Consider the following 144,179-nt stretch of genomic DNA (forward strand, 5'->3'; position numbering starts at 1 on the left):
GCCAGAGAATATGCAATGTGATAGAATTCTGTCCAGAAGCGAACGGCAGAATTTTAGACGAAAAAATGGGTTGTGCTTTTATTGTGGTGATTCAACTCATGTTATATCAGCATGCTCTAAGCGTACTAAGAAGCTTGATAAGTCAGTTTCAATTGGCACTTTTCAGTCTAAGTTTATTCTATCTGTGACCCTGATTTGTTCTTTATCATCTATTACCGCGGATGCCTATGTCGACTCTGGCGCCGCTTTGAGTCTTATGGATTGGTCCTTTGCCAAACGCTGTGGGTATGATTTAGAGCCTCTTGAAACTCCTATACCTCTGAAGGGGATTGACTCCACCCCATTGGCTAGTAATAAACCACAATACTGGACACAAGTAACTATGCGAATTAATCCGGATCATCAGGAGATTATTCGCTTTCTTGTGCTGTATAATCTACATGATGTGTTGGTGCTTGGATTGCCATGGCTGCAATCTCATAACCCAGTCCTCGACTGGAACGCTATGTCTGTGTTAAGCTGGGGATGTAAGGGGATGCATGGGGACGTACCTTTGGTTTCCATTTCGTCATCTATTCCCTCTGAGATTCCTGAATTCTTGTCTGACTATCGTGACGTTTTTGAAGAACCTAAGCTTGGTTCATTACCTCCGCACCGGGAGTGCGATTGTGCCATAGATTTGATTCCGGGTAGTAAATACCCTAAGGGTCGTTTATTTAATCTGTCTGTGCCTGAACATGCTGCTATGCGAGAATATATAAAGGAGTCCTTGGAAAAGGGACATATTCGTCCTTCGTCATCTCCCTTAGGAGCCGGTTTTTTCTTTGTGTCTAAGAAAGATGGCTCTTTGAGGCCGTGTATTGATTATCGGCTTTTGAATAAAATCACGGTTAAATGTCAATATCCGTTGCCACTGCTGACTGATTTGTTTGCTCGCATAAAGGGGGCCAAGTGGTTCTCTAAGATAGATCTCCGTGGGGCGTATAATTTGGTGCGAATTAAGCAGGGGGATGAGTGGAAAACCGCATTTAATACGCCCGAGGGCCACTTTGAGTATTTGGTGATGCCTTTTGGCCTTTCAAATGCCCCTTCAGTCTTTCAGTCCTTTATGCATGACATTTTCCGTGATTATTTGGATAAATTTATGATCGTGTATCTGGATGATATTCTGATTTTTTCGGATGACTGGGACTCTCATGTCCAGCACGTCAGGAGGGTTTTTCAGGTTTTGCGGTCTAATTCCTTGTGTGTGAAGGGTTCTAAGTGCGTTTTTGGGGTTCAAAAGATTTCCTTCTTGGGATACATTTTTTCCCCCTCTTCCATCGAGATGGATCCTGTCAAGGTTCGGGCTATTTGTGATTGGACGCAACCCTCTTCTCTTAAGAGTCTTCAGAAATTTTTGGGCTTTGCTAACTTTTATCGTCGATTTATTGCTGGTTTTTCTGATGTTGTTAAACCATTGACTGATTTGACTAAGAAGGGTGCTGATGTTGCTGATTGGTCCCCTGCTGCTGTGGAGGCCTTTCGGGAGCTTAAGCGCCGCTTTTCTTCCGCCCCTGTGTTGCGTCAGCCTGATGTTGCTCTTCCTTTTCAGGTTGAGGTCGACGCTTCTGAAATCGGAGCTGGGGCGGTTTTGTCGCAAAGAAGTTCCGACTGCTCCGTGATGAAACCTTGTGCTTTTTTTTCTCGTAAATTTTCGCCCGCCGAGCGGAATTATGATATTGGGAATCGGGAGCTTTTGGCCATGAAGTGGGCTTTTGAGGAGTGGCGTCATTGGCTTGAGGGGGCTAGACATCAGGTGGTGGTATTGACCGACAACAAAAATTTAATTTATCTTGAGTCCGCCAGACGCCTGAATCCTAGACAGGCGCGCTGGTCATTGTTTTTCTCTCGGTTTAATTTTGTGGTGTCATACCTACCGGGTTCTAAGAATGTTAAGGCGGATGCCCTTTCTAGGAGTTTTGAGCCTGACTCCCCTGGTAATTCTGAACCTACAGGTATCCTTAAGGATGGAGTGATATTGTCTGCTGTTTCTCCAGACCTGCGGCGGGCCTTGCAGGAGTTTCAGGCGGATAGACCTGATCGTTGCCCACCTGGTAGACTGTTTGTTCCTGATAATTGGACCAGTAAAGTCATTTCTGAGGTTCATTCTTCTGCGTTGGCAGGTCATCCTGGAATCTTTGGTACCAGGGATTTGGTGGCAAGGTCCTTCTGGTGGCCTTCCCTGTCACGAGATGTACGAGGCTTTGTGCAGTCTTGTGACGTTTGTGCTCGGGCCAAGCCTTGTTGTTCTCGGGCTAGTGGATTGTTGTTGCCCTTGCCTATCCCGAAGAGGCCTTGGACGCACATCTCGATGGATTTTATTTCGGATCTTCCTGTTTCTCAGAAGATGTCTGTCATCTGGGTGGTGTGTGACCGTTTCTCTAAGATGGTCCATTTGGTTCCCCTGCCTAAGTTGCCTTCTTCTTCCGAGTTGGTTCCTCTGTTTTTTCAAAATGTGGTTCGTTTGCATGGTATTCCGGAGAATATCGTTTCTGACAGAGGAACCCAATTCGTGTCTAGATTTTGGCGGGCATTCTGTGCTAGGATGGGCATAGATTTGTCTTTCTCGTCTGCTTTCCATCCTCAGACTAATGGCCAGACCGAGCGGACGAATCAGACTTTGGAGACATATTTGAGGTGTTTTGTGTCTGCAGATCAGGATGATTGAGTTGCTTTTTTGCCTTTAGCGGAGTTTGCCCTCAATAATCGGGCCAGCTCTGCCACCTTGGTGTCTCCTTTTTTCTGTAATTCGGGGTTTCATCCTCGATTTTCCTCCGGTCAGGTGGAATCTTCGGATTGTCCTGGAGTGGATGCTGTGGTGGAGAGGTTGCATCAGATTTGGGGGCAGGTGGTGGACAATTTGAAGTTGTCCCAGGAGAAGACTCAGCTTTTTGCCAACCGCCGGCGTCGGGTTGGTCCTCGGCTTTGTGTCGGGGACTTGGTGTGGTTGTCTTCTCGTTTTGTCCCTATGAGGGTTTCTTCTCCTAAGTTTAAGCCTCGGTTCATCGGCCCGTACAAGATATTGGAGATTCTTAACCCTGTGTCCTTCCGTTTGGACCTCCCTGCATCTTTTTCTATTCATAATGTTTTTCATCGGTCATTGTTGCGCAGGTATGAGGTACCGGTTGTGCCTTCCGTTGAGCCTCCTGCTCCGGTGTTGGTTGAGGGCGAGTTGGAGTACGTTGTGGAAAAAATCTTGGACTCCCGTGTTTCCAGACGGAAACTCCAGTATCTGGTCAAATGGAAGGGATACGGTCAGGAGGATAATTCTTGGGTGACTGCCTCTGATGTTCATGCCTCCGATCTGGTCCGTGCCTTTCATAGGGCTCATCCTGATCGCCCTGGTGGTTCTGGTGAGGGTTCGGTGCCCCCTCCTTGAGGGGGGGGTACTGTTGTGAAATTGGATTTTGGGCTCCCCCGGTGGCCACTGGTGGAATTGAACTTGTGTGCATCATCCCCTCTGTTCACCTGTTCCCATCAGGATGTGGGAGTCGCTATTTAACCTTGCTCCTCTGTCACTTCCATGCCGGTCAACATTGTAATCAGAAGCCTTTCTGTGCATGTTCCTGCTACCAGACAACTTCCAGCTAAGTCGGACTTTTGTCCTTGTTTGTTTTTTGCATTTTGTTCCAGTTCACAGCTGCAGTTTCGTTTCTGTGTCTGGAAAGCTCTTGTGATCTGAAATTGCCACTCTGATGTTATGAGTTAATACTAGAGTCTTAAAGTAATTTCAGGATGGTGTATTGATAGGGTTTTCAGCTGACCATGAAAGTACCCTTTCTGTCTTCCTGCTATCTAGTAAGCGGACCTCGATTTTGCTAAACCTATTTTCATACTACGTTTGTCATTTTCATCTTAAATCACCGCCAATATATGTGGGGGCCTCTGTCTGCCTTTCGGGGAAATTTCTCTAGAGGTGAGCCAGGACTATATTTTCCTCTGCCAGGATTAGTTAGTCCTCCGGCCGGCGCTGGGCGTCTAGGGATAAAACGCAGGCTACGCTACCCGGCTACTGTTAGTTGTGCGGCAGGTTTAGTTCATGGTCAGTTTAAGTTTCCATCCTTCCAAGAGCTAGTTCCTATGTATGCTGGGCTATGTTCTCTTGCCATTGAGAACCATAACAGGTTACATGGATACACAGGCAGCATTGTGGTCAGAGGAGGAGTATTGCAAGGAGGGACTGCAGACAGGCTAATAAAGGCCCGCAGACAGGCTAATGAAGGCCTAAAATAACAAAAAATAGGCTCAAGGCAATTTTAAATCGGTTACATGGATACACAGGCAGCATTGTGGTCAGTGGAGGAGTATTGCAAGGAGGGACCGCAGACAGGCTATCGAAGGCCTAAAATAACAAAAAATAGGCTCAGGCAGTTTTAAATCGGTTACATGGATACACAGGCAGCATTGTGGTCACTGGAGGAGTATTGCAAGGAGGGACCGCAGACAGGCTAATGAAGGCCTAAAATAAATAAAAATAGGCTCAAGGCAGTTTTAAATCGGTTACATGGATACACAGGCAGCATTGTGGTCAGTGGAGGAGTATTGCAAGGAGGGACCGCAGACAGGCTAATGAAGGCCTAAAAAAAATAAAAATAGGCTCAAGGCAGTTTTAAATCGGTTACATGGATACACAGGCAGCATTGTGGTCAGTGGAGGAGTATTGCAAGGAGGGACCGCAGACAGGCTAACGAAGGCCTAAAATAACCAAAAATAGGCTCAAGGCAGTTTTAAATCGGTTACATGGATACACAGGCAGCATTGTGGTCAGTGGAGGAGTATTGCAAGGAGGGAACGCAGACAGGCTAACGAAGGCCTAAAATAACAAAAAATAGGCTCAAGGCAGTTTTAAATCGGTTACATGGATACACAGGCAGCATTGTGGTCAGTGGAGGAGTATTGCAAGGAGGGACCGCAGACAGTCTAATGAAGGCCTAAAATAACAAAAAATAGGCTCAAGGCAGTTTTAAATCGGTTACATGGATACACAGGCAGCATTGTGGTCAGTGGAGGAGTATTGCAAGGAGGGACCGCAGACAGGCTAATGAAGGCCTAAAATAAATAAAAATAGGCTCAAGGCAGTTTTAAATTGGTTACATGGATAAACAGGCAGCATTGTGGTCAGTAGAGGAGGATTGCAAGGAGTGTCTGACACAGTTAGTACTCACAAAAAATAAATAGATTTTAATGTCTCGCAAAACAACAACAACAAAAAAAAAGTGTGGCATACTTAGGTACAGGGGTGGGCTCATCTGCTGAGTTTCTGACAAAGTAATTTGGCTGTAAGTATTTACTGGTGTCAATATAGGACACTGACCCAGACTACTTTAACTAGCATCATAGATGTCAACAAATTGGTATTGTCAGTGCCAGGCATTGAATGATGTCAGCGCATAGACTAAACATTGGTGGAGCTGTGCGAGAGAATTTTGCACGTGGTAGAGCACAGTTTGAGCTGGGGGGGAACTCTCTTGTGGCCGGCGGTACCGTCCCAGGGCCCCTCATGTTACAACGATGTGTCTGACGTTGGGTGCGCACCACCACCGCCAGAGACACTTCATTGTACTATGAGGGACCCAGTGGCAGTGCCGTCGACCAAAAGCGGGCACACCCACCTCTTCAGACAAACAGCACTGTAATGGGTGCTTGCGCCAAGTGGCGAGACCACGGCCCCGTGGGGGGAATTTTCCCATTGAGGGAGGTGTAAACATGTCGTATGCTGGACAAACAGCTGCTCTTAATTAAGAGATTGGAACACTCAGTAAGACCAGTCCACAAGCAAGACCTTTTTATAGGAAAGCTAGGTGTCAGCCGGGAAAGGTGGGGCAAAATAATTTGAAATCCAGGAGTGGTTCATTTTAATGAAGGTGAGATCATCCACATTTTGGGTAGCCAGACGAGTCCTTTTTTTGGTTAATATTGAACCAGCAGCACTGAATACTCTTTCTGATAGCACACTAGCTGCTGGGCAAGCAAGCTCCTGCAATGCATATTCTGCCAATTCAGGCCAGGTGTCTAATTTGGATGCCCAGTAATCAAATGGGAATGACGGTTGAGGGAGAACATCGATAAGGGATGAAAAATAGTTAGTAACCATACTGGACAAATGTTGTCTCCTGTCATTTTGAATAGATGCGGCAGTACCTGTCCTGTCTGCGGTCATTGCGAAATCACTCCACAACCTGGTCAGAAAACCCCTCTGTCCAACGCCACTTCTGATCTGTGCACCTCTAACACCTCTGCCCTGTAGCCCCCTGTAGCTTGTGTGAGAACCATCACCGGCGCTGTGTGCTGGGAATGCCTGAATCAAACGGTCTACAAGAGTAGCTTGTTTGGTTGCTAATATTTGTTCGAGGTTCTCATGTGGCATAATATTTTGCAATTTGCCTTTATAGCGAGGGTCAAGGATGCAGGCCAACCAGTAATCATCATCGTTCATCATTTTAATAATGCGTGGGTCCCTTTTGAGGATACGTAAGGCATAATCCGCCATGTGAGCCAAAGTTCCAGTTGTCAAATCTGCGGTTGTGCTGGTTTGAGGGGCAGTTACAGGCAAATCTACGTCACTTGTCTCCCTTAAAAATACATAACCCGGCCTTGCAACGCCACTAATTTCTGTTGGCCCAGGAGAAGCTTCCTCATTAAAAAAGTACTCATCCCCATCATCCTCCTCGTCCTCCTCCTCCTCTTCCCCCGCTACCGCATCCTCTACACGGCCCTGACCAGACAATGGCTGACTGTCATAAAGGCTTTCCTCTTCCTCGGCTGCAGACGCCTGCTCCTTTATGTGCGTCCAACTTTGCATCAGCAGACGCATTAGGGGGATGCTCATGCTTATTATGGCGTTGTCTGCACTAACCAGCCGTGTGCATTCCTCAAAACACTGAAGGACTTGACACAGGTCTTGTAGCTTCGACCACTGCACACCTGACAACTCCATGTCTTCCATCCAACTGCCTGCCCGTGTATCCTCCCACAAATACATAACAGCACGCCTCTGTTCACACACTCTCTGAAGCATGTGCAGTGTGGAGTCCCACCTTGTTGCAACGTCGATGATTAGGCGATGCTGAGGAAGGTTCAAAGAACGCTGATAGTTCTGCATACTGCTGGAGTGTACGGGCGAACAGCGGATATGCGAGCAAAGTCTGCGCACTTTGAGGAGCAGGTCGGGTAACCCCGGATAACTTTTCAGGAAGCACTGCACCACCAGGTTTAAGGTGTGAGCCAGGCAAGGAACGTGTTTCAGTTGGGAAAGGGCTATGGCAGCCATGAAATTCCTTCCGTTATCACTCACTACCTTGCCTGCCTCAAGATGTACAGTGCCCAGCCATGACTGAGTTTCTTTCTGCAAGAACTCGGACAGAACTTCCGCGGTGTGTCTGTTGTCGCCCAAACACTTCATTGCCAATACAGCCTGCTGACGCTTGCCACTAGCTGTCCCATAATGGAACACCTGGTGTGCAACAGTGGCAGCTGCGGATGGAGTGGATGTGCGACTGCGGCCTGTGGACGAGCTCTTGCTTCTGCAGGAGGAGGAGGAAGAGGAGGAGGGGGGGCGAACGCCTGCAGCCAATTCTTTCCTTGACCGTGGGCTAGGCAGAACTGTCCCAATATTGCTGTCCCCTGTGGACCCTGCATCCACCACATTCACCCAGTGTGCCGTGATGGACACGTAACGTCCCTGGCCATGCCTACTGGTCCATGCATCTGTTGTCAGGTGCACCTTTGTAGTCACAGACTGCCTGAGTGCATGGACGATGCGGTCTTTAACATGCTGTTGGAGGGCTGGGATGGCTTTTCTAGAAAAGAAGTGCCGACTGGGTAGCTCGTAGCGTGGTACAGCGTAGTCCATCAGCGCTTTGAAAGCTTCGCTTTCAACTAACCGGTAGGGCATCATCTCTAATGAGATTAGTCTAGCAATGTGGGCGTTCAAACCCTGTGTACGCGGATGCGAGGATGAGTACTTCCTTTTCCTAACAAGAGTCTCATGTAGGGTGAGCTGGACTGGAGATCGTGGAACTAGCGGTGGTGCCGGTGGACATGGGTGACTGAGAGAGAGTTGGAGATGGTATTCTTGCCGGTGCCCTACATGCAGTGTTTCCTACTACTAACCTGGTGATTCCCTGATTGCTTTGGCCTGGCGACGAAAGCTGCACAGATACTGCAGGTGGCGCGGGAAATGGTGGGCTTACAGGGAGGGAAGGGATGTAGCGTTGCTGACTAGCTTCATTGGCCGAGGGTGCTGCAACCTTTAGGGACGTTTGGTAGTTAGTCCAGGCTTGCAAATGCATGGTGGATAAATGTCTATGCATGCAACTTGTATTTAGACTTTTAAGATTCTGACCTCTGCTTAAGGTAGTTTAACATTTTTGACAGATGACTTTGCGCTGATCATTTGGATGTTGTTTAAAAAAATGCCAGACTGCACTCTTTCTACTATCGGATACCTTTTCAGGCATTGCAGACTGAGCTTCTTTAACCGGATGGCCACGCTGTCCTCCAACTGGTTTTGGTTTTGCCACGCGTTTTTGGCCAGATACGGGCCCGGCAGATGGAACCTGTTGTGATGTTGATGCCTGCTGCGGCTCCTCCTCCTCCGCTTCAGAACTACTGCCGCCTGCACCCTGTTCCCCTAATGGCTGCCAATCGGGGTCAACAACTGGGTCATCTATGACCTCCTCTTCTATGTCATGTGCAACTTCGTCTGTGTCACCGTGTAAGCCGGTGGTATTGCGTTCGTGACGGGGCACCATAGTCTCCGCTGGGTTTGATTCTGCCTCAGTACACTGCGAGGGCAATGTTCTGGTCTGAGTCAAAGGAACAGCATATTAATCTGGCTGTGGCTGTGCATCTGTGCACTCCATGTCCGATTCAACTTCGAATGGGCATGGCCTGTTAACTGTTTCACTGTCTAACCCAGGAACTGTATGTGTAAAGAGCTCCATGGAGTAATCTGTTCTGTTGACTGACGCATCCTTCACTGTTGTTCTGGGTGAAGGACACAAGGAAGCAACTTGTTCCTGACCGGGAGCATCCACTGACGATGCACTGCTCTGACATTTGGCACTTTCCGAGGAGGAGGCGAAAGAGCTAGTGGCAGAGTCAGCAATGAAAGCCAATACTTGTTCCTCCTGCTCCAGCTTCAAAAGTGGTTTTCCTACTCCCAGAAAAGAGAGCGTTCGAGGCCTTGTGTAGCCAGACAACGAACCTGGCTCAACAACTCGAGACTTAGGTGCTGTACTGCTTTTACCACGACCACCTGATGCTCCACCACCACTACCATCATTACCAGATGACAATGACCGCCCACGGCCACGACCTCTTCCACTAGACTTCCTCATTGTTTGCAAAACGTAACCAAAGTAACGGTATTTGTTACTGTAAAACAACTTATAAGGTGAACTCAAACTTCTGTAGGATTTATATATACCTTTATAGGTGCCTGACACTGAAAGGAAAATCAGGCCCAATGTTACACACTAGGTTTTCTGTGCCCCAATAATTTGAGACAGATGGCACACACAGGACCAGCACTCAAGAAGAAATGCCAATCTTAATCTCCCACTATTTTATATTTTTTTTCTGGGAGAATTAAAAAAAAAAAAAAAAACAATATTACACACTAGGTTTTCTGTGGCACACAATGAGAGACAGATGCCACGCACAGGACTCGCACAGAGGCAGACTTGCCAATCTTTATCTCCCACTAATTATTTTTTTTTTTTACAGGGAGAATTTACCCAAAAAAATAAATGGCCAAGTATTACACAGTGGTTTTCAGTGGCACACAATGAGAGACAGATGCCACACACAGGACTGGCACAGAGGCAGACTTGCCAATCTTTATCTCCCACTAATTATTTTTTTTTTTACAGGGAGAATTTACCCCCAAAAAATAAATGGCCAAGTATTACACAGTGGTTTTCGGTGGCACACAATGAGAGACAGATGCCACACACAGGACTGGCACAGCGGCAGACTTGCCAATCTTTATCTCCCACTAATTATTTTTTTTTTTACAGGGAGAATTTACCCCCAAAAAATAAATGGCCAAGTATTACACAGTGGTTTTCGGTGGCATACAATGAGAGACAGATGCCACACACAGGACTGGCACAGAGGCAGACTTGCCAATCTTTATCTCCCACTAATTATTTTTTTTTTAAAAGGGAGAATTTAGAAAAAAAAAAAAAAAAAGGCCCAGTATTACACAGTTGTTTTCGGTGGCACACAATGAGAGACAGATGCCACACACAGGACTGGCACAGAGGCAGACTTGCCAATCTTTATCTCCCACTAATTATTTTTTTTTTTAAAGGGAGAATTTAGAAAAAAAAAAAAAGGCCCAGTATTACACAGTGGTTCTCGGTGGCACACAATGAGAGACAGATGCCACACACAGGACTGGCACAGAGGCAGACTTGCCAATCTTTATCTCCCTGCAGTAATCTCAGGAAAGTATGGCAGGCAGCTATAAAAAGGACTGCTGCACACAAAAGGGGGGACAAACACACAAGATAGCTGTGCAGAAAGGAAGGAACAACAGGATTTGTGCTTTGAAAAAAGCAGTTGGTTTGCACAGCGGCGTACACACACAGCAACGCAGCTATCAGGGAGCCTTCTAGGGCAGCCCAATGAGCTACAGCGCTGAGGAAAAAAAAAAGTAGCTTCCACTGTCCCTGCAAACAAAAGGTGGTGTTGGACAGTGGAAATCGCTACAGCACAAGCGGTTTGTGGCTTTATGTACCCTGCCTATCACTATCCCTGCTTCTGAAGAAGCGGCAGCAACCTCTCCCTACGCTCAGATCAGCAGCAGTAAGATGGTTGTCGGCGGGAACGCCCCTTTATAGCCTCTGTGACGCGGCAGAAAGCAAGCCAATCACTGCAATGCCCTTCTCTAAGATGGTGGGGACTGAGATCTATGTCATCACGCTGCCCACACTCTGCGTCCACCTTCATTGGCTGAGAAATGGCGCTTTTAGCGTCATTGAAACGCGACTTTGGCGCGAAAGTCGCGTACCGCATGGCCAGACCCCACACAGGGATCGGGTCGGTTTCATGAGACGCCGACTTTGCCAAAAGTCGGCGACTTATGAAAATGAACGATCCGTTTCGCTCAACCCTAGAACCAGTAAAAGTGTTTCTCAAACCTGGTGCCCCTTTTCTCAAAGTCCATCAATACCCTTTGAAACATGATCAGGAGCGGGGCCTCAAGGGGCAAATACAAACTTTACTTGAAAATGGTGCCCTGGTACCCTGTGTTTCCCCATGTAACACGCCCTTGTTTCCCGTTATGAAAAAGACTCCACCCAGCCAACCCCTTGTGTACCAGCTGGTAAAAGATCTATGGGCAGTTAATGCAGCTACTGTTCTGGAAACTCCGGTGGTGCCTAATCCACATACTCTTTTGTCCCAGATACCTCAGGATGCTGCTTGCTTCACAGTCATCGACCTTGCCAATGCCTTCTTCAGCATTCCATTACACGCAGATTGACAGTTTCTGTTTGCATTCACTTATCAGGGACGACAATTGATGTGGACAGTTATGCCACAAGGGGTCCAAAACAGTCCCAATCAGTTTGCAAAAAATATGGGCGAGTGTCTTTTACCCTGGCAGTTAGATCACCCCTATGTCACACTGCTTCAATATGTGGATGATATTTTGTTGTGTGCCCGAACAGAGCAGGAAGCCATTGCTGCCACTGTTAGCCTCCTCAAGTATCTGGCAGATCTGAACTGTTGGGTTTTGGCCTCGAAACTTCAGTTCTGCCTTGGTCAAGTGATATTTTTGGGTCACTGTCTCCTTCAGGGTGTCAGACACCTCAGAGAAGAAAAATAGCTGTCAGCTTCCTTCCTTTTCCGAAAGATGAGACTGAACTCAAGCGATTTCTTGGACTATGTACTTATTGTTGTCATTGGATACCGGATGCATCCCGCATAATGCAACGTCACTACAATGCCCTGTATGGAAAGCCTTTTTCGCGCCTTCTCTGAATTAAAGCGGCTTATTGCTTCCACCCCTGCCTTGGGCATCCCGGACTATACCCGACCGTTCCATATATATATGTCTGAGAATTAAGGACACGCAGCAGGGGTACTCACACAGTCGCATGGCAATAGGCAACGACCAGTGGGCTATTATTCAGCCTGCCTCGACCCCGTGGCCCAAGTGTCACCAAGTTGCATGAGGGCAGTTCTCGCCACTCACTCGTTGCTTGACAAGACTGCAGACATAATTCTTGGACATGAGATGCACATTTTTGCCCCGCATGATATTGCGGCAATACTGACACTCCAACAGCCAAGACATTTGACTGTACAACAACACTTGTGGCTGCAGTGTTCACTCCTTTTGCGTGACTACGTCAAGTTGCATCACTGTACTACAATCAACCCCGCTACTTTACTGCCGGTCTCCAAGAAGGATGGCAGTGATAAGTCTTATCTCCTGACTAAAGAGACAGCTACTCCATCAAATGTCAGTGAAAATCCACTTCAAAATCCTGATCTGGTGTTATACACGGATGATTCAAGATATGCTGATGAGTTTGGCAGATTCCACACCGGATACGCTCTTACTACGGAAAACACCGTAGTGCACGCAGCTGCACTCCCTCCCTCACAGTCAGCACAAGAAGCAGAACTTCAGGCTCTGTCTACTGCATGTGTTCTGGCCAAAGACAGGCAGGCTAATATATACATGGACTCACAGTATGCATTTGGTATTGCTCATGATTTTGGAGCCCTATGGGCTAATCGAGGGTTTATGACCACCGCCGGGACTCCAGTGAAGAATGCTGAAGCTGTTAAAACCCTCATGGACTCAAACAAATTACCTACCCAGGTGGCCATTATCAAGGTCAAGGCGCACGGTCCTAGGAACAGTCCACAGACTGTTGGTAACGCCTTTGCGGATATGCAAGCAAAAGCTGCTGCTCTCCTACCCGTTGAACCGACCATACCACCTATGGTTTTATTACCACCGCCGGGACTCCAGTGAAGAGTGCTGAAGCTGTTAAAACCCTCATGGACTCAATCAAATTACCTACCCAGGTGGTCATTATCAAGGTCAAGGTGCACGGTCCTAGGAACAGTCCACAGACTGTTGGTAACGCCTTTGCGGATATGCAAGCAAAAGCTGCTGCTCTCCTACACGTTGAACCGACCATACCAGCTATGGTGACCACACACTCTCAGTTACAAGAAACACTGGCTCTACAGGAACCTGATGGTCTACGCCAGACTGAGGATTTCTGTCGGACCCCACGAGACCGCTTAATGACGATGCAGAGAATGTCCCCAAAGGAAGAAGTGAAGCAGTGGAAGGCTGATGGAGCACGTATGGACAATGGTCTCTGGAAAAAGGACCTGTTGTGAATTCTGTTGTGGGTTCTGCTCTTGGGCTCCCTCCCGTGGTTATAAGTGGTAGTGCTGCTGTTTGTCCTTCACAGTAGTCATCAGGTGCTTCCACTTTGGACGGGGCTATTTAGTCTGGCTTCACCCTTTAGTGAGTGCCAGTTGTCCATTGTTTTTCTGGAGGATTCACATCTCTGCTTGGTTTCTCCTGCTGGATTGTCCAAATCATCAAAGATAAGTCCTGGCTTTGTTTTTGCAGTCCACATGCGGTGGACTTTATAGTTCAGTGAATTGCTATGTTTTTTCTTGTCCAGCTTTGTCTGTGTAAGGATTTATTCAGCCAAGCTGGAAGCTCTGGAGTCACAGAGTTACCCTCCATGCCTTTAGTTATGTGTGGAGATTTTTGTATTCTCTGTGGTGGATTTTTGTAGTATTTTAATACTGACCGCACATTACTCTGTCCTGTCTTTTCTTTCTAGGTAGCGTGGCCTCCTTTGCTAAATTCTGTTTTCAGTCTGCGTTTGTAATTTCCCTCTCCTCTCACAGTCAATATTTGTGGGGGGCTGTCTTCCCTTTGGGGATTTTCTCTGAGGCAAGATAGTTTTCCTGTTTCTTTCTTTAGGGGTAATTAGTCCTCCAGCTGTGACGAGGTGTCTAGGGAGTGACAGGAACATCCCACGGCTACTTCTAGTTGCGGTGTTAAGTTCAGGGTCTGCGGTCAGTATGGAGGCCACCTACTCCAGAGCTCATCCATGCTGCTCCTAGGCCACCAGATCATAACAGTACAACTGGCCAACAATGAGTTAACCGCATCTCAAAAGAAGGGAAAGAAAGTGCTGAGCCATTTTTTTTTCTGTACTCTGTTGTGTTTTTTTTCCCTCTTCACCTCTGGGTGGCTCAGGAGTTAGGCGCTGACATGGATGTTCAGGGACTTGCTTCTCGGGTGGATCAACTTGCTGCTAGAGTACAGGGTATTTCTGATTATATCGTGCAGACTCCTGTTTTAGAATTCCTACCCCCGATCTGTTTTTTGGGGACAGGTCCAAATTTTTGAGCTTTAAAAATAACTGTAAACTGTTTTTTGCTCTGAAGCCCCGTTCCTCTGGTGATCCCATCCAGCAGGTAAAAATTGTCATTTCTCTGCTGCGTGGCGACCCGCAGGATTGGGCATTTTCCCTGGAATCTGGGAATCCGGCCTTGCTTAATGTACACCTTTTTTAAGGCGCTTGGGTTATTGTATGATGAACCTAATTCTGTGGATCATGCTGAGAAAACCTTGTTGGCCCTGTGTCAGGGTCAAGAAGCGGCAGAATCATATTGCCAGAAATTTAGAAAATGGTCTGTGCTTACTAAGTGGAATGAGGATGCTTTGGCGGCAATTTTCAGAAAGGGTCTTTCTGAATCTGTTAAAGATGTTATGGTGGGGTTCCCCACACCTGCAGGTCTAGTAGTGATTCTATGTCTCTGGCCATTCAAATTGATCGGCGCTTGCGTGAGTGCAGAGTTGTGCACACTATGGCGTTCTCTTCCGAGCAGAGTCCTGAGCCTATGCAGTGTGATAGGATTGTGTCTAGAGCTGAACGCCAAGGATTCAGACGTCAGAATAGGTTGTGCTTTTACTGCGGCGATTCTGCTCATGTTATTTCTGATTGCCCTAAGCGTGCCAAGAGAATTGCTAATTCCGTTACCATCAGTACTGTACAACCTAAATTTCTGTTATCTGTGACCCTGATCTGCTCATTATCGTCATTCTCTGTCATGGCATTTGTGTTAAATTTGATGGACTTAGAATTTGCCAGACGTTGTGGTTTTCCCTTACAGCCTTTGCGGAGTCCTTTCCCTTTGAGGGGTATTGATGCTACACCATTGGCTAAAAATAAACCTCAGTTTTGGACACAGTTAACCATGTGCATGGCGCCAGCCCATCAGGAAGATTGTCGTTTCCTGGTGTTGCATAATTTGCATGATGCTATTGTGCTGGGGTTTCCATGGTCACAGGTACATAATCCGGTGTTGGATTGGAAATCTATGTATGTGACTAGTTGGGGCTGTCAGGGGGTTCATGATGACGTTCCTCTGATGTCAATTTCCTCCTCCCCCTCTTCTGAAATTCCTGAGTTTCTGTCAGATTTTCAGGATGTTTTCGATGAGTCCAAGTCCAGTTCCCTTCCACCGCATAGGGACTGTGATTGTGCTATTGAATTGATTCCAGGCTGTAAGTTTCCTAAGGGCCGACTTTTCAACCTGTCTGTGCCTGAACATGCCGCCATGCGGAGCTATGTAAAGGAGTCTTTGGAGAAGGGGCATATTCGGCCATCTTCTTCTCGTTTGGGAGCAGGGTTTTTTTTTGTTGCCAAGAAGGATGGCTCCTTGAGACCCTGTATTGATTATCACCTCTTGAATAAGATCACGGTCAAATTCCAATACCCTTTGCCTTTGCGTTCTGATTTGTTTGCCAGGATTAAGGGGGCTAGTTGGTTTACTAAGATTGACCTTCGAGGGGCATATAATCTTGTTCGTATTAAGCAGGGTGACGAATGGAAAACTGCGTTTAATACGCCCGAGGGCCATTTTGAATATCTTGTGATGCCATTCGGACTCTCTAATGCCCCATCTGTGTTTCAGTCCTTCATGCATGATATTTTTCGGATTTATCTTGATAAATTCATGATTGTATATTTGGATGATATTTTGATTTTTTCAGATGATTGGGAGTCTCATGTGAAACAAGTCAGGATGGTATTTCAGGTCCTTCGTGATAATGCCTTGTTTGTGAAGGGGTCTAAGTGCCTCTTTGGAGTACAGAAGGTTTCTTTTTTGGGTTTCATTTTTTCTCCATCATCTATAGAAATGGATCCGGTTAAGTTTCAGGCCATTCATGATTGGATCCAGCCCACATCCGTGAAGAGCCTTCAGAAATTTTTGGGCTTTGCTAATTTTTATCGCCGTTTCATTGCCAACTTCTCCAGTATGGTTAAACCCCTGACCGATTTGACGAGGAAGGGCGCTGATGTAGCGATTTGGTCCTCTGAGGCTGTTTCTGCCTTTCAGGAGCTTAAGCGCCGATTTACTTCTGCCCCTGTGTTGCATCAGCCGGATGTTTCTCTTCCTTTTCAGGTTGAGGTTGACGCTTCTGAGATTGGGGCAGGGGCCGTTTTGTCTCAGAGGAATTTTGATGGTTCCTTGATGAAACCGTGTGCCTTCTTTTCTCGAAAGTTTTCGCCTGCGGAACGCAATTATGATGTCGGCAATCGTGAGTTGTTGGCTATAAAGTGGGCATTTGAGGACTGGCGACATTGGCTTGAGGGGGCCAAGCACCGTATTGTGGTCTTGACCGATCATAAGAATCTGATTTACCTCGAGTCTGCCAAACGGCTGAATCCTAGACAGGCCCGATGGTCCCTGTTTTTCTCCGGTTTTGATTTTGTTGTCTCGTATCTTCCGGGTTCTAAGAATGTTAAGGCTGATGCCCTCTCTAGGAGTTTTTTGCCTGATTCCCCTGGGATTCTTGAGCCGGTTGGTATTCTGAAGGAGGGGGTGATTCTTTCTGCCATCTCCCCTAATTTGCGACGGGTTCTTCAGGAGTTTCAGGCTGATAAACCTGATCGCTGTCCAGTGGTGAGACTGTTTGTTCCTGACAGATGGACTAGTAAAGTGATTTCTGAGGTTCACTGTTCTGTGTTGGCTGGCCATCCTGGGATTTTTGGTACCAGAGATTTGGTTAGTAGGTCCTTTTGGTGGCCTTCTTTGTCACGGGATGTGCGTTCTTTTGTGCAGTCCTGTGGGACTTGTGCGCGGGCCAAACCTTGCTGCTCCCGCGCCAGTGGGTTGCTTTTGCCTTTGCCGGTCCCTGAGAGGCCTTGGACGCATATTTCTATGGATTTTATTTCGGATCTTCCTGTTTCCCAGAGGATGTCTGTTATCTGGGTGGTCTGTGACCGGTTTTCTAAGATGGTTCATTTGGTACCTTTGCCTAAATTGCTTTCCTCTTCTGAGTTGGTTCCATTGTTTTTTCAGCATGTGGTTCGTTTGCATGGCATTCCGGAGAATATTGTGTCCGATAGAGGTTCCCAGTTTGTTTCTAGGTTTTGGCGGTCCTTTTGTGCTAAGCTGGGCATTGATTTGTCTTTTTCTTCCGCATTTCATCCTCAGACAAACGGCCAAACCGAGCGAACTAACCAGACTTTGGAAACTTATTTGAGATGCTTTGTGTCTGCCGATCAGGATGATTGGGTGGCTTTCTTGCCATTGGCCGAGTTTGCCCTTAATAATCGGGCTAGTTCTGCTACCTTGGTTTCACCATTCTTTTGTAATTCTGGGTTTCATCCTCGTTTTTCTTCAGGGCAGGTTGAGTCTTCTGATTGTCCTAGGGTGGACTCTGTGGTTGACAGGTTGCAGCAGATATGGGCTCATGTTGTGGACAATTTGGTGTTGTCTCAGGAGGAGGCTCAGCGTTTTGCCAACCATTGTCGGCGTGTGGGTTCCCGGCTTCATGTTGGGGATTTGGTCTGGTTGTCTTTTCATCATGTTCCTATGAAGGTTTCTTCCCCGAAGTTCAAGCCTCGGTTTATTGGTCCTTATAGGATTTCTGAGATTATCAATCCAGTGTCTTTTCGTTTGGCCCTTCCAGCCTCTTTTTCCATCCATAATGTTTTTCATAGATCTTTGTTGCGGAAATATGTGGTGCCCATGGTTCCCTCTGTTGATCCTCCTGCCCCGGTGTTGATTGATGGGGAGTTGGAGTATGTTGTGGAGAAGATCTTGGATTCTTGTTTTTCAAGACAGAGGCTTCAGTATCTTGTCAAGTGGAAGGGTTATGGCCAGGAGGATAATTCTTGGGTTGTTGCCTCCGATGTTCATGCTGACGATTTGGTTCGTGCCTTTCATTTGGCTCGTCCGGATCGGCCTGGGGGCTCTGGTGAGGGTTCGGTGACCCCTCCTCAAGGGGGGGGTACTGTTGTGAATTCTGTTGTGGGTTCTGCTCTTGGGCTCCCTCCGGTGGTTATAAGTGGTAGTGCTGCTGTTTGTCCTTCACAGCAGTCATCAGGTGCTTCCACTTTGGACAGGGCTATTTAGTCTGGCTTCACCCTTTAGTGAGTGCCAGTTGTCCATTGTTTTTCTGGAGGATTCACATCTCTGCTTGGTTTCTCCTGCTGGATTGTCCAAATCATCAAAGATAAGTCCTGGCTTTGTTTTTGCAGTCCACATGCGGTGGACTTTATAGTTCAGTGAATTGCTATGTTTTTTCTTGTCCAGCTTTGTCTGTGTAAGGATTTATTTAGCAAAGCTGGAAGCTCTGGAGTCGCAGAGTTACCCTCCATGCCTTTAGTTAGGTGTGGAGATTTTTGTATTCTCTGTGGTGGATTTTTGTAGTATTTTAATACTGACCGCACAGTACTCTGTCCTGTCTTTTCTTTCTAGGTAGCGTGGCCTCTTTTGCTAAATTCTGTTTTCAGTCTGCGTTTGTAATTTCCCTCTCCTCTCACAGTCAATATTTGTGGGGGGCTGTCTTCCCTTTGGGGATTTTCTCTGAGGCAAGATAGTTTTCCTGTTTCTTTCTTTAGGGGTAATTAGTCCTGTGATGAGGTGTCTAGGGAGTGACAGGAACATCCCACGGCTACTTCTAGTTGCGGTGTTAAGTTCAGGGTCTGTGGTCAGTATAGAGGCCACCTACTCCAGAGCTCGTCCATGCTGCTCCTAGGCCACCAGATCATAACAAGGACCAACTTGTGTGTCTTCCTTCCCCATTACCAACATGACTGCAAAAACCACAGCAAAGAAACTGGTGATGGAAGTCATATGCAGATATGGTGTCCCAGAAGTTGCTGAAAGTGACCAAGGCCCGGCCTTTTCTTTTCATGTGTATCAGGAGGTTCTGACAATGCTTGGATCCACTGCAGCCCTTCATACTCCGTACCATCCACAATCTAGTGGGAAAGTTGAGAGTCTGAACGGCACACTGAAGGGACAATTGACCAAAATGATGCAGGAGACTACGGCTCCATGGCCAGAGCTCCTACCCATTGTACTGTACCACTTTCTACTATCCCTATTGCAAAACATGGCCTGTCCCCATATGAGATATTGTTTGGTGGTAGGCCCCCAGTTACAAATTTCCATCCTCAGCAGTTGTCAGAGGAAACTGACCGTACTGATCAATATGTTATTCAGCTTAGTAAAAATCTTGCTAACACCCATGCTCTAGTTTCTTCTTACCTTCCAGATTCAGCAGAAACCGACACTTGTCACAACTTGAAGCCTGGTGATTTTGTGGTTGTGAAAAGGCATGTCAGAAAACACGGGCTAGAACCCTTGTATGACGGTCCCTATCAGGTCCTCCTTATCACTCCTACGTCAGTAAAGCTGGAAGGAAGGACGACGTGGATCCACGCATCGCACTGCAAGCTGGTTAAACAGACTAGTACCAAATAAGGGGCATAATGTTTTGGTTTTTGTCTTTGGGGAGAGCACTTGTAGTACAGATGGGTATAGCCAATAAAATTGTCAGTTCTATTTTCATTTACCCTATGATTACACAAATGTGGGATAAATTGCTTAGGGCCACAGACTATCTAGATGATCAAATTTGGGAGATATTGGATATACTTAACGTTACTGTTGCTGTCCAAAACCAACTTATCATAGTCACTAATCAACATACTATAGTACTGGATTACTTAACAGAAGCACAGGGTGGTATGTGTCAGGTTATTGGACCCGCTTTCTGTCATTATATAGCTCACAAGAGCACTATGAAGTTAAAGTTAAAGTTAGAGGACATTCAAAGACTCAGAGATCAATATGATAAAGACAATGACCGTAATAAGGACATTGGGTGGGCAGACACCTTCTCCTTTCTCAATCCAGCCAATTGGTTTAAGGGACTTGGGGGCTGGATAGCTGGAATCTTGCAAAGTTTGTTACACATCGCTGCCTTTATCCTTGTCTTGTATGTAATACTAAAACTTGTTCTTTGGTGTATTTCTGTATGTATTATGAAATTCTGCACTAGGACAACTAATGATGATACCAAAAGCGTTGCCACACCTGCTCTTCCCTACACTGATTTCACAAAGTTACCTGATGAATATGTTGAAGCCAAGCCCATGGCTACCTAGACCTCCTCCACCATCATCAAAAATTGTTATCCGTAAATTGTAGCATACAGGGTGGACGGGTGCTCCGCAACAGCCAAGGCTGGTAACATGGCACCAGTCATGTGAAGACCATACCCCTCGAGCTTATAGATTGGGATAGTACCTCTGATGCTGCATGTTAGTTAACAAAATTTGTCTAGGGGGAATGTGAAGGGTTAAACTAAGAAAAATTAAAGCAGGTGTAACAGGGTCTGCTGTGCTGGAGTACCTCTTTCAGTACCACCACATGTTTTAGGAGGTCCACTCTGCTCTGGCTGGATTCTGAATGAAGGACGCTGACTGGAATGGCTTCATTACATGGGCGCATAAAAAATATCACTGCTTCTCTACGTATTTTCAGTGTGACAACACTTTACTCACAGGACACAGAATGATATATCACAGATACAGAGGGCAGGCCAATTGAAAAGCGGCAGGCCAGACATACATTACAATAGCCGCAGGTGGCCGGAGCCTGCCGATATTTACTGTGGGAATTACAAAGGTGGGGGAGGTCAGAAGGAGAATATCTTGTCCCCTCTGCCCAGGGGCGCAGCCTGTGGACTGATGCATTTCACATGGAACCTATTATACATACATATGACTGCACAACATATTCTGGGTGCTGGGGGGTTCCGTAATACGGCTCCCCTTTTCAGCGACGCGTTCGGCATACACAGTCTGATCCTTAACGGATCGGTTTGGGGATGACCGAAGTTTATGGGGTTGGTACAAGTTCCGTTTGTCGACTTAGTCCATCGGCGTTAACGTTTTGTTTGCCGGGTCTGTAGTGGATGGTGAAGTCCAGAGGTTGTAGGGCTAAACTCCACTGCAGTAATCTGGCATTGTCTCCGGAGACCTGATTAAGCCAGACTAGGGGATTATGGTCCATTAGGAGGGAAAACTGTCATCCATACAAATGTGGTTGCAACTTTTTGAGTGCCCATACTACTGCCAGGCACTCCTTCTCGATGGCCGCATAGCTTACTTCATGGGGCAGTAGTTTCCAACTCAGGTAAGCTACCGGGTGTTCTTGGCCGTCCGGTCTGACTTGGCTCAGTACTGCCCCCAATCCAAACATAGAAGCATCCGTGTGAACAAGGAAACATTTAGTTGGATCGGGTGCTGCCAATACAGGGGTATTGGTGAGGGCGTCCTTTAGCTGGTGGAAGGCTTCCTCACACTCTGGGGTCCAGGTTACCTGGCGGGGTTGGTTCTTACGGGTCAGATCAGTGAGGGGCTTGGCTACGCTGCTCTAATTGGGAACAAATTTCCTGTAATACCCCGCTGTCCCTAGAAATGCCATGACCTGGGTTTTAGTGCGTGGGGAGGGTCATTTAGCTATGGCCTCAATCTTGGCTGGTTCTGGTCGCTGTTTCCCACTTTCCACACAATGCCCTAAATACTGAAGCTCTGCTTTGCCCACGTGACACTTGTTTGGGTTCAGGGTGATTCCGGCTTGTGGATCCTGTCTAATACTGTCTCTAGGTGATTTAGATGCTCTTCCCATGTCACGCTGTAGATGGCGATGTCATCCAGGTAGGCACACGCGTAGTCCTGGAGACCATCCAGAAGCCGCTCAGCCAGCCTCTGGAAGGTCACAGGTGCAGTCTTCATCCCGAATGGCATAACTCGAAACTGGAATAAGCCGAACAGGGTGACAAATGCAGACTTGGGAATAGCATCAGGACTAAGGGGAATCTGCCAGTAGCCTTTGCATAGATCGATGGTGGTCAAATACTTTGCCCCGCCAGCCGGTCTAACAGCCCATCCACGCGCGGCATGGGATATGCATCCGTCACCGTTTTCTCATTGAGCCTGCGATAGTCTACACAAAACCGTGTAGTCCCATCCTTCTTGGGCACTACGGGGGATGCCCAGGGACTATCTGATTCTTCAATGACCCCTAAACGCAACATCTCTCGTATCTCTTGTCTCATCCCTTCTCGTACAGACTCAGGGACGCGGAAGGGGGGTTGTCTCAGGGGAATCTGATCCTGGGTCTCAACCTTGTGTTGTGCCAGGTGGGTGTACCCCAGTCTCCCTGAAAACATCCTCTGTCGCTGCCTCAACAACGCCTCTGCCTGCTGTCTCTCCCGGGGACCTAGGTCTTCACCTCAGTGTACCTGGTCCCATGTTTTAGACTGAGTCCTCTCCCCTAAGACATCAGGCAAGGGGAGTCCGGCTACATCCTCTGCTTCAGGTGCACAGATGGCCACTACCTCATCAGGGCGCTCCCGGTAGGGCTTCAGCATGTTCACGTGGAACATGCGGATAACCCTGGGGTCATCACAATCGGCGACATTATAGGTGGTGTCGGCTATTTTCCCCACTACCTGGTAGCGCCCCTGCCATGCAGCTTGGAACGTGTCCTGCCTAGTGGGTTCTAACACCAGGACCTTCTGTCCTATCTCAAAGGTGCATTCTCTGGCCCTCCGATTGTACCATACGCGCTGGCGCCGTTGGGCCACCTGCAGGTTCCCACGTACAGCCTGGGTCAGCTCCTGTAGGCGGTCCCGGAATTCCAGCACATAGGGTACAATAGGTACCCCTTCTATGGTGCCCTCCCCTTCCCAGTGTTCTAGCACTAAGTCTAGGGGTCCCCTTACCCACCTCCCATATACCAGTTCAAATGGGGAGAACCCCGTGGATTCTTGGGGTACCTCCCGATAGGCAAACAGGAGGTGTTGCAAGAATTTCTCCCAGTCCCTATTGGTCCCGGTAAAAGTCCCTATGAGCTGTTTCAACGTTCCGTTAAAGCGTTCACACAACCCATTGGTTTGTGGGTGGTACGTGGCGCTCCTAATGGACTTTACACTGCACAGCTTCCAGAGTTGGTTGGTCACTTCAGGTGTAAACTGGGTACCCTGGTCTGAGATAATCTCCTGGGGAAATCCAACCCGTGAGAAAACCTGGAGCAGGGCAGCCGCCACCATCTCTGCCAATATGTTAGGTAACGCAACCGCCTCTGGATACCATGTGGCATAATCTACCACTGTCAATATATACCTTTTCCCTGACGGACTGGGTTTGGCTAACGGCCCTATCAGATCGACCGCTACTCGGCTAAATGGCTCCTCCACAATGGGGAGGGGGCGTAATTTGGCCTTGCAGCGATCTCCTCTCTTGCCAATGCGCTGGCAACTGTCACAAGTCTGGCAGTACTGACGGACATCATAGGTTACCCCCGGCCAAAAGAAGATTTTTGTCAGATGATGCCTGGTGTGACTGACGCCGAAGTGTCCAGCCAAGGGTATGTCATTAGAGATTCGCAGTAACTCCTGCCTGTACTTCTTGGGAACTATCAGCTGTCGTTTTATAGTGGGGCTCATCCCTGTGTGGTGCTGCTCGGTAACCCGGTAGAGGAGTCCCTGCTGCCATACAAACAGCTCCCCTTCCAGTACTCCTCTCCCCTCCTGTGCCTTTCCATGATATCCCTCTAATGAAGGATCCTCAAGTAATTCCTTCTTAAATTCAGCTGGGGTGGCCCAAGAAATGTGTCTGCCTATGGGAATACGTGTAGGGCTGGGGTGTCTTACCTTGGCCACCTCTGAGTGTGATTCCGCATCCGCATCTCGAGCTTGTCTCCGGGTAGTCACAGGATATGTCTCAGCCAGAGGGCCGATCGAGAAGGCAGACAACATGGGCCCCAAGTCATTTCCCAGCAAGATGTCTGCAGGCAAATCCTCCATCAAGCCAACCTCAACAAGGCCATCCCTGACTCCCCAGTTCAGGTGAATCCTGGCAGTGGGCAGTCGATGTATGGCTCCCCCTGCTACACGGACTGCCACTGTCCGGTCTGTCTTCTCTTGGTCCCAGACGAGATGAGGCTTCACAAGGGTCAAAGTTGCTCCGGAATCTTTTACTCCCTGCATACGTTTCCCATTAAGCCACACTACCTGTCGATGCTGTTGTCGATTATCTGCCCAGGCAGCCTGCGCAGGGTCTACTTCATGCAGCACTTCCTCCTTCTCTTCCATCCCCTGGTTAGTCATAGTCCCTAATGCCGGATCAGCTTCGCCTTGGTAGCAGTGTACAGTAGCCCGGCTGAAGGTAGCTGTTCCTGCCTTTGGCCCCTGGGTACGCTGAGTCCGGTTGGGACATTGTCTTTGCAGGTGGCACAGCTGATGGCAGGTGTGGCATCGCCCCCCAGGGGGACTGTGGTAGGTCGGGTTTTGAGCTGGTCCCCCAACAATCTTCTGTGGTTTGGGGGCTTCCAGGCCCATGGGAGGACCCCTAGTGACGATCTTTGATCCAGCTGACTGAGACCTCCTGGCATCATGGTGTTCGTCGGCCAGATGAGCGGCCTCCTCAAGAGTCGTTGGTCGTCTGTCCCGAAGCCATTCCTGTGTCTCGGGGGTTAGTCCATTAAAGAATCGCTCTAACAAGAAGAGCTGGAGGACGTCCTCCTTAGTGGTTGCTTGGCTCCCTTGTACCCACTGCAGCAGTGACCGTCGTAATTTACAGGCCCATTCAGCGTGGGTATCGGTTACCCATTTTATAAGTCCGCTGAACTTTTGGCGGTATGCCTCTGGTGTCAGCGCATACCAAGATCACTTCTTTGATCTGCTCATAGTCCATACAGTTCTCATCCGGTACCATGCGATAGGCGTCCGCTGCCCGGCCTGTCAGCTTGCAGGCCAGAATCTGAACCTGTTCCTCCGGCTTCACTTGATGCAGGGCACACTGCCACTCAAAGTCCTGCAGAAAGCCATCAATGTCTCCCTCTGCCTCCCCCAACTGTCGGAAGCCATTATACTGGATATTTTTGTGGCTTACTGTTGAAGGTACCTGGGCGGAGGCCAGAGTGTTGTGAATTCCGTTCTCGGGCTCCCTCCTGTGGTCGTGAATGGTACTTTGGTGAGTTCTGTCCTTGGACACCCTCTGGTGGCTTTGAGTGGAACTGCTGATCTTTGAGGTTGGCTTTCTCAGCTGCCCTCGTTTATTGCTTCTGCTCGCTTCCCTATTTAACTCTGCCCAGGTCGTTAGTCCATGCCAGCTGTCAATGTCTCAGTACTGGTTCAGATCTCTCTTGGAATTCTCAGATGACCTGACTACTCCAGGAGAAGCTAAGTCCTTGCTAATCATTTGCTGTTCATTGGTTTTTTGAATATATTTTTCAGTACATGTTATGTTTCAGTCCAGCCTGCTATTATGATATTTCCTTGCTAGCTGGAAGCTCTGGGGGTGCAGAGCTGCACCTCCACACCGTGAGTCAGTGTGGAGGTCTTTTTGCACACTCTGCGTGGTTTTTTTAGTTTTTAATACTGACCGCATAGTTCCCTTTCCTATCCTCTGTCTTTCTAGAGAAGATTCGGCCTCCTTTGCTAACATCTGTTTCATTCCTGTGTTTGTCACTTCCCTCTTAACTCACAGTTAATATTTGTGGGGGGCTACCTTTACTTTGGGGAATTTCTCTGAGGCAAGGTAGGCTATTATTTCTATTTTCAGGGGTAGTTAGCTCTTAGGCTGTGAAGAGGCATCTAGGGAGAGTTAGGTACGCTCCACGGCTATTTCTAGTGTGCGTGATAGGATTAGGAATTGCGGTCAGTAGAGTTACCACTCCCTCAGAGCTTGTCCCAGGTTTTCTGTTTTAACCATCAGGTCATTTCGGGTGCTCCTAACCACCAGGTCATAACAGTACAGCTGGCCAACAAAGTGTTAATGCATCTCAAAAGAGGGATAAGAGAAGTTCTGAGTAAATTTTTTTTTTCTTTGCAGCCTGTTTTGTCTTTCTTTTCCCCTTAACCTCTGGGTGGTTCAGGACTCAGGTGTAGATATGGATATTCAGGGTTTGTCCTCTTGTGTGGATCAACTCACTGCTAGGGTACAGAGTATTCAAGATTATGTAGTTCAGAATCCGATGTTAGAGCCTAGAATTCCAATTCCTGATTTGTTTTCTGGGGATAGATCTAAATTTTTGAATTTCAAAAATAATTGCAGACTGTTTCTTGCTCTGAGACCCCGCTCCTCTGGTGATCCCATTCAGCAGGTAAAGATTGTTATTTCTTTGTTGCGTGGTGACCCGCAAGACTGGGCATTCTCCCTTGTGCCAGGAAATCCTGCATTGCTTAATGTGGATGCATTTTTTCTAGCGCTTGGATTGCTTTATGACGAACCTAATTCTGTGGATCAGGCAGAAAAGATCTTGCTGACTCTATGTCAGGGTCAGGATGAGGCAGAAGTATATTGCCAGAAGTTTAGAAAGTGGTCTGTGCTTACTCAATGGAATGAGTGTGCCCTGGCAGCAATTTTCAGAAAGGGTCTTTCTGAAGCCCTTAAGGATGTTATGGTGGGGTTCCCCACGCCTGCTGGTCTGAATGAGTCAATGTCTTTGGCCATTCAGGTTGATCGGCGTTTGCGCGAGCGCAAAGTTGTGCACCATTTGGCGGTGTCCTCTGAGCGGAGGCCTGAGCCTATGCAATGTGATAGGACTTTGACCAGAGCTGAACGGCAAGAACACAGACGTCAGAATGGGCTGTGTTTTTACTGTGGTGACTCCTCTCATGCTATCTCTGATTGTCCTAAGCGCACTAAGAGGTTCGCTAGGTCTGTCACCATTAGTACTTTGCAGCCTAAATTTCGCTTATCTGTTACCCTGATTTGCTCACTGTCGTCCTACTCTGTTATGGCATTTGTGGATTCAGGCGCTGCCCTGAACTTGATGGACTTGGAGTTTGCCAGGCGCTGTGGTTTTTCCTTGGAGCCTTTGCAGAGTCCTATTCCCTTAAGGGGGATTGATGCTACGCCATTGGCCAAGAATAAACCTCAGTACTGGACTCAGCTGACCATGTACATGGCTCCCGCTCATCAGGAAAATATCCGCTTTTTGGTGTTGCATAATTTGCATGATGTTGTCGTGTTGGGTTTGCCATGGTTACAGGTTCATAATCCAGTACTGGATTGGAAATCAATGTCTGTGTCTAGTTGGGGTTGTCAAGGGATACATGGTGATGTTCCTTTGATGTCAATTTCTTCTTCCACTCCTTCTGAAGTCCCTGAGTTTTTGTCAGATTACCAGGATGTATTTGATGAGCCCAAGTCCAGTGCCCTACCTCCTCATAGGGACTGTGATTGCGCTATTAATTTGATTCCTGGTAGTAAGTTCCCTAAGGGCCGACTGTTCAATTTATCTGTGCCAGAACATGCCGCTATGCGGAGTTATGTAAAAGAGTCCTTGGAGAAAGGACATATTCGCCCGTCTTCGTCGCCGTTGGGAGCAGGGTTCTTTTTTGTGGCCAAGAAGGATGGCTCTCTGAGACCCTGTATAGATTACCACCTTCTCAATAAAATCACGGTCAAATTTCAGTACCCTTTGCCTCTGTTGTCTGATTTGTTTGCTCGGATTAAGGGGGCTAGTTGGTTTACCAAGATTGACCTTCGAGGGGCGTATGATCTTGTGCGTATTAAACAAGGCAATGAATGGAAAACAGCATTTAATACGCCCGAGGGCCATTTTGAGTACCTGGTGATGCCATTCGGGCTTTCTAATGCTCCATCTGTGTTTCAGTCCTTTATGCACGACATCTTCCGGAAGTATCTGGATAGGTTCATGATCGTATATTTGGATGATATTTTGGTCTTTTCGGATGATTGGGAGTCTCATGTAAGGCAGTTCAGGATGGTGTTCCAGGTCCTTCGTGCTAATGCGTTGTTTGTGAAGGGCTCTAAATGCCTCTTTGGAGTTCAGAAGGTTTCCTTTTTGGGCTTCATTTTTTCCCCTTCTACTATCGAGATGGATCCTGTCAAAGTTCAGGCCATTTATGATTGGACTCAACCTACATCTGTGAAGAGTCTTCAGAAGTTCCTGGGCTTTGCTAATTTTTACTGTCGCTTCATCATTAATTTTTCTAGTGTGGTTAAGCCTTTGACTGATTTGACGAAGAAAGGCGCTGATGTGGTGAATTGGTCCCCTGCGGCCGTTGAGGCCTTTCAGGAGCTTAAACGTCGTTTCACTTCGGCCCCTGTGTTGCGTCAGCCAGATATTTTGCTCCCTTTTCAGGTCGAGGTTGATGCTTCTCAGATGGGGGCAGGGGCTGTTTTGTCTCAGAGAAGTTCTGATGGCTCCTTGATGAAGCCGTGTGCTTTCTTTTCTAGAAAGTTTTCGCCTGCCGAGCGTAATTATGATGTCGGCAATCGGGAGTTGTTGGCTATAAAGTGGGCATTTGAGGAGTGGTGACATTGGCTTGAGGGAGCCAAACATCGCGTGGTGGTCCTGACTGATCACAAGAATCTGACTTACCTTGAGTCTGCCAAGCGGTTGAACCCTAGACAGGCTCGATGGTCACTGTTTTTCTCCCATTTTGATTTTGTGGTCTCATACCTTCCGGGATCTAAGAATGTGAAGGCTGATGCCCTTTCTAGAAGTTTTTTACCTGATTCTCCGGGAGTCCCTGAGCCAGCTGGAATTCTTAAAGAGGGGGTGATTCTGTCTGCCATCTCCCCTGATTTGCGGCGGGTGCTGCAGGAGTTTCAGGCTGATAGACCTGACCGCTGCCCAGTGGAGAAACTGTTTGTCCCTGATAGATGGACTAGTAGGGTTATTTCTGAGGTTCATTGTTCAGTGTTGGCTGGTCATCCTGGGATTTTTGGTATCAGAGACTTGGTTGCCAGGTCCTTTTGGTGACCTTCCTTGTCACGGGATGTGCGTTCTTTTGTGCAGTCCTGTGGGACTTGTGCTCGGGCCAAACCTTGCTGTTCTCGTGCCAGTGGGTTGCTTTTGCCTTTGCCTGTCCCGAAGAGGCCCTGGACACATATTTCCATGGATTTTATTTCTGATCTTCCTGTCTCTCAAAGGATGTCTGTCATCTGGGTGGTTTGTGATCGGTTTTCTAAGATGGTCCATTTGGTACCCTTGCCTAAATTGCCTTCCTCCTCTGACTTGGTTCCATTATTTTTTCAGCATGTGGTTCGTTTGCATGGCATTCCGGAGAACATTGTGTTGGACAGAGGTTCCCAATTTGTTTCTAGGTTTTGGCGGTCCTTTTGTGCTAAGATGGGCATTGATTTGTCTTTTTCTTCAGCGTTCCATCCTCAGACAAATGGCCAAACCGAACGAACCAATCAGACCTTGGAAACCTATCTGAGATGCTTTGTTTCTGCTGATCAGGATGATTGGGTGACCTTCTTGCCATTGGCCGAGTTCGCCCTTAATAATCGGGCTAGTTCTGATACTTTGGTTTCGCCTTTTTTTTGTAATTCTGGTTTTCATCCTCGTTTTTCTTCAGGGCAGGTTGAGTCTTCTGACTGTCCTGGTGTGGATTCTGTGGTGGACAGGTTGCAACAAATTTGGACTCACGTGGTGGACAATTTGACGTTGTCTCAGGAGAAGGCGCAACGTTTTGCTAACCGCCGTCCCTGTGTTGGTCCCCGACTTCGTGTTGGGGATTTGGTTTGGTTGTCTTCTCGTTATGTTCCTATGAAGGTTTCTTCTCCTAAGTTCAAGCCTCGTTTCATTGGTCCTTATAAGATTTCTGAAATTATCAATCCTGTGTCGTTTCGTTTGGCCCTTCCAACTTCTTTTGCCATCCATAATGTGTTCCATAGATCGTTGTTGCGGAGATATGTGGCGCCTATGGTTCCTTCCGTTGATCCTCCTGCTCCGGTGTTGGTGGAGGGGGAGTTGGAGTATGTGGTGGAGAAGATTTTAGATTCTCATATTTCGAGACGGAAGCTGCAGTACCTGGTTAAATGGAAGGGTTATGGTCAGGAGGATAATTCCTGGGTTGTTGCCTCCGATGTCCATGCTGCCGATTTGGTTCGTGCCTTTCATTTGGCTCGTCCTGATCGGCCTGGGGGCTCTGGTGAGGGTTCGGTGACCCCTCCTCAAGGGGGGGGTACTGTTGTGAATTCCGTTCTCGGGCTCCCTCCTGTGGTCGTGAATGGTACTTTGGTGAGTTCTGTCCTTGGACACCCTCTGGTGTCTTTGAGTGGAACTGCTGATCTTTGAGGTTGGCTTTCTCAGCTGCCCTCGTTTATTGCTTCTGCTCGCTTCCCTATTTAACTCTGCCCAGGTCGTTAGTCCATGTTAGCTGTCAATGTCTCAGTACTGGTTCAGATCTCTCTTGTAATTCTCAGATGACCTGACTACTCCAGCAGAAGCTAAGTCCTTGCTAATCATTTGCTGTTCATTGGTTTTTTGAATATATTTTTCAGTACATGTTATGTTTCAGTCCAGCCTGCTATTATGATATTTCCTTGCTAGCTGGAAGCTCTGGGGGTGCAGAGCTGCACCTCCACAACGTGAGTCGGTGTGGAGGTCTTTTTGCACACTCTGCGTGGTTTTTTTAGTTTTTAATACTGACCGCATAGTTCCCTTTCCTATCCTCTGTCTTTCTAGAGAAGATTCGGCCTCCTTTGCTAAAATCTGTTTCATTCCTGTGTTTGTCACTTCCCTCTTAACTCACAGTTAATGTTTGTGGGGGCTACCTTTACTTTGGGGAATTTCTCTGAGGCAAGGTAGGCTATTATTTCTATCTTTAGGGGTAGTTAGCTCTTAGGCTGTGAAGAGGCGTCTAGGGAGAGTTAGGTACGCTCCATGGCTATTTCTAGTGTGCGTGATAGGATTAGGAATTGCGGTCAGTAGAGTTACCACTCCCTCAGAGCTTGTCCCAGGTTTTCTGTTTTAACCATCAGGTCACTTCGGGTGCTCCTAACCACCAGGTCATAACACCAGAGCTCCCCCTGCTCGCTGACTCTCCTCTCTCCGCTCTGCCATCTCCACCTTGGCCAGCTCTATTTTGGTCCGCTCTGCCATCTCCATCTTGGCTAGCTCTATACTGGTCTGCTCTGCCCTCTTCCTTCAGATCCGTACGCACATCAACCATCACCTCTCGTATGAGCTCTACTGCAGGGTTTGGGCCATAGAACGCCAGTCTGTTCTTTACCTCCCTCTGGAATTCAGTCTCCTCCACGTTCACATTGGGGGGCGCTGCACTGTCGTGTTCCATGATGGCTGCTATCAAATCCGCTTTTGTTTTGTTGCTGGCGATTAACCCTCGAGCTTCCACCAGGTCTTTTAATGTAGTCCTCTTTAACTTCTGGTAGTTGTTTTCCATTCATTCCTTTCCTCCTGTAGATGGGGTATCACATCCCGCTGTCTGCCACCAGTGTAACGGGGTCTGCTGTGCTGGAGTACCTCTTTCAGTACCACCCCGTGTTTTAGGAGGTCCACTCTGCTCTGGCTGGATTCTGAATGAAGGACGCTGACTGGAATGGCTTCATTACATGGGCGCATATAAAATATCACTGCTTCTCCACGTATTTCCAGTGTGAAAACACTTTACTTACCGGACACAGAATAATATATTACACAGATACAGAGGGCAGGCCAATTGAAAAGCGGCAGGCCAGACATACATTACAATAGCCAAAGGTGGCCGGAGCCTGCTGATATTTACTGTGGGAATTACAAAGGTGGGGGAGGTCAGAAGGAGAATATCTTGTCCCCTCTGCCCAGGGATGCAGCCTGTGGACTGATGCATTTCACATGGAACCTATTATACATACATATGACTGCACAACATATTCTGGGTGCTGGGGGGTTCCGTAACAGCAGGCTTCATTTTGTGCTTTTCGACTCCATTTTGCTATTTTAACATACATTTTTGTTACTAGGTAAAAGTTCATAGTTGTTATAAGACATTGATTATTCCAGCCTGAGCAAGATATGACACTGTGGGTGTATTGTTCTACGGGACCTTGATGTACAGGCTGTTCCTGCATTCTTATAGGTTAAGAACTGTGAGCGTGTTCTTATGTTGATTGGTTGAAGTATAATTTCTAAGATTATGAAAAGTGCGACACAATAAACGGGGCTCAGAGATCTGCTCGATCCCCCCAAACAGAGACACACGTCTCCGTCAGGTCATTTTCAGTTGCCGGCAATGTCCTGTGGATCAATTTGAAAATCACTGTCAACCGTGAAGGGTCATTTCAGATCCTCCCTCAGCAGGATCACATCACATTTGAAGGGAATTTGAGGGTACAATGTAACACAAAATACTGAAGTTAAAAGCTCCAAAAAGGGACAAAAGCATACACAAAATAATGCAGTACCGTCTGGTAAAGACCAAATGAAAGCGATGGTCGTATTGCAGCTGTTTCTCCATGACTGGAAGGCGGGGTTCTTCCATATGTATAATGATAAAATGTAAACTGGCAAGTTTAGGTGGGCACCCAATGAAGAACATTGGAGTCCAAATTGGTTTTCATTAACACCAATGCATTTCTGTGCCAAATCATTGATTTGATACCTTGAGAATGGCGCCGGTTGTAGACCTGCCAGTTTCCATTTTGCCAAAATAACAAAAGTGACACTATTTTAAAAGCTGCACCCCTCAAAGTGCTCAAAAACCACATTCAAGAAGTTTATAAACCCTTCAGATGCTTCATATGAATTAATGCAATGTAGAAATTAAAAAAAAGCATTTTAATTTTTCCAACAAAAATGTTGTTTCAGCCCCACATTTTTAATTTTCATTTTTCATTTTTGCAAGCATAACAAGAGAAAGTGGATCATACAATTTGTTGTACATGTTTTCCTGAGTACGCCGATACCCAATATGTGTGGAAAGTAACAGTTTGGGCCACAGCAGGGATTGGAAGGGAAAGAGCATTGCTTGACTTGCAAAATTGGCTGGAATAGATAGTGGATGCCATGTCACATCATGGGAATATTACAGTATACTCCTGAAATGTTTCCAGACTTATACTGTAGGCTAAGTGCATGGATCCAGTGTGATCTAAGTGATGTACGAGTTATATACTACAACTCCATTCATTGCCTGATGGCCACTGCCTCAATCCTGCAGTACATTCACTTCAATGGGAGGTAAAGCTCAGTACTCATCTGCAAAGCACTGTGTGGGTCTGCTGTGCTCTACCTCTACAACACTGCTGGGACAATTAGCAGCTGATAGGAGGGTGCACTGGTGTTGAACCCACAGTGATCTTATATAAAGTGGATAGATAATCAATGATTAGACCTTGAGGACCCTTTTAATTGCATTCTTCCAACTGTACTAATGCCATACATGTTGATGGTAAGTGTGGTTTGGGCATGCTGAGGAGCTCAGAAGAGAGAGCCATTTGGCTTTCTGAGCTTGGATTTTACTGGATTGTTTTTGGGAACCATGTTGTTTTTCAAACACTTCTGACCTACTAGGAACATGGATAACTCTATTTTTCCATTGACAGATCTTAGTAGGTGCTTATTTTTTGCAGGATGAGATTTATTTTTTTTTGTGCCATTTGGGGATACATTACATTTTTTATTCCAATTTTTGAGAAATAGTATGCAATTTAGGAATTGGCTTTAATTTTTTTTCATGCCATTTTACGCTGTTCATTGTGCGATAAACATGATAAGGAGATTTTATTCTTCGTACAATTACAGCTGTGCCAGGGTTAGTTAGTATTTTTATAAATTTGATATTTTTGCCTTCAAGAACCAAGACCACTCATATCAGCACAGCCTTTTTTCAGCAAATAGTTCCAATGTGACTTATATTCTATGCTCAAATACCATTACTTTTTAAAACAATATTGACAATAAATATGATAAGAACTTTTTTTAATAAGTAATTAGAAGCAAGCAAAGTAGGAAATAAGATCCAGAATTTCTTCTGTTATTGGCACACAGCGAAGAAATAAACCCTATTATATTTACTGTAAATTCACCAAAGATTAAAGAAAAGTTTAAATGAGGAATAATGCACTGTAATAATGTGATTTTCTATATGACAATGTGTTTATAAAGCTTTTTTTTTCAATATTAGTACTGAGAATGCAATCTAAGGTAACGAAATCAACCACTGAAATGCAATATTCTTCATTTATCCCCGGAAATAGGAAATATAGTCTTCATCCTTTCATGATGTGATATTTTCCAAAAGTGATGCTTTTGTGGTTTCTCATCTTGTCTATTCATTTTAGTGCTGTCATAAAAGAAATAAGACTAGATTAGAAGTAGGAAGGACAAAAAAATCAACTGGCTTGTCAGAGGAAATCATATGGATAATTTTATAAAGTGTCCTCACTGGATTTACCCAAGGTAGCACAATACATTGTACCTTAGGCTCTTTCCATTTATGTATTCACTTAAAAACAACATCACATATGGGAATTATTAACAAACTCTTTACCAATATGTATAAGACCTCATAACAAGTGATTGGACGATCTCCCGCTGAAACAACACTTAATTTACCTTTGATTACTTTCCAATAGACACATATAAAGAGCTCCAATTACAGACAGCTGTTTCAGACTTCTTGCCCCTCATGCAGGGAACTGTTGACCGATTGGCTGGGTGAAAGGCTTTTGATGGAGGTTTTAAGGGATACAATTTTTTTCTTCTAGGATTGATAGCATTAGAGACCATGTTGTCTTTTTCTGTGAAGAGGATATTTGCATGTTTATTCTTTCCATGGGAAGCATTGGATATATTATGACTTCTTATGTCAGATTTACAATCTTCTTGGATTCTCCATCAAAGACCTTTTATCCAATCTCCTATATTGCAAGAACTCTGAAACAGCTGTCTGCAGTTTAGGTCTTTTCCTTTTGAGGATGGTACTGGGATTCCAGCTTGGCTTGATATTGGAAGTCATTTATAAGGTCAATATTGATTTGTAGGATTGCTGTCTCCTATAAGTGGCACCTGAGACCTTGTTCTCTTGCACTATAAAGAGGTTATTTGCTTTTTTTTTTTTACTCATATAGGGTCTGTGGTTCGCCTACAGTGGCAATACCTGGTACTTGCTCCTTGTCCCAAATAGTTGTGAAGTCGACCAATTAAACACTGATTGTTTGAAAAAGGAGATCAATGTTATCCTCCTAGAGAACCCCTTCTTCAGAGAACATTGTGAAAATCAATTCTACATATTGTGTCTATCATAGACATATTATTGGTCCAGTGGGGCAACAAGTAATTTTCATAGAGATATTAATGGTTCTGAGAAGTATATTGTGATTATTTAAAAGTAAGGTTAGATGCCTATTTGGCAGCTGGATACGTATGATGCTGTTAGCATATGTATCCATGATGACAATTCATTTGTTTGGATGGGGTCGAAAATTTAAATGGTAACTACAATTTTTTTTAAATAATTTTCCTCCGTCATTGCAAAGTTATGACTTTTTGTAATATACTTTATTACCTCCTTTTGCTTCCTTCTCTCTGAAAACCATGCTATAATGATGTCTCAATGCGCAGTTTATGCTCCTTTAGAAGCTACTTTAAATTGCTGCTCAGCAACATCTGTGCACTGCATTCAAATATTCTGTGTTAGGGAGCACAGTTCTGCTGAGTTCAGAGGTTGGGAGTAGAGAAACTCAGACAGAGGAAATCCAATATACAGACTATTTGAATTTATTGTGCAGATACTTGATGGGAAGCAGTTAAAAGGAGGTGCTAAATGAGCATAAACTAGGCTTTAAAAACGCACTGTAACATGTTTTTTGGGAGGGAAGGAGACAAAATTAGATAATCAAATATGCTACAAAATAACCATGATTTTGCAATACTTTGAGGATTGTTATAAAAAAAAATGTTCTTTGTATCAAAGCAGACTAGTTACTAATACTTAGTTTTTGGCACTTTTTCATAAGCATCAAACTTAAAATACAGCTATATTACCGCTGTAATTGGGATTCAGGTCACACACATCTTAAGTAGGAATACCTTCATGTGTCTCAGATTTCACATGGAGGCACATGGAACTATTTATTTGTTTGGATGGTTTAGTGAGGTCCTTGGATCGGCCCCACCGGGGTCCGCCAAGACCCTGGAGAAGAGCCAAGAAGACGATCGAACTTGACTATCTATCTAAGTAAAAATCGTAACAAAGCATACTTATGTAATATGCACAAGGTTTAGAGCATACATCTGTAAAATAATGACTTCTTCTCAGTTCATATTACAAGTATTGCTGACATCTTGCTGTAATGTTTCTGAATTATTATACGTCTTTCATACTTACACATAATGTAATTGGCCTGGAAACCCCTCACCTCGGACACATTATTACTGTGGAATAACACTAGCATGATGTTCCCAGTGGACACCAGAGGAGGAGGAGGGGATGAGGAACAGTATTTCTTTCCTATTATGGGAGCAGTGGTATACCGTCCATCATAAACTAACAGGTAGTCGTTAGCACATGAAGGTTCACTTTCAACAGCAAAGTCATTCATAGTAAGAGTGATCTAGAAAAAAAAGAAAACATAGAAAAATATATTTTTTTAATTATTCTTAACACCACATAATGCAACCCATTTTTATAAAGTTCTATTTTCCTTAATGTAACATTAATGGGACAAAATAATCCATGCTCTTTCTATTATTGTTATACTTACTAACGTCACCGTTGGTAAAATGGGGACTTTTCAAGCATTAATCTGACCGTAAATGGTTAAAATTGCAAATTTCATGTTATTAAAATTATTCTCCATTCTAAGGTACTGGTGTTAGGGGTAGAGTCCCTGCCTCTGCACGGGCTGGAATCTCAGGCCATCTCCGCTGCAGTCTCCCATTCTTCTCCAGCCGCAGTGGACTCTGCTCAGCGGAGACATCGGTCCCTGCGTCTCGCTCAGTCTGACTCTGTGCAAAGGGTCCAGCTTCTGCCATTGAAGCCAGTGCTGGGCAGCGGCGAGCAGACACTTCTGGGACTAAGTCCTGCTTTTCCCCTTCTGAGCATGCCCAGGGTAAGATCTCTCATTGGAGATCGAGGGTCACATGCTTAGATCCTGCAGCAAAACCCATTGGTTCTCCAGGAAGGTCCTGAAGTTGCTCAGGCTCTGTGGCAGCCTCTCATTGGTCCTTCTAGGAAGGTCATGTACTTGCTGCAGCTATAAAAGGTTCGCATGACCGCACGGCCATGCCCTAGTATCAAATCTAAGTTATGTGCTTTGCACCAGTGTGGTTACGTGTGTATGTGTCCAGGGACCCGGCTGAAATAAGCCCCTAGAATACCGGCACCTCCGGTGAGGAGATTGTGTGTATGGATTCAGGGCCCCGGCTGAAATAAGCCCCTAGAATACCGGCTCCTCCGGTGAGGAGATTGTATGATTGCATAACCACAAACTGCTATCTGCTCGGCAGTTTCTGTGTTCTCCTGTGAGGTTAAGAGGACACAGTGCTTTCTTTAGGCGACTCTGGGAAGTAACAGAGTTCACTTCTACCGCCATATAGGGCCGCCATTTGCCAGCAGCAGGTTCTCTCCTGCACGGTGGACCCCGGGCTGCGAACGCACCAAACAACATCTCTCTATTTACTCGGGGTGTTTGCCAGCCCCAACACTGAGTGATTTTTAATGTTATTGTTTACTGCTCATTGGCCATTTTGTTGGCCACGGCTGCAGTTTGGCAGTAGTGACCAATCATACACAGCGCTTGCAAGTTCTGTCCCATACAACCTGTAAGTGCTGCGCTGAAGCTGCTTGGAAAGCTGAAGCTCATTTTTAGCTTAATTTTGCCAGCTTCAGGGCAATTTCCTCTGCTTGCAGCAAAAGAGAGCACACAGTTCAGAGAGTGCGCACATTTCAGAGAGAGAATAATGCCACTGGTTCAGACTGTCCATAAAAGCAGGAGCGGACCACCCTATGGCATGCAGGTGTCTGGGAGTCTGGATGCTGTTACCATAGGGTTGGAGCCGCATATTCATTACTTTAATGAGCGGTACCATGTTACCACTCACTACAGGAAGAAGCTGCCGGAGAATCAGGGACTTCCAGGGACAGCGCCAGGAGGAGGTGAGTATCACGCAGTGCGCGATTTTCACCTGTTCCCCGTTCCACAGATGGCTGCCGCTGTGTCTTCCGGTTCCTCTGCAGTGATGCTCAGGTAAGAGAGCGCGGTGACGTGATTAGTGCACACTGCCCTCTGCCTGAATGTCAGTGCAGAGGATGGGGAAGACACAGCGGCGGCCATCGGTGGAATGCGGTCCGGTGAATATTGCAAGTGCTGGGGGTCTGAGAGGTGAGTATGTCATTTTGTTTTTAATTGCAGCAACAGCATATGGGGCAAATGTCTGTATGGAACATCTTATGGGGCCATGTGCAGCATTATATGGGGCAAATATCTCTATGGGGCCATGCGCAGCATTATATGAGGCAAATATCTGCATGGGGCCATGCACAGCATTATATGGGGCAAATATATGTATGGAGCATCTTATGTGACCATGTGTAGCATTATATGGGGCAAATATCTCTGTGGGCCATGTGCAGCATTATATGGGACAAATATCTCTATGGAGCATCTTATGGGGCCATAATCAGCATTTGTGGAGCATTACACGGGGCAATATTGCCTTGCACTGGCGTGTACTCCGGAGGACAGAGAATGACCTTCAATCCAATATTGCAGCCAGCATGCAGCCATCGGGTAAGGAAAGGGTGAATCAAACACCCGAAAACCCCGCCCATATGACCCAAAACCGGTCCCGCCAAAATCAGGTGACAGGTTCCCTTTAAGGATTATGGAGGTCACTGTGCTTTTTGGCACTTTGAGTACTGCAAAAATTATTTTGTAACCTTGGCCAGATCTGTTCCTTGCCACAATTCTGTTTCTGAGCTCCTTGGCCAGTTCCTTTGACCTCATGATTCTCATTTGGTCTGACATGCACTGTGAGCTGTGAGGTCTTATATAGACAGGTGTGTGCCTTTCCAAATCAAGTCCAATCAATTTAATTAAACACAGCTGGACTCCAATGAAGGAGTAGAACCATCTCAAGGAGGATCACAAGGAAATTAACAGCATGTGACTTAATTATGAGTGTCTGAGCAAAGGGTCTGAATACTTATGACCATGTGAAGTTTCAGTTTTTCTTTTTTAATAAATTTGCAAAAATTTCTACATTTCTTTCTTTTCAGTCAAGATGGGGTGCAGAGTGTACATTAATGAGAAAAAAATGAACTTTTTTGAATTTACCAAAAGGCTGCAATGAAACAGAGTGACAAATTTAAAGGGGTCTGAATACTTTCCATACCTACTGTGTATATATATATATATATATATATATATATATATATATATATATATATATATACATACATACATGCACACAAATATATATGTATATATATACACCTTCTCATTTAATGATTTTTCTGTATTTTCATGACTATGAAAATTGCAAATTCACACTGAAGGCATCAAAACTATGAATTAACACATGTGGAATTATATACTTAACAAACAAGTGTCAAACAACTGAAAATATGTCTATTATTCTAGGTTCTTCAAAGTAGCCACCTTTTGCTTTGATAATTGTTTTGCACACTCTTGGCATTCTCTTATTGAGCTTCAAGAGGTAGTCATCGGAAATGGTTTTTTCACTTCACAGGTGTGCCCTGTCAGGTTTAATAAGTGGGATTTCTTGCCATATAAATGGGGTTGGGAGCATCAGTTGTGTTGAGCAGAAGTCTGGTGGGTACACAGCTGATAGTCCTTCTGAATAGACTGCAAGAATTTGTATTATGGCAAGAAAAAAGCAGCTAAGTAAAGAAAAACGAGTGGCCACCATTACTTTATGAAATGAAGGTCAGTCAGTCAAAAAAATTGGGAAGACTTTGAAAGTGTCCCCAAGTGCAGTTGCAAAAACCATCAAGCGCTACAACGAACCTGGCTCACATGAGGACCACCCCAGGAAAGGAAGACCAAGAGTCACCTCTGCTTCTGAGAATAAGTTTATCCGAGTCACCAGCATCAGAAATCGCAGGTTAACAGCAGCTCAGATTAGAGACCAGGTCAATGCCACACAGAGTTCTAGCAGCAGACACAGCTCTACAACAACTGTTAAGAGGAGACTTTGTGCAGCAGGCCTTCATGGTAAAATAGCTGCTAGGAAACCACTGCTAAGGACAGGCAACAAGCAGAAGAGACTTGTTTGGGCTAAAGAACACAAGGAATGGACAATAGACCAGTGGAAATCTGTGCTTTGGTCTGATGAGTCCAAATTTGAGATCTTTGGTTCCAACTACCGTGTCTTTGTGCGACGCAGAAAAGGCGAACAGATGGACTCTACATGCCTGGTTCCCACCGTGAAGCATGGAGGAGGAGGTGCGATGGTTTGGGGTTGCTTTGCTGGTGACACTGTTGGGGATTTATTCAAAATTGAAGGCATACTGAACCAGCATGGCTACCACAGCATCTTGCAGCGGCATGCTATTCAATCTGGTTTGCGTTTAGTTGGACCATCATTTATTTTTCAACAGGACAATGACCCCAAACACACCTCCAGGCTGTGTAAGGTATATTTGACCAAGAATGAGAGTGATGGGATGCTATGCCAGATGACCTCATGGTTTGGAGTGAGCTGGACCGCAGAGTGAAAGCAAAAGGGCCAACAAATGCTAAGCATCTCTGGGAACTCCTTCAAGATTGTTGGAAGACCATTTTCGATGACTACCTCTTGAAGCTCATCAAGAGAATGCCAAGAGTGTGCAAAACAGTCATCAAAGCAAAAGGTGGCTACTTTGAAGAACCTAGAATATAAGGCATATTTTCAGTTGTTTCACACTTTTTTGTTAAGTATATAATTTCACATGTGTTAATTCATAGTTTTGATGCCTTCAGTGTGAATTTACCAATTTTCATAGTCATGAAAATACAGAAAAATCTTTAAATGAGGTGTGTCCAAACTTTTGGTCTGTACTGTATATATTGTATATATACATATGTTTCTATGTACATATGTTTCTTTATTTATGTTTCTATTCATATGTTTGTTTTTCATTCCTTCTCTAATTTTTTTCATATCGTTTCATATGTCCAACTGAGTCTTGTACTCACCTTGTATCCAGTGGGAGCTGTAATTACCCAACCACAGTCTAGATTTGAGTAGTAGCTGGTAGGATATCCAGGAGTGGAAAATGTAATTGAAGAGGAGTAATATGCTCCTCCACATTGCACTGAAAGAAGAATTAATAAGAAAGAAGAATTCAGTGTCTATTTTTCCCCCTAAGCAAAGAATTTTCTTAATTTAGAAAATACATGTAGGATATGATTTTTTCTCCTACAAATAGTGGCTCTCTAACCCTAGACTATGCCCAGTATTTCAGTTTAGTCAGTTATAAATCTATGTCTAGATCAAGGACTAGCATATCCAGTTCAAACTACTAATACTGACCTACAAAGCCATCCATAACCTTTCTCCTCCATATATTTTCAAACTAAGTAGCAATATTTTCCTTCGCGTAATCTCTGGTTCTCCCAAGACCTCCTTCTCTCCTCCACACTTATTCGTTCCTCACCCATCACCTCCAAAGCTTCTCCTGAGTATCCTCCATTCTTTGGAATTCTGCGCCCCAACACATTTGATTAGCCATTACATTCGGATCCTTCAGGAGGAACCTGAAACCCATCTCCAGTGGCGTATCGAGGGGGAACAGCTGGGGCATGTGCCCCGGGCGCAGCCAACAGGGGGGCGCCAGCGGGCCGCCTGATGATGCGACGGTCCAAGGAGGGGGTTGGCAGGGCCAGGGAATGGGGGCTGTCTAATTATACTCACCTACTCCTGGCGCAGTCCCTGCAGGTCCCTGGCTTCCTGGCGCCCTGGCTTCTTCCTGTACTGAGCGGTCACATGGTACCGCTCATTACAGTAATGAATATGTGGCACCACCTCCCATAGGGGTGGAGCTGCATATTCATTACTGTAATGAGCGGTAACGGTGACCGCTCAGTACAGGAAGAAGCAGCAGCACCGGGGAAGCAGGGACTGCACCGCGCCAGGAGTATGAGCATAACGGGGCGGGGAGCGCTGCGCTGCACGATATTCACCTGCTCCTCGTTCCAGCTGCCGCTCCGTCTTCTGCAGTGACGCTGAGGTCAGAGGGTGCGATGATGTGGTTAGTGTGCTCCCTCTGCCTGACCGTCAGTGCAGAGGAGGCGGAAGACGGAGCGGCGAATGGAACGAGGAGCAGGTCAATATTGAAAGTGCCGGGGCTTGAGCGACGGAGAGGTGAGTATGTGATTTTTTTTTTTTTAATCGCAGCAACAGCAAATGGGGCAAGTGTCTATATGGGGCATCTTATGGGGCCATAACATTTGTGCAGCATTATATGGGGTCATAATGTTTGTGCAGCACTATAAGGGGGCCATAATGTTTGTGCAGTACTATATGGGGGTCATAACGTTTGTGCAGCACTATATGGGGGCCATAATGTTTGTGCAGCACTATATGGGGGCCATAATGTTTGTGCAGCACTATATGGGGGCCATAATGTTTGTGCAGCACTATATGGGGTAAGTATCTGTATAGAGCATCTTGTGGGGCCATAACGTTTGTGCAGCACTATATGGGTCAAGTGTCTGTATGGGGCCATAACGTTTGTGCAGCACTATATGGGGCAAATGTCTCTATGGAGCATCTTATGGGGCCATAATCAACGTTTCTGCAGCATTATATTGGGCAAATGTGTCTATGGAGCATCTTATGGGGCCATTATTAACCTTTATGCAGGATTATGTGGGGCTCCTGATTCAATATGGATATTCAAAAACACTTAACCTACTGATGTCTCAATTAATTTTACTTTTATTGGTATCTATTTTAACATTATGGAGATTCAGGAATGTACCTTGGCTTGGTCAGACAGTTTCAATAGAATTAAGGTTCAAATGGGGGAGGTTTTGAGGGGGGGTTTGTGGGGGGGGGGGCGCCAAACTGATCCTTTGCCCCGGGTGCAGGAAAGGCACACCTCTGCCCATCTCTTCAATTAAGCTTACAGCCTGCAATGACCACGCTGCCACTGCAACATGCCCGTAGGCACTACAACCCCCTGACCTACTGTCTCCTGCCCCATCATCCTGTAAAATCTAAGCCCTCAAAGGCAGGGTCCTCTTCCCTCTGTACCAGTCTATCATTGTTAGTTTGTTTACTGTAAGTGATATCTGTAATTTGTATGTAACCTCGTCTCATGTACAGGACCATGGAATCAATGGTGCTATATGATAAAATAATAATAATAATAATGCACTATTACTATTTGGGGGAAAAAAGAAAAACTAAGCTAAGACAAACACTTTAAAGTGATTACGCCATGATGAGAAATATTTATCCACAAGATAGGGAATATTAGAAGGATAGTTGACTCCATTTAAAGATTATGTTGCTGATGCAGAAATACAGTGGTCGTTTTTCTCCATCATATAAGCAATGGGCAGGGTGCACCAGAATGAACGATGCAATAAGACACAGATACATATTATGTAAATGTCAGGGTGCTACAACTTGCATCTCGTTTTCCATGCAAACCAAAAGAAAAAGCCAATACAAATATATTGTGCACACCTTGTTAGGTGTCACGTTCCCGCCGCTACACAGACAGAAACTCGAACCATGTCCACTGCAGTCTCCCATTCTTCACCAGCTGCAGTGGAGCCTGCTCAGCAGAGACGTCGGTCCCAGCGTCTGGCTCAGGAAGATACTGTGTGCTTGGTTACTGCTGCCTTTCCAGGTCCAGCCATTGTAACCAGCACTGATCAGCGGCGAGCAGACGCTCCTGGGACTAAGTCCTGCTTCTTCTCTACTGAGCATGCCCAAGGGATGACCTCTCATTGGAAGTCGGTGGTAACATGCTCAGGTCCTGTAACAGCTCCTATTGGATCACTAGGAAGGTCCCACAGAGCTTCCGCTATAAAAGGTTCGCATGGCCGCACGGCTATGCGCTAATATAAACTTGATAACTTGTGTGTGTAGTTGAATGACTGTCGATGGATGAAAGCTCCTTAATCATTCCCATTCCTTGTGTTGTTGACTGCTCGCGAATGGTGGAAGCTCTCTAGCGCCTGACAGTGCTACCTGCACACGTAGCACACGTTACAGTGCCTTTTTGCAGTGCCCATCTGTATGGCGCCATGCGCAAACAGTGCGCTTTCCTGACAGCCTATCAGTGTAGAGTGGGAATTCCCTCTTGGACTCTGCATCTGACTCGGGGCGTCCTCAGGCACAAAAGCCACGGAGGGTCAGAGCGAGTCCTATCACCAGATTAGTGGGGTGATTCATAGGGATCCCACTAGTGTCTTGCAGCTGCACCCTGTGACTGTTAACAGGGTGCAGCGTATTTTGGCGACTCTGAAGCAACAGAGTTTGCCTCCATTCACACTGGGTGAAGTTTACACACGTGTGAGTAAGTGTCCATCCGCCATTACTCAGCAGCAGGTACCATCTCTGCACGGTCGACCCCGGGCTGCGAACGCACCACATATCTACCTCTTTATTATTTGGTGCGTTCCGCTAGCCCTTACACACCTGGTATGATGACAACTTTATCGAACATCAAGAGAGATACAAGAAGAAGAAAAAAACATCTAAAAACATGTGCGTAGGTAAACAATGATATATCCTACACCCCTGAACACAATGGAACCGAAGCAACAAAAAGGAGCGTGAATCGTGGTAAACATATCAAAAGTCAATGATGTGATATTTGCATGGACACAAATGGGACTTGACCATAGACTGCTTCAAATAGAAAAATATGGCATGTGTTCATGAGGGTACAGACATGTAGAGAAATGTAAAACACATATCAGCAAGAGGTAAATCGCCTAAACATGCAGTACAAGATGATCCTCCTGGGGGAAATGTCCTGCGAAATATGAGTATACCATATGAAAAAAGCATCTGTGACCTGTGTATATCCGTGATCAAGGCATGAAAATGCAATGTACCAATGGTACTAGACTAGCAGAAGCACCAGGTACAATAAGTGCCAAATGGCGAAGATATATGAAATACACAAGAGAAACAGATGCATGGTATAGATGCCACAGGAGGAAAGAATGGAAGGCAAGTTATATCAAGTGGTATATAACAGTGTGAGGGATACTCACTGCTGGTCCTGCAAAGCGCATGTTAGAAATGCTAACCCAGAACTCAAATATGCTCCAAGTGAAAGGACAGAGCCTTAATAAGTTCTGTAATTGCCACAAGAAGCAGGGGCATGCGTATCGCCCATGCGATACGCATGCCCCTGCTTCTCAGGGCAACTACAGAAACCCATGCGTATCGCCGTACACAACAGCTTAGTCAGTGGAAGTATGTCCTCATATTTCTCAAGAGGATCATCTTGTACTGCATGTTTAGGCGATTCACTTCTGGTTGATATTTGTTTTACATTTCTCTACATGTCTGTACCCTCATGAGCACAAACCACATTTTCCTATCTGAAGCAGTCTATGGACAAGTCCCCTTGTGTCCATGCATATATCACATTGACTTTTGATACATTTACCCTGATTCGCGCTTCCTATTGGTGCCTCGTGTCCATTGTGTTCAGGGGAGAAGGCTATATCATTATTTACCTATGCACATGTTTAAGATGGTTTTTAGTGATGAGCGAATGTACTCGTTGCTCGGGTGACCTCCGAGAATTTATGACTAGGGTTGAGCGACTTAAATTTTTTTAAGATCGAGTCGGGTTTTGTGAAACCCGACTTTGTCCAGAGTCGAGTCGAGTGCAGTCGGCCGATTATCGCTAAAAGTCGGGGATCGACCGAAACACGAAACCCAATGCAAGTCAATGGGGAAGCATAGTCGGCAGTGAGTGGAGGCCAGGAAAACACCTACAGTGCCCATTTTAATGACAAAAACATCCATTCTTGTTTCTGAAGCTTGTCAATCTTAATTAACTTTATAATAATAGTTGGGCATTGGAAATTGGGGGTCATTTGGCAAAAGTTGTGGGGGGTAGGGCTGGTTCAAGGTTTTAGTGGGCCCAGGAAATGTGGACTACGTCACGGCGGTGGAGCAGGGAGAGGTAAGTATTTCAACTTTGCAAGTGCTGTGATCCTGAGCAAACGGGGGGGCCCACTCGTTCGCATTGGCACTGGCACAGGGCCCCTCAAAGTACAGCGGTGTGTTTGCAAGGCGGGGGCGCCTCCCACCATCAGCGACACTTTTGCGTACTCTGAGGGGCCCTGTGCCAGTGATGTCGCCATCGAGTATGCCCCCCCCACCTGATGAAGGAACCTGCACTTTCATCTGCACCTTCCTCTTTGTCCCTGTGTAAGGTGGTATAACATTGCGGGAAGGGGAACCTTACTTTCAGCAGGGTCAGATTCTGGCTGTGTAGAGTGCAAGGGGAATGTAGTGGTCTAGGTCAATGTACCAGCAGACTCATCTAGCAGTGGCTGGGCAATGGGCAGGATGAGGAGGAAACAGATATAGGGCCAAAGAATAAAGTAGGCTAAATGCAGTTCAAAATTGGTAACAGGACTAAACAGGCGGCATTGCTTTGTTCAGTGGAGTAGCAAACCCAGGAGCAGCAGACACTGTTTTAAGGGCCCAAACACACTAGTAGGCCAAATGCAGTTTAATATCTGCTACTGTAGGCCAAAAGCCAGAAGGTTGAAGCTCAGCTTTATTCAGTTGAGGACAAACACCAGGGAGGGGCAGACACCGTTAGTAGGCCCTAACCAAAGTTGAAGGCCAAATGCAGTTTAATATCTGATACTATAGGCCGAAAGCCAGAAGGTTGAAGCTCAGCTTTATTCAGTTGAGGAAAAACACCAGGGAGGGGCAGACACCGTTAGTAGGCCCTAACCACCAATTTTTAAAAACACAGCACTTAATGAGAGCCAGAAGGTTGAAGCTCAGCTTTATTCAGTTGAGGACAAACACCATGGAGGGGCAGACACCGTTAGTAGGCTGTAACCAAAGTAGAAGGCTAAATGCAGTTTAATCGTCCATGAAGAATCAAGAAGAGATGTGGCACTCACCCTTCAGCACTGCTTGATTAATATCCTTTATTCATCTTTACAATAAAACACGTGTCATGTGGAGAGGCGGCTGGGATCGGGAGGCAGGATAGGGAGGAAAGGAAAGGACGACGGCCGTTTCGCGCTTATGCGCTTCCACGGGTCCACACCCGTGCAGTTTAATATCTGATACTATAGGCCGAAAGCCAGAAGGTTGAAGCTCAGCTTTATTCAGTTGAGGACAATTTGAATTACGGACTGCAGACAGACTTAGTAGGCTGTCCCCTGTGGACCTTGCATACACCACATTAACCCATTGCGCCGTAATTGACACGTAACCTTCCGTGGCCATGCCTACAGGTCCATGCGTCTGTTGTCAGGTGCACCTTTGTACTCACAGATTGCCAGAGTGCATGGACAATGCGGTCTTTTACATGCTGGTGGAGGGTTGGGATGGCTTTTCTCGCAAAAGAAGTGTCGAGTCGACTGGTTAGCTTGTAGCGTGGTACAGCGTAGTCCATCATGGCTTTATTAATATTAAATAAAATATATAAATAGGCTCTATGAACTTTTAAATAGGTTCCAGGGGTACACGGGCAGGGACCGCAGACAGGCTAACGAAGGCCTAACATAACAAAACATAGGCTCATGGCAGTTTTAAATCGGTTACATGGATACACAGGCATCATTGAGGTCAGTGGAGGAGTATTGCAAGGAGGGCCCGCAGACAGGCTAACGAAGGCCTAACATGACAAAACATAGGCTCATGGCATTTTTAAATTGGTTACATGGATACACAGGCAGCTTTGTGGTCAGCGGAGGAGGAGTATTGCAAGGAGGGACCGCAGACAGGCTAACGAAGGCCCGCAGACAGGCTAACGAAGGCCTAACATAACAAAACATAGGCTCATGGCAGTTTTAAATCGGTTACATGGATACACAGGCAGCATTGTGGTCAGTGGAGGAGTATTGCAAGGAGGGACCGCAGACGGGCTAACAAAGGCCTAATATAACAAAACATAGGCTCATGGCAGTTTTAAATCGGTTACATGGATACACAGGCAACTTTGTGGTCAGCGGAGGAGGAGTATTGCAAGGAGGGACCGCAGACAGGCTAACGAAGGCCTAACATAACAAAACATAGGCTCATGGCAGTTTTAAATCGGTTACATGGATACACAGGCAGCATTGTGGTCAGTGGAGGAGTATTGCAAGAAGGGACCGCAGACAGGCTAACGAAGGCCTAACATAACAAAACATAGGCTCATGGCAGTTTTAAATCGGTTACATGGATACACAGGCAGCTTTGTGGTCAGCGGAGGAGGAGTATTGCAAGGAGGGACCGCAGACAGGCTAACGAAGGCCCGCAGACAGGCTAACAAAGGCCTAACATAACAAAACATAGGCTCATGGCAGTTTTAAATCGGTTACATGGATACACAGGCAGCTTTGTGGTCAGCGGAGGAGGAGTATTGCAAGGAGGGACCGCGGACAGGCTAACGAAGGCCCGCAGACAGGCTAACGAAGGCCTAACATAACAAAACATAGGCTCATGGCAGTTTTAAATCGGTTACATGGATACACAGGCAGCATTGTGGTCAGTGGAGGAGTATTGCAAGGAGGGCCCGCAGACAGGCTAACGAAGGCCTAACATAACAAAACATAGGCTCATGGCAGTTTTAAATCGGTTACATGGATACACAGGCAGCTTTGTGGTCAGCGGAGGAGGAGTATTGCAAGGAGGGACCGCAGACAGGCTAACGAAGGCCCGCAGACAGGCTAACGAAGGCCTAACATAACAAAACATAGGCTCATGGCAGTTTTAAATCGGTTACATGGATACACAGGCAGCTTTGTGGTCAGCGGAGGAGGAGTATTGCAATGAGGGACCGCTGACAGGCTAACGAAGGCCCGCAGACAGGCTAACGAAGGCCTAACATAACAAAACATAGGCTCATGTCAGTTTTAAATCGGTTACATGGATACACAGGCAGCATTGTGGTCAGTGGAGGAGTATTGCAAGGAGGGACCGCAAACAGGCTAACGAAGGACTAACATAACAAAACATAGGCTCATGTGTTGTGAATTCTGTTTTTGGGCTCCCTCTGGTGGTTACAACTGGTACTGGGTGACTTTGGTGGGTTGCGGTCTCTGGTTTCCACCTGTCCATCTGAGGCTGGGTGTTTCCTATTTAACCTGGCTTTCCTGTCATTCCCTGGCCGGCTATCAATGTATCAGTGTGTCTCTGTTACCTGCTCCTAAAGCCTTCAAGACAAGCTAAGTTCTGATTTCCCTGTTTCATGTTTGCTTTCATGTTTTTAGTCCAGCTTGCAGATATGTAATTCTCTGCTACTGGTTGCTCTGGTGGGCTGAAATTACCACTCATGTACCATGAGTTGGCACATGAGTTCAAGTAATTTCAGGATGGTATTTTGAAGGGTTTTTAAGCTGACCGCGCAGTGCACCTTTTGTATCCTCTGCTATCTAGCTTAAAGCGGGCCTCATTTTGCTGAATCTATTTTCATAACTACGTTTGTGCCTTCCTCTCATTTCACCGTCATTATATGTGGGGGGCTGCTATTTCTGTGGGAATATTTCTCTGGAGGCAAGATAGGTCTGTGATTCTTCTGATAGGGGAAGCTAGATCTCCGGCTGGCGCGAGGCGTCTAGAGTCCCCCCAGGAACGCTCCCCGGCTACTGTTAGTTGAGTGTTGAGGTTCAGGATCGCGGTCAGCTCAGGTTCCATCACCCTAGAGCTCGTCCTGTTTTTGCCCATGTTCTGTTGCTAAATTCCCTGCCATTGGGAACATGACACTCATGGCAGTTTTAAATCGGTTACATGGATACACAGGCAGCTTTGTGGTCAGCGGAGGAGGAGTATTGCAAGGAGGGACCGCAGACAGGCTAACGAAGGCCCGCAGACAGGCTAACGAAGGCCTAACATAACAAAACATAGGCTCATGGCAGTTTTAAATCGGTTACATGGATACACAGGCAGCATTGTGGTCAGTGGAGGAGTATTGCAAGGAGGGACCGCAGACAGGCTAACAAAGGCCTAACATAACAAAACATAGGCTCAAGGCAGTTTTAAATCGGTTACATGGATACACAGGCAGCATTGTGGTCAGTGGAGGAGTATTGCAAGGAGGGACCGCAGACAGGCTAACAAAGGCCTAACATAACAAAACATAGGCTCATGGCAGTTTTAAATCGGTTACATGGATACACAGGCAGCTTTGTGGTCAGCGGAGGAGGAGTATTACAAGGAGGGACCGCAGACAAGCTAACGAACGCCCGCAGACAGGCTAACGAAGGCCTAACACAACAAAACATAGGCTCATGGCAGTTTTAAATCGGTTACATGGATACACAGGCAGCATTGTGGTCAGTGGAGGAGTACTGCAAGGAGTGTCTGACACAGTTAGTACTCCAAAAAAATAAATAGATGTTAATGTCTCGCAAAACAACAATAAATAAAAAAAGGGTGGCATGCTTAGGTACAGGGGTGGGCTCATCTGCAGAGTTTATGACAAAGTAATTTGGCAGTAAATTAGTACTTACTGGTGTCAATATAGGACACTGACCCAGACTATTTTAACTAGCATCATAGATGTCAACAAATTGGTATTGTTTGTCAGTGCCAGGCATTGAATGATGTCAGCGCATAGACTAAACATTGGTGGAGCTGTGCGAAATAATTTTGCACGTGGTAGAGCACAGTTTGAACTGGGGGGGGAACTCTCTTGTGGCCGGCGGTACCACCCCAGGGCCCCTCATGTTACAACGGTGTGTCTGACGTTGGGTGCGCACCACCACCGCCAGAGACACTACATTGTACTATGAGGGACCCAGTGGCAGTGCCATTGACCAAAAGCGGGCACACCCACCTCTTCAGACAAACAGCACTGTAATGGGTGCTTGCGCCAAGTGGCGAGACCACGGCCCCGTGGGGGGAGTTTTCCCATTGGGGGAGGTGTAAACATGTCGTATGCTGGACAAACAGCTGCTGCAAATTAAGAGATTGGAACACTCAGTAAGACCAGTCCACAAGCAAGCACTTTTTATAGGAAAGCTAGGTGTCAGCCGGGAAAGATGGGGCAAAATAATTTTAAATCCAGGAGTGGTTCATTTTAATGAAGGTGAGATCATCCACATTTTGGGTAGCCAGACGAGTCCTTTTTTCGGTTAATATTGAACCAGCAGCACTGAATACTCTTTCTGATAGCACACTAGCTGCTGGGCAAGCAAGCTCCTGCAATGCATATTCTGCCAATTCAGGCCAGGTGTCTCATTTTGATGCCCAGTAATCAAATGGGAATGACGGTTGAGGGAGAACATCGATAAGGGATGAAAAATAGTTAGTAACCATACTGGACAAATGTTGTCTCCTGTCACTTTGAATAGATGCTGCAGTACCTGTCCTGTCTGCGGTCATTGCGAAATCACTCCACAACCTGGTCAGAAAACCCCTCTGTCCAACCCCACTTCTGATCTCTGCACCTCTAACACCTCTGCCATGTAGCCCCCTGCAGCTTGTGTGAGAACCATCACCGGCGCTGTGTGCTGGGAATGCCTGAATCAAACGGTCTACAAGAGTTGCTTGTTTGGTTGCTAATATTTGTTCCAGGTTCTCATGTGGCATAATATTTTGCAATTTGCCTTTATAGCGAGGGTCAAGGATGCAGGCCAACCAGTAATCATCATCGCTCATCATTTTAATAATGCATGTGTCCCTTTTGAGGATACGTAAGGCATAATCCGCCATGTGGGCCAAAGTTCCAGTTGTCAAATCTGCGGTTGTGCTGGTTGGAGGGGCAGTTACAGGCACATCTACGTCACTTGTCTCCCTTAAAAAACAGAACCCGGCCTTGCAATGCCACTAATTTCTGTTGGCCCAGGAGAAGCTTCCTCATTCAAAAAGTACTCATCCCCATCATCCTCCTCGTCCTCCTCCTCCTCTTCGCCCGCTACCGCTTCCTCTACACAGCCCTGACCAGACAATGGCTGACTGTCATCAAGGCTTTCCTCTTCCTCGGCTGCAGACGCCTGCTCCTTTATGTGCGTCAAACTTTGCATCAGCAGACGCATTAGGGGGATGCTCATGCTTATTATGGCGTTGTCTGCACTAACCAGCCATGTGCATTCCTCAAAACACTGAAGGACATGACACAGGTCTTGTAGCTTCGACCACTGCACACCTGACAACTCCATGTCTGCCATCCAACTGCCTGCCCGTGTATGTGTATCCTCCCACAAAAACATAACAGCACGCCTCTGTTCGCACAGTCTCTGAAGCATGTGCAGTGTGGAGTTCCACCTTGTTGCAACGTCGATGATTAGGCGATGCTGGGGAAGGTTCAGAGACCGCTGATAGTTCTGCATACGGCTGGAGTGTACGGGCGAACGGCGGATATGCAAGCAAAGTCTGCGCACTTTGAGGAGCAGGTCGGGTAACCCTGGGTAACTTTTCAGGAAGCACTGCACCACCATGTTTAAGGTGTGAGCCAGGCAAGGAATGTGTTTCAGTTGGGAAAGGGCTATGGCAGCCATGAAATTCCTTCCGTTATCACTCACTACCTTGCCTGCCTCAAGATGTACAGTGCCCAGCCATGACTGAGTTTCATTCTGCAAGAACTCGGACAGAACTTCCGCGGTGTGTCTGTTGTCGCCCAAACACTTCATTGCCAATACAGCCTGCTGACGCTTGCCACTAGCTGTCCCATAATGGCACACCTGGTGTGCAACAGTGGCAGCTGCGGATGGAGTGGATGTGCGACTGCGGTCTGTGGACGAGCTCTCGCTTCTGCAGGAGGACGAGGAAGAGGAGGAGGGGGGGGCGAACGCCTGCAGCCAACTCTTTCCTTGACCGTGGGCTAGGCAGAACTGTCCCCATATTGCTGTCCCCTGTGGACCCTGCATCCACCACATTCACCCAGTGTGCCGTGATGGACACGTAACGTCCCTGGCCATGCCTACTGGTCCATGCATCTGTTGTCAGGTGCACCTTTGTAGTCACAGACTGCCCGAGTGCATGGACGATGCGGTCTTTAACATGCTGTTGGAGGGCTGGGATGGCTTTTCTAGAAAAGAAGTGCCGACTGGGTAGCTCGTAGCGTGGTACAGCATAGTCCATCAGCGCTTTGAAAGCTTCGCTTTCAACTAACCGGTAGGGCATCATCTCTAATGAGATTAGTCTAGCAATGTGGGCGTTCAAACCCTGTGTACGCGGATGCGAGGATGAGTACTTCCTTTTCCTAACAAGAGTCTCATGTAGGGTGAGCTGGACTGGAGAGCTGGAGATCGTGGAACTAGCGGTGGTGCCGGTGGACATGGGTGACTGAGAGAGGGTTGGAGATGGTATTCTTGCCGGTGCCCTAAATGCAGTGTTTCCTACTACTAACCTGGTGATTCCCTGACTGCTTTGGCCTGGCGACGAAAGCTGCACAGATATTGCAGGTGGTGTGGGAAATGGTGGGCTTACAGGGAGGGAAGGGATGTAGCGTTGCTGACTAGCTTCATTGGCCGAGGGTGATGCAACCTTTAGGGACGTTTGGTAGTTAGTCCAGGCTTGCAAATGCATGGTGGATAAATGTCTATGCATGCAACTTGTATTTAGACTTTTAAGATTCTGACCTCTGCTTAAGGTAGTTGAACATTTTTGACAGATGACTTTGCGCTGATCATTTGGATGTTGTTTAAAAAAATGCCAGACTGCACTCTTTCTACTATCGGATACCTTTTCAGGCATTGCAGACTGAGCTTCTTTAACCGGATGGCCACGCTGTCCTCCAACAGGTTTTTGTTTTGCCACGCGTTTTTGGCCAGATATGGGCCCGGTAGATGGAACCTGTTGTGATGTTGATGCCTGCTGCGGCTCCCCCTCCACTTCAGAACTACTGCCGCCTGCACCCTGTTCCCCCAATGGCTGCCAATCGGGGTCAACAACTGGGTCATCTATGACCTCCTCTTCTATGTCGTGTGCAACTTCGTCTGTGTCACCGTGTAAGCCGGTGGTATATCGTTCGTGACGGGGCACCATAGTCTCCGCTGGGTTTGATTCTGCCTCAGTACACTGCGAGGGCAATGTTCTGGTCTGAGTGAAAGGAACAGCATAGTAATCTGGCTGTGGCTGTGCATCTGTGCACTCCATGTCCGATTCAACTTCTAATGGGCATGGCCTGTTAACTGTTTCACTGTCTAACCCAGGAACGGTATGTGTAAAGTGCTGCATGGAGTAACCTGTTGTGTCGTCTGACGCATCCTTCACTGTTGTTCTGGGTGAACGACACAAGGAAGCGACTTGTTCCTGACCGGGAGCATCCACTGACGATGCACTGCTCTGACATTTGGCACTTTCCGAGGAGGAGGCGAAAGAGCTAGAGGCAGAGTCAGCAATGAAAGCCAATACTTGTTCCTCCTGCTCCGGCTTCAAAAGTGGTTTTCCTACTCCCAGAAAAGAGAGCGTTCGAGGCCTTGTGTAGCCAGCAGACAACGAACCTGGCTCAACAACTCGAGACTTAGGTGCTGTACTGCTTTTACCACGACCACCTGATGCTCCACCACCATTACCATCATTACCAGCTGACAATGACCGCCCACGGCCACGACCTCTTCCACTAGACTTCCTCAATGTTTGCAAAACGTAACCAAAGTAACGGTATTTGTTACTGTAAAACAACTTATAAGGTGAACTCAAACTTCTGTAGGATTAATATATATCTTTAAAGGTGCCTGACACTGAAAGCAAAATCAGGCCCAATGTTACACACTAGGTTTTCTGTGCCCCAATAATTTGAGACAGATGGCACACACAGGACCAGCACTCAAGCAGACTTGCCAATATTTATCTCCCACGAATTTTTTATTTTTGAAAAGGGAGAATTTAGCGAAAAAAAAAAGGCCAAGTATCACACAGTGGGTTTCGGTGGCACACAATGAGAGACAGATGCCACACACAGCAATGGCACGGAGGCAGACTTGCCAATATTAATCTCCCACTAATTTTTTTTTTTGAAAAGGGAGAATTTAGCCAAAATAAAAAAAATGGCAAATTATTACACAGTGGTTTTCGGTTGCACACAATGAGAGACAGATGCCACACACAGCAATGGCACGGAGGCAGACTTGCCAATATTTATCTCCCACTAATTTTTTTTTAGAAAAGGGAGAATTTAGCCAAAATAAAAAAAATGGCCAAGTATTACACAGTGGTTTTCGGTGGCACACAATGAGAGACAGATGCCACACACAGCAATGGCACGGAGGCAGACTTGCCAATATTTATCTCCCACTAATTTTTTTTTTTTGAAAAGGGAGGATTTAGCCAAAATAAAAAAAATGGCCAAGTATTACACAGTGGTTTTCGGTGGCACACAATGAGAGACAGATGCCACACACAGCAATGGCACGGAGGCTGTTATGATCCTAATGGCAGAGGATCTCAGGAGTACCAGCTAAGTCTGCAAACACAAAAAACCAGCTCATAGGGAAGTGGTAACTAGGCTGACCGTATACCTGATCCTAACACAAACAACTAGCAGCAGCCGGGGAACGTACCTACGTTGGTTCTAGACATCTCGCGCCAGCCGGAGAACTAACTAACCCTTTCAGAGAAAATAAGACCTCTCTTGCCTCAAGAGGAAAGACCCCAAAGTTAATACAAGCCCCCCACAAATAATAACGGTGAGGTAAGAAGAAATGACAAACGTAAGAATGAACTAGATTTAGCAAAGAGAGGCCCACTGACTAATAGCAGAAAATAGAAAGATGACTTATACGGTCAGCAAAAAACCCTACAAAATATCCACGCTGAATATCCAAGAACCCCCGCACCGACTAACGGTGTGGGGGGGAGAATAGCAGCCCTGTTGTGAACTATAGTTCTTGGCTCCCTCTTGTGGTCATTAGTAGTGTTGAGCATTCCGATACTGCAAGTATCGGGTATCGGCCGATACTTGCTGTATCGGAATTCCGATACCGAGATCCGATATTTTTGTGATATCGGGTATCGGTATCGAAACAACATTAATGTAAAAATGTGTAAAAGAGAGAATTAAAATAAAAAATATTGCTATACTCACCTCTCCGACGCAGCCTGCACCTTACCGAGGGAAGCGGCAGCGTTCTTTGTTTAAAATTCGCGCTTTTCTTTCCTTTACGTGAGTCCCGGCTTGTGATTGGTTGCGTGCCGCCCATGTGACCGGGACGCAACCAATCACAGCAAGCCGTGACGTAATTTCAGGTCCTTCAGGATTTTAAAATTACGTTCCGGCGTTGTGATTGGTTGCGTCGCAGTCACATGGGCGACGCAACCAATCACAGCAAGCCGTGACGTAATTTCAGGTCCTTAAGGATTTTAAAATTACGTCCCGGCTTTGTGATTGGTTGCGTCGCAGTCACATGGGAGACGCAACCAATCACAAGCCGTGACGTCACGGGAGGCTGGACACGCGCGCATTTTAAAATGGGCGCGTGTCCAGCCTCCCGTGACGTCCCGGCTTGTGATTGGTTGCGCCGCGATCAACCAATCACAAGCCGGGAGGCTGGACACGCGCGCATTTTAAAATTTTAAAATGCGCGCGTGTCCAGCCTCCCGGCTTGTGATTGGTTGACCGCGGCGCAACCAATCACAAGCCGGGACGTCACGGGAGGCTGGACACGCGCCCATTTTAAAATTTTAAAATGCGCGCGTGTCCAGCCTCCCGGCTTGTGATTGGTTGACCGCGGCGCACAAAATGAGTGAGGATGAACTAAACTAAACAAGGGGAAACTGCCAATGTTGTCAAAACATCAATTATTGCATAATAAGTTTGGTCGAATTTGCAGGATGTGTCTCACATTCCCATGTATCACCTCTCAGCTGATGTATTATACAAGCCTCCCGGCTTGTGATTGGTTGACCGCGGCGCAACCAATCACAAGCCGGGACGTCACGGGAGGCTGGACACGCGCCCATTTTAAAAAGCGCGCGTGTCCAGCCTCCCGTGACGTCACGGCTTGTGATTGGTTAATGGCGGCCATGTTGCCGGGACGCGGACCAATCACAGCAAGCCGTGACGTAATTTCGTCACGGCTTGCTGTGATTGGTCCGCGTCCCGGCAACATGGCCGCCCTGACCAATCACAAGCCGGGACTTCACGTAACCAAGTAAAAGCGCAAATTTTAAACAAACAACGCTGCCGGTTCCCTCGCTGAGGTCCAGGCTGCGTCGGACAGGTGAGTATAGCGATATTTTTTATTTTAATTCTTTCTTTTACACATTTATATGGATCCCAGGGCCTGAAGGAGAGTTTCCTATCCTTCAGACCCTGGGAACCATCAGGAATACCGTCCGATACTTGAGTCCCATTGACTTGTATTGGTATCGGGTATCGGTATCGGACTGGATCCGATACTTTGCCGGTATCGGCCGATACTTTCCGATACCGATACTTTCAAGTATCGGACGGTATCGCTCAACACTAGTCATTAGCGGTATGGCACTTTGAGTGTCTTTCCCCAGGTTGGCACTCACCTGCTTCGTTTGGTCTGGGTGTGCCTATATAAACTTCCTGGATACTCAGTATGGTGCCTGGATTCGTTGTTATCAGACCTTGTCAGTTTTCTCCTGTCTCCTGGTCTCCTGATTTTGCAAGATAAGCTAAGTCCTGCTTCCTTATTTTTGTGTATTTGAATTTCTCTTATTTTGTTCCAGCTTTTTTAAAATGTGATTCCTGATTTTGCTGGAAGCTCAAGGGGGGCTGTTATCCTCCCCCCACACTGTTAGTCGGTGCGGGGGTTCTTGGATATTCAGCGTGGATATTTTGTAGGGTTTTTTGCTGACCGTATAAGTCATCTTTCTATTTTCTGCTATTAGTCAGTGGGCCTCTCTTTGCTAAATCTAGTTCATTCTTACGTTTGTCATTTCTTCTTACCTCACCGTTATTATTTGTTGGGGGCTTGTATTTCAACTTTGGGGTTCCTTTCTCTTGAGGCAAGAGAGGTCTTATTTTCTCTGAAAGGGTTAGTTAGTTCTCCGGCTAGTGCGAGACGTCTAGAACCAACGTAGGTACGTTCCCCGGCTGCTGCTAGTTGTTTGTGTTAGGATCAGGTATACGGTCAGTCAAGTTACCACTTCCCTATGAGCTGGCTTTTTGAGTTTGCAGACTTAGCTGGTACTCCTGAGATCCTCTGCCATTAGGATCATAACAGTAATCCAGGCCAAAAGAGTGCATTGCTAAGCGGGACTATAAGAAAAGAAGTCTGAGCTGTTTTTTTTTTTTTCTTCCTCCCCTTTATCTCTGAGTGGCTTGAAGCTCTGCTGCAGACATGAATGTTCAAACTCTGATTACTAGTGTGGATCAGCTTGCTGCACGTGTGCAGGGCATTCAGGATTTTGTTATTAGCAGTCCTATGTCAGAACCTAAGATACCTATTCCTGAGCTGTTCTCTGGAGATCGATTTAAATTTGGGAATTTTAGGAATAATTGTAAATTGTTTCTATCTTTGAGACCTCGTTCTTATGGAGACTCAGCTCAACAAGTTAAAATTGTTATCTCCTTCTTGCGTGGCAACCCTCAGGATTGGGCTTTCTCATTGGCGCCAGGAGATCCGGCATTGGCAAATATTGATGCGTTTTTTCTGGCGCTCGGATTGCTTTATGAGGAGCCCAATCTTGAAATACAGGCAGAAAAAGCATTGCTGGCTATCTCTCAGGGCCAGGATGAAGCTGAGGTGTACTGCCAAAAATTTCGGAAATGGTCCGTGCTTACTCAATGGAATGAGTGTGCTCTGGCCGCAAATTTCAGAAATGGCCTTTCTGAAGCCATTAAGAATGTGATGGTGGGTTTTCCCATTCCTACAAGTCTGAATGATTCTATGGCTCTGGCCATCCAGGTTGATCGGCGTTTGGGGGAGCGCAAAACTGCTAATCCTCTGGCGGTGTTGTCTGAACGGACGCCTGACTCAATGCAATGTGATAGAATCCTGACTAGAACCGAACGGCAAAATCATAGGTGTCAGAATGGGTTGTGTTTTTACTGTGGTGATTCTACACATGTTATCTCGGCATGCTCTAAACGGCCATCAAAGGTTGTTAGTCCTGTCGCCATTGGTAATTTACAGCCTAAGTTCATTTTGTCTGTGACTTTGATTTGCTCATTATCTTCCTACCCTGTTATGGCTTTTGTGGATTCAGGTGCTGCCCTGAGTCTTATGGATTTATCATTTGCCAAGCGCTGTGGTTTTGTCCTAGAGCCTTTAGAAAATCCTATTCCTCTTAGAGGAATTGATGCTACGCCATTGGCGGAGAATAAACCGCAGTATTGGACACAAGTGACCATGTGCATGTCTCCTGAACATCGGGAGGTGATTCGTTTTCTTGTTTTGCATAAAATGAAGGATTTGGTCGTTCTGGGTCTGCCATGGTTACAGACCCATAATCCAGTTTTGGATTGGAAGGCTATGTCCGTGTCAAGTTGGGGTTGTCAGGGAATTCATTGCGATTCCTCGTCGGTGTCTATTGCTTCTTCTACTCCTTCTGAAGTCCCTGAGTATTTGTTGGACTATAAGGATGTATTCAGTGAGTCCAGGTCCAGTGCCCTTCCTCCTCATAGGGACTGTGACTGCGCTATAGATTTGATTCCTGGTAGTAAATTTCCTAAGGGACGACTGTTTAATCTGTCTGTACCTGAGCATGCCGCGATGCGTGCTTATATTAAGGAGTCTTTAGAGAAGGGACATATTTGTCCATCCTCTTCCCCTCTTGGTGCGGGATTCTTTTTTGTGGCCAAGAAAGACGGCTCTTTGAGACCGTGTATAGACTATCGGCTTTTGAATAAAATCACTGTCAAATTTCAGTATCCTTTGCCACTATTGTCGGACTTGTTTGCCCGGATTAAGGGTGCCAAGTGGTTCACCAAGATAGATCTTCGCGGTGCGTACAACCTTGTGCTCATTAAGCAGGGAGATGAATGGAAAACTGCGTTCAATACGCCCGAAGGTCATTTTGAGTACTTGGTGATGCCTTTTGGGCTTTCTAATGCCCCCTCAGTGTTTCAGTCCTTTATGCATGACATTTTCCGGAAGTATCTGGATAAATTTATGATTTTTTATCTGGATGATATTCTGGTTTTCTCTGATGATTGGGATTCTCATGTAAAGCAGGTCAGGATGGTGTTTCAGGTTTTGCGTGATAATGCTTTGTTTGTGAAGGGCTCAAAGTGTCTCTTTGGAATGCAGAAGGTTTCCTTTTTGGGTTTTATTTTCGCCCCTTCTACAGTGGAGATGGACCCAGTCAAGGTCCGAGCTATTCATGATTGGACTCAACCCATGTCCGTTAAGAGTCTTCAGAAGTTCTTGGGTTTTGCTAATTTCTACCGTCGTTTTATTGCTAATTTTTCTAGCATTGTAAAACCTTTGACGGATATGACCAAGAAAGGTTCTGATGTTGCTAATTGGGCTCCTGCGGCCGTGGAGGCTTTCCGGGAGCTGAAGCGCTGGTTTACTTCGGCGCCTGTTTTGTGCCAGCCTGATGTCTCACTTCCCTTTCAGGTTGAAGTAGACGCTTCTGAGATTGGTGCAGGGGCTGTTTTGTCGCAGAGGGGCTCTGGTTGCTCTGTGATGAGACCATGTGCTTTTTTTTCTAGGAAGTTTTCGCCTGCTGAGCGGAACTATGATGTTGGTAATCGGGAGTTGTTGGCTATGAAGTGGGCATTTGAGGAGTGGCGTCATTGGCTCGAGGGAGCTAAGCATCGTGTGGTGGTCTTGACTGATCATAAAAATCTGATGTACCTCGAGTCCGCTAAACGCCTGAATCCTAGACAGGCTCGTTGGTCGTTGTTTTTCTCCCGTTTTTACTTTGTGGTCTCGTATCTGCCTGGTTCAAAGAATGTGAAGGCTGATGCTCTTTCTAGGAGTTTTGTGCCTGACTCTCCTGGAGTCGCAGAGCCAGCGGGTATTCTTAAAGAGGGAGTAATCTTGTCGGCCATTTCTCCTGATTAGCGACGTTTGTTGCAGAGATTTCAGGCTGGTAGACCTGACTCTTGCCCACCTGACAGACTGTTTGTTCCTGATAAATGGACCAGTAGAGTTATTTCCGAGGTTCAATCCTCAGTGTTGGCAGGGCATCCTGGGATTTTTGGTACCAGAGATTTGGTGGCTAGGTCCTTTTGGTGGCCGTCCCTGTCACGGGATGTGCGATCTTTTGTGCAGTCCTGTGGGATTTGTGCTTGGGCTAAACCTTGCTGTTCTCGTGCCAGCGGGTTACTTTTGCCCTTGCCCATCCCGAAGAGGCCTTGGACGCACATTTCCATGGATTTCATTTCAGATCTTCCTGTGTCTCAAGGAATGTCTGTCATCTGAGTGGTCTGTGATCGTTTTTCCAAGATGGTCCATTTGGTGCCCTTGCCTAAGTTGCCTTCCTCTTCCGATTTTGGTTCCTTTGTTCTTTCAGAATGTGGTTCGTTTCCACGGCATTCCTGAGAATATCGTGTCTGACAGAGGATCCCAGTTTGTGTCCAGATTCTGGCGATCCTTTTGTGCTAGGATGGGCATCGATTTGTCATTTCATCTGCCTTTCATCCTCAGACTAATGGCCAAACGGAGCGAACTAATCAGACGCTGAAGGCTTATTTGAGATGTTTTGTTTCTGCGGATCAGGATGATTGGGTGACTTTCTTGCCACTGGCTGAGTTTGCCCTTAATAATCGGGCAAGTTCCGCTACTTTGGTTTCGCCATTTTTCTGCAACTCTGGTTTTCATCCGCGGTTTTCCTCGGGTCATGTTGAACCTTCTGACTGTCCTGGGGTGGATTCCGTGGTGGATAGGTTGCAGCGGATTTGGAATCTTGTGGTGGACAACTTGAAGTTGTCACAGGAAAAGGCTCAGCGCTTTGCCAACCGCCGCCGCGGTGTGGGTCCCCGACTTCGTGTTGGGGATTTGGTTTGGTTGTCTTCTCGGTATGTCCCTCTGAAGGTTTCCTCTCCTAAGTTTAAGCCTCGCTTTATTGGTCCCTATAAAATTTTGGAAGTCCTTAATCCGGTGTCGTTTCGTTTGGATCTTCCGGTGTCGTTTGCCATTCACAATGTGTTCCATAGGTCTTTGTTACGGTGGTACGTGGTACCTATGGTTCCTGCTGTTGAGCCTCCTGCTCCGGTGTTGGTTGAGGGCGAGTTGGAGTATGTGGTGGAGAAGATCTTGGACTCTCGTCTCTCTAGACGGAGGCTTCAGTATCTGGTCAAATGGAAGGGCTATGGTCAGGAGGACAATTCCTGGGTGGTCGCCTCTGATGTTCATACAGCTGATTTGGTTCGTGCCTTTCACGCTGCTCATCCTGATCGCCCTGGTGGTCTTGGTGAGGGTTCGGTGACCCCTCCTTAAAGGGGGGGTACTGTTGTGAACTATAGTTCTTGGCTCCCTCTTGTGGTCATTAGCGGTATGGCACTTTGAGTGTCTTTCCCCAGGTTGGCACTCACCTGCTTCGTTTGGTCTGGGTGTGCCTATATAAACTTCCTGGATACTCAGTATTGTGCCTGGATTCGTTGTTATCAGACCTTGTCTGTTTTCTCCTGTCTCCTGGTCTCCTGATTTTGCAAGATAAGCTAAGTCCTGCTTCCTTATTTTTGTGTATTTGAATTTCTCTTATTTTGTTCCAGCTTTGTTTAAAATGTGATTCCTGATTTTGCTGGAAGCTCAAGGGGGGCTGTTATCCTCCCCCCACACCGTTAGTCGGTGCGGGGGTTCTTGGATATTCAGCGTGGATATTTTGTAGGGTTTTTTGCTGACCGTATAAGTCATCTTTCTATTTTCTGCTATTAGTCAGTGGGCCTCTCTTTGCTAAATCTAGTTCATTCTTACGTTTGTCATTTCTTCTTACCTCACCGTTATTATTTGTTGGGGGCTTGTATTTCAACTTTGGGGTTCCTTTCTCTTGAGGCAAGAGAGGTCTTATTTTCTCTGAAAGGGTTAGTTAGTTCTCCGGCTGGCGCGAGACGTCTAGAACCAACGTAGGTACGTTCCCCGGCTGCTGCTAATTGTTTGTGTTAGGATCAGGTATACGGTCAGTCAAGTTATCACTTCCCTATGAGCTGGCTTTTTGTGTTTGCAGACTTAGCTGGTACTCCTGAGATCCTCTGCCATTAGGATCATAACACAGCCCCCCTTGAGCTTCCAGCAAAATCAGGAATCACATTTTAAACAAAGCTGGAACAAAATAAGGAAAATTCAAATGCACAAAAATAAGAAAGCAGGACTTAGCTTATCTTGCAAAATCAGGAGACCAGGAGACAGGAGAAAACAGACATGATCTGATAACAACGAATCCAGGCACAATACAGAGAATCCAGGAAGTTTATATAGGCACACCCAAGCCAAATGAAGCAGGTGAGTGCCAACCTGGGGAAAGACACTCAAAGTGCCATACCGCTAATGACCACAAGAGGGAGCCAAGAACTATGGTTCACAACAGTACCCCCCCCTTTAAGGAGGGGTCACCGAACCCTCACCAAGACCCCCAGGGCGATCAGGATGAGCAGCAGAAAGGCACGTACTAAATCGGCCGCATGAACATCAGAGGCGACCACCCAGGAATTGTCCTCCTGACCATAGCCCTTCCATTTGACCAGATACTGAAGCCTCCGTCTAGAGAGACGAGAGTCCAAGATCTTCTCCACCACATACTCCAACTCGCCCTCAACCAACACCGGAGCAGGAGGCTCAACAGCAGGAACCATAGGCACCACGTACCGCCGTAACAAAGACCTACGGAACACATTGTGAATGGCAAACGACACCGGAAGATCCAAACGAAACGACACCGGATTAAGGACTTCCAAAATTTTATAAGGACCAATAAAGCGAGGCTTAAACTTAGGAGAGGAAACCTTCAGAGGGACATACCGAGAAGACAACCAAACCAAATCCCCAACACGAAGTCGGGGACCCACACCGCGGCGGCGGTTGGCAAAGCGCTGAGCCTTCTCCTGTGACAACTTCAAGTTGTCCACCACAAGATTCCAAATCCGCTGCAACCTATCCACCACGGAATCCACCCCAGGACAGTCAGAAGGTTTAACATGACCCGAGGAAAACCGCGGATGAAAACCAGAGTTGCAGAAAAATGGCGAAACCAAAGTAGCGGAACTTGCCCGATTATTAAGGGCAAACTCAGCCAGTGGCAAGAAAGTCACCCAATCATCCTGATCCGCAGAAACAAAACATCTCAAATAAGCCTCCAGCGTCTGATTAGTTCGCTCCGTTTGGCCATTAGTCTGAGGATGAAAGGCAGATGAAAATGACAAATCGATGCCCATCCTAGCACAAAAGGATCGCCAGAATCTGGACACAAACTGGGATCCTCTGTCAGACACGATATTCTCAGGAATGTCGTGCAAACGAACCACATTCTGAAAGAACATAGGAAACAAATCGGAAGAGGAAGGCAACTTAGGCAAGGGCACCAAATGGACCATCTTGGAAAAACGATCACAGACCACCCAGATGACAGACATTCCTTGAGACACCGGAAGATCTGAAATGAAATCCATGGAAATGTGCATCCAAGGCCTCTTCGGGACAGGCCAGGGCAAAAGTAACCCGCTGGCACGAGAACAGCAAGGCTTAGCCCGAACACAAATCCCACAGGACTGCACAAAAGATCGCACATCCCGTGACAGGGACGGCCACCAAAAGGACCTAGCCACCAAATCTCTGGTACCAAAAATCCCAGGATGCCCTGCCAACACTGAGGAATGAACCTCGGAAATAACTCTACTGGTCCATTTATCAGGAACAAACAGTCTGTCAGGTGGGCAAGAGTCAGGTCTACCAGCCTGAAATCTCTGCAACACACGTCGCAAATCAGGAGGAATGGCCGACAAGATTACTCCCTCTTTAAGAATACCCGCTGGCTCTGCGACTCCAGGAGAGTCAGGCACAAAACTCCTAGAAAGAGCATCAGCCTTCACATTCTTTGAACCAGGCAGGTACGAGACCACAAAGTAAAAACGGGAGAAAAACAACGACCAACGAGCCTGTCTAGGATTCAGGCGTTTAGCGGACTCGAGGTACATCAGATTTTTATGATCAGTCAAGACCACCACACGATGCTTAGCTCCCTCGAGCCAATGACGCCACTCCTCAAATGCCCACTTCATAGCCAACAACTCCCGATTGCCAACATGATAGTTCTGCTCAGCAGGCGAAAACTTCCTAGAAAAAAAAGCACATGGTCTCATCACAGAGCAATCAGAGCCTTTCTGCGACAAAACAGCCCCTGCACCGATCTCAGAAGCGTCTACTTCAACCTGAAAGGGAAGTGAGACATCAGGCTGGCACAAAACAGGCGCTGAAGTAAACCGGCGCTTCAGCTCCCAGAAAGCCTCCACGGCCGCAGGAGCCCAATTAGCGACATCAGAACCTTTCTTGGTCATATCCGTCAAAGGTTTTACAATGCTAGAAAAATTAGCAATAAAACGACGGTAGAAATTAGCAAAACCCAAGAACTTCTGAAGACTCTTAACGGACGTGGGTTGAGTCCAATCATGAATAGCTCGGACCTTGACTGGGTCCATCTCCACAGTAGAAGGCGCGAAAATAAAACCCAAAAAGGAAACCTTCTGCACTCCTAAGAGACACTTTGAGCCCTTCACAAACAAAGCATTATCACGCAAAACCTGAAACACCATCCTGACCTGCTTTACATGAGAATCCCAATCATCAGAGAAAACCAGAATATCATCCAGATAAACAATCATAAATTTATCCAGATACTTCCGGAAAATGTCATGCATAAAGGACTGAAACACTGAGGGGGTATTAGAAAGCCCAAAAGGCATCACCAAGTACTCAAAATGACCTTCGGGCGTATTGAACGCAGTTTTCCATTCATCTCCCTGCTTAATGCGCACAAGGTTGTACGCACCGCGAAGATCTATCTTGGTGAACCACTTGGCACCCTTAATCCGGGCAAACAAGTCCGACAATAGTGGCAAAGGATACTGAAATTTGACAGTGATTTTATTCAAAAGCCGATAGTCTATACACGGTCTCAAAGAGCCGTCTTTCTTGGCCACAAAAAAGAATCCCGCACCAAGAGGGGAAGAGGATGGATGAATATGTCCCTTCTCCAAAGACTCCTTAATATAAGCACGCATCGCGGCATGCTCAGGTACAGACAGATTAAATAGTCGTCCCTTAGGAAATTTACTACCAGGAATCAAATCTATAGCGCAGTCACAGTCCCTATGAGGAGGAAGGGCACTGGACCTGGACTCACTGAATACATCCTGATAGTCCAACAAATACTCAGGGACTTCAAAAGGAGTAGAAGAAGCAATAGACACCGACGAGGAATCGCAATGAATTCCCTGACAACCCCAACTTGACACGGACATTGCCTTCCAATCCAACACTGGATTATGGGTCTGTAACCATGGCAGACCCAGAACGACCAAATCCTGCATTTTATGCAAAACAAGAAAACGAATCACCTCCTGATGTTCAGGAGACATGCACATGGTCACTTGTGTCCAATACTGCGGTTTATTCTCCGCCAATGGCGTAGCATCAATTCCTCTAAGAGGAATAGGATTTTCTAAAGGCTCTAGGACAAAACCACAGCGCTTGGCAAATGACAGATCCATAAGACTCAGGGCAGCACCTGAATCCACAAATGCCATAACAGGGTAGGAAGACAATGAGCAAATCAAATTCACAGACAAAATGAATTTAGGCTGCAAATTACCAATGGCGACAGGACTAACAACCTTTGATGGCCGTTTAGAGCATGCCGAGATAACATGTGTAGAATCACCACAGTAAAAACACAACCCATTCTGACGCCTATGATTTTGCCGTTCGGTTCTAGTCAGGATTCAATCACATTGCATTGAGTCAGGTGTCCGTTCAGACAACACTACCAGAGGATTAGCAGTTTTGCGCTCCCGCAAACGCCGATCAACCTGGATGGCCAGAGCCATAGAATCATTCAGACTTGTAGGAATGGGAAAACCCACCATCACATTCTTAATGGCTTCAGAAAGGCCATTTCTGAAATTTGCGGCCAGAGCACACTCATTCCATTGAGTAAGCACGGACCATTTCCGAAATTTTTGGCATTACACCTCAGCTTCATCCTGGCCCTGAGAGATAGCCAGCAATGCTTTTTCTGCCTGTATTTCAAGATTGGGCTCCTCATAAAGCAATCCGAGCGCCAGAAAAAACGCATCAATATTTGCCTATGCCGGATCTCCTGGCGCCAATGAGAAAGCCCAATCCTGAGGGTCGCCATGCAAGAAGGAGATAACAATTTTAACTTGTTGAGCTGAGTCTCCAGACGAACGAGGTCTCAAAGATAGAAACAATTTACAATTATTCCTAAAATTCCCAAATTTAAATCGATCTCCAGAGAACAGCTCAGGAATAGGTATCTTAGGTTCTGACATAGGACTGCTAATAACAAAATCCTGAATGCCCTGCACACTTGCAGCAAGCTGATCCACACCAGTAATCAGAGTCTGAACATTCATGTCTGCAGCAGAGCTTCAAGCCACTCAGAGATAAAGGGGAGGAAGAAGAAAAAACAAAACCTCAGACTTCTTTTCTTATAGTCCCTCTTCAGCAAAGCACTTTAGGGCCTGGATTACTGTTATGATCCTAATGGCAGAGGATCTCAGGAGTACCAGCTAAGTCTGCAAACACAAAAAACCAGCTCATAGGGAAGTGGTAACTAGGCTGGCCGTATACCTGATCCTAACACAAACAACTAGCAGCAGCCGGGGAACGTACCTACGTTGGTTCTAGACGTCTCGCGCCAGCCGGAGAACTAACTAACCCTTTCAGAGAAAATAAGACCTCTCTTGCCTCAAGAGGAAAGACCCCAAAGTTAATACAAGCCCCCCACAAATAATAACGGTGAGGTAAGAAGAAATGACAAACGTAAGAATGAACTAGATTTAGCAAAGAGAGGCCCACTGACTAATAGCAGAAAATAGAAAGATGACTTATACGGTCAGCAAAAAACCCTACAAAATATCCACGCTGAATATCCAAAAACCCCTGCACCGACTAACGGTGTGGGGGGAGAATAACAGCCCCCCTTGAGCTTCCAGCAAAATCAGGAATCACATTTTAAACAAAGCTGGAACAAAATAAGGAAAATTCAAATGCACAAAAATAAGAAAGCAGGACTTAGCTTATCTTGCAAAATCAGGAGACCAGGAGACAGGAGAAAACAGACATGATCTGATAACAACGAATCCAGGCACAATACAGAGAATCCAGGAAGTTTATATAGGCACACCCAAGCCAAACGAAGCAGGTGAGTGCCAACCTGGGGAAAGACACTCAAAGTGCCATACCGCTAATGACCACAAGAGGGAGCCAAGAACTATGGTTCACAACAGGAGGCAGACTTGCCAATATTTATCTCCCACTAATTTTTTTTTTTGAAAAGGGAGAATTTAGCCAAAATAAAAAAAATGGCCAAGTATTACACAGTGGTTTTCGGTGGCACACAATGAGAGACAGATGCCACACACAGCACTGGCACGGAGGCAGACTTGCCAATATTTATCTCCCACTAATTTTTTTTTTTGAAAAGGGAGAATTTAGCCAAAATAAAAAAAATGGCCAAGTATTACACAGTGGTTTTCGGTGGCACACAATGAGAGACAGATGCCACACACAGCAATGGCACGGAGGCAGACTTGCCAATATTTATCTCCCACTAATTTTTTTTTTTGAAAAGGGAGAATTTAGCCAAAATAAAAAAAAGGCCAAGTATTACACAGTGGGTTTCGGTGGCACACAATGAGAGACAGATGCCACACACAGCAATGGCACGGAGGCAGACTTGCCAATATTTATCTCCCACTAATTTTTTTTTTTGAAAAGGGAGAATTTAGCCAAAAAAAAAAAAAAGGCCAAGTATCACACAGTGGTTTTCGGTGGCACACAATGAGAGACAGATGCCACACTCAGCAATGGCACGGAGGCAGAATTGCCAATATTTATCTCCCACTAATTTTTTTTTTTGAAAAGGGAGAATTTAGCCAAAATAAAAAAAATGGCCAAGTATTACACAGTGGGTTTCGGTGGCACACAATGAGAGACAGATGCCACAAACAGCAATGGCACGGAGGCAGACTTGCCAATATTTATCTCCCACTAATTGTTTTTTTTTGAAAAGGGAGAATTTAGCCAAAATAAAAAAATGGCCAAGTATTACACAGTGGTTTTTGGTGGCACACAATGAGAGACAGATGCCACACACAGCAATGGCACAGAGGCAGACTTGCCAATATTTATCTCCCACTAATTTTTTTTTTTGCAAAGGGAGAATTTAGCCCAAAAAAAAAATGGCCAAGTATCACACAGTGGTTTTCGGTGGCACACAATGAGAGACAGATGCCACACACAGCAATGGCACGGAGGCAGACTTGCCAATATTTATCTCCCTGCAGTTATCTCAGAAAAGTATTGCAGGCAGCTATAAAAAGGACTGCTGCACACAAAAGTGTGGACAAACACACAAGATAGCTGTGCAGAAAGGAAGGAAAAACAGGATTTGTGCTTTGAAAAAAGCAGTTGGTTTGCACAGCGGCGTACACACACAGCAACGCAGCTATCAGGGAGCCTTGTAGGGCAGCCCAATGAGCTACAGCGCTGAGGGAAAAAAAATGTAGCTTCCACTGTCCCTGCAAACAAAAGGTGGTGTTGGACAGTGGAAATCGCTACAGCACAAGCGGTTTGTGGCTTTATGTACCCTGCCTATCACTATCCCTGCTTCTGATGAAGAGGCAGCAACCTCTCCCTACGCTCAGATCAGCAGCAGTGAGATGGCGGTCGGCGGGAAAGCCCCTTTATAGCCCCTGTGATGCCGCAGAAAGCAAGCCAATCACTGCAATGCCCTTCTCTAAGATGGTGGGGACTGAGATCTATGTCATCACGCTGCCCACACTCTGCGTCCACCTTCATTGGCTGAGAAATGGCGCTTTTAGCGTCATTGAAACGCGACTTTGGCGCGAAAGTCGCGTACCGCATGGCCGACCCCACACAGGGATCGGCTCGGTTTCATGAGACGCCGACTTTGCCAAAAGTCGGCAACTTATGAAAATGAAAGATCCGTTTCGCTCAACCCTATTTATGACTGCTCGGATATTTAGTTTTCATCAGGGCAGCTGAATGATTTACAGCTAGTAGCCAGCCTAAGTACATGTGGGGGTTGCCTAGTTGCTAGGGAATCCCCACATGTAATCAAGCTGTCTATTAGCTGTAAATCATTCAGCTGCCGGGATGAAAACTGAATCTCTGAGCAGTCAAATACTTGGAGGTCACCCGAGCATGCTCGGGAAAACCTGAGCAACGAGTACACTTTCTCATCACTAATGGTTTTTATCTTCTGGTTGTATGTCTCTTGGTGTTCAATGAAGTTGCTATACATTTTAAATCATAGAACCAGAAAACATTTTAAATCATACAAGGTGTGCACATTATATTTGTTTTGGCTGCTTCTTTTTTGGATTTCAGTTTTATACATCAGTTACATAGACATCAAATAGAATAGCAGGAGGCAAAAGTGACCACCACTTACTTGAAAGTCTTCCAGCCATGAAATACTAATTATATTTTTTATATTTTTCTAGGACAGCCCCTTTAATGCTCCTGGCAAAGGCACATATAAACTGCTGGTTGAAAATCATAATTAGAGATGAGCGAAACGGCTTATTCAAGATTAGAAAAGTTCAATTGGCTGAAATCTAGAGAAATCACAGCCAGTTAGCCACCATTTTGTTATATTGTGAGGTTTGGGAAGAGGTTAGAAAAGCGAAAAACTCTCCTTAGCCCTCCCTATATCTGTTCCACCATAATTGATTCCTGCTCAGTGTTCTGATTGTTCACTCTTTGACCTTCTAATTTGATATATTCCTCTCTTGGGCTATGCCCCATGCAGTCCCGTAAGACTTGAAACATGTCATTGATGTCAATGATGTGAATCAAATTATAAGGGAGCATGATGTATCCTCTAAGAGCATGATGTATGACATTAACATCGTTCATGTGCCTAATAACCCAATTCATACTCAATGGCAGAAAAAAGAAGACCCAGGAGTGGCCAGAAGGAGGAGAAGGCAGAGAAGAAGTTGTTCCTAAGTGGTGGCTGGATAGGTATAGGTGAAAGCTGAGAAATATGAGCATAGGGCATTTTATTTTTTATCTGTTGTGAATATACTCTTATTCCTTTCCACAGGATTTTTCAGAAATATTTCTATCTTTCCCCTGCATGGCTGAGATGGGAATTACTCTGGCCTGCTCCAACCATCGGGTCAGCTGAAATCAACAAGACTGTGTTATTCGACCTCTAACGGTTTGAGCATGGAAGGATGGTGCAGCAAATACCGCAAGACAAAAGTAACATAATTAATAAACCTTCAAAGGATGAATTCAGGCCTATATATTTTCACTTTCTCTATTCAATGTTGTAATAAATGAAAATATTCTAACTATACAATATAAGACATACCAGCAGAGTATACGGCTTTAAATCCAGTTAGAGCTGTAGCTCCGTCAGTAACAAATTCCACCAGCATCTGATTGCTTGAAGACACCATTAGGGGAACATATCCTGTTCCACAAGTTCTATCAAGTAAGACTGGTGAAGATTTACTGGGGCCATCGTAAATTCTCATGTAGTCAGAAGAACATAAGCTTGAGTATTGGACATCAAAGGCGGAAAACTGCAGCGCCACCTAAATTTTAAAATACAAAAATGAATAAAATTTAAAATGACATTTCCTCACTAGCTGTTCCTTCCTCCAAATTTTTTTGCCATTATTTTGAATTATTTTTTTAGACATAAAAGTAAGCTTTAATTTTTGCCTGTGTTTTTCATGCATTTTTCTGATTATATCAAAGATCATAAAATAATTTATAAAAAGAGGAACTAAAATCTTACACTGATTATAATGCATTTAATACTTGTATTAATATCTGACACAGGAAAATTATGTCATAGAGATGAGCAAATCTGTCGAAATTCAAATTCAGCAGTTCACCTGTTTTGGGCCAGAAATTTTAGGCAGTCCATTTTGCGTTTGACCAGGAATATTACGGAGTTCACTTATACTTTAGGCTGGTCACCTGTATTTGGCCAAGCATTTTAGGCAGTTCATTTGTATTTGAAAAGGAATTTTAAGGCAGTTCACTTGTATTTTAGGCAGTTCACTTATATTTGGCCAGGAATTTTAGGCAGTTCACTTGTATTTTAGGCAGTTCACTTATATTTGGCCAGGAATTTTAGGCAGTTCACTTGTATTTTAGGCAGTTCACTTATATTTGGCCAGGAATTTTAGGCAGTTCACTTATATTTTAGGGAGTTCACTTGTATTTGATCAGGAATTTTAGGCAGTTCACTTATATTTTAGGCAGTTCACTTGTGTTTGGCCAGAGATTTTAGGCAGTTCATTTGTAAATGATCTGACATTTTGATATGCATCAAAGTTATTAAATGCAAATTGAATGTTACGTATTTCTCCAGATCCGAGAGCTTAATAAGTGCAGAGTGAAAAAAAATGCACATATCTGGGCCATCGCGGCCATACTAGTCATTCGCCCAGCTCCTCCTGGCAATATGCATGTGACATCTTTTTGAGCACTTCTTACATCTTCATTCTACACTGGTGCTGCCAGTGCTGATTTAGCCACTGATGCTATGAAGTGCGTTCACACACAGCTCACTTAGCATTTTAATACAGTGTGATGTCAGACGCCCACTCAGCACTATAAGCCCTATGAATGTGCCATAAGAGCAAAAGAGGACATTGAGCACTGAGAAAGCTGAGTAAAGTGCTAGAAGGGTGAGAGTAAAACTGAGTGTTTTTTCACCCATTTTTCAAGCCATCTTCCATCAATCTACTTAGTTTGCACAAGTTAAATACAAAATAATGTCATATTTTGCAAAATCCTAATTTTGTTGTGAGATTCAAAGCCTAATTTAGTTTGTCTCAAACTGTATATTAAAAATGTTATGTATGGTTCTATCCTTTACATAATATTAATGCTATTGTTCGTCATATTGGGTAGCAAAACTTACTTTATATACTTTAAAACATCTATAAAAGTACACCAGCTTCATCAGGTCTATAAGACCTATTTAGTAATGATCAGTGAAGATTCTGAATACGTATGTGAATGCTGGGTCACCAGGTGTTTGGATCAGATGCAATGGCTGTCAGTGACAGCAACTTCCTGCTTCAAACTGTAGCGCACAAACCTTCATATTCTAATGATGATACATTGTGTATTTACTCAGAGGAAGGATTTTACCATTGCGATTATAGAATGTGTTTTCATAGATGAAGTGGAATTTTTTAAGGTGTTTATTACAAAGTTGGTGCAAGCTATGTGAATACTTTTAAAAATTACCAAAAAAACCCAACTCAAAAACAAGCAGCTATACCTTCACTGGCACACAGGTGACACAATATACCATGAAACAGTTTACCTGACCAATAGGGGTTCTGATCAACCAGACACATTTGGAATTCTGAGGATATGCTGAGGGGTAATTGGCTGATGTAAAAGTTCCACTCATACTATTCAGCAAAGTAGCACAAAGGTCTACAATTAGAAAAAGAAAAAAAAATCAATTACAAAATTAGAAAAATAAAGATGTTAGTTTAACATGTTGTTAAAAAAAATATTAATCCATTTAACCCCTTCGCGACGTATGACGTGCACTTGCATCATACAGTATAAGGAGCATGCAAATTTTCATGTAGATGATGGCTAAGGCTACGTTCACATTTGCGTTGTGCGATGTTGCGTCGGAGACGCAACGCACAACGCAAACAAAAACGCAACAAAACGCACGCTAAAACGCTCCGTTTTGCGACGCATGCGGCCTTTTTTGCCGAAAGTTGGACGCAAAAAAAATGCAACTTGCTGCGTTTTCTGCGCCCAACGCTTGCGGCCAAAAAAACGCATGCGTCGCAAAACACAGCACAACGCATGTCCATGCGCCCCCATGTTAAATATAGGAGTGCATGACGCATGCAGCGACGCTGCGGCGCCCGACTCTGCGGTGCCGAACGCTAATGTGAACGTAGACTAAGTCACTCAGCTGACATCTTCTTCTAAAAACCACAGACGGAGCTCTATCCATGAATGTTAACCTGTTAAGTGCTGCTGTCAATCTCTGATAGCATCATTTAATGCAGGTCGGCAGGGGGTCGCGTCACTGCAAATGTTCATGACGTGACCATGGGGTGCCGATGGGTTGCCAATGACAGCTGGAGTCTGCTGAAGGTCTCAGGGTTTTTCATGACAGTACTCCTGTGAAAAGCCAGCCTGTAGCTTGCGTTCATAGGAAACCATGATTTTCGATATACATAGCAGTACTGTAGCATTGCTATGTACAGTGGGGGAAATAAGTCTTTGTCAGTGGGCAAACTTACAAAATCAAAATAAGGGATCAAATACTTATTTCCCCCACTGTATAGTACAAGCTCTCAGAAGATTAGAAGACCACAGCTTCAAGTCATCTAAGTAGACTAACAAGTCTAAAACATTAACAAACCCCTCTAAATATATGGGTCAGTTACTCCATGCCAGAATTTTTTTTTTTTGCACACCAGTGTAATATAATGCCTGCTGCAGCACAGTAGCATACAACCTCCACAAGGGGTTGTGGGTGAAGGAAAACAGGTACACTCACAATGAAATCACAGAGCAGCAGGAAGGAGCCACTAGGTGGCAAAAGAGTAGTCAGACAAAGCCAGGTCAGCAACAGAGAGATCAGAATACATGTGGTCAGAAACAAGTCAAAGAAACTAAGACTCCACTGACTATTCTGTCGACTGATGCTGAAAAAGCATTTGACAGAATCAGTTGGAGATACATGGTCTGCACGCTAAAAAAATTTGCCTTCCCAACAGCCTTTATAGACGCTGTTATGTCCCTTTATGTGGACCCATCTGCTAAAGTCGGGGTGAATGGTATTTTTTCTGAACCTTTTAACATAACTAACGGCACCAGGCAGGGCTGTCCTCTCTTACCCTCCCTATTTATCATGGTCATGGAAACCTTGATGGAAAAGATTAGACAAGATAACGAGATCAAAGGCCTTAGGATGGGTAAACTAGAGGTCAAAGTAGCTGCTTTTGCCGACGACCTTTTAATTTTGACCTCCAACCCCAAAACATCTTTTCCGAAATTAATGTCCCTGTTTGATGACTTTGGCGAGATCTCTAACTTCAAAATAAACGCAAGCAAATCTGAAGCTTTGAACATCTCGGCAAAGATCTCAGACATCCTAGAATTAAAAGAAAGCACCCCTTTTAATTGGCCCTCAGAAAAACTAAAATATCTTGGAATTTATCTAACAGCTAATCCCACCTCCCTTTACAAATGCAATTTCACTCCCCTCCTGGCACGGCTTCAAGCAGATCTAAAAAATTTTGATCTACCCTACTTATCTTGGATGGGAAGAATAAATGTCATTAAATCCTACATATTCCCAAAAATCTTTTATACCATGAACATGGTTCCCATACCTCTTCCCAATTCATTCTTCCATTCAGCCAACCAACTGATTTCTCAATTCATATGGAAAGCCAGACTCCCTTTTAAAATTCTATCTCTTCCAAGAGGTAGGGGCGGTCTTGGCCTTCCAGATATCAAAACTTATTATAAAGCTATACATCTCGCTAGATGGATAAACCTGCTAAAACCTAATCCAGAAAACTTCAACACAAAATTAGAACTTGCCCTGTTGGGAGAAGAGGTTAATCTTTATCTCTGGTCGTCTTTCAATTGCCCACATAAAAAACTTGATGAGATCTTACATAATACTTTATTTATAAGACGCTCCCTTATACCAAATCAGCTCCCGTACTGTCACTTTCTTGACAGTATTCCAATTGGGATAATTCCATGGTTAGTAGACCCTACATATGAGGACACCTATGGACTCTGGGCATCACTCCCAGACGCCCCAATTTCTCAATTCCTATCAAATCAAGTACCTTGCAAAGATAATTGGCCAATCAAAGCCACAAAACAACCTACTAATTTCCTCCAAAAATATCACATATGCCGCATATTGACGAATTTTAGAACCAAGGTAAGTCACTCTTCAGATTGGCTTTGGTTCTCCAGGTGTATCCTACTACAAGAGAATTCATTTAAAATCCTATCTAGGTGGTACCGAACTCCAGAAAATCTGTTTCATTTGGGACTGGTGGATTCCCCGCTGTGTTGGAGATGCTCTCGATCCATGGGTTCCTTATCTCATATTTTCTGGTTCTGTTTGGAACTAAAGCAATTCTGGACAGACATAAACAAATCTCTCCATAGTATGGGCCTAATGGATCGAGACCTAGCTCCTCAAGATGTTTTGCTTTCCCTCCCTTCTTCCTCCTTTAGCCCAAAGAAACACGGCTTACTACCCATCCTATTAGCAGCTGCAAAACATTTGATTTCAATGCACTGGAGAAAAACAACCCCTCCATCGTTCAATGAATGGACCCTTAAAGTTCAAGACCTTTATCGATTAGAGGAATTATCCAGTTGGGAGACACGAACCCACGAGAGGTTTAGTGCCTCTTGGCTTCCTTGGGTTTCTTTTTCATCCCCCACTCCTAGTTCTAGAATAAGAAATCTAATTTGAAGATTGTCCCTTCAAATTCCCTACCAAGAGTTCCTTCTATTCCCCCTAGCAAATAAGACGCGATGACCGACCCGCCTCCACGTTTGCAACAATTTTTTGCACATTGCCTCCATTCCTCCTCTTCAATTTGATAACAACTTTATTTGTGATATTTTAGTCCTTCCTGTTGCACCTCCTAGCCTTACAAATTTCTTATATAGCTTATATTGATATCTAGGGCTAGTTTCTATGGTCCTGAAACGTTTGTTTTTCTGTTTTGTATGCTCAACTGTTATTATTATCTAACGAGTATATATTGATAATACAGTCTCTCTTGATTGTCTTATGAACTTATTATAAAGCAACAAACCATCTGTATTTCTGACACGAGAGCTTATGTTTGTTATAACATGTTTTTCTTATGTTTATTGAAAATTTAAATAAAGAATTTAAAAAAAAAAAGAAACAAGTCAAAGAAGTCAGAGCCGATTGGGAGCAGGAAAGCCAGAGACGCAAGACAGTCAAACAGGTCAGGGGACAAGTCAAGTCAAATACCAAGGGGTCAAAACATGGAGAGCGAGTACTACAATGAGCGAAGTCACAGGGGAACACAGGAAAAGGACCTAACTAAATGGGCAGAGGACTAATCAGGGTATAACAGGGTCAGCTGCTCAAGCCAGAGATAGGAACTATAACTGATGCTGCTTGCAGGTAACAGCAGACTGAAATAGCCAGACAGATCCCAAAACGAGGCAGAGAAGATTAAACCCTGCATGACCATCCCGGGGGGAGAATACTCAGAAACAAACCCCGGACTGGATAATGACATACTGTACAGCTAGCCTCAGAAGAAGCTACATCACCTTGAAAACTTGGTGAATCTTTTCTAAAGAATACTTCCAAGTATTTCTCCGCCCTCTTATTGTCCTTCTCCTTGTCCTGGTGTCATGAGAATGCAACACTGGTACATTTCTAAGGACTTCCAGAGGACCTCAATTTAGGGGAGCCTGTCATCCCCAAAACACAATGTTTAAATTAACACAGATTAAATTAACTGAATGTAGGCGTATCCCATAAATGAATAAAGTTCTTTGTTCTGGAATGCTAACTAGGGTGTTTGATGCACGACCTCCCTCTCTCTTTATACTGTGCAGTGAGGAGTGAGCTATGTGTGCGAGCTCTGATCTAGGAACTACAACAGTGACTGAGCACAGGCACCAGCTTTTTATTAAACAGCACTGGTTCTGGGCAGGTCATTTGTCCGTTTTCAGGAGCGAGGTATCCAAATTCAACAACAATGTACTAAAGCTGCTTGGCCACTCCAAGGGTGCACCCTTGTGGGAATAAAAAGTGTTTTTTGTACAATAGATAGAAAAATGGATTCATTAAAAAATAGGATTGTGCAAAGGGTTTATGACTTATGACTAAGTCCCATACACGACTATACACTTAGTCTACATTGTGTTTTGGGGATGACAAACAAGATTTAAAGCTAGATGATCAAGAGTCTATCTGGTCATTTCCCAAAGTCTACTGTAACCTTGCCATGGGCCTTCATTTGCCAAAATTGTATATTTTTGCCATGTGTTTGTCAAGTATATTTTTGCACACTATTTGATTAATAGCACAAACAGCACAGTGAGTTCCAGAGTTCAGATCCTTGACAATCAAGAAGTTATCACCTATTCGATGTAGAGATGATAATAACTTGCTCCACTAGACAACCTTTTGCAGAACATTTAGTGACAGTGTTAATAGTTTAATCTGCCATATTTCATTGGGTATTATAAATGTGTTTGCTTAATAATCTTTGTTACTTACTACAATTATATAGCTTGTTAATTTTAGACACATCAAGAATACTTAATCCGTATCTTTGTCCTATAGACACAGTTGGGTCAGGTTTTGGCACGATGGTATCTTGTCCTACATATGTAGTGAATGCATTCCTGAGGAAAATCATAATAAAATTATATCAGTAAAGTCCAGTTATCACTTTGTAAGATTTGTTGTCATTATAATGTAACATTTTAAGAAATTTAATAATAAGTTATTGACAGTATTGTGATTTAGGCTTGGCCTGAGACATATTTTATTATCCAAAGCTAGATGGCACTGACAGGTAGACTTGGTGATCATGCACATGATCACCAAATTTCCTAGCTCTGGTGACCCGGTTGTCGTCATGACGACATCGGGTGACCATGGCAAAGATCGGGAGCCTGCATCACGCTGTGGGGTCTCCGATGCAAAGGTAGAGAGGCTGTCAGCCCCTGTGCCGGCTTCTGGAATGCTGCAATCATATTTGATCGCAGTATTTCAGGAGTTAAAGTGCTGAGAGCAGTCTATGACTGCTCCTGGCACCTAGTGCTGGGTGCCGTCTATCAGAATCAGCTGATACCCTGCAGCGATCGGCCGCGCTCCCCCCGTGATCACGGCTGACTAGACGGAATAGTAAGTCTGATGTCAGAAAGGAGTTAAGAGAAGATAAATTACCTTTAATTTTCTAAAGATTTTCACCTTCCTCTGGACCATCAGGCTGTAGTGGATGACCTTGTCTTATTTCTTGCCTTATAAATCATGGTCACAATTCATTAAATATATTTCCAGAATTCTGGCACAGAACGGTAAAAAAAAATTCTGCACCTTGTAGTTGTGCAAACAATTTCCAACCTTTGCAAGTTTTATGCCAGTCTCAGCCAGATCTGCAGACTTTTTTGAATAGTGGGTGGAGATTTGTCAGAAGGGAGTTTTGTCAAGCGCAGCCAGCAAATCAAAAAAGTGTCTTAAATTATTGCTGAAATATACTCCAAATTGTTGTATTTTTCTTGCATTGGCAGGCTGAAGCTTAAAAATGCACAAAATTAATTAGGAAGCACACACCTCTTAATAAATTTTGGGAATCTTACCCCTGCATGCACTTTCTTCGTCCATGCTGGTGTATTTAACGCCAAGAATGAAAAGAATCTGAAATGTGATGGCGAAATAGCTATTTTTCATCCCTATTTAAACCCACTCACCCTACCTGCAAAAAAAGTTAAATAATGCTATATGTGGACCTCAGTAAAATAGAACCAATCCAATATATTTCTTTTTTGTGGGACATGTATACTTTTCCACATTTATTTTCAAGGATGGGCATCAACTTGATGTTGAATTTAATGAACTTGATTCGATTTTCATGATTCATTTTGTTGCACTTGAAGGCTATCAATCATTTTCACTATGGAGTTTCCCTGTAATAAATATTTTGTCCTTTTAGAGAATAGTATATCTTTACGACTGTCTAAGATGTCCAAGCTTAATCTTTATTTTCTAATGTCAAATTTCAGTCTCTTACTTATTCCTAAAATTGTTCATGAAACAGAGGAATTTGATACTCGAAAATACACCTTCCATAATTGTTGTTTTGTGTGATTGTAATTTCATAAGTCTGACCCTGTCTAGAAAGATCTAGACTTTCAATGGTTTAGTGAAGTACAAGACTATAAGCAATTACTATGCAATCCTTTTCAACTGATCTCACGCAGCAATTCCAAAAACGTTTGTATCCATATCCTTTATTATTTTCTTTTATTGTGACTAAAGATGAGCAAATATGTTTGGAAAATGATAGCCAAACATAAATTTGGCAGAAATATGGTACATTTGGATTCGTGAACACAAGCATCTTTCTTAAAATCGGAAAAAGTCGTTAACATTCAGTAAAAGATAATTCATGTACCACGTTCAGTAAAATCACACTCACAGGTTAGAATAGAAAAGATAGAATACATTTTTACACACAGCAAATATATATATATATATATATATATATATATATATATATATATATATATATATATTACAGTATATATATATATATATATACTGTATATATACAGTGCCTTCCGAAAGTATTCGGCCCCCTGGAACTTTTCAACCTTTTCCCACATATCATGCTTCAAACATAAGGATACCAAATGTACATTTTTGGTGAAGAATCAAGAGCAAGTGGAACACAATTGTGAAGTTGAACGAAAATTTATTGGTTGTTTTAAATTTGTGTGGAAAATCAAAAACTGAAAAGTGGGGCGTGCAATATTATTCGGCCCCTTTAACTTAATACTTTGTTGCTCCACCTTTTGCTGCGATTACAGCTGCAAGTCGTTTGGGGTATGTCTCTATCAGTTCTGTACATCAAGAGACTGAAATTCTTGCCCATTCTTCCTTGGCAAACAGCTCGAGCACAGTGAAGTTTGATGGAGATCGTTTGTGAACAGCAGTTTTCAGCTCTTTCCACAGATTCTCGATTGGATTGTGGTCTGGACTTTGACTTGGCCATTCTAAACTACTTTTATTTGTGAACCATTCCATTGTAGATTTTGCTTTATATTTGGGATCATTGTCTTGTTAGAAGATAAATCACCGTCCCAGTCTCAAGTCTTTTGCAGACTCCAACAGGTTTTCTTCAAGAATGTTCCTGTATTTGGCTCTATTCATCTTCCCACCAATTTTAATCATCTTCCCTGTCCCTGCTAAAGAAAAGCAGGCCCAAACCATGATGCTGCCACCACCATGTTTGACAGTGGGGATGATGTGTTCAGGGTGATGAGCTGTGTTGCCTTTATGCCAAACATATCACTTGGCATTGTTGCCAAAAAGTTCGATTTTGGTTTCATCTGACCAGAGCACCTTCTTCCACAAGTTTGGTGTGTCTGCCAAGTGGCTTGTTGCAAAACTTTGAACAACACTTTTTATGGATATCTTTGAGAAATGGCTTTCTTCTTGCCACTCTTCTATAAAGGCCAGATCTGTGCAGTGTACGACTGATTGTTGTCCTATGGACAGACTGTCCCACCTCAGCTGTAGATCTCAGCAGTTCATCCAGAGTGATCATGGGCCTCTTGGCTGCATCTCTGATCAGTCTTTTCTTGTTTGAGATGAAAGTTTAGACATACGGCCGGGTCTTGGCAGATTTGCAGTGGTACGATACTCCTTCCATTTCAATATGATCGCTTGCACACAGCTCCTTGGGATGTTTAAAGTTTTGGAAATAATTTTGTATCCAAATCCAGCTTTAAAATTCTCCACAACATTTTCACGGACCTGCCTGTTGTGTTCCTTGGTCATCATGATGCTCTCTGTGCATCAAACAGAACCCTGAGACTATCACAGAGCAGGTGCATTTATACAGAGACTTGATTACTCACAGGTAGATTATATTTATCATCATTAGCCATTTAGGAAACAGTGATGTCACTGCTAGTCACTTAGGCTGTGCTCGCAGCTGCTCATTCACCAGTGGTTCTCAGTCTGGACGGTCACATCTTGGCACCCCAGACATAGATTACGGCATGGGACAGAATGACGGACAGGTATGGTATATTGTTGTTTTTAATTTTAGCTTTATTACAGGAGAAAGAGGGTTTTGGTTGAAGTAGGCAAGGTTGTAAGTATGGTTTAATTAAGATTATTCAAGGAGTCTGTGTCATTTTTTCAAATAAAGGACTTTATTCTTGCTGTGTGTTTATTTACCATACAACTATAGAATTAGTAATGGATATCTGTCTTATAGACTGCTCTCCATTACTAAGGGGTGGGCTTGATGTCACCTGACTACAGGGCAAGTGGGAAGAGCCGGGCACAGCACCAGAATTGGTGCATGTAATAGATGTGCCTTTTTTGGACAGCTGCAGGCTGCTATTTTTAGGCTGGGGGGTTAATATCTATGGCCCTTTACCAGCCTGAGAATACCAGCCCCCAGCAGTCAGCTCTAGCAAGGCTGGTTGTCAAAAATGGGGGGACCCCATGCCGTTTTTTTTAATTATTTCTTTAAATCATTAAAAAAACAGATGTGGCGTCTGAGAAAGACAAAAAGAGAGTGGACCCTCTGGGTCATGGTACCGACGCACCCAGGGGCGAGCGAACCCGGGATGCAAACCCCTATACAGAGATAGTTGGGACCAGGCCCGAGGGGCACAGGTACCGTAAAAGCCGGTACCAAGAGGGGCGGCTCTTGGAAGAGAAAGGAGGACGGGAGAATGGAGAGAATAGTAACGGGACTGAAGGGAAGGAAGCGGGAAAAGCAAGGAATGGACTAGAGGAGGCAGGGCTGAAAGGACGGAGGGAGACAAGAGGTTAAACACGGAAAGAAGCCTGTGAGGGCTGACCAGTCAGGCACAGACAAGAATCAGAATCAGACAGGGCCTGAACTGGGTACAAAGTGCACACAATAATCAGGCGCCTCCATTCTGGAGGACAGGCCAGATATAGCCCAAGGAACTACCTGATTGGAGAACCCAGGAGTGCGGAAGGGGTTAAGAAGGGGAAAGAGCGCGCGCCCGTGTCCTAAGGCGCATGTGCGGAGCAGAGACAGGACAGAGGAAGGAGGAAGTGCGGACACCACGCCGCAATCCCCGAGCAGCAGGAGAAGGAACCGGGGAACCGGCGCGATGCTGAGACCGGCGAGTAGAGACGTCGTGAGAGGAGCTGACAGGGGAAGCGGCCGCAGCATCAGGGAAGGCCGGTATAACAGTACCCCCCCTCCTAAGACTCCCCTTCCGAGGTTGGCCAAGAATCTTCTCAGAATCCGTGGAGCGTTAACGTTCTCCCTAGGCTCCCAAGACCTCTCCTCAGGACCAAACCCCTTCCAATCAATAAGATAGAAGACTCTTCCTCTAACTTTCTTCATGGCTAGAATATCTCTTACTTCAAAATCCTTGTCAATGCCAAAAGGCTGAGGGGAGTCAAGCAGTGCTGGACAAAATCGATTAAGGATGAGAGGTTTCAGTAGTGAGACATGGAAGGCGTTAGGGACTCGGGGCGAAGCCGGCAACCTCAATTTATAGGTCACGTTGTTAATACGTCCCAAAATCTCGAAGGGACCGATGTAACGAGGACCCAACTTGTAAGAAGGGATTTTCAAACGGATATGTTTGATCGAAAGCCAGACTTTGTCACCAGGATGGTACGGTGGAAGATCTCTCGTCCTCTTGTCAGCGTGTCTCTTCATCTGGGCAGCAGCCCGTACAAGCGCCTCCTTGGTCTCTCTCCAAATTAGGGAAAACTCAGAAGAAAGAGCATCCGCTGCAGGCACTCCAGAAGGAGAAGGCATAGGAAGAGGTACTCCCGGGTTCAGACCAGAGACCACAAAGAATGGAGACTTAGAAGTAGCCTCGCTAGGATGATTATTATGGGCAAACTCAGCCCAAGGAAGAAGAGTCACCCAATTATCGTGATGAGCGTTGGTAAAGTTGCGTAGGTAGGAAGTCAAAATTTGATTTATCTGTTCCACTTGCCGTTGGTCTGAGGGTGATAGGCGGAGGAGAAATCCAGCAATATGCCTAAGAGCTTACAGAGTGCTCTTCAGAACTTAGAGATAAATTGAACCCCCCGATCAGACACGATTCGTAGAGGAAGTCCATGTAATCTGAAGATCTGATGGATGAAAATTCTTGCCAATTCAGGAGCCGAAGGTAATCCAGGCAGGGGAATGAAATGGGCCATCTTGGAGAACCGGTCCACCACCACAAGGATGGTTGTACACCCAGAAGAGCGGGGTAGATCTGTAACGAAATCCATGGCTATTTGTTGCCAAGGATCTTCGGGAACGGGTAATGGATGCAAGAGACCAGAAGGCAATACTCTAGGTACTTTGTTTCTAGCACAGGTCAACAGGTCATGCAGGAGGCTACAAAATCAGAAGCATCTTGTCGGAGAGACGGCCACCAATAATACCGGGAGAGAAGAGCAAGAGTCTTCTTGGTACCGACATGTCCAGCAATCTTGGAAGAATGTCCCCAATGCAATACCTCTGTTCTCTTGTCACACGGGATGAAATTTCTGCCAGGAGGAACAGAGAGGAGATTTGAGGGAGCTACCATGATGATTTTGGCAGGATCAATAATATGTGAAGGACCCTCTTCCGTCTCGGGAGATTGCAAGGACCGGGAAAGCCATCCGCTTTAGAATTCTTGTCTCCAGGTCGAAAATGAAGTTTAAAATCAAAACGAGAAAAGAACAAAGACCATCTGGCTTGCCTGGAATTGAGTCTCTGAGCGGATTGAATGTAGGCTAGGTTCTTGTGGTCTGTGAAAATAACAAAGGGGTGAATGGCCCCCTCTAAGAGATAACGCCACTCCTGTAGAGCCATCTTTATAGCCAGCAATTCTCGGTCTCCAATTGAATAATTGCATTCCGCGGGAGAAAATGACTTCGAGAAGAACCCACAAGGAGCCAGACGACCAGAGAGAGATCTTTGGGAGAGAACCGCCCTGGCTCCCGAAGAGGAGGCATCTACCTCAAGGAGGAAGGGTCTGCTGGTTACAGGCTGATGAAGAACAGGAGCTGAAGAAAAGGCCTGTTTTAAGGAGAGAAAGGCGTCCTCAGCCTCCGGAGGCCAAACGTTATGTTTCGCTCCTTTCTGGGTAAGAGCGACGAGAGGCTTGGTTACTGAAGAGAAATGCGGAACGAACTGTCTGTAATAGTTACCGAAGACCAAAAATCGTTGGATGGCCTTAACTCCAATAGGGCGGGGCCATTTGAGTACAGCAGACAATTTCTCAGGGTCCATCTCCAACCCCATGTCAGAAATAATATATCCCAAGAAGGGCAAGGAAGTTTGTTCAAACAAACACTTCTCGATCTTCGCGTAGAGACGATTCTCCCGAAGTCGTTGTAGGACCAGATGAACACTTCTCCTGTGAGAGGATAAATCAGGCGAAAAAATAAGGATGTCATCCAGGTATACCACTACGCAAGAATACAGTAAGTCGCGGAAGATGTCATTCACAAACTCCTGGAAGACCGCTGGTGCATTACAGAGACCAAAGGGCATGACCGGGTATTCATAATGACCATCACGAGTGTTAAAGGCGGTCTTCCACTCGTCTCCAGCGCGAATTCGGACCAAGTTATAGGCTCCTCGCAGATCTAGTTTGGAAAAAATTCGGGCTCCTCTCAATCGGTCGAAAAGTTCAGGAATCAACGGTAGAGGATACCTATTCTTGACCGTGATGGCGTTCAGACCTCGATAGTCAATACAAGCCCGAAGGGATCCATCCTTCTTCCGGACAAAGAAAAAAAACGGCTCCAGCTGGGGAGGAGGACTTTCAGATGAAACCCTTGGCTAAATTCTCTCGGATGTATTCTGACATGGCTGAAGTCTCTGCCGAAGACAAAGGATAGGTTCTTCCCTTGGGAAGAGAAACTCCAGGAATTAGCTCAATAGGGCAGTCCTAGGTACGATGTGGAGGAAGGGACTCTGCCTCCTTTTTATCAAAGACATCGGCAAACGAGTGATAGGCCGAAGGGATACTTGAAAGATTGACAGATGCTAGAGGAAGACCTGGACGGAAGACGGACAGGAAACAACGTTCATGACAACCAAGACCCCAGCAAAGTATTTCTCCAGAGCGCCAATCAAGAACAGGCTCGTGCGACCTGAGCCAGGGTAGACCCAAGAGCAGAGCATGGGATAGATTGGGCAAAACATAAAATGCAATCTTCTCCCGGTGTAGAGCACCAATCTGCATCTCCAACTCGAGAGTAACCATTTTAATAGGAACAGGTAAGGGTTTGCCATCTACTGCAGAAATTAGATGCAGAGTCTCAAGAGTTACAACCGGTATCCGAAACTTGTTCACCTCCTCCTCTCGAATGAAATTACCAGCCGCACCCGAGTCCACATACGCCTCCACAGATCTACGCTCAAGAACTAAAAAAATCAAAGCTGAAATAGTTAGGGGTAGAGAGGGATTTGGGTCACCTAGGAAGGCCTCTCTTACCTGACCTAGGTGGAGGAGTTTCCCAGCCTCTCTGGACAGGAACACAGGAAATGATTAACCCCTCCGCAGTAGAGACACAAGCCTTGTGCCAACCTCTCCCTGCGTCGCTGTTCTGACAACCTAAGTCGATCCACCTGCATAGGCTCAGGGGCGGGTGAAGCGGAAGCCTTGATCGGAGGAGAACCTGGTACCAAATTAGTCCTGAAGGATCTTCTCTCCCTGACTTGCTCCCGAGTGCACTCCTGGAAACGTAAATAAATACGCATAGCCAGGGATATGAGATCCTCCAAGGTAGTAGGGGTATCCCGACCAGCGAACTCATCCTTAATCTTAGACGAGAGCCCTCTCCATAAAGCCCCTACCAATGCCTCATTATTCCACCCGAGCTCAGAGGAAAGTGTCCGGAAGCAGATAGCGTATTGCACAACAGTAAGGTTTCCTTGTTGCAGGTTAAAGAGGGACTCGGTGGTAGAAGCCACCCTACCTGGCTCATCAAAGACCTTACGAAATGTGTCCAGGAAAACCTGTATACTGGCAACTACCGGGTCATCCCGCTCCCACAGAGGATTTACCCAAGACAGAGCCTCTCCCTCGAGATGAGACACAATAAAGGCCACCTTAGCACGATCTGAGGGATATTGCTGGGGCAGGAGCTCGAAGTGTAGACGGCACTGATTCAAAAAACCCCGACACAATTTGGGATCACCGCCATATCTAGGGGGCTTTCCCAAACGAGGAGGAGGAAGGGGTACAGGATCACGATGAGAGACAGAAGCGGCGGCCGCTGACTGTAGAGAAAGTAGACGGTCGTCGACGGACACCATGTAGGAAAGAATATGGGACTGGGTATCTCGCTGCTGTGCGAGCTGCTGCTGGAGTCCTGCCAGTAAAGGGGCGTTACCAGGATCTGAAGTCTGTAGAGCTGTTAACCGAGAGTCCATAGACTTCATAACAGACATGATTCGGGTCTGATTCTCACGTAAGAACAGCAATTCTTTCTGCACTGCTGCAGAGGCACCAGCGGGGTCCATGGCCTGATTATACTGTGATGTCTGAGAAAGACAAGAGAAAAGAGAGTGGACCCTCTGGGTCACGGTACCGACGCACCCAGGGGCGAGCGAACCCGGGATGCAAACCCCTATACAGGGATAGTTGGGAGCAGGCCCGAGGGGCACAGGTACCGTAACAGCCGGTACCAAGAAGGGCGGCTCTTGGAAGAGAAGGGAGAGGGAGGACGGGAGAATGGAGAGAATAGTAAAGGGACTGAAGGGAAGGAAGCGGGAAAAACAAGGAATGGACTAGAGGAGGCAGGGCTGAAAGGACGGAGGGAGACAAGAGGTTAAACACGGAAAGAAGCCTGCGAGGGCAGACCAGTCAGGCACAGACAAGAATCAGAACCAGACAGGGCCTGAACTGGGTACAAAGTGCACACAATAATCAGGCGCCTCCATTATGGAGGAGAGGCCAGATATAGCCCAAGGAACTACCTGATTGGAGAACCCAGGAGCGCGGAAGGGGTTAAGAAGGGGAAAGAGCGCGCGCCCGCGTCCTAAGGCGCATGTGCGGAGCAGAGACAGGACGGAGGAAGGAGGAAGCGTGGTGGACACCACGCCGGAATCCCCGAGCAGCAGGAGGAGGAACCGGGGAACCGGCGCGATGCTGAGAGCGGCGAGTGGAGACGCAGTGAGAGGAGCTGACAGGAGAAGCGGCTGCAGCATCAGGGGAAGGCCGGTATGACAACAGCGTTGGGGCCCCTCTATTCTTGATAATAGATAATAGATAATAAGCAGGAGCGACTGATGAATACTCCCATCATCCGCTCCTGCTCTCACTGTTATTAGTTGCAGCAGGTGTAGGATGATGGGAGCAGTTGTCCCATCAGCTGAGACCAGTGACTGGAGGTAAACTGTATGCCTCCGATTACAGCTGAGTGCTCACGCTGTCTTTTGACAGCGTTGGGAACCGCCGCCCTCTGATCGGCGGGGGTTTCCCCACCGATCAGAAGCAGTGTTTGCCACACTGTCATGCAAGTGGGAAGAGCTGGGCAAAGTTCCAGAATTGGTGCGTCTAATAGATGTGCCTTTTCTGGGCAGTTGCGGGCTGCTATGTTTAGGCTGGGAAGGGCCAATATCCATGGCCCCTTTCCAGCCTCCAGCTGTCTGCTTTAGAAATGCTGGTTGTCAAAAATGGGGGAACCACATGCCGTTATTTTTTAATTATTTAGTTATATAATTAAAAATACGGTGTGGGGACCTCTCTAATCTTGATAACCAACCTTGCTGAAGCTGACAGCTGAGCTGTGAGCTTTGCCTGGCTGATTATCAAAAATACAGGGGAACCCAAGCAGGGTTTTTTTAAATTATTTATTTACAGCGCAGGAGTGGCTGATGAATACTCCTATCTGCCGCTCCTGCTCTCACTGTTAATAGCAGAAGCAAGTGTCAGCTGATGGGAGCTATAGTTCCATCAGCTGACACCAGTGACCATAGGCAAACTTTTTACTTCCGATCACAGCTGAGCGCTCAGGCTGTCTTCTGACAGCATGGGAACGATGACTCTCTGACCGGCGAGGATTATTTCACCGTTGATCAGAAGCGCTACGACAGTGTTTCCCACGCTGTCACGCAGCTTTTGTGCTGTGTATGTTTGGCTATACTTGGTGATTTAATTCATGAATATTGCAAATTTGGTGATTGTGAGCCAAACCAAACATTGAAATAGTCGCTCAGCTCTAATTTTGACATAACTTATTTATTTCTTCATCAGCATAGATGAATGACAATACTCAGTGGGGTGAAATGTGTGTCAAGGTGCCTGTGCGCCCCCTACTGTACTTGTTTTTGCTCTTGTCATATACCATGTCTCAAGGTATTGTCTATATATGATGCTTATTTCTATTATCACCATTGAGACCACCTCCAGTCAGTGTTAATGGTGTTAAATGTGTTCCCCAAGGTTTTGTTTATACATGTTGGAATTGCATATTGATATTTCCTTTGCATGCTCTGCTGCACTGACCCTAATGCCCTTCATAATATTATATCTTATATTGCAGAGGACCATAATACATATTTAATGACAATATATTTTTTAAGTGACATATGGTAAACATTACCAATCAGGATCATAGTTATAGGGGACTCTTTATGCCTCTTACTTTATTGAGTATATATAACCATTATCGTCCCTATATACAGTGGGGAAAGTATTTAGTCTGCCACCAATTGTACAAGTTCTCCCTTTTAAAAAGATGACAGAGGCCTGTAATTGACATCATAGGTAGACCACAACTATGACAGTCAAAATGAGGATCCAAGAAGTATCGTTTCTCCTTGCATAGAGTGAAATGATAAGGATGTCGAGGTGAGGAGACTTAAAGCTGCAATGCTCCTCTGGGAAATATGCAAATTGTCTCTTCAGAGAGGAAGAGGACTAGAACTCTAGCGCCACCTATTGGAAGTAGCAATCCTAACAGTCAATGTCGACCCTTTAACGAGCCTTGTCACATGACTTAGGATAATAGCCAAACCTGGTTTGGCAATTATCCTAAGTCATGTGACAAGGCTCGTTAAAGGGTCGACATTGACTGTTAGGATTGCTACTTCCAATAGGTGGCGCTAGAGTTCTAGTCCTCTTCCTCTCTGAAGAGACAATTTGCAGTCAAAATGAGAAAACAAAGACTGAAAATCACCTTGTCTTACTTGGCAAGATTTATTTTGCAAATTATGGTGGAAACTAGGTATTTGGTCACCTAAAAACATACAAGATTTATGGCTCTCACAGACCTGTAACTTCTTCTTTAAGAGGTTCCTCTGTCCTCCACTCATTACCTGTAGTAATGGCACCTGTTTGAACTTGTTGTCAGTATAAAAGACACCTGTCCACAACCTCAAGCTGTCACACCCCAAACTGCACTATGGTGAGGACCAAAGAGCTGTCGAAGAACACCAGAAACAAAATTGTAGCCCTGCACCAGTCTGAGAAGACTGAATCTGCAATAGTCAAGCAGCTTGGCGTGATGAAATCAACTGTGGGAGCAATAATAAGAAAATGGAAGACAAACAAGACCACTGATAATCTCCTTTGATCTGGGGCTCCACGCAAGATCTCAAACCGTGGGGTCAAAATGATCGGTGAGCAAAAATCCCAGAACCACACGGTGGACCTAATGAATGACCTGCATAGAGCTGGGACCACCGTAACAAAAGCTACCATCAGTAACAAACTACACCACCAGGGACTAGATCCTGCAGGGCCAGATGTGTCCACCTGCTTAAGGCAATACATGTTCGGGCCTGTCTGAAGTTTGCTAGAGAGCATTTGAATTATCCAGAAGAGCATTGGGAGAATGTCATATGGCCTGACAAAACCAAAGTAGAACAGGTAGAAACAAAACTCGTCATGTTTGGAGGAGACAAATTGCTTTGTTGCATCCAAAGAACACCATACCTACTGTGAAGCATGGGGGTGGCAATATCATGCTTTGGGATGGTTTCTCTGTAAAGGGACCTGAATGACTGATCTGTGTACATGAAAGAATGAATGGAACCATGTATCATGAGATTTTGAGTGCAAACCTCCTTCTATCAGCAAGGGCATTGAAGATGAAACGTTGATGGGTCTTTCAAGCATGATATTGATCCCAAGCACACCACCAGGGCAATGAAAGAGTGGCTTCGTACGAAGCATATGAAGGTCCTGGAGTGGCCTAGCCAGTCTCCAGATCTCAGTCACATAGAAAACCTTTGGAGGGAGTTGAAAGTCCGTGTTGCCCAGTGACAGGCCCAAAACATCACTGCTCTAGAGAAGATCTGCATGGAGGAATGGGCCAACATACCACCAACAGTGTGTGACAACCTTGTGAAGAGTTGCAGAAAACGTTTGACATCTGTCATTGCCAACAAAGTATATATGAACTTTTGTTAAAGGGAACCTGTCACCCCCAACATCAAAGATGAGCTAAGCCCACCGGCATCAGGGGTTTATCTACAGCATTCTGTAGTGCTGTTGATAAGCCCCTGATGTAACCTGAAAAAAGAGGTTAGATTATACTCACGCGGGCGATCCGATCCGATGGGCGTCGCGGTCCGGGGCCTCCCATCTTCATAGGATGACGCCCTCTTCTTGTCTTCACGCTGCGGCTCCGGTGCAGGCATACTTTGTCTGCCCTGTTGAGGGAAGAGCAAAGTACTGCAGTGTGCAGGCGCCGGGAAAGGTCAGAGAGGCCCAGCGCCTGCGCACGGCAGTACTTTGCTTTGCCCTCAACAGGACAGACAAAGTACACCTGAGCCGGAGCCGCAGCGTAAAGACAAGAACAGGATGTCATCCTATGAAGATGGGAGGCCCCTTACCACGACACCCATCGGATCAGACCGCAGCAGGACCGCCCCTAGGTGACCTAACCTCTTTTTCTCATCTTTCAGGATACAACGGGGCTTATCTACAGCATTACAGAATGCTGTTGATAAGCCCCTGATGCTGCTGTGCTTAGCTCACCTTTAATTTTGGGGCTGACAGGTTCCCTTTAATGACCAAATACTTTTTTTCTACCATAATTTGCAAAATAAATCTGGCCAAATTAACCAAGGTGATTTTATGAATTTGTTTTCTCATTTTAACTCTCATAGTTGTGGTCTACCTATGAAGTCAATTACAGGCATCTCTCATCTTTTTAAGTGGGAGAACTTGCACAATTGGTGGATGACTAAATACTTTTTCCCCACTGTATGTTTTTAGTCGTACTTCTTTCCTGCCATATCTTGTATAGTGTTGTTTGTTATTTATGATGTAATAAACTGTACATTATTTTTTTATTTTGCACCATATTTGTTGTTTTTTCCTTCACAACTCAAGTGAGCTTTATGCATTAACTGCTGTTAGATACCCGTAGAGGAGGATTTGAAGAAACCCCTTTTGATCTTATATCTTATGTTTAGTGCTTGTTCAGATTCTGAGTCCATTTCATACACTACACTCGAAATGTAGCATACATGTGTAGGGAAGTGGTATTTACATTGTTTCTTTTTCTCCCCAACCACTGTTTGTATATATTGCATATCATTAATATGTTCATACATGGTGGTACTGCTACACATAAAGTGTATTACCACTGTGTATAAGAGTACTGCTACACCTTATGTGTATTGCTCTGTCTTAATGTATAATATGTGTCATGCACACTGTTTGTTAGGGAAAGCAAGTACCCCGGGCCAGTTTTGTGTTAGGGGAGTAGTATCCCTAGTTAGCCACTAGATGGGGGCATCATAGTAAATAGTTAACATAGGAGGGGCACGGTGGGAATAATGTAGTGAGGGCTTCCTGTTTTAGTCAGTCGCTGCGAGGGCGCCCATGAGCTCAGGAGGGCTGTCTATCCCAGGGCACATCGCGCGCCCATAAAGTTTTCCCAGAAGTGTGAGCCCAGCTTACAGGATCCAGAGGGCCGAATAGTTATAGCACACACATCAGCAACATTGACGGTGCAGAATTAGTGGGGTCTGCAGTTGTCATAAGAAGGAGAATCTAAGCAGCACGGGACCAGGTCACACAAGATGTGGCAAATCTTTGCATGGGCAGCGGTTTTCAGATCCGTGGTGAAAAGGTGGCGAACACCCCCACAGTAGGCAAGTGTACAGGACAGTGAGTACGTTAAGGGACCGAAAGATGCGGTCCGTCCCAGGGACACGCTTAGAATACAGTACGTGAGCGAAGGCAAGGGAAAGTGGAAGCATTGTCTGATGAGAATTCCTGTGTGTGTATTGAATATGCCCTGGATGAAGTGCTGAGTAAAAGAGTTGATGCTGAGAAGTTGAAACCGGACTGTGACTCTTATTTTGTGGAACTGTCTGGGAGGAATACATCCCCATACCGGGCAAGTCCAGATTGCATTGAGGAACAGCACCGAGGTACTCAGAAAGGTACTCAGTTTGTATGGAGGGGGAAGGCCAGAGAGTGATAGAGGGATTGCTATCAGCCATGACTACAGCCCTGGCTCCCCCATCCTACACATGTACGTAACATGTTGGGAAAGTGTTGAATACAGCATTTCAGCCCTTTCATATTTGTTTTATGTTTAACCATTGGATGTCAATTTGGTAGTGTTCTTGTGACTCTGTTATGTTGAATTACATAATTTCTGCTCAGTTTAGGCTGCTGATTACATGGTGTTACATTTCTCTTAAGCTTATTTTAGTTAAAAGCCGATTTTGAGGGCTTGTTTGCAAAAGTAGGCAAAATAATCATCCATCCAACACACTACAGGGGAACTTCTACCTAGCACCTTGGCAATGAGCCTCATGGTCCAAAGTCCTTGAAAGAATTTACCCAGCATTTAACCCCTTGTTGCCTGCTACATAGCAATGCTTGAAAAAGACTCAGGATTGGGTCAAAACGTTGCTTGCTTTCTGCTGTCTTCCAAATCATTATTTTTTGCTACATTTCTAGTGTGGTGACTACTGTAAATAAAACTCTTCATATTTTGCATTCACCTATGAGTACAGCTGTCTTTTCAACCACCATCATGCTTCAAAGTTGGCATGTGGTCTTTATGGTAAGCCATTACTTTAGCGGTTTCCTCACTCTTGGTGCCATGAATGGTGACTAAACACTTTCGCTTTTAAACCAAAACATTGACTCACAATTATCAGTCTATTTGTACCATTAAACAAAAATTTTACTTTTAATGCCTTACACCTTTAAATAATCGTATGATTTTGATTCATAACACTTAGCTGCTACTTACTTTTTTGATATTCATGTAATTTGGAAGGGTATAGTTATTTCTTCATGTTTTCTTAACATCTGTTTACTTTTTTCGAGACAAAAACACTACTTTTTGAACTCTACTGTTATTTGTTAATACAAATTGGAACAAACTACACAAATGTTACATAGAAAGAAACGTATAATTGAAAGAGGGTGTACTTATTTTTTTACTATGCAAAAGATGCAGGGTATTACCTGGGATAGTGCATCACTGAACCATAGTCATACTCCAAACCCAAATTATTAGTGGCATACTTATCAAAGTTGACCAAATTCCCTGCATAAGAAAAAAAAAAGATACTTTCTTACAACTAATAAAAAGTGGCAAATTAAGGCTAGTTTCACATTTGCGTGCGATCGGGAGGGCTGCGGATGGCAGCATACTTCCTCCCTTTTTCCTCCTTGAAGCTCCACCTATGCTCCGCCTACTTCTCCATGCATCCTTCGTTGCCCTGCGTACATATCTTTAACATTGGGTACATAGGGATGTGCATTGTATGCAGATGCATCCGCATGCGGCAATTTGACGTGTGCCGTGACCGCACGGAAACGCAAAATTTTGCGTTTACGTGCTGTCGCCACACACATCAAATCGCCGCATGCGGATGCATCCACATACAAGGCACGTCCCTGTGTACCCAATGTTAAAGATAGATACGCAGGACGCATGCAGAGTAGGCAGAGCGTAGGTGGAGCTTTAAGGAGGAAGTACACAGCCATCCGCAGCCCTCCCGACCTCAAATGTGAAACCAAATTAAGATGAGAAAGGAAAAAATTATATTATCCTTGGTGTTAAGCTAATAATAATAATAATAATAATAATAATCTTTATTTATATAGTACCACCATATTCCGCAGCGCTTTACAGTTTAACAGTTTCAAACACAAGTCATAAGTAACAACGCTAACAATACAATAATTAAAGCACAATAAGACGACCCTGTTAGTGAGAGCTTACAATCTACAATGAGGTGGGGGAGATACAAAGTACAGGAGCTTACTTGAAATGATGTATTTACAATGATGGTCCAGCCATTCTGAGGGAGTGGGGGATAGATGAAGATAGTGAATGGGCTACACACGCACCCTTACACATAAAATGACTGATTAGAGAACGTGATAGGCCGATCTGAACAAACACCGTATGTATATAGGGCACGCCTAAAACTATGCAAATTGTGAATGGTCCTAATTTCTTGGGGTAGAGCATTCCAGAGGATGTGCGCAGTGCAAGAGAAGTCTTGGAGATGGGAGTAGGAGGTACGGATTAGTGCAGAGGTTAGTCGAAAGTCATTTACAGAGCACAGCGGTCGGTTAGGCCGATAGATAGAAATAAGGGAGGAGATGTAAGGGGGTGCCACACTGTGGAGAGCTTTGTGGGTGAGAACAAGTACTTTGAATTGGATCCTATAATGAATGGGCAGCCAGTGTAATGACTGGTGAAGAGCGGCTGCATCTGAATATCGATTAGTCAGGTAGATGACCCTGGCTGCTACATTAAGGATAGACTAAAAAGGGGAAAGTTGAGTGAGGGGAAGGAAAATGAATAGAGCACTACAGTAGTCCAGGCAGGAATGGATCAATGCGACAGTGAGGGTTTTTGTTGTTTCCATGGTGAGAAAAGGGCGGATTCTAGAGATGTTCTTTAGGTGTAAGTGACACAAGCGGGCAAGAGATTGTATGGGAAATGAAGGAGAGATTGGTGTCAAACGTGACACCCAGACAGCGTGCCTGCTGCCGGGGTGTTATTATGGTGCCACCCATGGAGAGGGAAATGTCAGATTTAGGGAGTTTAGTAGATGGTGGGAGCAGAAGGAGTTCAGTTTAAGAGAGGTTGAGTTTCAGATAGAGGGCAGACATGATGTCGGAGACTGTGGATAGAACGTCACTGACGTTCTGTAGTACAGCGGGAGTAAGGTCAGGGGATGACATATAAAGTTGTGTGTCATCAGCACAAAGATAGTATTGAAAGCCAAATCTGCTGATGGTCTGTCCAATTGGGGCTGTGTAGAGAGAGAAGACAAGTGGGCCAAGGACTGAGCCCTGATGTACCCCGACAGTGAGAGGAAGAGGGGACGAAGTGGAGCCAACGAATGATACACTGAAGGAGAGGTCAGAAAGATAGGGTGAGAACCAGGAGAGGCCTTTGTCCTTAATGCTTAGTGACTGGAGCCTAGAGAGTAGGAGATGGTGGTCAACAGTGTCAAAAGCTGCAGAGAGGTCGAGAAGAATGAGTAGAGAGTGATCACCATTACACTTTGCTGTCAGAAGATCATTGGTCACTTTGATGAGTGCAGCTTCTGTCGAATGTAGGGGGTGGAAGCTGGACTGTAAAGTGTCCAGAAGGGAGTGAGTGGAGAGGTAACGGGTAAAGCGGGAGTAGACCAGGCGCTCCAAGAGTTTAGAGATGAGGGGGATGTTGGAGACTGGTCTGAAGTTATTTGTGCTGGATGGATTGAGAGAGGGTTTCTTTAATAATGGAATAATGATAGTGTTTGAAGGGGGATGGGAAGATGCCCAAGGAGAGGGAGAGATTAAAGATTGTAATTAGGTGAGTTGTGATGACTGGAGATAGCAACTGGAGGACATGTGAGGGAATGGGGTCAATTGTGCATGTAGTCAGACGAGAAGAAGAGAGGAGCCTGGAGACTTCTTCTTCTGTGATGGGGTCAAATGTGGAGAGTGAGCCAGGGGAAATGCAGGGAGGGATGGGAGTTACAGCACTTAGTGTCTGGGAGCGGATTTCCTGTCAGATATTATCCATTTTCTCTATAAAGTGGGAGGCCAGGTCATCAGCACAAATGTCTGTGATAGGGGCTTGTGCTTTTTGGCCTGAGGAGGGAGTGAAAGGTGTCAAAAAGTTTCTTGGAGTTGTTGGATAGTAAGGAGATCAGCGTGGTGTAGTAGGTCTGTTTGGCGAGGTGAAAGGCAGAGTTATAGGTTCTTAACATAAATTTGAAGTGGATGAATTCTTCTGGTTTGCGAGTTTTCCTCCATAAGCATTCAACACTTCTAGAGCATTGCTGGAGAAGCAGAGATTGTGATGTGAGCCAGAGCTGTTTTACTCTGTGCTTGGAGGTTCTGAGGGTGAGGGGCGCTACTTGGTCCAGGGTGCTTCTGAGAGTGTCATTGTAGTGGTGAACAGCCTGATCAGGACAGGAAAAAGAGGAGATTGGGGACAGCGATGAGTGTAAGGAGTCTGAAAGTATGTGAGAGTTAATGGTGTGTAGATTTCTTAATGTGTAGTAGGTAGGAGTGTGCTGGGGTGGGGGAGGGATTGTGAGCGTGAAGGAGTGAATGTTGTGGTCAGAGAGGGGAAGCGGTGAGTTATCTAGGTAGGAGATTGAGCAGAGCCGGGCGAAGACCTGGTCAAGGGTGTTACCGTCTTTGTGTGTTTCAGAGGTTGAGAGCTGTGGGAGGCCGAGAGAAGTGGTCAGTGATAGAAGCTGGGATGCAGATGTTGGAGTGGGGCTGTTTATGGTGATGTTGAAGTCTCCCAGGATAAGGGTTGGGAGTTCTGAGGACATGATGTGCACAGCCAGGCTGAGAAGTGGTCAAGGAACTGGCTGGGCGATTCTGGAGCCAATAAATGACTGCTACTCTGAGGGAGAGGGGACGGAAGAGCCTGATGGTGTGGACCTCAAAAGAAGGGAATGAGAGTGATGGAACTAGGGGGATGACCCGGAAGGTGCATTGTGGGGACAGGAGTATGCCGACGCCACCACCAGGTCTGTTTGTGGGTCTGGGGGAATGGGAGAATTGTAGGCCACCATGGGAAATGGCAGCAGGGGAGACAGTGTCAGAATCCTGAATCCAGGTTTCAGTGAGGGCCAACAGATTCAGAGAGTTGTTCAGAAAGTAATTGTGCAGAAAAGGAAGTTTGTTACATAAAGCCCATGGATTCCAGAGGCACAATTAAAAGAAGGATAAGAAGGAGTACAAGTAATATTAATAACATTAGCGTGGTTTTGATACGAGGTAGGATAGAGGTTGAGGTAGGGGATGGTGGACCAGGGTTGGGGGAGATATCCCCCGAAATCAGAAGGAGTAGGAGGATAAAGAGCAAGTAGGTATTGGAATTGTTTGAAGTTTTTTTTGTGCAATGTGTTTGGGCAAGATGGGCTGAGGTTTTTCAGGAAGGTGAAAAGTGCATGGGAGCAGTACATGGAAGAGGGAAGTATAGAGAGGCTGATGTGTATGAGTCGTGGTGGAGGGGTGAAGGGACAGTGAATGTGTATGGCAACGGAACACAGGATGATAGAAATAAAGCGCATGGATAAATGGGATGCTTGCGTGTACCCCCACATGCCTGTACCCCTAAGGATGATTCTAAATTTATAGACCTCAATCCAGGCTCAGGAGAGATGGATTGTAGGAACTGGTTGGGGATAATTTGGCAGCTGGGGCCAGCACACCAGGGGGTGGTTAGATGATCAAAGACATTGGGCCTGGCTTCATCTATTTGCTATAGCACCTTCCACCAGATAACATCCCAGTCTGATAACTGATCCCAGTCATGGATATGCAACAGTGAGTATTAAGTACAATGCAGCAAATGAATAGCTACACTCTAGCTACACTCTGCTCAAACTTTATGATAGATCAACAAAGTGGACCATGTCTTTTTATTTTAAAACTCTGTATCTTAAATAACTAATCCTAGTCAAGCAAGTTCCAAAACATACATACAGTCATGGCAGAAAGTGTTGACACCCTTGAAGTTGTTCCAGAAAATTAAGCATTTCTCCCTGAAAATTATTGCACTTACACGTTTTGTTATACACATGTTTATTTCCTATGTGTGTATAGAGACAACACAAATAAACTGAGAAGAAAAGGAAAATAGAACATCATTTCACACAAAGCCCCAAAAAATGTCTGGACAAATTGTTTGCACCCTAAACTTAATATTTGGTTGCACACCATTTGCAATAAATAACTGCAATTAATCGCTTTCTATAACCATCTACACTCTTGCATGTCTCAAATGGAATTTTGAACCACTCTTTTTTTGCAAACTGCTGCAAGTCTCTCATACAGTATTTGAAGGGCGATTTCTCCCAGCAGAAATTTTAAGATCTCTCTAGAGGTGTTCAATGGGATTTAGATCCAGAATAATTGCTTGCAAACTCTCCAGCGTTTTGTTTCCATCCATTACTGGGTGCTTCTTAAGGCCCCGTCTCACATAGCGAGATCGCTAGCGAGATCGCTGCTGAGTCACAAGTTTTGTGACGCAACAGCGACCTCAGTAGCGATCTCGCTATGTGTGACACGTACCAGCGATCAGGCCCCTGCTGTGAGATCGCTGGTCGTGTCGGAATGGCCTGGACCTTTTTTTGGTCGTTGAGGTCCCGCTGACATCGCTGAATCGGTGTGTGTGACACCGATCCAGCGATGTCTTCACTGGTAACCAGGGTAAACATCGGGTTACTAAGCGCAGGGCCGCGCTTAGTAACCCGATGTTTACCCTGGTTACCAAAAAAAACAAACAGTACATACTCGCCTTTCGGTGTCCAGGTCCCTTGCCGTCTGCTTCCTGCTCTGACTGAGTGCGGCCGTACAGTGAGAGCACATCACAGCACCGCTGACGTCACCGCTGCGCTCTGCTCTCACTTTACGGCGGCACTGTCAGAGCAGGAAGCAGTCGGCAAGGGACCTGGACACCGAAAGGCGAGTATGTAGTGTTTGTTTTTTTTGGTAACCAGGGTAAACATCGGGTTACTAAGCGCGGCCCTGCGCTTAGTAACCCGATGTTTACCCTGGTTACCAGGTGCTGCAGGGGGACTTCGGCATCGTTGAAGACAGTTTCAACGATGCCGAAGTCGTTCCCCTGATCGTTGGTCGCTGGGGAGAGCGGTCTGTGTGACAGCTCCCCAGCGACCGCACAACGACTTACCAACGATCACGGCCAGGTCGTATCGCTGGTCGTGATCGTTGGTAAATCGCTATGTGAGACGGGGCCTTTAAAGTATGTTTGAGGTCATTGTCCTGCTGGAAGACCAATGACCTAGGGCGAAAAGCCAGCTTTTGGACACTGGGCACTGCATTGAAACCCCAAATGCACAATTTTGGCTTTTTTCATTATCTACACATTTTTTAGTCCCTTATTATTAGAAATCATAAATGGAACTGTTGTTCTAGCAGGAGGTATTACATTGGGGTCTAATGAGTCACCTTTGGTCCTATTATACTCTTTGATTTTAAGTCTAGTATAATTATTACTATTGTTGCTATGTTGTGTGCACACTTTTAATGTATTTTTTCTATTGCTATTGCTGCTTGTATTAATAAAGGCATTTTAATTATTATTGGTTCTCAAGTGTTCAGACAGTTCTCCTCTCCTCCTTCTGCTCTCCAAGGTTAGTGTGGCACACACAGGCACGCAATGCAACCATCGAGTTAACGCTTCTCTTTTTATCAGGTTTCAGGTCTGATTTTCATATTGCCCACACCTGTTACTTGCTGAAGTTGAGTTTTAATGAGCATCCCATGCTTGAAACAAAGTTGTTTACCCACAAATTTGGAAAGGTGCCAACAAATTTTTGTGGCCAATTTTGGGGGGTTTGTGTTGTTCCAATACATGTAAAGGAAACAAACGTGTATAACAAAATGTGCAATTGCAATTAGAATTTTCTGTGAAAAATACTTAATTTTCTCAAACAATTTCAAGGGTGCCAAAACTTTTGACTGTATCTGGAATATCACAGCCAGTGACTGATGGACATATCTTAACTACTGTCATCATATATTATGCATGTTCGCTATTTCCATTAAAAAGATCTCTCTAGAAAACCATTCTTCAATACAATATTGGGTGGCTACTTTTAGTTTAGTTTTAGTTTAGTATATTTTGGTTTAGTTTTAGTTTTAGTTTTAGTTATTAAAGCCCCAGCAGAGGGATAGAGACAAGTGTCATGCAGTATTGCAACTTGCATTCAAAGGAGTTTTTTTTTCGGGAGAATAAAAATATTCACCATTGATTTCAATAGAAGTAGTGAAGCTTTTCAAATTTTATTCCACTAAATTTGCCAAATTTAGCCATGGAATCAGGAATCAGGAATCAAAAGTATTCCAAATTGTCCTGAAAATGTATATATGACTGAAGTTTCCAATTTCCCTTCCTTTTAATGAAATCTGCATTATTTTCCATTCCTCACACACTAATCTTCTTATCTGCTGAATCGTCACATAATATATGTATGTTTTTTTCAGTGTTTTATGGCTTTCTCTCCTCTTTTTGGCTAAGCCATAAGATGTGATGTCCTCTCACTATCCAGATTCACCACAAAATGGCTGCAGCTTTTCCTGCTTCATATGATGTGATATCTGAAAGGCATTTTAGGAAAGTCTGTTCAGTCATACCTGAGATCACGTGATTCTTTTCTGGCTGGAGCAATCTTCTGCAATGTGCAAAATAATGGTAATCATTATTTATTAAATATGTTCGAATTTGCTTGGTTCAGCAAATTCCTAAAAATTGAACAGAAAAATATTTAGAATTGAGAGTTCTCAGTGGTTGATACTTTTTAATGGGTAACTGAAAAGATGGTAACAAACTGCAAGCTTTCCAGACTACTCAGGTCCCTTCATCAGGCATAGACATAGAAGGGACCTGAGTAGTCTCGAAAGCTTGCAATTTGTTACCATCTTTTCAGTTACCCATTAAAAGGTATCAACCACTGAGGACTCTCAATTCTAAACATTTTTCTATCTACTGGCTAACACGGTACCCAGATATATATCTTTCCTATATAAAAATTGAACACCAATTTGATTAGAAATAAATTAATTCACACATCTCTGAATATAAGTAATGAGAGCACCTACTAATTCTTGAATATTATTCAATATGCACTAAAGTTTATGCTTATTTGAAGCTTATGTTGGGCAAATTAATTTAAATTTTTCCGCCATTGAGTAACTCACAGTGGAGAACCAGTTTCTTGCATAACCCATGATTTGAGTTACATATATTTTAGATTTATTTTAGAAGAAATCACAATACCTGTTGCAATATTTTTGGTTACAATGGTAATAAAGTTGTCACGGTCACTTCGTGAATGTTCATGCACAAATCCAATAACATGGGATAACTCATGTTGTATGATGCCTCTTAGCATGCAGGTATCCACTGATAAAACCACTTGTTGAGGACCTCCAAGTTTTCCCATGTAGGATGCACAACTGGAGGAGTTAAACAGAAATGTTGAATTAACCAGTAAAACTATGAAGTTAACTGTCAAGCTTAAAACCCTTAATGACCTAATATGTATAGTTATGTCATAGGTGGTGTCCCTCCCTCATGTCATATCAGCTGTCATGTGCCGGGAAAGATGCGGGCTCAGAGCTGGAGATCGCATCTTTCCTGACACATGACAGCTGATTCTAACAACTATCATGTGCCCCTAACAGACGCGGGTGGAATCGCCAACCACACGCTGCCATTAACATGTTATATGACACTCTAAATCACTGACAGCAGCACTTAACACAAGTGAAAACAAACCCTGCTATCGGTGCCCCTGTCAGATGATTGCATGCCGCCGATGAGTTGGCATGACAGCCGGGTGTCTGTAGAAGACCCCGGTGCTTTTCATTGCAGATAATGATGTCTGCTACACAAAGCACAAGCGATCTGATGATCGCAGCTTCAAGTCTCATAAGGCACTATTGAAGCAAGTAAAATGTCGAAAAAAAATGTAAAAAAAATATAAAAGTTCAAAACACCCTTTTAAAATAAAATATTAAAAAAATACACATATTTGGTATTGCTGCATAAATGACTGATCTATCAAAATAAATTGGAAAGTGAATAAATAGCAATGAACCTAAAACTTAACTTTTATTATCTCCAAAAATGAAAAAAAAACACACAAAAAAGTGCTAAACTCATACCACCAATGTGAAGGACAAAAAAATTACAATTACGAGACACACAAGGGAAAGGATATAAAAAAACTAGTACAAGAAATGGTCCTTTGTGTGGACCTTGATTTTTGATGGCTTGTATTAATCTGTGTCTTTATGATGTATCATACAACACAGCTTCAAATAAAGGTAAATACAATAGGTCCTTCCGAGTAGGAAAAAACAACAACCCACACCTTGCTTCACCTATATCAAGCCAAAACCAGTATATCAAATCACCATTAGGGATGCTGAATGGTGTACATTTTGCCCTATATATAACAGTGTTTTGTCGGGCACCAGACACTTATGCTTGCCCTTCACCTTATGGTTTGAGTACTGTCAGGCATCTTCAATCACCAATAGTATAGCTGACCTCAGTTGCTTAGGTCGATTTGAGATAAACTGTGTACCAGCATATAAATACTGCAGCATAAAATAGCAGAGGCCCAAAAGAACCAGGGATAAATCCAATCCAACAAATCAGCCAAATCACCTTATTAAAGGATGGAATACTCTGTTCCTCCTTTCCAATTATTTATAGGAAGATCGGCCCAAAACTCAAACTGGATATCCTCAGCATGATCACAGTTGTAGCATATGACCACACAACTGATATTTAACTGACAGGGCACCCATTGTAACACTCCAGTCACCCTGGGAGTAGTGCCACATTTTTTAGAAGAATATATCAAGCAAAATGGTTAGATCTCACCCATTTCTTGCTGAGACTATGTCAACTCTGCTCCGGGTGGGACTAAGTTATGGGGCACTGTTATGAAATGGCGTCTCCCGACACGTTTCATCCACTTATGGACTCATGAGGGGAGTTTAAACTGAACCAGCGGTGGCTGCCTTACCTTTTCCCCGCCCGTGTCCTTTAAATCGCTTAGGGCCGGAAGTGCGCCAGACGCTCATCACACATGTTGTGCGAATAACTTCCGGTATGTGGAACGCTTAGTTCCTGTATTGGAGCGCACGTACTGTGCGTGCACGAAAAATGCCAAGCTGCTATGTTTCTGATGCGCAGGCGCAGGACGTAATAGTCCGGACGTCGCCTAAGTGACGTGCCCTGTGATTCACAATGTGCCGATAAATGTCATGATGCCCCAGGAGCCCAAGGAGGCAAAATGTGGTGAGGACACTATATCCTCTAATATCGGAGACCCATGAATCTATTATTAATCCCATGTGTCATGTTCTGGACATCTGTTAAACCGCTATGGAGATATTGCCAGAGGCTCAACAACTTATGCCAGTCTGTAAAAGAACCCAAAATTCTGGGTATAATAAAAAGTATAACACACGAATCCATTGAACGAGGCTACTACTGCTGTCTCACAGTTAGATTGTCCCATTTATCCCTTATGACATGACACAGACTTTCTTCGAAAATATAAATATACCCCTAACTATGATAGCAGAAAGAAGGAAGAAGAGAAAATTTGATCAATAAGTGTTAAAAATATTAAGTTTGAGGAAAAACTGCAGTAGTAGCCTCATTCAATGGATTTGTGTGTTATACTTTTTTAGGTGAAGCAAGGGGTGGGCTGTTGTTTTTTCCTACTCGGAGGACCTATTATTTACCTTCATTTGAAGCTGTGTTGTATGATCTATATATATAATTGTCTAAGGGTTTTACTGTCTGTCTGTCCTGGAAATCCCGCGTCTCTGGACGAGGCCGCCTAGGCCTCGACCAATCAGCGATGGGCACAGCATGGCGACGATGATGTCATAAAGGTTGCCTCGACCAATCAGCGACGGGCACAGTCTGCCGCCAGGCCTCAACCAATCAGCGACGGGCACAGTATCGACGTAGATGCCATAATGGTTGCCATTTCGACGATGATGTCATAAAGGTTGCCTTGACCAATCAGCGACGGGCACAGTCTGCCGCGAATTCTGGAATCATCATTGTTCATATACTACGGGGACATGCATATTCTAGAATACCCGATGCATTAGAATCGGGCCACAGTCTAGTACATTATAAAGACACAGATTAATACAAGCCATCAAAAATCAAGGTCCCCACAAAGGACCATTTCTTTTACTAGTTTTTTATATCCTTTCCCTTGTGTGTCTCGTAAATGTAATTATTTTTGGTCTTCACATTGGTGGTATGAGTTTAGCACTTTTTTGTGTGTTTTTTTCATTTTTGGAGATAATAAAAGTTAAGTTTTAGGTTCATTGCTATTTATTCATCTAATTTTTTGAACTATATCCTGCTTTACACACGTATTATATGGGATATGGCAGGCTTTCTTATGACAGGACTAGATACCAACCAGTGGGTGTCTGAGGCGAGAGATGTTTTTTCAGATAGGACCTTTACACAAAAAAAGTATGTTCCCTCCTTCAATGTGGCTTTTAAAGAATTGACTAAGACCTATAAAGAACAAATATCTTCCTGGTGGGAGGTACAGAGGCTTGATAATTATATCAAGTCCGGCATAGTCCCGAGACATCTTAGGATTACACTCTCACCAGGTTACCGGTATAAAAGCCCCAGTTTACTAGCACATTGGGAAAAAGAGGCCACCGAGGGGTCTATAAGATTGATGAGACTTCTGCTGGAGGAAGAGAAACAAAATCTATCTTTTCTGAGTGAAGCCTTAAAGGAAGAGATAGAAATAACCAAAAAATTCTCGGCAGAACCAGAGTTTCCAAAAAAAGAAATACAATTGCAAAACTCCTTGGAAAGATTTCAGTACCATCTGAAGGAGAAAAAACATAAATCCCACATAAGGGATCTCCAAGAATTCAAGGAGAATAAAGCATACTTTTTTACAATGAATAGATTTCCACGTAAGACCGAGACAGATATCTCTTCCTCAGAAGCGGAGGTCTCTGACAGAGACACCAGACCCTACAGTCAAAGAGGGAGGGGCAGAGGGAGGGGTGGTGGCCGGTGAAGGGGAGGAAATAAGAGCTCACCTCCCAGAAACAGTTTTTTAGAACTGAGTTACCCCCTCAGGAACCGCACCAACTCCAACAATCCAACCTGAACACGCAGGTTATCAATCTGTCATCTCGAACTTTGAAAAAGGAAGAGATACAACTTCTTAGTAAAGGCCTATCCTTTGTGCCCACATCCGATATGGATACATTTGAGACAAATAAGGATTTAAATCTATTTATAAGGCAATTAAAATGGAAAGAAAAAATTGTTAAAGAGGACAAGAAACGATGTGAGGAGTTGGGTATACCTGATGATATTCTTCGGGATGTCCAATTTCTATATCAACTAGGTGACACTGACACCAATGATGTAGGCAGGGGCCCTTTTCACAAAACTGAAAAATAAGAGCTTAAAAATGCCCCCCCCCCCAATGGGTGATCTCAGTTCCCTGGATATCTTTTTAACTCTGGTCACGAAGGATATAGTCAAACTATCAAAAACCAAACACAGGAACCATTACAATCTGTCCAAGATTGAAACGTCTTGCCTCCTCGATCTAGAGAATGATCCTAATATCACTTTAAAGTCCTCTGATAAAGGAGGCAATGTGGTTGTCATGAATACAGTTGAATATCGGTCCCTTTGCCTATCTATTAGAGAGAGGTGATGAATATGAGGTCTTGAAAACGAATCCCAGTGCACAATATCTGATGGACCTTAGAACAATGGTAGCGCAGGGTGTGCTGGATGGGGTCGTGGGTAAGGATGAGTGAGACTTTTTCATACCTAAACATCCTGTACTACCCACTTTTTACTGTCTGCCCAAAATCCACAAGGGCACAAAACCTCTAAAAGACAGACCCATTGTGTCCAGCAACAATAGCTTGACCAAAAAATTGGGGATCTATGTGGACAAGGTTCTTAAACCCTTTGTGGTATCTTTGAATTTGTTTGTGCGGGATACCACTGACCTCTTGGGGAAATTGGATGGAGTCTTTCTAGACTCAGACATGATAATAGGGAGTATAGATGTGGAGGCACTATATTCCTCTATTCCACACAACAAGGGATTGTCGACTGTGAACTATTACCTTAATACCAGAGGTGTGCAGTACTCTAAACACAATGATTTCATAATGAAAAGCCTTGAATTCAGCCTCACTAAAAGCATCTTTCTCTTTGACAGCAAGATTTACCACCAGCTCAGGGGCACTGCGATGGGCAGCCCTTGTGCGCCTTCGTATGCAAATCTGCTCCTGGGCTGGAGGGAGGAAACAACAGTCTTTGGGGAATCCCCAATAGATACGGATGACAGAATAATTCTATGGCTGAGATACATAGATGATATTCTGGTCATCTGGAAGGGGAGCATCACGGACTTTGGAACATTTGTGGAGGGTTTATATCAAAATTCCATTGGGCTCCGCTTCATTTTTGAAGCTAATCCCTCAAAATTGGCCTTTTTGGACATATGTATTGAAAAGGATGAAAATGGTGCAATTTCCACCAGAACCCATAGAAAGAGCATTGCCACAAATTCACTATTGAGATAGGAGAGTAATCATCCGATCCCTCTTAAGAAAGGCATTCCAAAAGGCCAATACTTGAGGATGCGGAGAAACTGCTTGAGTGAAAATTAATTTCAGGAACAGGCCAAGGACCTCCAAATGAGATTCCTAGAAAGAGGGTATCCGAAAGGTATTTTGAATAAGGCCTACAGGGAATCATTGACAAGAGAAAGAAAGGAATTACTGACCCCTAAACATAAAATGGAAGATGACATCACTATTCACTTTATAACAAGATATTCCAATAGCGCAAACAATGTGAGGAACATTCTCCAAAAATATTGGCCTATACTGATGGATGGAGACATCAAAGACCAGCTTCCCCCTTTACCCCAAATCACATACAGAAGAGGCAGATCTCTGTGTGATTTGTTGGTTCACAGCCTCTATCAACCAATACAAAAAAACATTTTTGGGCAAACCAGATTAAGGGTTGTTTTAAATGTGGAAAATGTAAGGCCTGCATCTATTCTGCCAAGTAGGTCCTTCATGAGTCATGTTACGGGGACCACATATACAATCCGACAGTTTATCAACTGTAGCACAAAAGGGGTAGTGTACATAGCTACGTGTGACTGAGGGTTGGAATAGGTGGGAAAAACAAAAATGGAGTTTTGCAGAAGAATCTGCGAACATATCCGAGATATTGCTAACAAAAGAGATACACCAGTCGCAAACCACATGAATTTACATCATCAGGGTGATTCTGGGAAGATAAAATTTCTGGGTATAGATAGGATTAACCCACCAGCAAGAGGAGGCGATTGGGACAAGTTAATTCTGCAGAAAGAAAGCAGATGGATCTTTGATTTGAAAACCACACGACCTGATGGATTTAATGAACAACTGACCTATGGTTGTTTTCTATGAAGATGTTACCTTGCACTTTTTGCCATCTACATGATATATGCACCCACAAAACTTTCCTATCCAGGTTAGGGATCTATAGGGACAGCTATATAGGGATAGCCGCCGATGAGTGGGGGCGCCATTTGCGCAGGTCTGTAGGGTGCCAACCTCCGCGGTAGGTAGGTTCTTAAGGAGTGCAGGAAACCAATAGAGGACAATGTCGTTTTTTCATATGGGCACTGGTATTCCTCATTGACTATAAGGGAACCAATGTGTAATTTCATATGCCCCCCCGAACCCCTAACAGTTTTTCCTCAAACTTAATATTTTCAACACTTATTGAACAAATTTTCTTCTTCCTGTTTTGCAACCCAACATACCCATCTCAGCACCCCAGTTCTACCATCATAGTTAGGGGTATATTTATATTTTCAAAGAAAGTCTGTTTCATGTCATAAGGGATAAGCGGGACAATCTAACTGTGAGATAGCAGTAGTAGCCTCGTTCAATGGATTCGTGTGTTATACTTTTTATTATACCCAGAATTTTGGGTTCTTTTACAGACTGGCATAAGTTGTTGAGCCTCTGGCAATATCTCCATAGCGGTTTAACAAATGTCCAGAACTTGACACACAGGTTTAATAATAGATTCATGGGCCCCCGATAGTAGAGGGTATAGGGTCCTCACCACATTTTGCCTCCTTGGGCTCCTGGGGCATCATGACATTTATCGGCGCATTGTGAATCACAGGGCACGTCACTTAGGCGACGTCCGGACTATTACGTCCCGCGCCTGCGCATCAGAAACATAGCGGCTTGGCATTGTGAGAGACGCCGCATGTTTTTTGTGCACGCGCAGTACGTGCGCTCCAATACAGGAACTAAGCGTTCCTCATACCGGAAGTTATTCACACAACATGTGTGATGAGCGTCTGGCGCACTTTCGGCCCTAAGCGATTTAAAGGACACGGGCGGGGAAAAGGTAAGGCAGCCACCGCTGGTTCAGTTTAAACTCCCCTCATGAGTCCATAAGTGGATGAAACGTGTCGGGAGATGCCATTTCATAACAGTGCCCCATAACTTAGTCCCACCCGGAGCAGAGTTGACATAGTCTCCGCAAGAAATGGGTGAGATCTAACCATTTTGCTTGATATATTCTTCTCAAAAATGTGGCACTACTCCCAGGGTGATTGGAGTGTTACAATGGGTGCCCTGTCATTTAAATATCAGTTGTGTGGTCATATGCTGCAACAGTGATCATGCTGGGGATATCCAGTTTGAGTTTTGGGCCGATCTTCCTATAAATAATTGGAAAGGAGGAACAGAGTCTTCCATCCTTTAATAAGGTGATTTGGCTGATTTGTTGGATTGGATTTATCCCTGGTTCTTTTGGGCCTCTGCTATTTTATGCTGCAGTATTTATATGCTGGTACACAGTTTATCTCAAATCGACCTAAGCAACTGAGGTCAGCTATACTATTGGTGATTGAAGATGCCTGACAGTACTCAAACCATAAGGTGAAGGGCAAGCATAAGTGTCTGGTGCCCGACAAAACACTGTTATATATAGGGCAAAATGTACACCATTCAGCATCCCTAATGGTGATTTGATATACTGGTTTTGGCTTGATATAGGTGAAGCAAGGTGTGGGTTGTTGTTTTTTCCTACTCGGAAGGACCTATTATTTACCTTTATTTGAAGCTGTGTTGTATGATACATCATAAAGACACAGATTAATACAAGCCATCAAAAATCAAAGTCCCCACAAAGGACCATTTCTTGTACTAGTTTTTTACATCCTTTCCCTTGTGTGTCTCGTAATTGTAATTATTTTTGTCCTTCACATTGTTGATATGAGTTTAGCACTTTTTGTGTGTTTTTTTTCATTTTTGGAGATAATATAAGTTAAGTTTTAGGTTCATTGCTATTTATTAATCTAATTTTTGTGAACTATATCCTGCTTTACACACATAAATTGGAAAGTGAATTAATTTGTTAGGTAAGCGACATAACGAGAAAAAATATCAAAACGCCAGAATTAAGTTTTCTTGCAGCCGCAACATTGCAATAAAATTCAGTAACAGGCAAATTAAATATCGTATTTACCCCTAAATGGTTTCAATAAAAACTACAGCTCGGAGAACAAAAAATAAACCCTCGTCCAGCCCAGGATCCTGAAAAATTAAGACACCTAAAGTCTTGGAAAATGGCACCTTATTTTTTTTTACAAAGTTTGGATTTTTTTCACCACTTAAATAAAAAAAAACTATATATATGTTTGGTAGCTCCAAACTCATAATGGCCTCGAGAATCATAATGGCAGGTCAGTTTTAGTATTTGGGGAGCATGGTAAAAAACAAAATAAAAAAAAATTGTGGAATTGCACTTTTTTCCCCATTGTCCAGTACACTATATAGTAAAATTCATTGTGGTATTCAAAAGTACAACTCATCCTGCAAAAAAACAAGCCACCACACAGCCATATTGGAGGAAAACTAAAAAGTTATGACTCTGGGGAGCAAAAAATGAAAATGGAAAATTAAAATTTGTGAAGCGGTTAAGAGTCCCTGTCCAAATCACCATTCACAGTAACATCCACATCTACTGTATATGCATACACATATTCACTATTCTCAACAATTAGGGCATAGATAGTCATCAGGATTTATATTTACAAGTGGTCTCCTTCAGAACAGTACACTTGATGCTGGACTTGGCACCTTTTAGGCTTTAAGTTTGCACTCTACAATGGTTGTCCAACCCTTTCTATTAATTAGACAGACATTAGCAAGAAATTAAAAGGACCTTTCACCAAATGTTTCAGGTTGAGTTGGTCACATGATATAATAGTGCTGCAGAGATAAATACTGTTTTTTGTTTTGTATTTTTTACTTCGCCTTTCCATTGCAGAAATATTAGAAATCAAATTATTTGGTATCCAATGAGTTAACTTTTGTAAAGTCAAAGTAGGTGTTATTCAATGGTTTTCACTAGAAGCTTGTGTTTCGTTTCCCTTTATGATATATGATCTGATAACACCAACATGAACTTTAAAAAAAAAGTTAATCATTATGTACCATTACTTTGATAATATCTCTGCAATGGAGAGGTGAACTTAAAAAGGAAAAAAAAACCATATTATTCTACTCTGCAGACACTTTTTCATCTTGCGTCCAGTTTTATAAGAAAAACTTGGTGAAAGGTCCTCTTTATAAAGTATAGTCACCCCTGTGGCTAATGATTGGATGGATAAGTTGTATTCCAGAAATGGAAGGTCAGAGACCGGCAAAGACTCAGGATGCAGCAGGTCAGAAATTGCAGGAAAAAAGGTTGGTGAAGAGCCTTTTTTTTTTTACACTTGTTAGGGCCTGTCTTGGAAGATAAGGAGTGGATAAACCCTTTAACACATTTAAATAAATGGGTATAAGCAAGACTGGATTGACTACACAAGGTGCCAAATGATCTTCCACTGGGTGCAAGCCTTTATACAAGTGGACAACTGTGATGACACTGAGTTTATTCTTAATTATGTCAGATGCATTATTCAGCAGGTCAAGAGACATCAGCCATTGATCACATAAGCCTGAACATTGACTCAGGTTGAATTGATATTTGTTGATTAGTTGGATGGCTGCTGATTACCTATGGTATTAGTCCTTGCAGCTTATTGTTCTACTATCCTTAAGGGTACTGTCACACTCTGCAACTTTCCAACGATCACGACCAGCGATACGACCTGGCCGTGATCGTTGGAAAGTCGTTGTGTGGTCGCTGGAGAGCTGTCACACAGACAGCTCTCCAGCGACCAATGATGCCGAAGGCCCCGGGTAACCAGGGTAAACATCGGGTTGCTAAGCGCAGGGCCGCGCTTAGTAACCCGATGTTTACCCTGGTTACCAGTGTAAAATGTAAAATAACAAACAGTACATTCTCATCTTCGTGTCCCCCGGCGTCCGCTTCCCTGCACTGACTGAGTGCCGGCCGTAACAGCAGAGCGGTGACGTCACCGCTGTGCTCTGCTCTTACTTTACGGCCGGCAGTCAGTCAGAGCGGGAAGCAGACGGCAAGGGACCTGACGGACACCGGAATGTGAGTATGTAGTGTTTGTTTTTTTTTACTTTTACGATGGTAACCAGGGTAAACATCGGGTTACTAAGCGCGGCCCTGCGCTTAGAAACCAGATGTTTACCCTGGTTACAATCGAACGCATCGTTGGATCGGTGTCACACACACCGATCCAACGATGACAGCGGGAGATCCAGCGACGAAAGAAAGTTCCAAACGATCTGCTACGACGTACGATTCTCAGCAGGGTCCATGATCGCTGCTGCGTGTCAGACACAGCAATATCGTATGGATATCGCTGGAACGTCACGGATCGTACCGTCGTAGCGACAAAAGTGCCACTGTGAGACAGTACCCTAAGGGACATAGGCTCAGGTTATTTGAACAATCAATGTTTGTTAATTTGGTGAATGCTTGCTGGCACCTATTGTATCAGTTTATGCACCTTGTTGTTCTGTAAACATTGAAGGACAAAACATGCAGGCTAATAGAACACTTGAATTACGAGAAATGTACTCCTCCTTACTTTCCTCAAACCTGTGTATAATGGCCTGAAGGACAGTTATGTATATAAAAGGGATTTCTCTCTTTCTACAGAGAGACTTTAGAGAACATCAGCAAAGACACAATGGCTCTAACCAGAGGAATACAGATTTGATTTACTGACCATCACTGAACCCTCAAAGATATTTGGAAAACCCAGGTTTGGACAATCAGGTCACCTGGCCACATAACTAAATGGACTCTGTCAGATTCCTAAGCTTGCCTCTACTTCCTCTCTGCAGGTTCCCACCAAAAACGGGGTGCTACTAGTTGGGATAGTTGGCCCTGGAAGCCCCAAAGACGCACATATTCTATTTTCCAATGAGCCAGTGAAAGGATGAGACTCTGTCATTTGCATGATCTTGTGTACTTGCTGGGACTGTATAATATGTTGTTGACTGTTGGTGATCCAATGCATTATTACCATAGTGTGTTACCCTTACCCTGTTTTGCCTGAGTAGTTTTCTGCCAAAGGGGAAGGAGGGCAGGCATTCAGTGGGATCAGCCATGGTCCATGCAATCTTTCTAAAGGCAGCCAGGCCAGCGAATGAGAGCATCCACTGACCCTCATGCCTCCACAACAACCTTATTTGAAGGTCACTTTCTAGCCAATTATGTACTACTAGCATCCATTTTTTATGGATTGTTTCACAAATAACCTATTAATTATTTCTCCTGTATGTGTTAAAAACATTTTGCAATGTAAATAAAAGGGTTCATTCTGTATAGCTGGTGGATGAGCACTGAACACAATTGTCTTTGAGGAATCTGAGGTCTTAAAATAGGTAGCAATGATAAAGAATAGAGTCTGAGTATGCAAAAATACTGAAATAGTGTTAAATGTAAAATCTTACCCGCTTGAAGACAAAATGCTAACATAATCTGCTTCTGTTGTTCTTGGAATGAAGCGAACACAGGTCAGAGTTTCAAATTCCTGCATCGCTGTTTTAAACAACTGTATTTGTTGAGCGTCTGTATGGAAAAAATATCAAAAATAGTCTGTAACAGTAGAGCAACAAAATGTGAAGAACATAGAAACTATAACTACATGGTGGCTAATTGGAAGCGCAAAGGGACAACATACTTATAGATACGTCCAATCATTAGGACCCAAGCAAACTGACAGAATGGAAGACTTATGTCGCCTGTTCTAATCTGCTTTTTCCTTAACAAAGATAGACAAGAGCTATGCTCAAATAGTATTGAATGGTTCTGTAAGGGAGTATGTACAACTGGAACAACTATAGACTTTTCTTGGCCATGGTTTTGCAGCCAGCAAAAACCAGGGCAGCCGCGGGACACACAACATCTAATAATGATCACTTATCCAGAGAATAGTTAAACTTTTTTTTATGCTACTTTTTTTTAAACTAGAATAACTCTTTAAACTACCATAAATAATGTTTAGAGCCTACTGGGGAATTTTATTGTGAATGTCTATAGGTTTTGGGTAAGTGATCACGTAAGTATTTAACCCTAGAACGCATACCCATAGAAATCTACAAATTCATGCACCTGGGGCCTTTTAGGCCTGTTTACAATTATCATGGAATAAGTCACATAAAAATACTTTTCAAAGTTTATTGCAAAGTAAGGATGCATTCTCACTAGCGCAGGGGTCCACCAGGACGGGATTCCGTAATGGATCTGACCTCCTGGTGACCCCAGCTAAGGCTGGCGGACGCATACCTGGGGCCTCGCAGGCCTGCCAGGTTACTTGTTTTCTATTTTCTGTAAAATTACATTAGTTAGAATTTTGAAACTCTAGGTATTCCTCAGGTATATAGTTGTTAGTAATTTCCAGTTGTTCATATATTTTTATGTTATAGGGATTTCGGTATAACAACCTTTTTTTGGGACTACCCCATATTCACGCACCTGGGGCCTTTTAGGCCTGTGTGCAAATAACACGGAATAACTCAAATAAAAATACTTTTCAAAATTGATTTTACCATTGCAAGGTAAGGATGCATTCCAACTAGCACTGGGGTCCGCCAGGAGGGGATCCGTAATGGATCTGACCTCCTGGTGACCCCAGCTAAGGCTGGCGGAATCCCATCATTCCTGCAGCCTTAGCTGGAGTTACCAGGAGGTCAGATCCATTATGGATCCTCTTCTGGCGAACCCCAGCGCTACTGGGAACACAGCCTAAGATGTGTATATTTCAAAACATAATTATGTGCATAAAACAACAAAAAAGTAAGTAAATAGGCACGCCAAATATAGACATTCTATATGCAATTTTTTTATGAAAACTTTTTTTGGTTGTAGCAAACTTGGTGCAGGAATATTTATTTGTAACTTTACATATTCCCCCGACAATTCTTGCATATTATTTTTTCGGCTGAATGTTCCTTGCATACATTTTGTCCGCAAGTAGAACAGAAACGCTCCGATTTTCTTTCCTTCTTTGCTGGACAAATATAGCAGCGCTTTCTTTTTTTTCCTCTTTGCTCTGGATGTTCCAGAAAGCGTATTCCACATCGGATCATTGCGTCTGTAATTTGCCTTGATAAGCATATCATGCTGCTTCTCTCCATCATAGTAGGCATCAAAAGTTCACAACAAAGTTCTGTCAAAAATAGACGTCTCTTGTCTTTCCTGTTGGCATGGAATTCTGGATTAGTTTGACAATAAACAATGTAGCTATTGAGGGCTGACACATCAAGGATATTGGAAAAAAGGGCAACAGGCCAACGTTTAGTCTGCCTTTTGCATGAATACTCTCCAATCATTTCGTCCATCTTGTCGACACCTCCTTTTGTCTTATTATAATGCAGTATGATTTCAGGGTTTTTTTTCCTGTCATTGGTGTCAATACTTCCATCATGATGCATTGTACTCAGTAATATCACTGATTTTTCTTTCTTGGCTTTATAAGACACCATTGTTGCTTGATTGCAGAAACCGAATACACTCTCGTAGATTGTTCGCTGTGCATGGTGCTTCATGATTGGAGGAATTTCACGGCGGTTTGGCCTCATAGTACCAACAAGTAAGTTGCTTTTGAAGCAAAAAGTTGGCCATTTCAAAATTGGTAAAGTAATTATCCATTGTAATATTTTTTCCTGAATTGAAAATTGGTAGAGCAAGTGTTTTTACTATGTTGGAACATAGGTCTTTCTGGACTGGAGCATCAGCTTCTTTGCCATAGTAAATCAGACCATTCATCCCATAATAGCTTGCTGAATCGCACATCCAGAAAATTTTTATGCCATACTTAGCTGGCTTACTGGGCATATACTGAATGAATTTGCAACGTCCCCTAAAGGCAAGAAGTTGCTCGTCCACTGTCACATTATCGCTGGAATGGTAAAGCTTTGTACAGTTATTGATAAAAAGATTCCAGATATAGGTAATAGGGGCTAATTTATCGGTTGCCAACCTCACAGGGTGAATTCTCTTTTCATCAAAAGGAAGGCATCTCCGAATACCCTCAAATCTATTGATGGACATAGTAACTTTGTAGTGTGGATCTGCAAATGGGTTCTGAAATAACTCTTCCCAGCAATAGCAGAGTCATAAAAGTTCTTCCCCAGCAACAATACAGACAAAAAGACTGAGTATCACATGTAAACCTAGTACAGGCCTAAAAAGCCCCAGGTGCGTGAATATGGGGTAGTCCCAAAAAAAGGTTGTTATACCGAAATGTCTGTAACATAAAAATATATGAATAACTGGAAATTACTAACAACTATATACCTGAGGATTACCTAGATTTTCAAAATTCTAACTAAAGTACTTTTACAGAAAATAGAAAACAAGTAACCTGGCAGGCCTGCGAGGCCCCAGGTATGCGTTCTAGGGTTAATGCTACATTGTAAAATCTATGTAGCGCTATTGTCAGCGTCCCTGCATGGAGTACCCTTCCCCTACTTGTAGGGACACATGTTTACTCACCGCCCCAACACTCGGCTAGATCCCCAGCATGCTCCTGCTTCCTGTTACTTCCTGTTCTGTGTGTGCATGCCGCAGCTCCCGGTGGCACGTCTAGTGCTCATGCGGAAGTACTCCACTGCTCTTAACCCCTTTGTGCCATCGGACAGGATAGTACGTCTGATGTCAGTACCAACAACCGAAACAACAAACCTACCCCTTAAAAACATCAATCTTTATTAGTAATCTAGTATAATACAAATAGTCATCAAAAATCTAGATTAAAAACATCCCTATTAGGGGACCAAATTCCTGGGATTAGGGACACCGCTTATCTATATCTCATTTTTGTACCAAAAAATAACACAATAGAAAAACTCAACAAAATGTGAAAAATAACACTGAAAAACCAAAAAACATGAAAAAATATAAATATATATATATTTTTTTCACATTTTGTTGAGTTTTTCTATTGTGTTATTTTTTGGTACAAAAATGAGATATAGATAAGCGGTGTCCCTAATCCCAGGAATTTGGTCCCCTAATAGGGATGTTTTTTATCTAGATTTTTGATGACTATTTGTATTATACTAGATTATTAATAAAGATTGATGTTTTTAAGAGGTAGGTTTGTTGTTTCGGTTGTTGGTTTGCTGTAGACTCCCCTGCTTAAATTGTTTAGACAGTTGTACTGTTGATGTCAGTACCCCCACTTTGATGCTGGCTCCATTGGTGAGCCTGCATCAAAGCCAGGACATGTCAGCTGTTTTGAATCGCGATCCACCAGTGCCTTTTAACTAGTTAAATGCCGCTGTCAAACTCTGACAAAATTTTTTTTTAAAAAAAAAAATATGAAAAATAAAGAAAAAGATAAAAGTTCAAATCATCCACCTTTTGCCCCATTCAAAATAAAAAAATTCAAACCTACACATATTTGGTATCGCCGCATTCAGAATCGCCTGATTTATCAATTAAAAAAAAAGGATTAACCTGATCGCACAACGGTGTAGCAATAAAAAAAATTAAAAACTCCAGAATTACTTTTTTTTGGATGCTGCGACATTGCATTAAAATGCAATAACGGTTGATCACAAGAACAGGGCTGCACCATCATGGTATCATTAAAAACTTTAGCTCAGCATGCAAAAAATAAGCCCTCACCCAACTCCAGATCATGAAAAATGGAGACGCTACTGGTATTGGAAAATTGCACATTTTTTTTATTTTTAGCAAAGTTTGGAATTTTTTTCACTACTTAGATAAAAAAGAACCTAGACATGTTTGGTGTCTATGAACTCATAATGACCTGGAGAATTAAAATGACAAGTCAGTTTTAGCATTTAGTGAACCTAGCAAAAAAGTCAAACAAAAACAAGTGAGGGATTGCACTCTTTTTGCAATTTCGTCAAATTTGGAATTCTATTCCTGCTTTCTAGTACACGACATGGTAAAACCAATGGTGACGTTCAAAAGTACAACTCGTCCTGCAAAAAATTAGCCCTCACATAGCCACATTGACGGAAAAATAAACAAGTCATGGCTCTGGGAAGGAGGGGAGTGAAAAAACGAAAATGCAAAACCGAAAAAGCTCCAGGGTTAAGGGGTTAAAGGGGCAGCGAGCGGATTTTGCTAAATGCTCTCAACCTGTTGCTGAGAGGCATTTAGCATATGTGTACACCTGCAAGATGACTCCCGGCCAATAGCTGTTAGGCATCTTTTATAATAGACTCCCTTTCCTTTAGGGAGTCGCCAAGCAATGTGTAGAGTAATTAGTTAGTAAGGTGTGCTACTAATAAGTTGTGAGATCTCCTGGTCCCAATGCGGCCAGTGTCCTGAACCTGTATCGTTGGTCTAGGTGCGACTAGTCTTGTATCCTTAGTCCCCTGGACCTGGTGTGGCCAGTCCTGTATCTGAAGTCCTCTGGTCCAGGTGTGGCCAGTACTGTATCCAATGTCCCCTGGTCCCGATAGGGCCAGTCCTGTATCTGTAGTCCCCTGGTCCTGGAGCAGCCAGTGCATGGACCTTGTCCCCTGGTCCCACACTGACCAGTACCTGAATCTCGTCCCCCACTTCGTGTGCGATCAAACCCTGATCCCTTCTCTTAGACCAGTGTGTCTGAACCATGCCCAAATCTGTGTCAGCAGCTTTTCTGCAGAGGCGCCAGAACATACTAGTCTGAACGGTGATCTAGCCCTAATCAATGTTCGTGTACATTACCCCTGGAGAAATAAAAGTTTGTGCAATTATTTTGACTTGAGATAAAACTCAATTTACAAATGCAGTGCAGATTATGGCAGAAAAAAAGAAAAATACTTACTGTAGATAGATGAGAGAACATAAGGCACATTGACAGTTCCAAGAGAAGACTTAGGCCATAAGCACGAAGAGCAAGAAATAGCACTTCGGCCCTTTGGTAGGAGGATGTCACCTTCATGCAATAAAAGGTTGCTGCCTAAAAGTACCATAAATAGAATAGATTAAAACAATTTCACCCCAAGTCATAACATTCAAAACCAATATGACTTTCTTAATTATTGCACTTATTATTTGGTTTGTTCCATGTTATTCCATCAGAAAAAAAGCTGTCACCAGCCAGCCAACTTTCTGATTATTGGGAGTCATGTATTGTTACAGCGTTTTTTTTTTTTTTGAGAGCTATATTAATAGAGTATCAGTAGGTTCAAAATAAATCTTTAAAGCTTAACTTTTACTATTTACTTTCTAAAAACCATTAAAATCCTGTGTAAACAACATAAGGGGCAAAAAACGTGCTTGTGCCAGTGAAAACCATGTAGTGGATAACATATATATATACAAGCGTCAAAGGGGTTCACCACTATTTTCCAAATGTGATCTTTTATACCCCAAAACATGCTCTGATTTTGATTACGCCTGTTGCATATTTCCCATACTTCACATATATGATTATAATTTTGGGGATTATTTGCCTACTATAATCACTGTGGTATCTAGTCTACAATACCTGGGCTGGTGTAATCAAGGTGCTTATCTCTTTCTTTTCAAGTGGATATCATAATCTTAGTATTTTATAATTACCAATACATAATAACATATCCAAATATACTTTTATGTCTTTAGTATCTCATAGTGTCTAATACACCATAACATAACCAATTATTCTTTGGGGAATATTGTATGTTGTTTACTCCCTATTCACTTACTGCACCGTATATACTGTATATATATTATTAATGTAAATCCCAACATCTACAAAACAACAAGCTCAAATTAAAAGCAGAATGGAGAAATCACTTTACTCTCCAACATGTATTTCTCTCTCTTATGACCCCCTGAATACATCTATGCTGCTCATTAGAGCCAATTTTTATAGCATACGTTCAAACGGTTGTCATATCGGATTAAAATGCTTATCAGTTCAGATAATACTCCTCTGGGTCACCGGATACATCCACAGTTTTACCAGTTAGAGTTTACATAACACCATTCGCGGCCAAGGAACTGTCACGCCTCCTTATCATATTGCCAAGGTGTAATGTCTCCCATGTCTCCCGACGCGTTTCCTCTCATAGATTCATCAGGGGATTCTGACATAGTATAGCCTATAAATATGGCTTGAATATTTATCTATCTGCTCACCTTATATAGAACTGCTGCTCGTGTCCAACTTCCGGACGCCGCAAGCGTTTCCGGTACTCAGAGCGCATGCGCTAACTCCGTGAACCACTTACACTACCTTCAGGCGCTGGAAGGCACGCAATGAATGCTGGGCCATTAGCATCACTTCCAGTTTTACAGATACCGCCCAAAGCCCCGGCAAACATACTAAGAGATGAGTAGGTGATGAATTAACCCTATCCTTTAACTCATTGCTTCTTAAAATACCCGTAATGAAAGGGATCCTAGTTATTCATTAAGTCAGCTTATTATTAAAAATAAATCCTAGGCATATTTTTCACCCTTTTGGACAAGTACAGGTTTTAACTTGCTGTATGGTATCTCAATATCAACACCTGGATAGGTCCTCAGAGAGGGCTCCCCCAGACCTTGTACACACACAGAAAGATACAAATTCAAAGTTATAATTATAATCCTGTTTACATTCAAGAAAAATTATGCAGAAAGAACACACAAAATGAGAGTAAAAATGTAGCAAATGATTTTTCATTATTATTTCTTTGAAAGACACAAAAAACCACCTATTTGAAGTAAGGAGCCATGGAAAAGATAGAAAAGGGTGCAACTATATTTTAATAATACACATCCCTCTCTATTCTGCATCCTGCCTACCGTGGAGGTTGGCACCCCAAAACACACACTGGCGCCGCTACTCGTCTGTGGCGGTCCCTATTCTAAAGGACCCTGATTTGTTCCTATAACTATGAGAAAGAAGAATAGTTAAATTGTTCATTGAGCCCTTTAGGACTTATAGTCTGTAGACGGAATATCCACCTAATTTCGCTCTGTAGAATACGTTGGTCCCAATCACCTCCCCTCTGCGACTGGTAGATCCCATCAATTCCCATGAACTTCACCATTTTCAAATCTCCATTATGCATCTTATTAATATGATTAGCGACCGGGGTGTCTTTTTTGTTGATGGTGTCTCTATGATGTTCAGCTATTCTTCTCCTCAGCTCTCTACTTGTTTTCCCAACATATTCCAAGCCACAATCACATGTCATTTTATAAACTACCCCTCTAGTTTTGCAATTGATGAAGTGGTTAATGCGGAAGATTTTCCCTGTCACATTGCTTGTGAATTATTTCCCTTGACACAAGGCTCCACAATAGTTCCATCCACCACATCTATAGCAGCCCTTGGTCTGACCACCCAACCACATAGAATTCATGGGATTAACAGGAGGGACAAAATGGCTGTGGACAATTCTATCTTTGATGGAACGGTCTCTTTTGAAAGTGATTTGGGGTGAGGTGGTTACAACGTCTTTGAGGTCTTTGACCATCTGTAAAATGGACCAATGCTTTTGCATGATTTCCCTCAATCTTTTGCCACATTGGTATATCTTGTGATAAAACTGATTGTATTATCACCATCTTTTTTCTGAACTGGAGTGAGTAAAGGTATCTTCACACTAAACGATTTACCAACGATCACGACCAGTGATACAACCTGGCCGTGATCGTTGGTAAGTCGTTGTGTGGTCGCTGGAGAGCTGTCACACAGACAGCTCTCCAGCGACCAACGATGCCGAAGTCCTCGGGTAACCAGGGTAAACATCGGGTTACTAAGCACAGGGCCGCGCTTAGTAACCCGATGTTTACCCTGGTTACCATCGTAAATGTAAAAAAAACAAACAGTACATACTCACATTCCGGTGTCACGTCCCTCGCCGTCTGCTTCCCGCACTGACTGTGAGTGCCGGCCGTAAAGTAAAAGCAGAGCACAGCGGTGACGTCACCGCTGTGCTTTGCTTTCCGGCCGGCACTGACACAGTCAGTGCAGGAAGCTCTGAGCAGCAGCGCGGACGTCGGGGGACGTGACAGACATCAGAGGGTGAGTATGTAGTGTTTTTTTTTTACTTTTACAATGGTAACCAGGGTAAATATCGGGTTACTAAGCGCGGCCCTGCGCTTAGTAACCCAATATTTACCCTGGTTACCATTGTAAAACATTGCTGGCATCATTGCTTTTGCTGTCAAACATGATGATACACGCCGATCTGACGACCAAATAAAGTTCTGGACTTTCAGCAACGACCAGCGATATCACAGGCTGATCCAGATTGCTGCTGCATGTCAAACACAATGATATCGCTTTCCAGGACGCTGCAACGTCACGGATCGCTATCGTTATCGTTGTTAAGTCGCTTAACCCCTTCCTGACATCTGACGTACTATCCCGTCGAGGTGGGGTGGGCCCGTATGACCACCGACGGGATAGTACGTCATACGCGATCGGCCGCGCTCACGGGGGGAGCGCGGCCGATCGCGGCCGGGTGTCAGCTGCATATCGCAGCTGACATCCGGCACTATGTGCCAGGAGTGGTCACGGACCGCCCCCGGCACATTAACCCCCGGCACACCGCGATCAAACATGATCGCGATGTGCCGGCGGTGCAGGGAAGCATCGCACAGGGAGGGGGCTCCCTGCGGGCTTCCCTGAGCCCCCCGCAGCAACGCGATGTGATCGCGTTGCTGCGAGGGTCTTACCTCCCTCCCTGCCTGCTCCAGACCCGGATCCAAGATGGCCGCGGATCCGGGTCCTGCAGGGAGGGAGGTGGCTTCACAGAAGCCTGCTCAGAGCAGGCACTGTGAAGCAGCCTACACTTCTCGCAGATTGGTGATCTGTCAGAGTGCTATGCAAACTGGCAGATCACCGATCTGTATTGTCCCCCCCTGGGGAAAAGTAAAAAAGTTAAAAAAAAATTTTCCAAATGTGTAAAAAAAAAAATTATTCCAAAATAATGAAAAAAATATATATATTATTCCCATAAATACATTTCTTTATCTAAATAATAATAAAAAAACAATAAAAGTACACATATTTAGTATCGCCGCGTCCGTAACGACCCGACCTATAAAACTGGCCCACTAGTTAACCCCTTCAGTAAACACCGTAAGAAAAAAAAAAAAAACGAGGCAAAAAACAACGCTTTATTATCATACTGCCGAACAAAAAGTGGAATAACACGCGATCAAAAAGACTGATATAAATAACCATGGTACCGCTGAAAACGTCATCTTGTCTCGCAAAAAACGAGCCACCATACAGCATCATCAGCAAAAAAATAAAAAAGTTATAGTCCTGAGAATAAAGCGATACCAAAATAATTATTTTTTCTATAAAATAGTTTTTATCGTATAAAAGCGCCAAAACATAAAAAAAATGATATAAATGAGATATTGCTGTAATCGTACTGACCCGACGAATAAAACTGCTTTATCAATTTTACCAAACGCGGAACGGTATAAACGCCTCCCCAAAAAGAAATTCATGAATAGCTGGTTTTTGATCACTCTGCCTCACAAAAATCGGAATAAAAAGCGATCAAAAAATGTCACGTGTCCGAAAATGTTACCAATAAAAACGTCATTGCGTCCCGCAAAAAACAAGATCTCACATGACTCTGTGGACTCAAATATGGAAAAATTACAGCTCTCAAAATGTGGTAACGCAAAAAATATTTTTTGCAATGAAAAGCGTCTTTCAGTGTGTGACGGCTGCCAATCATAAAAATCCGCTAAAAAACCCGCTATAAAAGTAAATCAAACCCCCATTCATCACCCCCTTAGTTAGGGAAAAATAAAAAAATAAAAAAATGTATTTATTTCCATTTTCCCATTAGGGTTAGGGCTAGAGTTAGGACTAGAGTTAGGGCTAGGGTTAGGGTTAGGGCAAGGGTTAGGGTTAGGGCTAGGGTTAGGGCTAGGGTTGGGGCAAGGGTTGGGGCTAGGTTTAGGGCTAGGGTTAGGGCTAGGGTTAGGGCTAGGGTTGGGGTTAGGGTTAGGGCTAGGGTTGGGGCTAGGGTTAGGGTTAGGGCTAGGGTTAGGGCTAGGGTTAGGGTCAGGGCTAGTGTTACGGCTAGTGTTACGGCTAGTGTTATGGCTAGTGTTAGGGCTAGTGATAGGGCTAGGGTTATTGCTAGGGTTAGGGCTAGGGTTGGGGCTAGGGTTGGGGCTACAGTTAGGGTTGGGGCTAAAGATAGGGTTAGGGTTTGGATTACATTTATGGTTGGGAATAGGGTTGGGTGTGTCTGGGTTAGAGGAGTGGTTAGGGTTACTGTTGGGATTAGGGTAAGGGGTGTGTTTGGATTAGGTTTCAGTTATAATTGGGGGGTTTCCACTGTTCGGGCACATCAGGGGCTTTCCAAACGGGATATGGCATCCGATCTGAATTCCAGCCAATTCTGCGTTGAAAAAGGAAAACCGTGCTCCTTCCCTTCCGAGCTCTCCCGTGTGCCCAAACAGGGGTTTACCCCAAAATATGTGGTATCAGCGTACTCAGGACAAATTGGACATCATCTTTTGGGGTCCAATTTCTCCTGCTACCCTTGGGAAAATACAAAACTGGGGGCTAAAAAATCATTTTTGTGAAAAAAAAAAAGAATTTTTATTTTTACGGCTCTGCGTTATAAACTGTAGTGAAACACTTGGGGGTTCAAAGTTCTCACAACACATCTAGATAAGTTCCTTGGGGGGTCTAGTTTCCAATATGGGGTCACTTGTGGGGGGTTTGTACTGTTTGGGTACATCAGGGGCTCTGCAAATGCAACGTGACGCCTACAGACCAATCCATTTAAGTCTGCATTCCAAATGGCGCTCCTTCCCTTCCGAGCTCTGTCATGCGCCCAAACAGTGGTTCCCCCCCACATATGGGGTATCAGCATACTCAGGACAAATTGGACAACAACTTTTTGGGTCAAATTTATCCTGATACCCTTGTGAAAATACAAAACTTGGGGCTAAAAAATCATTTTTGTGAAACAAAAAAAAGAATTTTTATTTTCACGGCTCTGCGTTATAAACTGTAGTGAAACACTTGGGGGTTCAAAGTTCTCACAACACATCTAGATAAGTTCCTTGGGGGGTCTAGTTTCCAATATGGGGTCACTTGTGGGGGGTTTGTACTGTTTGGGTACATCAGGGGCTCTGTAAATGCAACGTGACGCCTGCAGACCAATCCATTTAAGTCTGCATTCCAAATGGTGCTCCTTCACTTCCGAGCTCTGTGATGCGCCCAAACAGTGGTTCCCCCCCACATATGGGGTATCAGCATACTCAGGACAAATTGGACAACAACTTTTTGGGTCCAATTTATCCTGATACCCTTGTGAAAATACAAAACTGGGGGCTAAAAATCATTTTTGTGAAAAAACAATAAAAAATTATTTTCACGGCTCTGCGTTATAAACTGTAGTGAAACACTTGGGGGTTCAAAGTTCTCACAACACATCTAGATAAGTTCCTTGGGGGGTCTAGTTTCCAATATGGGGTAACTTGTGGGGGGTTTGTACTGTTTGGGTACATCAGGGGCTCTGCAAATGCAACGTGACGCCTGCAGACCAATCCATTTAAGTCTGCATTCCAAATGGCGCTCCTTCCCTTCCGAGCTCTGTCATGCGCCCAAACAGTGGTTCCCCCCCACATATGGGATATCAGCATACTCAGGACAAATTGGACAACAACTTTTGAGGTCCAATTTATCCTGATACCCTTGTGAAAATACAAAACTGGGGGCTAAAAAATCATTTTTGTGAAAAAAAAAAAGAATTTTTATTTTCACGGCTCTGCATTATAAACTGTAGTGAAACACTTGGGGGTTCAAAGCTCTCAAAACACATCTAGATAAGTTCCTTACGGGGTCTACTTTCCAAAATGGTGTCACTTGTGGGGGTTTTTAATGTTTAGGCACATCAGGGGCTCTGCAAACGCAACATGGCATCCCATCTTAATTCCAGTCAATTTTGCATTGAAAAGTAAAATAGCGCTCCTTCCCTTCCGAGCTCTGCTATGCGCCCAAACAGTGGTTTACCCCCACATGTGGGGTATCGTCGTACTCAGGACAAATTGCACAACAACTTTTGTGCTCTAATTTCTTCTCTTACCCTTGGGGAAATAAAAAAATGGGGGCGAAAAGATCATTTTTGTGAAAAAAATATGATTTTTTATTTTTACGGCTCTGCATTATAAACTTCTGTGAAGCACTTGTTGGGTCAAAGTGCTCACCACACATCTAGATAAGTTCCTTAGGGGGTCTACTTTCCAAAATGGTGTCACTTGTGGGGGGTTTCAATGTTTAGGCACATCAGGGGCTCTCCAAACGCAACATGACGTCCCATCTCAATTCCAGTCAATTTTGCATTGAAAAGTCAAATGGCGCTCCTTCCCTTCCGAGCTCTGCCCTGCGCCCAAACAATGGTTTACACCCACATATGGGGTATCAGCGTACTCAGGACAAATTCCACAACAATTTTTGGGGTCCAATTTCTTCTCTTACCCTTGGGAAAATAAAAAATTGGGGGCGAAAAGATCATTTTTGTGAAAAAATATGATTTTTTATTTTTACGGCTCTGCATTATAAACTTCTGTGAAGCACTTGTTGGGTCAAAGTGCTCACCACACATCTAGATAAGTTCCTTAGGGGGTCTACTTTCCAAAATGGTGTCACTTGTGGGGGGTTTCAATGTTTAGGCACATCAGGGGCTCTCCAAATGCAACATGGCGTCCCATCTCAATTCCAGTCAATTTTGCATTGAAAAGTCAAATGGCGCTCCTTCCCTTCCGAGCTCTGCCCTGCGCCCAAACAATGGTTTACACCCACATATGGGGTATCAGCGTACTCAGGACAAATTGCACAACAATTTTTGGGGTCCAATTTCTTCTCTTACCCTTGGGAAAATAAAAAATTGGGGGTGAAAAAATCATTTTTGTGAAAAAATATGATTTTTTATTTTTACGGCTCTGCATTATAAACTTCTGTGAAGCACTTGTTTTGTCAAAGTGCTCACCACACATCTAGATAAGTTCCTTAGGGGGTCTACTTTCCAAAATGGTGTCACTTGTGGGGGGTTTCAATGTTTAGGCACATCAGGGGCTCTCCAAATGCAACATGGCGTCCCATCTCAATTCCAGTCAATTTTGCATTGAAAAGTCAAATGGCGCTCCTTTCCTTCCGAGCTCTGCCATGTGCCCAAACAGTAGATTACCCCCACATATGGGGTATCAGCGTACTCAGGACAAATTGTACAACATATTTTGGGGTCTATTTTCTCCTGTTACCCTTGGTAAAATAAAACAAATTGGATCTGAAATAAATTTTGTGTGAAAAAAAGTTAAATGTTCATTTTTATTTAAACATTCCAAAAATTCCTGTGAAACACCTGAAGGGTTAATAAACTTCTTGAAAGTGGTTTTGAGTACCTTGAGGGGTGCAGTTTTTAGAATGGTGTCACACTTGGGTATTTGCTATCATATAGACCCCTCAAAATGACTTCAAATGAGATGTGGTCCCTAAAAAAAATGGTGTTGTAAAAATGAGAAATTGCTGGTCAAATTTTAACCCTTATAACTCCGTCACAAAAAAAAATTTTGGTTCCAAAATTGTGCTGATGTAAAGTAGACATGTGGGAAATGTTACTTATTAAGTATTTTGCGTGACATATGTCTGTGATTTAAGGGCATAAAAATTAAAAGTTGGAAAATTGCGAAATTTTCAAAATTTTCGCCAAATATTCGTTTTTTTCACAAATAAACGCAACTTATATTGAAGAAATTTTACCACTATCATGATGTACAATATGTCACGAGAAAACAATGTCAGAATCGCCAAGATCCGTTGAAGCGTTCCAGAGTTATAACCTCATAAAGGGACAGTGGTCAGAATTGTAAAAATTGGCCCGGTCATTAACGTGCAAACCACCCTTGGGGGTGAAGGGGTTAATGTGATGGTACTTTAAGTCCCTCCTCTCTCTAAGAGTCGAGGATTTATATGCTTCTTTTAGAATGCTGTCTGGATACCCATGTTCATGAAAATGTTCTCTCAAATCCTTTGCTTGTTCATTAAACGTCATGTTATCTGAGCAATTTCTTCTGATTCGAAGATACTGACCCTTGGGAATACCTCTCCTGAGGGGGGTCGGATGATTAGATTCCCATCTCAAGAGGGATTTGGAGGCTGTTGGTTTTCTATACATTCTAGTGCTTAGATGTCCCTGTTTTCCCCTTTCAATCATGATGTCCTGAAAAGGTAAACTGGAATGGTTCATCTTATGTAAACTGTAGACCCAAGTCATTGTTATTTAAACCTGTCACAAATCAACTAAAGTTGATTTCACTTCATCTCCAAATCACAAACACATCGTCTATATACCGTAGCCAAAGTGCGATGTTTTCTTCGGCAATAGACGTGGTTTCGGCAAAGACAATATTTTCTTCCCACCAGCCCAGGAGCAAGTTAGCGTGCGATGGGGCACAGGGGATCCCTATCACTGTGCCCCTGAGCTGGTGGAAGTACTTGTTGTCATACAAAAAATAATTGTTGGTGAGACAGAATTGTAGGGCTTGAACCACAAATTGATTATGCTCTCTGTATTGGCACCCTTTTGATCCAAGATAGTAGTCCACAGCCATTATCCCTTTATCATGGGGGATCGATGAATATAATGCCTCTACATGTACAGAGCACAATAGCATGTCTGCGTCAAGCTCTATATTCTCCAACTTCAAGATGAGGTCCGTTGTGTCCCGTATGTATGAACTCAAAGAAATAACAAAGGGCCTCAAAATTTTGTCCACATAGAGCCCAAGATTTTTAGTAAGGCTACCAATTCCTGAGACAATAGGTGTTAGGAGTAGAGTTCCCACTGCTGCACAGGGGGAATCTTGAGCCATGTCTGCTGCGGTCTCCCATTCTGCATTGGCCGCAGTGGAGCCTGCTCAGCAGAGACGTCGGTCCCAGCGTCTCACTGGGTCTGATACTGTGCAATGGGTTACTGCTGTCTCTCCAGGCTCTGCTATTGTACCCTGCAATGATCTGCGGCGAGCAGGCTTTTCTGGGACTAAGTCCTGCTTTGCACACACTGAGCATGCCCAGGGTAAGATCTCTCAGTGGAGATCAAGGGTCAAATGCTCAGGTACTGCAGCATCTTCCATTGGTCCTCCAGGAAGGTCCTATACCTAAACAAGTTCTGTGGCAGCCTTCCATTGGTCCTTCTTGGAAGGTCCTGTAGGTGCTGCAGCTATATAAGGTTCTCATGACCGCACGGCCATGCGCTAGTGTCAAATATGTATGAGCTCAGTGCCAGTGTGGTCATGTGTGTGGTCAGGGACCCAGCTGAAATAAGCCCCTAGAATGCTGGCACCTCCGGCAAGGAGTTTTGTGTATGCAGTCAGGGACCCGGCTGAAATAAGCCCCTAGAATGCTAGCACCTCCGGCGAGGAGATTATGTGTGAATTCAGGGCTGGCTAATAGCCGATAGAATTCTGGCTCCACCAGAGATGAGCTGCATGTTGGTTGGACTGCATGACCACTGTTGGCTCTACACAATAGCTGTGTCTCCTGGGAGCTAAACAGGGCACAGCGTTCTCTTTACTACGGGCTCTGTGAAGTAACAGAGTTCGTTTATTCTAATTTGCTTCGCCGCCTTACTTAGCAGCAGGTTCTTTCCTGCACGGTGGATCCCGGGTTGCGAACGCATCTATCCCATCTAATAATTATATTCGGTGCATCCCGCCAACCCTAACAGTACACTAGTGCCAGGATCTGGCTAAGTAATGGCGGATGAACAGCGATTGCAGGGGTACATCCAGCTGCTGGAGGGCCAGTTGGCGTCTCTTGAGCGTGCCACCTTGGCAGTGGATGTTACTGCAATAGCTGTTCAGGCTGCTAGTGTGGCTGCAGCAGCTTTACCCACTGCCACCTCTGTTCTGACTTTATCTCACCTCCCATTGCCTGAGAGATACTCTGTGGACAGTAAGTCCTGTAGGGGTTTCGTGAGCCAGTGTGGTATACACCTCGAGCTCCTGGCTGCACGTTTTCCCACAGAGCGGGCAAAGGTGGGATTCATAATCTCTCTCCTGTCGGACAGAGCGTTGGAGTCGGCTATGCCACTGTGGGAGCGCAACGATCATGTGGTGCGGAGTAGGGTTGAGCGACTTTCATTTTTTTAAGATCGAGTAGGGTTTTGGGAAACCCGATTTTGTCCAGAGTCGAGTCGAGTGCAGTCGGCCGATTATCGCTAAAAGTCGGGGATCGACCGAAACACGAAACCCAATGCAAGTCAATGGGGAAGCATAGTCGGCAGTGAGTGGAGGCCAGGAAAACACCTACAGTGCCCATTTTAATGCCAAAAACATCCATTCTTGTTTCTGAAGCTTGCCAATCTTAATTAACTGTATAATAATAGTTGGGCATAGGGAATTGGGGGAAAGTTGTGGGGGGAGTAGGGCTGGCTCAAGTTTTTCGTGGGCCCAGGAAATGCGGACTACGTCACGGCGGTGTTGCAGGGAAAGGTAAGTATTTAAAAGTTGCAAGTGCTGTGATCCTGAGCAAGCAGGGGGGGGCCCACTCGTTCGCATTGCCACTGGCACAGGGCCCCTCAAAGTACGGCGGTGTGTTTGCATGGCGGGGGCGCCTCCCACCAGCAGCGACACTTTTGCGTACTCTGAGGGGCCCTGTGCCAGTGACGTCGCCAACGAGTATGCCCCCCCACCTGATGAAGGAACCTGCACTTTCATCTGCACCTTCCTCTTTGTCCCTGTGTAAGGTGGTATAACATGCGGGAAGGGGAACCTTACTTTCAGCAGGGACAGATTCTGGCTGTGTAGAGTACAAGGGGAATGTAGTGGTCTAGGTCAATGTACCAGCAGACTCATTTAGCAGTGGCTGGGCAATGGGCAGGATGAGGAGGAAACAGATATAGGGCCAAAGAATAAAGTAGGCTACATGCAGTTCAAAATTGGTAACAGGACTAAACAGGCGGCATTGCTTTGTTCAGTGGAGTAGCAAACCCAAGAGCAGCAGACACTGTTTCAAGGGCCTAACCACACTAGTAGGCCAAATGCAGTTTAATATCTGATAGTATAGGGCGAAAGCCAGAATGTGGAAGCTCAGCTTTGTTCAGTTGAGGACAACACCAGGGAGGGGCAGACACCTTTAGTAGGCCGGAAAAGCCTATTGCATTTTTTAAAATGGTAATTTGGAGCAGAAGGTTGAAGCTCAGCTTTATTTAGTTGAGGGCAACACCAGGCAGGGGCACACAGACAGACACCTTTAGTAGGCCGGAAAAGCCTATTGCATTTTTTAAAATGGTAATTTGGAGCAGAAGGTTGAAGCTCAGCTTTATTTAGTTGAGGACAACACCAGGCAGGGGCACACAGACAGACACCTTTAGTAGGCCGGAAAAGCCTATTGCATTTTTCAAAATGGTAATTTGGAGCAGAAGGTTGAAGCTCAGCTTTATTTAGTTGAGGGCAACACCAGGGAGGGGCAGAAGCCGTTAGTAGGCCCTAACCACCATTTTTTTTTTTTAAAACCACTTAATGAGAGCCGGAAGGTTGAAGCTCAGCTTTATTTAGTTGAGGACAACACCAGGGAGGGGCAGAAGCCGTTAGTAGGCCCTAACCACCATTTTTTTTTTTAAAACCACTTAATGAGAGCCGGAAGGTTGAAGCTCAGCTTTATTTAGTTGAGGACAACACCAGGGAGGGGCAGAAGCCGTTAGTAGGCCCTAACCACCATTTTTTTTTTAAAAACCACTTAATGAGAGCCGGAAGGTTGAAGCTCAGCTTTATTTAGTTGAGGACAACACCAGGCAGGGGCACACAGACAGACACCTTTAGTAGGCCGGAAAAGCCTATTGCATTTTTTAAAATGGTAATTTGGAGCAGAAGGTTGAAGCTCAGCTTTATTTAGTTGAGGACAACACCAGGGAGGGGCAGAAGCCGTTAGTAGGCCCTAACCAAAGTTGAAGGCCAAATGCAGTTTAATTTCTGATACTATAGGCCGAAAGCCAGAAGGTGGAAGCTCCGATTTAGACAGTGGAGGACAATTTGAATTAGGGACTGCAGACAGACTTAGTAGGCTGTCCCCTGTGGACCATGCATCCACCACATTAACCCATTGCGCCGTAATGGACACGTAATCTTCCGTGGCCATGCCTACAGGTCCATGCGTCTGTTGTCAGGTGCACCTTTGTACTCACAGATTGCCAGAGTGCATGGACAATGCGGTCTTCTACATGCTGGTGGAGGGTTGGGATGGCTTTTCTCGCAAAAGAAGTGTCGACTGGTTAGCTTGTAGCGTGGTACAGCGTAGTCCATCATGGCCTTATTAATAGTAAATAAAATATATAACTAGGCTCTATGAACTTTTAAATAGGTTCCAGGGGTACACGGGCAGCATTGGTGTGGTCAGTGGAGGAGTATTGCAAGTAGGGGCTGCAGACAGGCTTCAAAGGCCTAAAATAACAAACAATAGGCTCATTGCAGTTTTACAGCGGTTACATGGATAGACGGGCAGGCAGCTTGGTGGTGAGTGGAGGAGTATTTAAAGTAGGGACCGCAGACAGGCTTCAAAGGCCTAACATAAGAAAATGGGCTGGCTGTAGGCACTTTATAATTGGTTCCAGGGGTACACGGGCAGCAGTGGTCTGGTCAGTGGAGGAGTATTTAAAGTAGGGGCCACAGACAGGCTATCAAAGGCCTAAAATAACAAACAATAGGCTCATTGCAGTTTTACAGCGGTTACATGGATAGACGGGCAGGCAGCTTGGTGGTGAGTGGAGGAGTATTTAAAGTAGGGACCGCAGACAGGCTTCAAAGGCCTAACATAAGAAAATGGGCTGGCTGTAGGCACTTTATAATTGGTTCCAGGGGTACACGGGCAGCAGTGGTCTGGTCAGTGGAGGAGTATTTAAAGTAGGGGCCGCAGACAGGCTATCAAAGGCCTAACATAACAAACAATAGGCTCATGGCAGTTTTACAGCGGTTACATGGATACACGGGCAGGCAACTTGGTGGTGGTGAGTGGAGGAGTATTTAAAGTAGGGACCGCAGACAGGCTATCAAAGGCCTAAAATAACAAACAATAGGCTCATGGCAGTTTTACAGCGGTTACATGGATACACGGGCAGGCAGCTTGGTGGTCAGTGGAGGAGTATTTAAAGTAGGGACCGCAGACAGGCTATCAAAGGCCTAACATAACAAACAATAGGCTCATGGCAGTTTTACAGCGGTTACATGGATACACGGGCAGGCAGCTTGGTGGTCAGTGGAGGAGTATTTAAAGTAGGGACCGCAGACAGGCTTCAAAGGCCTAACATTAGAAAATGGGCTGGCTGTAGGCACTTAATAATTGGTTCCAGGGGTACACGGGCAGCAGTGGTCTGGTCAGTGGAGGACTAGTGGAAGGAGGGACCGCAGACAGGCTTCAAAGGCCTAAAATAACAAACAATAGGCTCATGGCAGTTTTACAGCGGTTACATGGATACACGGGCAGGCAGCTTGGTGGTCAGTGGAGGAGTATTTAAAGTAGGGACCGCAGACAGGCTTCAAAGGCCTAACATAAGAAAATGGGCTGGCTGTAGGCACTTTATAATTGGTTCCAGGGGTACACGGGCAGCAGTGGTCTGGTCAGTGGAGGAGTATTTAAAGTAGGGACCGCAGACAGGCTATCAAAGGCCTAAAATAACAAACAATAGGCTTATGGCAGTTTTACAGCGGTTACATGGATACACGGGCAGGCAGCTTGGTGGTGAGTGGAGGAGTATTTAAAGTAGGGACCGCAGACAGGCTATCAAAGGCCTAACATAACAAACAATAGGCTCATGGCAGTTTTACAGCGGTTACATGGATACACGGGCAGGCAGCTTGGTGGTCAGTGGAGGAGTATTTAAAGTAGGGACCGCAGACAGGCTTCAAAGGCCTAACATAAGAAAATGGGCTGGCTGTAGGCACTTTATAATTGGTTCCAGGGGTACACGGGCAGCAGTGGTCTGGTCAGTGGAGGACTAGTGGAAGGAGGGACCGCAGACAGGCTTCAAAGGCCTAAAATAACAAACAATAGGCTCATGGCAGCTTTACAGCGGTTACATGGATACACAGGCAGCTTGGTGGTGAGTGGAGGAGTAGTGCAAGGAGTGTCTGTCCCAGTACTCCCAAAATATAAATAGATGTTAATGTCTCGCAAAACAACCACAACAAAAAAAAAGGTGGCATACTTAGGTACAGGGGTGGGCTCATCTACTGAGTTTCTGACATAGTAATTTGGCAGTAACTATTTAATGGTGCCAATATAGGACACAGACACAGACTACTTTAAGTTGCATCATAGATGTCTACAAATTTGTATTGTCAGTGCCAGACATTGAATGATGTCAGCGAATAGACTAAAGATTGGTGGAGCTGTGCGACATAATTTTGCATGTGGTAGAGCACATTTTGAGCTGGGGTAGGGGGGAACTCTCTAGAGGCCGGCGGGACCGCCCCAGGGCCCCTCATGTTACAACGGTGTGTCTGACGTTGGGTGTGCACCACCACCGCCAGAGACACTACATTGTACTATGAGGGACCCAGTAGCAATGCCGTCAACCAAAAGCGAGCACACCCACCTCTTCAGACAAACAGCAGTCTCACGGGTGCTTGCGCCAAGTCGCGATACCACGGCCCCGTGTGGGGAGTTTGGCCATTTAGGGAGGTGTAAACATGTCGTATGCTGTACAATCAGCTGCAGCAAATTAGACATTAGAAAAGTAATTCACAGGCAAGAGCCTTTCATAGGAAAGCTAGGTGTCGGCCGGGCAAGGTGGGGCAAAAGATTTCGAAATCCAGTTGTGGTTCATTTTAATGAATGTTAGATCGTCAACATTTTGGGTAGCCAGACGAGTCCTTTTTTCGGTTAATATTGAACCTGCAGCACTGAATACTCTTTCTGATAGGACACTTGCTGCCGGGCAAGCAAGCTCCTGCAATGCATATTCTGCCAATTCTGGCCAGGTGTCTAATTTGGAGGCCCAGTAATCAAATGGGAATGACGGTTGAGGGAGAACAGCGATAAGGGATGAAAAATAGTTAGTAACCATACTGGACAAATGTTGTCTCCTGTCACTTTCAATTGATGCAGCAGTACCTGTCCTGTCTGCGGTCATAGCAAAATCACTCCACAACCTGGTCAGAAAACCCCTCTGTCCAACGCCACTTCTGATGTGTGCACCCCTAACACTCCTAGTCTGCTGCCCCCTGGAGCTCGTGTGAGAACGATCACGTGCGCTGTGTGCTGGGAATGCCTGAAGCAAACGGTCAACAAGAGTTGATTGTTTGGTTGCTAATATTAGTTCCAAGTTCTCATGTGGCATAATATTTTGCAATTTGCCTTTATAGCGTGGATCAAGGAGGCAGGCCAACCAGTAATCGTCATCGTTCATCATTTTCGTAATGCGTGTGTCCCTTTTTAGGATACGTAAGGCATAATCCGCCATGTGGGCCAAAGTTCCAGTTGTCAAATCTCCGGTTGTGATTGGTTGAGGGGCAGTTGCAGGCAAATCTACGTCACTTGTGTCCCTCAAAAAACCAGAACCCGGCCGTGACACGCAACCAATTTCCTGTGCCCCCGGGAAAGGTTCGGCATTAAAAATATACTCATCCCCATCATCCTCCTCGTCCTCCACCTCCTCTTCGCCCGCTACCTCGTCCTGTACACTGCCCTGACCAGACAATGGCTGACTGTCATCAAGGCTTTCCTCTTCCTCTGGTGCAGACGCCTGCTCCTTTATGTGCGTCAAACTTTGCATCAGCAGACGCATTAGGGGGATGCTCATGCTTATTACGGCGTTGTCTGCACTAACCAGCCGTGTGCATTCCTCAAAACACTGAAGGACTTGACACATGTCTTGTATCTTAGACCACTGCACACCTGACAACTCCATGTCTGCCATCCTACTGCCTGCCCGTGTATCCTCCCACAAATAAATAACAGCACGCCTCTGTTCGCACAGTCTCTGAAGCATGTGCAGTGTTGAGTTCCACCTTGTTGCAACGTCTATGATTAGGCGATGCTGGGGAAGGTTCAAAGACCGCTGATAGGTCTGCATACGGCTGGCGTGTACAGGCGAACGTCGGATATGTGAGCAAAGTGCACGCACTTTGAGGAGCAGGTCGGAGAACCCAGGATAAGTTTTCAATAAGCACTGCACCACCAGGTTTAAGGTGTGAGCCAGGCAAGGAATGTGTTTCAGTTGGGAAAGGGAGATGGCAGCCATGAAATTCCTTCCGTTATCACTCACTACCTTGCCTGCCTCAAGATCTACTGTGCCCAGCCACGACTGTGTTTCTTGTTGCAAGAACTCGGACAGAACTTCCGCGGTGTGTCTGTTGTCGCCCAAGCACTTCATAGCCAATACAGCCTGCTGACGCTTGGCAGTAGCTGGCCCATAATGGGACAACTGGTGTGCAACAGTGTCATCTGCCGATGGAGTGGTTGGCAGACTGCGTTCTGTGGAAGAGCTGTAGCTTCTGCAGGAGGACGAGGAGGAGGAGGAGGAGGGGGTGCGAACGCCTACAGCCAACTGTTTCCTAGACCGTGGGCTAGGCACAACTGTCCCTAAATTGATGTCGCCTGTGGACCCTGCATCCACCACATTCACCCAGTGTGCCGTGATGGACACATAACGTCCCTGGCCATGCCTACTGGTCCATGCATCTGTAGTCAGGTGCACCTTTGTACTCACAGATTCCCTGAGTGCATGGACGATGCGCTGTTTAACATGCTGGTGCAGGGCTGGGATGGCTTTTCTGGAAAAAAAGTGTCGACTGGGTAGCTCGTATCGTGGTTCAGCGTACTCCATCAGGGCTTTGAAAGCTTCGCTTTCAACTAACCGGTAGGGCATCATCTCTAACGAGATTAGTCTAGCTATGTGGGCGTTAAAACCCTGTGTACGCGGATGCGAGGATAAGTACTTCCTTTTTCTAACCAGAGTCTCATGTAGGGTGAGCTGGACTGGAGAGCTGGAGATCGTGGAACTTTCGGGTGTGCCGGTGTACATGGCAGACTGAGAGACGGTTGGAGACGGTATTGTTTCCGCCGGTGCCCTAGATGCAATATTTCCTCCTACAAAACTGGTGATTCCCTGACCCTGACTGCTTTTGGCTGGCAAAGAAACCTGCACAGATACTGCCGGTGGTGCGGAAAATGGTGGCCTTACAGTGACGGAAGGGATGTTGCGTTGCTGACTAGCTTCATTGGCCGAGGGTGCTACAACCTTGAGGGACGTTTGGTAGTTAGTCCAGGCTTGAAAATGCATGGTGGTTAAGTGTCTATGCATGCAACTAGTATTTAGACTTTTCAGATTCTGACCTCTGCTTAAGCTAGTTGAACATTTTTGACAGATGACTTTGCGCTGATCAGTTGGATGTTGTTTAAAAAAATGCCAGACTGCACTCTTCCTAGACTCGGATCCCTTTTCAGGGATTGCAGACTGAGCTTTAACCGGATGGCAACGCTGTGCTCCAACAGGTTTTGGCTTTGACACGCGTTTTGGGCCAGATACGGGCCCGGCAGATGGAACCTGTTGCGATGTTGATGCCTGCTGCGGCCCCTCCTCCACCTCCGCTTCTGAACTACTGCCGCCTGCACCCTGTTCCCCCAATGGCTGCCAATCGGGGTCAATAACTGGGTCATCTATTACCTCCTCTTCGAGCTCGTGTGCAACTTCGTCTGTGTCACTGTGTCGGTCGGTGGTATAGCGTTCGTGGCGGGGCAACATAGTCTCATCAGGGTCTGATTGTGGATCTGTACCCTGAGAGGGCAATGTGGTGGTCTGAGTCAAAGGAGCAGCATAGTACTCTGGCTGTGGCTGTGCATCAGTGCACTCCATGTCAGAATATACTTGTAATGGGCATGGCCTGTTAAATGTTTCACTTTCTAAGCCAGGGACGGTATGTGTAAAGAGCTCCATGGAGTGACCCGTTGTGTCGCCTGCTGCATCCTTCTCTCTTGTTGTAGTTTTTGCTGAGGAGGACAAGGAAGCGACTTGTCCCTGACCGTGAACATCCACAAGCGACGCGCTGCTTTTACATTTACCAGTTTCGGAAGAGGAGGCAAAAGAGCTAGAGGCTGAGTCTGCAATGTAAGCCAAAACTTGCTGTTGCTGCTCCGCCTTTAAAAGCGGTTTTCCTACTCCCAGAAAAGAGAGCGTTCGAGGCCTTGTGTAGCCTGACGACGAAACTGGCTCCACAGCTCCAGACTTAGGTGGAATATTTTTATCCCCACGACCACCTGATGCTCCACTACCACTACCATCATTACCAGCTGACAATGAACACCCACGACGACCTCTTGCACCAGACTTCCTCATTGTTTTAAAATCTTAACCAAAGTAACTTTATTTGTTGCTGTCAAACAACTTACACGGTGAGCTATAACTTCAGTATGATTTCAATATCCCTTAACAGGTTGGTGAGACCACAAGGAAAATCAGGCACAATGTTACACACTCTGTTTTCTGTGGCACAAAATCACAGAGATGACACACACGCAGGACTGTCACTCAAGCACTAATGTCAATATTAATCTCCCACCTAATTTATGTATTTTTTTTTTTCAGGGAGACTTTAGAAACCAAATAATAAGAAAAAAAATAAATAAATAAATAGGCTTTCTATAGCCCACTGAATGAGAGATAGCACACACAGCAGTGGCACACAAGCCCTGACTGAGGCCAATATTTTTCTCCCACTGATTGATGTAGTGTTTTTGTGTTGAGGTAGAATTTAGAACACAAATCACGGAAAAAATAAATAGGCTTTCTATGGCCCACTGAATGAAAGGGAGAGAGGTGGCACACCCAGGAGTCAAGACTGGCACACAAGCTGAAAGGGCAATATTACTCTCCCACTGTTTTTTGTATGTTTTTTTTTTTTTTCAGGGAGACTTTAGAAACCAAATAATATTAAAAAAACCAAAAAAAAATAGCCTTTCTATGGCCCACTGAATGAGAGAGAGAGGTGGCACACCCAGGAGTCAAGACTGGCACACAAGCTGAAAGGGCAATATTACTCTCCCACTGTTTTTTTATGTATTTTTTGTTTTTTAAGGGAGACTTTAGAAACCCAATAATATTTAAAAAAATAAATAAATAGCCTTTCTATGGCCCACTGAATGAGAGAGAGAGGTGGCACACCCAGGAGTCAAGACTGGCACACAAGCTGAAAGGGCAATATTACTCTCCCACTGTTTTTTTATGTATTTTTTGTTTTTTAAGGGAGACTTTAGAAACCCAATAATATTTAAAAAAAAAAATTAATAGGCTTTCTATGGCCCACTGAATGAAAGGGAGAGAGGTGGCACACCCAGGAGTCAAGACTGGCACACAAGCTGAAAGGGCAATATTACTCTCCCACTGTTTTTTTATGTATTTTTTGTTTTTTAAGGGAGACTTTAGAAACCCAATAATATTTTAAAAAAAAATAAATAGCCTTTCTATGGCCCACTGAATGAGAGAGAGAGGTGGCACACCCAGGAGTCAAGACTGGCACACAAGCTGAAAGGGCAATATTACTCTCCCACTGTTTTTTTATGTATTTTTTGTTTTTTAAGGGAGACTTTAGAAACCCAATAATATTTAAAAAAATAAATAAATAGGCTTTCTATGGCCCACTGAATGAAAGGGAGAGAGGTGGCACACCCAGGAGTCAAGACTGGCACACAAGCTGAAAGGGCAATATTACTCTCCCACTGTTTTTTTATGTATTTTTTGTTTTTTAAGGGAGACTTTAGAAACCCAATAATATTTAAAAAAAAAAATAAATAGGCTTTCTATGGCCCACTGAATGAAAGGGAGAGAGGTGGCACACCCAGGAGTCAAGACTGGCACACAAGCTGAAAGGGCAATATTACTCTCCCACTGTTTTTTGTATGTTTTTTTTTTTTTTTTTCAGGGAGACTTTAGAAACCAAATAATATTAAAAAAACCAAAAAAAAAATAGCCTTTCTATGGCCCACTGAATGAGAGAGAGAGGTGGCACACCCAGGAGTCAAGACTGGCACACAAGCTGAAAGGGCAATATTACTCTCCCACTGTTTTTTTATGTATTTTTTGTTTTTTAAGGGAGACTTTAGAAACCCAATAATATTAAAAAAAAAAAAATAAATAGGCTTTCTATGGCCCACTGAATGAAAGGGAGAGAGGTGGCACACCCAGGAGTCAAGACTGGCACACAAGCTGAAAGGGCAATATTACTCTCCCACTGTTTTTTTATGTATTTTTTGTTTTTTAAGGGAGACTTTAGAAACCCAATAATATTTAAAAAAAAAAATAAATAGGCTTTCTATGGCCCACTGAATGAGAGGGAGAGAGGTGGCACACCCAGGAGTCAAGACTGGCACACAAGCTGAAAGGGCAATATTACTCTCCCACTGTTTTTTTAGGTTTTTTTTTTTTTTTTCAGGGAGACTTTAGAAACCAAATAATATTAAAAAAAAAAAAAAAAAAAAATAGGCTTGCTATAGCCCACTGAATGAGAGATAGCACACACAGCAGTGGCACACAAGCCCTGACTGAGGCCAATATTTTTCTCCCACTGATTGATGTAGTGTTTTTGTGTTGAGGTAGATTTTAGAACACAAATCACGGAAAAAATAAATAGGCTTTCTATGGCCCACTCAGTGAGAGATGGCACACACAGGGATGGCACTGTAGCAGAAATGCCAATCTTAATCTCCCACGAAAAAAAAAAAAAACAAACAAAAAAACTGTCCTACAATTACTATCTCCCTGCAGTAATGTAAGCCAGGTATGGCAGGCAGCAATAGGAGTGGACTGATGCACAAATTAAATAAAAAGTGTGGACAAACAAAAAAGATAGCTGTGCAGAAAGGAAGGAACAAGAGGATATGTGCTTTGAAAAAAGCAGTTGGTTTCCACAGTGGCGTACACACAGCAATACAGCTATCACGGAGCCTTCTAGGGCAGCCCAATGAGCTACAGCGCTGGGGGAAAAAAAAAAAAAATAGCTTCCACAGTCCCTGCACACCGAAGGTGGTGTTGGACAGTGGAAATCGCTGCAGCACAAGCGGTTTGGTGGTTAGTGGACCCTGCCTAACGCTCTCCCTGCTTCTGACGAAGCGGCAGCAACCTGTCCCTAAGCTCAGATCAGCAGCAGTAAGATGGCGGTCGGCGGGAACGCCCCTTTATAGCCCCTGTGACGCCGCAGACAGCAAGCCAATCACTGCAATGCCCTTCTCTAAGATGGTGGGGACCAGGATCTATGTCATCACGCTGCCCACACTCTGCGTTCACCTTCATTGGCTGAGAAATGGCGCTTTTCGCGTCATTGAAACGCGACTTTGGCGCGAAAGTCGCGTACCGCATGGCCGACAAGCACAGGGGTCGGATCGGGTTTCATGAGACGCCGACTTAGCCAAAAGTCGGCGACTTTTGAAAATGATCGACCCGTTTCGCTCAACCCTAGTGCGGAGTGTTCCTCGATTTCTGGACACTCTGAAACAGGTCTTTGTAGGACCTCAAGTCACCCATGAAACAGCGCTCCAACTGCTGGCTTTGACTCATGGTTCAACCATGGTCAGCCATTTTGCTGTTCACTTCCGGACATTAGCGTCTGAGTTGGAATGGCAAGATAAAACCCTCATTCCCGTATTTTGGAGGGGGCTGGCTGACCATGTGAAGAATGCTTTGGCCACTAGGGAGATTCCCGCCACTCTGGAGGAGCTTATAGCTGTATCAACTCGCATAGACCTTTGTTTTCACGAGCGAAGGTTGGAGCGAGCCCAGTGTAGGCAGAGGTTTTGGCTGGCTTCCACCTTCGCCAGACCTTTGGAATCTCCAGTCCAGGCGTTCGAGTCACATGAGGCCATAGAGGTGACACGAGTGGGATCCAAGTCCCAGTCCGCTCGTGCACTTAAGGTCTGTCATGTTTGCCGGCAGTCAGGACATCTTGCCTCCAAGTGTACTCAGCGGTCGGGGAAATGTCAGCGTCTAGTGGCAGTTGGAGGAGGTACACCTAGACACAGTGACGTTTGCCTCTAAGTTGTCCTTCAAGGGGTCATTTACCATAGGCCCATCCACTCTTATAGTAGAGCTATGCATGGACTCTGAGGCGGAGGGTAATTTTATGTCATCCACTTTCGCACCATCGTCACGCAATACCCCTGGTGATGCTCGCCAAACCAGTAACCGTTCGAGTGGTAAATGGGTCGACACTAACCTCACAGATTACCCACCAAACCATTCCTTTCACTCTTTCTGTGTCTCCATCACATCAGAAGATTATCTCCCTATTAGTCATTCCTGAGGGAATTGATGAGGTCCTGTTGGGGATACCATGGCTACGATATCATTCTCCTCATATAGAGTGGTCCTTAGGGAGAATTTGGGGATGGAGTAAATCCTATGAGGGTAGATGTCAGAGGGAGTGCATTCAGGTTGCTACTACAGAGGTACCTGCAGATCTTTCCTCTCTCCCCAAGCACTATTGGCCCTATGCGGACGTGTTCTCTAAAAGGGCTGTGGAGACCCTTCTGCCTCATTGCCCTTATGACTGTCCTATTGACCTCTTGCCTGGTGCTGAGCCTCCCCGGGGTCGAGTCTATCCGTTATCTCTCCCGGAGACGGAGGCAATGTCTCAGTACATCCAAGAGAATCTGGCAGGAGGATTCATTAGGAAGTCAGTGTCACCTGCAGGGGCTGGGTTCTTCTTCGTACAGAAGAAGAGTGGAGACTTACGTCCATGCATAGACTACAGGGGTCTTAACGCCATCACAGTTAAGAACAAGTACCCATTACCCCTGATATCTGAGCTTTTTGATAGGCTACGGGAGCAAGGGTATTTACAAAATTAGATCTGCAGGGTGCTTACAACCTGATTCTCATTCGTGAGGGGGACAAATGGAAGACGGCTTTTAACACCAGGGATGGGCACTATGAATATCTGGTGATGCCCTTTGGGCTCTGTAATGCCCCAGCCATTTTCCAAGACTTTGTGAACAACATCTTCCGGGATATGCTCACCACCTCAGTCATAGTCTATCTGGATGATATTCTCATCTACTCTCCAGATATTGACTCCCAGCGGAAAGATGTTTGCAAAGTCTTCGACCTCTTATGGGCAAACTCCCTCTACGCCAAGTTGAAGAAGTGTGTGTTTGAGCAGGAGTCCTTGCCTTTCATTGGTTATATCATCTCTGCTGTTATGGACCTGGTGGTTAGGAGCACCCGGAATGACATGATGGTTAAACGGAAAAACCTGGGACAAGCTCTGAGGAGATGGTAACTCTACTGACCGCAATCCCTAATCCTATCACACACACTAGAAATAGCCGTGGAGCATGCCTAACTCTCCCTAGATGCCTCTTCACAGCCTAAGAGCTAACTACCCCTAAAGATAGAAATAGAAGCCTTACCTTGCCTCAGAGAAATTCCCCAAAGGAAAGGAAGCCCCCCACAAATAATGACTGTGAGTTAAGAGGGAAGTGACAAACACAGGAATGAAACAGATTTTAGCAAAGGAGGCCGAATCTTCTCTAGAAAGACAGAGGATAGGAAAGGGAACTATGCGGTCAGTATAAAAACTACAAAAACCACGCAGAGTGTGCAAAAAGACCTCCACACCGACTCACGGTGTGG

At 44.8% G+C, this 144,179-nt stretch overlaps 1 protein-coding gene across 1 annotated transcript; it reads right to left on the reverse strand.

Annotated features, from left to right (window-relative positions):
• Window positions 1–33,953: 33,953 nt before the first annotated feature.
• LOC143768724 (embryonic protein UVS.2-like) lies at window positions 33,954–119,540 on the reverse strand. The gene is made up of 10 exons (XM_077257381.1): window positions 119,420–119,540; window positions 114,081–114,198; window positions 102,397–102,575; window positions 94,587–94,668; window positions 78,685–78,812; window positions 73,720–73,835; window positions 71,740–71,965; window positions 41,331–41,449; window positions 36,518–36,743; window positions 33,954–34,471 (listed from the first exon to the last, which is right to left on the reverse strand). The coding sequence occupies exons 2-10, from the start codon at window positions 114,164–114,166 to the stop codon at window positions 34,461–34,463; spliced, it is 1,173 nt and encodes a 390-aa protein (XP_077113496.1). The 5' UTR covers window positions 114,167–114,198; window positions 119,420–119,540; the 3' UTR covers window positions 33,954–34,460.
• Between the last annotated feature and the right edge of the window lie 24,639 nt (window positions 119,541–144,179).

This window comes from Ranitomeya variabilis, chromosome 1, assembly GCF_051348905.1.
Source record: "Ranitomeya variabilis isolate aRanVar5 chromosome 1, aRanVar5.hap1, whole genome shotgun sequence".
In the NCBI taxonomy this organism is placed as follows: domain Eukaryota; kingdom Metazoa; phylum Chordata; class Amphibia; order Anura; family Dendrobatidae; genus Ranitomeya; species Ranitomeya variabilis.

What these genes read in the sequence shown, in the direction of transcription:
- LOC143768724 (XM_077257381.1), bottom strand. Translation starts at nt 114,166, where the DNA reads ATGCAGGAATTTGAAACTCTGACCTGTGTTCGCTTCATTCCAAGAACA. An exon ending in AACCAAAAATATTGCAACAG is followed by an intron (nt 94,669 to 102,396) that starts GTATTGTGATTT and finishes TTTCTTATGCAG; the next exon opens with GGAATTTGGTCAACTTTGAT. An exon ending in TAACAAGCTATATAATTGTA is followed by an intron (nt 73,836 to 78,684) that starts GTAAGTAACAAA and finishes TTCTAATTGTAG; the next exon opens with ACCTTTGTGCTACTTTGCTG.